The following is a 117653-nucleotide window of genomic DNA, read 5'->3' on the forward strand; positions in this document are numbered from 1 at the left end:
TTTCACAAAGAATGAAACAAAACACAAAAATAACAAGATAGAGGATAGATTTGGCTTGTTGAAACAGATGGATATTCCCTCAACTACATTTCAAAGGCAGGAAGATGCACCGTTCCCACTGTGGATTTTTAATAAAAGAAGCAGAAGCAAACAAGGAGGGTTGATACCATGAGGCTGCAAAGGCAGCTGCAGTCTCAAGAGAGGCAATTTTGCCTACAGTTCATGCTGTGTGGTCTCCAGGGATGTATTCTTTGCTGGAATTAATTGGCATGGAAAATCAATACAGCCATGTGTATAAGCTGCAGTGGTTGCCCAGGTCTTTCTTTGCTTCCCCTCCACGGGCAGAGATGTGCTGTCTATTGACAAATTTCTCCTTGATATCTGCTAACTCCACAGTTCCTCAAGTAAGTTCATTTCTCTCTAATCCCCTCTGGTGCAGAGGCTCATGAAGGCAGTTGTGATTCCTGGATCTCTGCCTTTGGCTAAACCTGTGATTTATGGCATTCTCCAAGTCTTGCAGATTTGGGATTTTGAGAATATGGTGGAAGAAAATTTGAATTTGTTGGGCCCCAGGAGTCTGAAGTGTTTTGTGTCAAATCTTCCCTGTGTGGCATTACATTATCCCCATTTACACATTATTTTATCCAGGCTTTGCATTTAAATTAGTGATTCTTTAAGGGTCCCTTGAATCCCTTGAATGAAAAGATGAAGAAACACACTCAAATTTTTTTGCTGCTGTTTCCCTTGAGACTCCAAGCATTTGTGGTTGTATTCTCCTTCATATTCTTCTCTTATCCAAACATGAATTGTTTAGTCTTCTTTTTTATTTCTACTAAACTTTTCACTGTTTTATTATTGGTTTTTGCATTTCTCTGGTACTGATGTGACATCCCAGAGAGGACAGGATGGATGCCATGCAGCCCCAACAGAGCTGTCTGCTCTTGCTGAACCTCTGGGACTGAGTACCATTCCTTGCTCTTTACTGGAGATCTACTAAGGGCTGAAATAACAATCAATAAATTGTTATAATAAATAAATAAATAAATAAATCCAAATTGAGACCATACAGTACATGGTTAAGGGGGAGTTCAGCTGGTTGCTGGGTTTCCTTCTCAGTGCCTTTATCTCCAGACCAGCATCAAGGAGATTTGCTTGACAGCAGCCAAGCAGATAGGAACAATAAAATAAACATGCAATAAAATAATTGCACTTACATGGGAATGAGAGCAGTAACAGGTGTAGCCAGAGTGGTGCAACTCCACAAGTAAGTGTTTGCAAGTGTCCTGAGGAAGAGACTTTCTGTTCAGAACCTTCTGATTTCCCAGAATTATCATCTGGTCTAGCAAAAGGCTCTGCCTTTCCCTGAGGATTTGGTCAGTCATAGATGATTTTTGATACCAGGTTGAATTTTAGTCCTCAAGTCCCCCTGTGTGAAAAGATGCTCCTGTTGGTGTCCCCACAGACATGGGCCAGAGGAGGAACATGTAAGGCTGAGAGAAGTGGGACTGTTCAGTGTAGGGGAAGGCTCTGGGCTGGTCTTTTTGCAGCCTTTGGCTTGAAGGAGCTACAAGAAATCTGGAGAGGCTCTTTACAAGGGCTGGTAGTGCCAGAACAAGGGGGAATGGCTTCAAACTGAAGGAGAGCAGCTTTAGATTGGACATTACGAGGAAATTCCTCCCTGTGAGGGTGGGGAGGCCCTGGCACAGGTTGCCCAGAGAAGCTGTGGCTGCCCCATCCCTGAAGTGTCCAAGGCCAGGCTGGATGGGGCTTGGAGTAGCCTGGAACAGTTTTCCACCATTTCAGGGGGATTGGAAGAAGATAATCTTTAAGATCCCTTCCAACCCTAGCCACTCTATGTCCAGACCTAACTCTTTGACTCTGCTAAACAAGGACAAAATTAATCCAACTTTGTGATGCTTTTTAAAAAGAAATTGCTCCTATCTCTGCGGATTTAAATTATTCTGTCAGACATTGCTGCTGGCATGAACTGTTGGCATGGAGACTGATGCGAAATTTAATACAACATAAATAAAATATTAATGACATAGAAGAAACAAGGAGTGATTTAAAGAGATACTGAGCTACCGACCAAGCTGTGGTTTGGAGTTCATCACATGAACAACAGGGAAAACATTGATTAATGCTACAAAGGGCAGTGAGGAACAGTCTCATTCTGCCAAAGTTTTCTGTCCATCAAAAGCACTCAGAAGAATCCGGTTTGGCGGAGAGATGAATTAAGAACTTCCTAAAAATGTCTTTTATTATTTTTCCCCAACAGAGGTATCTCATTCTCCAATACCCTGAGCAATCACCTTTCCCAGTACAATTTTTGGGTTTAGTGTTGCATTGCCAGTTTGAGAACTCTTTTTTTTCTGCAAAACTATTTCATTGAAAAATTCCCAACAATCCATCATTCTGAATACTCACACTAAATTATATTTGTAGTCACATGCTTCCAAAACATGCAAAGATAATGAGCACTGAGTGTAGCCTTAAGCATGATGGAGAACATTAAAAGAAATCAGATACTTACATGAGCTTTTCACAGGCTCAGGTAATTGAAAAGCTGTTGGTAAACTGTCAGAGAGAGTCAGCAGGGAGGCAGGAATGATCAGAACAGGTCCTGAGCTGCTGCAGCCACACAGAACTCAGAGTCAGACCAACTTTATTGAAATAGCTGGTCTTGGTGGACATGGAGGCAGAATTTCATCCCAAACCAGCATTTTTATTATTTATTAATGTCTAAATGAATGGGAAGTTAGACCTTTCTGCTCACATCTTTTCTCTTTACAGGGCATTGTTATCCACATCCCTCAGTCAGATCCTGTTACTGGTTGTATGTAAACAACATTAAAAAATAAATAAATTTTCTGAAGCCTGATAATTTTCCATTTACATAAACCATAAAAATTTTTCTTGTGTGCATGGAAAGAGAAAGGCTGAGTGGTTTGGGAATAATGTAAGTATATCTGGGCTAAATATCTGAGAGGGAGTTGGAGATGAAAGACTCCCAGATACCATGTATTAGTCATAATTTAAAATCCCTGTCTCCAGGAGATAAAACTGTCCCAAGTAACTACTATAAATGCTGACTTTCTAGTACAGAACTTACAGCACTTCCTATTGAATGCTCTGTGCATCACAGCATCATCACAAAGAGCCACAGGAGGACATTATGTTGGGTGACAATGGAGACCAGAGCATAATCACTGGGGATTTGTGCTCTATCATTAACTTACTATTCAAAATGAACCAGAGAAAACAAGAGACACACACCCTCCAGAGCCACAGGGCAACAAATTCAAGGGTTCTTTTCTGTTTGCAGGTGCATATCAATCAACTGGGCATTTGTGCATGTGAAAAATTGTCACAGTGCCTCTTGCACAAATGGGTATAATTGTGTCTGAAATTTTTCAAGCATAATCTCGTTGTAGGAAGCTTACACAGGCACAGGGATTAGTGGGAATAGTCACTGAGACAATGCACACAGCACAAAATCTGTTCACATCTCCATCAATTATTCAGTGAATGAGAGCTGATGTTGGGGCTGGTCCGTGGCTCTATCAGTTTATGGCACATTATCTAGAAAGCTGCATGAGGTGCTTATTGACTCGTGGGGATGTGGGGAAATGCAGGAGAATGGCGTGGAAGTGCTCATTAAAGTGTTTAGCACATGCACCTATTGTGCTTCTTTTCCTTCTATTGTCTCTTGGGCAAGGCAGGAGGCTGGGCCGTGTCCCAGAGAGGATGTCTGAAGTCAACATCAAAAATATTTTCCTGGGAAGTGGATACTGGTTTCTAAACAAAAGCACTCCCGGACAGAGGCCCAATGTCCTCATTCCCTGTTAACGTCACCCCTGCACCTTCCGTGGCCCCTCTGAATGTGTCCCACAGAGGACAAAGCTCCAGTCCCACCTGCTGGGAGGGACATCTGCAAAGGGCTGTGCCCTGCACCAGTCTGCTGAATACTTGTTCCTCTGCTCCTTCTGCACAGAACTCCCTCTGTGGGCTCTGTATGCTAGACTGAAACTGTCTTTATTAAGCAATTGCTACCTGCAATTCTCATGTCATTTCAGGAGAAAAAGACAGGGAAAACCAGGATGCCTTATTCAGTCACTTAAAAAAAAAAAAAAAAAGTTTTCTTTCTGTCAGTGCCCATGACCCCTGGCAATGGGCAGGGTCCTGGTCTCCTGCTGTCCTTCATTCTCCTCTCTTCTACATCCCTGCCATCTCCCTTCTCCCCAGGCCCCTTGCCTGCCCACACTTTAGAGCAGTTCCTTACACTGAGAGCTCCTAACTAAGGACCCACACTGAGATCTTGATGTTCATCCCTCTCAGATCAGTCCTTTTGGTGGTGTCATGCTATCATGTCACATTGCATTTTCATCACTATAACCTCAGATGCTACTGTAATCCAAATAAGTGCTTGTTTGTGAAAGTACTTGCAATTAGGTAAATCATTATAAACACATTTATAGAAAGTCACCCAGAAGCTGAGCATAAGGCTGCTCAGGAAAAGCTCATTTCCAGGCAAATAGGTTTCAGTATCATTCCTTCCCACTGCAGAGGGTGAGGGTGATTAGAGATGGATCCTGGCAGGAATGATCCCAGCCCTGCTCCCAGCCTGCAGCCTGTGTCCAACCTCGGGGAGGGTTGTGGACAGCCAGCAGAGAGGACAGCACTCCACTGCTGACCTCGGGAGCTCCTACAGCCCCGGGATGTGTTTTCCTGGAGCAGGGTCTCACAGGAGTGTGTTTTCCTGGCTGTCATCTGCTGCACTGGGCAGAGAATCAATAGCATCCATCAGAGGGGCTGTTGGTAAAAGTCAGCAACAAGGCACAGGATTAGTGCTGCAGGAGAAAACCAGCAAATACTCAGTTTTAAACAGCAACAAAGCCAGAGTACCTGAGAGGTGCATGATGTTAAAAGCAACCATACCAGAAAATATTCCCTAAGCTGCCTGCTGAGCAAACCTCAGAGACCCAGGACACCCCCAGGAGTCAGCTGCCACCTATTTCCCAAACAGCAGAGGTGCTGCTCTCTTCAGGCATTTGCCATTGTGCAGGTTTTACACGATGACAAAAACACCTTAAAAGCATCTGTGTTATGCCACATTTCTCCAGAGGAGACTTGCCTAGAGGAATTTAAGAAGTTGCATGCATGCCCTCCTTGCACCCCAACCCTAGAGCTGTTTGCTGTGACCTGGAGATGCAGACACTGCCTGCACACCTTCCCCCCCTCCCACCCCTCCACTGAGCTCAGCTCACAGGCTTCGGTCACTAATAGTGCCAATGAAGGTTGTCAAAATAAACCAGCTGATTTTGTGCAGAAACAGTAGCCTTTATGCAATTTTTGCCACCTTTGGCTGTGACAGTGTTTATTATCAGCTGAGGAGATGTGAGCATCAAGTGGAGATGTTTTCTGCAGCTGCTTCAGCATGATCACAGCTGACCTCCTGGTGCCATTTAAATGCTTCTCTCATGGAACATTCCAAATCTGAAGGGCTCAGACACATTCTCCGCCCCTCATTTCTTCACAGCTGACCCAATAACACACAAAGGGAGCTGATTTGCCTTTGGAATGCCAGATTTTGCAACCATGGCAATAGGTAAATGTGTTTCCCTTCTCCCTTCTCAGGGAAACTAGCTGAAATACAAAAGCCCAAGAAGAACAGAAGTTTGTCTGCTCAGTGAATCTGGAGTGAGCAGGCACTGTCAGCCGGGGAAATTGCCAAGGAGTGTCCAAAGTGCCCGATACAAATCCTGGGCAAGGGGCTGACAGCTTGCAAGATTCACACCTGTTAATCTACCTAGCTGAATTTGCTATAAGCTTGGCCCAGCTTTTAAGGTTTGCTATAAGCTACCAAATAACCCTGTCTGATTAGTTTTAGTCCTTCCAGCACAATTTTCTGAGTCAGAAGAATTTAGTGTTTCTATGGCAGAAAATTATAAATTCCACTTGGACAGAGCTTGTATGCAAGGAAGTTCAGAGCCTGAGAGGTAATTTTCAACTTGTGCATTCTCTGAATTTCATGGCTTTGTTTTCTTCAGCGAGAGAATACCAATACCTTAAAAGATGCTTTAGCACAGCAGAAGGAAATATTCACACATTTAGTGAAACACTCCTGTAGCCTTTGGCTCATGTTGGGTGCTCATCTCACTGGCAATTCCTGCCCTAATCTTGTCGCATGCCATTTCTCTGGGGGATTGCAGCCCATTTTCCAAAGGAAATGAAAAATCTCCTTGAGACTTGCAACAAAATCCCTGCAGCTAAATAGGAAGAAACTTTCACAGCTGCCTTGTGGCTGCTCTCCAGCCTTTCCCTTGGCTGGCTGGCTGCTCTGTGAACAAGAGCTGCTGTTCACTGGAGCTGCTCCTGCTGTGCCATGCCACCCCCCCACACCCAGCCTCTCCCGTGTGTTTATTTCCCTGCTGTGGGTGCAGGAGGCAGACACACGGATAGCGGCAGGGCGGAACAGGCGCTGGGCTCCATCCCATCCCATCCCATCCCATCCCATCCCATCCCATCCCATCCCATCCCATCCCATCCCATCCCATCCCATCCCATCCCATCCCATCCCATCCCATCCCATCCCATCCCATCCCATCCCATCCCATCCCATCCCATCCCATCCCATCCCTGACAAAACTCCCTGCTTTACAGAGCTTTTATGGAGGTTTGCAGAGGATGCCTGGCTCTTGCACAGGTGAGTGTAGGAATCCTGCTCTCCCACCTCTCCCACCTGCTCTCCTGTTCCTGCCCTTCCTCACCCTATGGACCCCAAACTTCCAAACACACAAACTCAATTTAATAATGAGGTGTTCAAATGCACTAACACACTCTTACATGCAGAAGCAGCTGTTGCTAATAGAAACAGATGCTCAATTTCTATAGAGACAGTTTACTCAGAAATTGATGCCAACACAGGGCCTCATCCTGCATGGTGCTGCTGCTCAAGGAGAGCAGGAGAGCATGTAGGAGGTGCTGAGCATCTTTCTATTCTTTTCTATTTCACACCTTCTTGAAAACAGGCAGTGTCTGTAGCTATTCGGAAAGCAGATTTTAATTTCCTTATGGTGTGAAATAGTTACAGGAAGAAGGAAAACATTCCCCCATCAACAGGACATCTGAAAAAACACTGAAATTAGTCACTAGTTTAGAGCACATAAGCAATGCCACATCCCTGATGTCACATTTGATATTGTGGTGATTCTTTGCTAATGTTGCCCATTAGCTTCAACACCAAAGTCTAGAAACGCCATGGGAGTTAAATACTGCTAAGAAATTTATCTAAGAATTTATCAAATGGCATGTGAGCCACACAGCTCAGGCTGTGTCTATACTCACCTGGGAATATCAGGGCATCCCTGAGGGTTTTGCTGCAGCAGTGAAAAATGATGGAAACTTGCTCAGTTGTGACATGGATGCATAAACAGCATGGAATTCCCTGGGCCTGAAAGTCCCCAGGGGTTCAGGAATGAGGATGAGCAGGTGGAAGCTGGAAGGCATGAAATATCCTGCCATTCTGGGGCTGTGGCTCCTTGAAATCTGCACCTGGCTACAGCATCTCCAATCTTCCAACCACCTGAACATCCCAAGCCCTTCACTCTCTGAGGATATCTTGTACCCAGCTCCAGGCAGGAGGCAGCAGTCCAGGCTGCAGCCTGCCCCCAGGTCATGGATCCCATCCCATTAGCTGGAATATCCCCTCTGGTTCCCTCAGCTGTCCAGAGGTGGCTGAGGTCACACCTGAATTTCCCATTTCGAAACTTGCCTGTCTCTCCCAGGCAGCACAAAGGTTACTGGAGCCTGAGGCACCTTCAGAAAACCTTCAGAAAACTGTAACCTTCAGAAAACACACAAGACACAGAAACCTTGATGAGATGCTGCTCTTACTGCTCACCTACACCTGCTTCTTTCCCTCCCACCAGGTCCAAGAGACACACATCCAGGTAAGCTCTCAATAACTCTTCTCCATTCCTATTTCATTTTGAAGGCTGCTATTTCTACTTACAAGCACTTGGATGATGAAAAGCTGTCAGAATTTTCTGGTAATACCAGATCAATTAAAAAAAATTCTCTCTGCCTACAGACCTTGCACTCTCTACATACAGTCTACTCTTGATTATTGGTCAGTATAAAACCCAAAATTACAATATTAGCATTTAATCTGGTTTCAGTGGTAGATTCTCCTCTGATTTCTATAGGTGTAGCATCAAGCAATAAGAAGAACTGTGATTTTAGGGAGTTGCTTTTTTTGTGTGTGTCTACAGAGATGGTGTGAAGCTCAATTACATTTTTCTCCTTCTGCCCTCAAATCTGCCTTATGTCTCACATAAAAGAGCAGCTCTTTATTCTGCTGGGAACTAAACAGAGAGCAGAGACTATGGCTCTCCTGTAGCCACAGGAGAGGACACAAGGTCCCTGCAGGACCACAGCAGCTGCCACAAAACCTCATTTGCTCAGTGAAGGAAACCTCTGAGGGATGAGGGTTTGGGGTTGGAACATTCCCCTGACAGCCCCTGCATACACAGATGCTTTATGAGCTTGTTTTATGCAGGTTCCAGGGATTTCTACTCCACTGCCAGCAGAAAGATGTGCTTACCTGGTATCTGCTGGCAGAGAACCACAGCAGGACAAGAGCAGCACATGCTGCAGCTGCCCCTGGGCTCTGTGTGTGTGCTCAGGATGATGTTGGCCAGGCAGGAGTCTCCAAGCCCTTCCTGCATCTGTCTGCCTCCTGTGTGAACTGGAAGAGACCCAGGAGAAGATCAGACCTGTAAAATCTCCACCTGCAGTCCCTCTGGGTGAGGGGAGGGCAGGCACGGGGGGCCATGGGATGCCTGAGCACAACCAGAGCTGGAGGAGACCTCCAAGGTCCTCTCATCCACCTCCACCTCAGGGGCAATGACCACACCAACACCATGCCTGAGAGACCCCAGGGACAATGCCTCAGACCCCCTCCCCAGCTCCTGATCTGTGCTGTCACCCCCACCAGTCACTCAGCCATCCTTTGCCACCCTCCCTCCCAATCAATCACATTTTGTCTGTCTTCTTTGGTTTTGTTCTGCTTCTTTTTCTGTTCCCTCCCTGCCTGTTCTTTCTCTAATTTCTGACATTGATTTCAACACCTTTTGTTCCCCCTCATCCTTGTCTTCCTTCCCCAGATCCTCTTCGTGCCTGTCTCAAGCACAGTCCAGGCTGTGCAAAGTAATCAGCTCTGAAAACCTTTTTCCAAACTGTATTTTCCTTCTTGGAAATAATCTCAAAACAAAATAATAGATGTTTATTTTCATTAACGATAGACCACAGCCTAGTATTAAAATCACCTTCTGCTGATAGAATGCACTTAACTGACTCCTAATTTGCTCAGTCAATGAGGTTTCTGGATTCTTTCATTTATTCCAGCCAAGAAAAGTGTCCCACAGCAGACTTGGCTCTGCACATAAACAGCACAGTAATTACAGAGCACATCTGTAATTAGGTTAAGGCAGTCTGCTTCTGCAGCCTGTGATTTTCCAGGCTTCTAACCAGGCAATGATGGGACCTGCTGAACAAAAACTGCTGCACTTTGCTCCTCTACGAGTGTCTCATTGCAGCAGGGCTCCAGAGAGGCAGGGCTGCACTTTTAAGTTTATAAACTGGTAATTGAGAACCTTTCCCACCTTCCACGTTACTCTTCCCATTAGATAACTGCAGTGAATCAGGGAACTCCAACTCAGTCCTGTGCAGTGACTTCCCCAAGACTGAAACAAGTCTTTCCCTGATGTCTGAGTAGACAGAATGTCCCTGTCAGAGTCTGCCTCAGACTTCTTCCATTGACAAAAATCAATCACAACCCAACTGAATTTTCCCTGACTCTCTAGGGCAGGACAACTCACTTGTTTTAACCTTTGCAAGCATCTTCTCTTAGTGCCAGTACTTCATAGAACTGTAGAATCACAGACTGGTTTGGGTTGGAAGGAACCTGAAAGATTATCTTGTTCTAATCCCCCTGCCATGGGCAGGGACATCTTCCACTATCCCAGGCTGCTCCAAGCCCCATCCAACCTGGCCTTGAGCACTTCCAGGGATGGGGCAGCCACAGCTGCTCTGGGCACCCTGTGCCAGGGTCTCACCATCTTCACAAGCAAGAATTTCTTTCAAATACCTAATCTAATGTTATTTACCTTCTTGTACTATTGCTACCTGCCCTTAGGAATTCCTTGGTTTCCCTACAAAGGTTTTTTGATTATTTGGAAGGGGATTTTTTGAGGTAAATATGTAAATAATATTTCTCACTGAGAATTGAGTTAATGGCTGTTAATATCAGCACACTGCTTCCCCCTCTGCCTGGATAAACACACCAGTGCAAGTTCCCAGTGGTGGGTCAGGATCTGGAGTGCCTCAGTTTTGCCATCCCCATGTCACATTCCCACTGGTGACCTTTGTCATGGTCCAAGCGGAGACACAGCCCTGGGCTGGGAAAAGGGGGCAGACTTGCTTCCCTGCAAGGCCCCACGTGTGCTGCAGCTGCCAAAACCCCCGAGGGGAGATGCCCCCGAGGTTTATCTGCAGCCTGGCAGAGCTGGGGAGGTGCTGTGTGAGCGCTGAGATGGAGCCAGCCCTGGGCAGCGGGGGCTGCGCTGCTCCTTGCAGGACGAGCCCAGGAAAAAAGCCAGGCTGTGTCCCTAACCCTGCCCCGTGCTACCCCAGGTGTCATCCTGGCTGAAACTCCTCCAGTGTCACCCCTCGAAACAGCTTTTCCAGACATGGTTTGCAATACACCCGCGGGTAAAACAGGCGATGCTGCTTTTGGCAGGACTGCTGCAAGCTCACGTCGTGCTGCAGCAAACCTGCTCACAGGCAGAAAGGTTTCTAACCTGTCTATTAAAGTGTTGAAGACAAACTTAAACAAATATCCTCCCCTACTCCCCCAAATTTGTTTAAATTACACACTTTATACTTTCCAATTTTATGTTAATATTTCTTATTTTTTAAGACAAAAAGCTGAGACATCTGAGACATCAGCCAGCCTTCTGCTGGCTGACACATCCCTAGTGAGGCTATAAAAGAAGAACAAAGGTCTTTGGTAGAAAAAATATTTTTAAATACAAGCAGGTATTTCACAATGAGCTGCTCTCAAAATCGAGTACCAAATTTCTATTAAAAATTAAATCTTTAAACCAAACAGTAGTCAGGTCCCAGCCACTTGCATCACTCTCAAGAATCAACAGAGAAAATTGCAGTCACTCTGCCACACACCCCTGGGGAAAGAGGAGGATTTCCAAAGTGGTGTTTGCAGTTTGCCTTTCCCCCAGCCAGGCACCAGGTAACATTTGGGAGGCAGCAGCTGTCAGGCTGAAACCTCTGCTGCTGAGGAGCTGCTCGGGCAAGGTCAGTGCCATGAGTGGAGCCACAGGCAGCAGCAGCAGAGGGGGAACACAACCCGACAGTGCTGGGGAGCAGCAGCCACTGCTGCCCGTGCCCCTGGTCCTGGCAGCAGCAGCCCTGGTTTTCAATTTGCCCCACGCCCCAGGGAAGGGAACCAGAATAAATCAGGGAGCTGGGATGGGAAGTCATCTGTCCGTGTTTCTTCTGTTCCACATCAAAGCAGAACCGCATGTGAGGCTCTCTAGGAAAATTCAGACAGGGAGCACAGTCTGAAGCCACTGAGCTTCAACCCTGCCCTGCAAACTGGGACACACCAAGGCTGTGCCTCCCCCTCCCCACACCCGTGTCTCTGATGGCTGATTTCAGTCCCTTCTTGTCCATGTCCAAGAAAGCCTCTCCTCATTTCTTGTGAGCCAGAGGAAATCCTCTTAGAAGCAAACATTCCTGAAATGGCACACACTGTCCCACAGGGACAGTGCCACGTGTCACCTCGCAGCAGGTACAGCTGTGGTGGCTGTCCATGGCTCTGATGGACCTGTGCAGATCTTAGCTGGATCAGGCATCTCTCCATTAATTATCTTTCTCCTGAGAAACATATATACATATATATGTGTGTATATGTAAATTCATAGATACACAGATTCATACAGTATACAAAAACACAGATTGTATAAAATAACAGATAGCAATGGACATGAGGATGGGTTACTGAATATCTGGAATAATCAAAGAAGGCAACAATTACTTTTTTTCCCCTACAGGAGAAGGGTACTTAACAAAATTACAATTTAAGCATTATTTATAGGGTAACCTTGTCACCAAAGCCTCTTGCAGTAGAAATAAATTAGGGCTCATCCATCAAGAGCAAATGCTGCTGTTCCAGTTTGCCCTGGTGCAGTTTCAAACCAGACTGAGCAATCTCCCAGCATTTCACCAAGCACTTGGAGCTGATCCCATCTGGGCTGCCTTTGGCCATGCTCTGCTGCTGGTTCATCACCCTTCCTGCACGAGCACTCCAGGTGAATCAGCACCACATTCAGGTCATCTGCAGCTGCCTAATTCAGATATCAAAGTCACATCCCCAGGGCTTGCCTCCACTGAGAAACCAACACAAAACAGCCAGGATGTGAATTACCAGGATGTGAATTACCAGGATGTGAATTATCAGTGCCACAAGCGTCTGCCTTAAGTCCTGCTTCTCCCCACCAGAATTAATATCTCCCTGCTCAGCCTAGCCCAGTTGCCACAGCTCAGTTACCCAAAGGTAATTTCAGAGTGGAGGGAAGGTGTGGTGATGGAAATTAGTGTAAAAAGCTGCAACTTGGCATTATCAGCTCTGCTGCGCCTTCAGACATTCCAGGTGGGTCTTTAGACATCTTTCCCTGTGGAAGCAGGAGAGTCATCTTCCTCACATCTATCCCTCTCTTATTTTAAGTAAGGAATCATGCTTTACTTTTCCTTCTTTTCAAGTCCTTCAAAGTTCCAGACTTCTGCAATATCAGCAGCAAATAACCTCTGCTGCTCTGAAATGTTATTTTACCATTGTTAAGTGTCATTTGTCACAGCAGAATGACACTTCTGAGTTTTTAAAATGTTCCCCATGTGAGAGACCTTGGTTTCCCCCTAATTAGCAAATTCCTTTCTGTTATTCAGAAATAAAGGACACTCTAAAATTTTAGGATTAACTGGAGGTCACATCCAGCATGGCTGTGAACCTCCTGAACCATGAAAGAGGTGAGAAGACCATGGGCAGTGTTGAACCATTTTTGTCACAGAAAGATGATTTTATAGACTTTTATAACAGAACGCAAGACCTTGGAAATCATTTCTGTGCGAGAAAATGACAGGGAAAAGCAAAGCAGCAAAGTGCCCCAGAGCTGATGGCTCGTCCCCAGTGCAGCAGGCACAGTGTCCTTCAGCTGACAGCAGTTTCACCAGCAGCCAGCACTGCCTTTGCTCCAAGGTGCCTCAAACACAGCACACTGACAGCTCTCCACTTGCTTTATTGGGCCTGTTAGCCAGAGGAGCAGGGAATCAATTAGCAAGCAGGCTAATTAAGTTATAGACAGTGTGGACCAACATCCCAAAGCCACTCTCAGCCCACAGTGGAGGCTGGACCAGCAGCCCATCACCCTGAGGCTGCAGGAGCTTTAAGGGAGAAGTCAGAGACAAACAAGGACAAATTTGGACAAACTGTGTGAGATGCTGCTGCACTGTGCAGAGAGATCCATTGAATCCAGTCTGTCCCAGAGAGAGGGATTTGCTGTGGGCAGCTCTTCCCACAGCCAGCTGCCAGGACCCACATTCCCTCCCCACCCCATCTTCCCTTTTTTTGTAAAGTTCTTCTCATCCTCACATTTCTTAACTTCTTCCCTGGTGTGAAAAACCTATTTGGACTTTGGGGAAAGAGTTTTCTGGTTGAATCCTAACAGTAAAGCACCTTTTACAGGCAGCAAATTACTGGCCAGCATAAAAAATATGGAAAACCCAGGAGGAAACAGAAAGTAGGAAATCCAGGAAAATAATCACCCACTTGGCCAGACTGAAAACAGCAGATTGTTTTGCAAGCTTATCCAGACCATGTGCAAGTATCCAAGATTTTTCCCTTTTAACTGTAAAGTAAATCTATACCTACCCACTTGTGAACTTCAGTGAAAATAATGAACTGGCACATATTTATAGCAAAAGTCATGGCACATTAGGTATTCCAAAGGACTTATGTAAGCGTCACTTTCTTTAATACAGCTTTGGAGAAAATGCTTTAAGAAGCTTTATCAGCATAAAACATATTTTGAATTTAATGGAAATTAGTAATTGGCATAGCAAAGTCAAAGCCAGCTGAGTGGGATGACTTAACCCTGTTGGACAGTATTTTTCACTAACTATAATAGTTAATCTGCCAGCGGAGAGAGGAAAATTTTCTTCTATTGTCAAACACAGTTAAACAAAGGAGGAAATTTCTGCAGCTGATGGGGAATTGTGGAAATAAATGGAATATGGTAAATGGAATAAGGTGCATTCTTCAAAATAAATCCAATTAAACCTAAACTGAGGGAACTGAGTCAGAGCAATGTCCCTATGAGTAAAATAAGCACTGGGGTTTAGTGTGGCCTCAGTCTCTGTCTCCTGAGCAGGTATTTTCTTCTGACCAGGCTGGAGGGTCCTGGTATGAATTTCCTACTGAAATCCTCTGAAATATTTGCACCTTCTTCACACCCATTCAGTGGTCGACTCCAAAAATACATTTTATATGCAAATGGCAGAGCCTAAGGCTTGGATTTCCTTTCAGGAGTTGGTAGCAGAGTCCAGGGCAGCCAAGTCCTGTGATGTTACACATTGCTGAATTTGTTCAATTAGATGTATGAATTAAACATACATTTACATATGGAGAAGCCTGACAAGGCTTTGTGGAGTTTAATTTACACCCTGAAATTTGCTGAGCTTTGTCTCTTACCCTGCAATTCTTGCAAAGAACACCCAACCCCACTTACCATAGTAGATTAGAAGAAAGCCACTCTCTCTTGGGTCTCAGGATAATTTTGTCATTTGGGGTAGTTAAGGACACCTCAGGCTTGGGCTGTATCCTTCTGTAGCTACAAGCCATCTGCTTGCAATCATTCCTTCACAAATTCACTTCTCTGCTATCATCAACTATATCCTTATTAACTGGAAATGAAGCTCACTACAACAAAACAAATCAAAACAAAACAAAACAAAACAAAAAAAACCCAGAAAAACAACCCAAGCAAATTTTGCCTAAAACCAACAACATACCCTCAAAACCCCTCCTACAAAGATCAAGTCAAGAATTACTTAACCTAAATTCAGCCAAGCTGTGGGTACTGCTGGGCTGGGCTGAGTACAGCCTGCTCCTGACCAATCCTTCTTGCTGACTCCTGCTGCTCCCTCAGGCTGCACTGGTGTTATAAAGCCTTCCTGCAGCTATTTAAAAGGAGATCATTTTGGATTACAAGACTTTTCCTAAATTCTTCTATTTTCTGGTACTTATCACTTGCTGAATTTTTGGATTCTTCATTAGGAGCAGCAACCATATCAAAGCAAGAGTGGTTACTAAGGATTGTCAGGCTCCAAATGAAAGCCCAAATCCCACAGGAGTTAGAACAGTGAAGATTTGTAGCCTACTAAAATCTAAGACCTAATGAAATTTCCAGCGTCCCCATTGCCACGAAAATGTATCACTTCCCTTCAACAAAATGAAACTGCCATACCTCCAAGGTTTTCTTGCACCCAGCCAACTGTAATTTCTACTTTACATATATATAATTTGCTTTTGTTATAAAACTCTGAGAGATGTATTGTCCACCTATCACTGTCTTCCAGAACCTCCAGCACTGAACTGATAATGCAACCGTTCATAGAAATACTCCTTACTCTCCACCATGAACTCCTTGGGGCAAGAAATTATTTTCCCCCTCTTTTTGTGTGTTGTGTCTGACACAGCAGGGGCCAGATTCACATCAAGCAGCACATAATAGGATGTATAGCATAATGAGTGGTAACAAGCAGAGTGGTAAAGGATGTCATTTAGTGGATACTGTCCCTGTGATTCACTGATGGCAGGTTTTTTATTAAACAGGCTTTTCTTCACAGTTTCTTACTGATCTAAAAGTCTGTCTCTATCATTATGCCTGTCTGGGTCTCTATTTAATGCTTTCCTACTGCATCGCCTCTTCTCCTGCCCCTCTTTCTCACACTGCTTCAGGGAGCTGGAGTCCCTGTGTCTTGTCTTCTTTTCTTTTCTTTTCTTTTCTTTTCTTTTCTTTTCTTTTCTTTTCTTTTCTTTTCTTTTCTTTTCTTTTCTTTTCTTTTCTTTTCTTTTCTTTTCTTTTCTTTTCTTTTCTTTTCTTTTCCAGTTTCACTTCCCAGCTTGGTAAGCAATGTGGACAGTCAAGTGCTTCAGACGGCCACAGTGGGACTGCTACCACAGAGAAGCAGATTTGCCCCTAAACCAGAGATGATCCTCACAGCAACACACTTCAGAACACACTGCAGGAGCTATACAAGGCTGCTTGGTATATTTCAATTAATCATCTTGCCCTCATCCCATCTGCCACCTCTTTGCTTTGGTCTGGCTCGCCCAGCTCCCAGTTTCAGAGCACTCAGTGCAGAAGAGCAAATTGAATCCAATCTCTCAGCACAAGCTCTAGCATCTGCTGGGCCACACTGGGATCCCAGCACGGCTGCTCAGTCCCAGCCTCATCTCTCTTGTTTGTACCACAGCTCCCATTGGACCAAATGAAGAATATATTCATTGATTTGTACCTGAACTCGGAAGTTGCACATGCACTGCGTTAGAAATAACCAAAATAGCTCTGCTCTGTGTGGAAGTACCTTTGGACTGTGTCATGTCATTGTTTGCAGGGCAGCAAAGCCAGGAGCCCCAGCTCACCCTGGGAGCTCATCTCTGCAGGTCAGAAGCAAGTGAGAGATGCAAGTGCATAAGTGGAGGGATGGGAAAGCAAAACAGAAAAAGATAGGCAAAATTCCAAGGCTTATATCATGTGTTCCTTTGAATAAGAACCACATTTATATGAGAGTTAACATTCCTTAAAAGCTAGCAAAATTTAAACAGAAGTAAAGAATCAGAGCAGTGTGTTTACCTCCATCAGTCTTATCTGGTTTTTATAACAGAATTTCTCAGCAATTCATAAGTTTTAAAGAAGATGCTTTTAAAATCATAACCACGATGTTTGATTTGTCACAGGTACTGAGGCCAGGGTGTTTTCTGGCACAACAGCCAGAGCAGGAGGCCAGGGCAGGAGGAGGCAGCACTGGAGTCAGGCAGTTCCAAGCACTCTCTGATGAAGAGGATGGAGTCCCAACAGCCCCAAGCTGCCCTTTGATACCACAGGCAGCTCGTTGCTGAGTTTTGTCCTGTGTTTGCCCCTGGGGAACACCTTGTCCTGCATAGCCTCTCTCTGCATTGGCCATTCATGGGTTTCAGCAATGGTGCGCAGCAGTTCTTTAAATGAGATATAACTGTACCAAATGAGATATAACTGTACCAAAATCAACTCAGTGAAATGATGAATCTGGGTAAACGAATGGAAATCCTAATATCCACCAGCCCAGTTCCACTCTGCTTTCTTTTGGAGGATGCTACCTCAGGCATTCACTTATTTGACATTCATTACTTTTTCTGGAGCCCAGCTGCATTGGCTCTACCCCTTATTTCTTCTCCTCACAGCACAAGTCATTTTGATGCCTGCATAGCTCTGAAACAGAGCAGCCATTTCTTCCTGCTCTGCTAAGCCTGGTCCTTCTGCTGGAGAAAATTCATGTGCCTACTGTTCCCATCCATGCCTGGAAAGGGGGAGGGCTGGGCTATGTTTAATAAAAAATATCTTACACTGTTTACTGACCAAAGAGTTGTTCGACAGATGCTCCATTCTTAGCCATACTTAAATTATTCCCTAAGCAAACAATACAAACTGCACACTTCATCTTACCCAACACAAAAATAAACAGAACATGCAAAATATATGGTTCTGGTTTAAGTTCCCATATAAAGAACACTGATTTCTACTTTGCTTAAATATTTTCTGTATAATGTTTACTTGGTAATTTATTCTTTTACTGTGTACAACAAATTAAATGTCAGAACCTGTTTATTTTATGAATTTTTAAGACTAATAGTGAGTCTCCTATTTCAGCTTAAATAATGTTGTTGATGAGATACGTCTTGATGGATTGTATAAATAAAGCCAGATACAGAGATTAAAAGAACAAGAGTTAGGTTTTTTTCCTTGTTTTTCTTAGTTTACCAAAGAGGCAAGTCAATAAGGAAAAGAGCTCTATTTTCCCTAAAACTTCTCAGGTGTTTGGGTCTCTTGTAGAGGTAAGAAAAGTCATTACCTGCAAGATCACTGCAGATCTGCTTTGGGTCCTCCTACCACATCCCCCTGTGTCCTGTCTCGGATGCAGTCAGGAGCTGGAGGGATGGGGTGGGGCTGGAGCTGGGTGTCCCAGGGCACTGGGAGCAGCCCCCTCCATCTCCCAGTATGGCTCTGGGGCCCCTGGGACACCAGGCTGGGAGCCACTGAGGACAGTGCAAACCACAGAGCCCCTGCTCCTTCCAGCCAGGGATGCCTTGGAGGGCTGGATCCTGCCACTCCCAGAACAACCTGCCCAAGTGGCCACTCTCCAGATGAGATGTAGGTCAGAGGAGTGTTAAAGAACACAGAACCATGGAGTGGTTTGGGTAGGAAGGGATCTTACAGATCATCCTGTTCCAACCCCCTGCCACGGGCAGGGACACCTCCCACTAGACCAGTTTGATCAGAAATGGTAACAAAGCTGACAGGATTCATGCAAAATGGCTCCTTTATTTAAATAACTCTTTTACCAACGTTTGTTTCTTATGCAGCAGCAATGCTAAGAGGGAGAGAACATCTCTTGGATCTTCTTCTCACTAACACATTCCAAACTCAAGAGAAAAGACCTGTAACTGAGACAAAGAGGATTTCCTTTAGTTCTTTTTGTATCCATGTAGGTTGCTGAGTCTTTTCTCAGTGAATTACAATAGATCACTCAGCTCAGGATCTCTTTACAGTCTTCTGGAATTAGTTCCACTAAAAAGAGATGGAAATATTCCATTCATGCAAGGGGTTAGGAGAAGATTCAAACACTCAGCGTGAAAATGAGCAGTTCATAAGAACAAAATTACTATTTCCTCTCCACCCTGCCACCAAATCTGCAGCCAGTAGTGGGCTCAACCAGCTGAAGTTAAGGGCTGTCTCACGTTTCATGGGAGCTGAAGGAGTCACCCATCATCATCTGTTGGGGGTCAGACCAGATACTGAGAAGACCTCAAGGCTCACGTAGGGGCTGGGATCCCAGCAGGAGATGGGAACAGCCCTTGGGAAGGAGCTGAGGTCCAACCTCCCCTGTCAGAGCACCCCCAACCCCACCCAGCTCATGCTCCAAGGAAACAGGGATAGCTCTGTTGTGCTGCTCTGCTGCTGGGAAAGCCAAACACACTCTCATTCCTGTGCATTGGTTACTGCCTGAGTCTGCTCTCCACTGATGGACTGAGCTGTGTGACAACACTGCCTGAGGGTTCAGAGCTATCATCGAGGGAAGTGGCACATTCAGGGCTTGTTCACTGGGACTCCGAGCTGGAAAATGCTTTCAAAATCCACTGAGTAGAAATATAGAGCAGCAGAAGAAATGCTGCCACAGTAGGGACGGAGAAAGACACCTGTGTCTTCATCCAGAAAAGCCAATTTTTATTCTTCACAGCTCATATTTTTATGGTTTTCTAAGGCATCATGTTTAATTCTAATTGGTTAGTAACTTATGGCAGTTCAGTTCATTGGTTAGTAATGGCTAGTGTACGTGTCCATCAAAAACTTTGGTCTCCAGGGATGTTTACCTTCTTGTTTCCTGGGAAAAAGATGTTTCACATGGGTAGAATCCTTCTTCTCACAGGTGCAAATTGGTTCCCACAGGAATAGATTGTTATGCAAGCTGATTCTCACTGTTACAATTCCTTTCTCTCAGGGACTTATCAGTCTAGCTGTTAGCTGTACCCAGCCAAAGCAGCAAATCCTGAGCCATGATTTTACAAGGCCTTTCTTTTTTGTCAGGTTTTACTCATATCCCACAAAATACATCATAAAATGACACTTTGAACATCACTGTCAACAGACCCAGTATCACAAATACTTTTATGGCATGTTTGCTTGAGAAAGAGACTGTGAAAGGCATTATCCTGTGAATGTTGGTATATTTTCTTCTGCAGGATGATACAGCACAGACCTATCAATGCAAGCCCCAAGGCTGGAGCAACCCAGATTATCTTGAATATCAAAATGTACAATCATGCATCGCCTGCAAAGGCAAAAAGATCACTTGGCATTGAGTAACTACAGCCTCATTATCATTGTAACTTAATTATTATTTTTACTGCAAAGCATTTCCCAGTGTCAGACCCACAATCATCTCTGAGTAAGAGGTTTATATTCCTCTTCCTGTAAATCAAACTTGGAACAAATAAAATTTTATGAAACTTCGCTGACCTCCTGCTGTTGCTTCTGCATTAGCTTGCCCCAGCCAAATCCCCGTGTGTCCTCTTGGACAAACAGTCCAAGTCCTTCCACCAAAATTACACACTAAATTTGCAGACCCCTTGTTTTTCACTATTCCATTAGAGAGTAGAAACAGCATAAGACTTATATAAGGAGTGACCCCAAAACATGAGAAACTTGCAACCTCTGCACAGATCACCTCTGAACTTGCAAAGGGCTCAGTTAGTTGGCTAACAGAAATATTTACCCAGCTAGAGGGAAAATACTCAGCCACAGATTTTTATCTAACAGTGTCTCTAGTGACAGCTCAACATGGAATTTGTACTCAAAGGGGTAATTTAACTTCAACAAGCTTTTTCTACAAAGAACACTGAAAATTGCACTTTCTCTGGTCGATGCTTTCATTGTTTCTGGAATAATGTTCTCTTAGTGTATAGAAGATTACTCATAGTTTGTTACTCATATTATTTACAGACATAGGTCTCAACACATACCCAGGTATTGTGTGTACCACTGAGATGCTGGAAAGAAAAACTGCTGAGATTTCCACCTCTCCAAGAGGGAGAGAGGTTTGAACCAGTTCCCAGATGTCACATGACAGTTAAAATAGAATTATACTCATGTTTTTATTCAAATAACTACTCTAAAATTACAAAAGATAAGTACTACCTTTCAGCATGAATAAACTTGAATACATGCTAAAAATAATCCCACATTAACTCCTGAAGTCGCTGCCTTCTGGAAGGTGTAAATGGATAGAGCTTGCTCTAGATGTTTTACATAACCACATGTCAAAAAATTCAATAGAACAAAAATTGCATATCTGAAAACTGGATCTGCAGCTATTTGAGAGGTAGTGTCACTTATTTTTTTTTTTTTAAACAGCAACTCAAATCTTTTATCTAAGATGAAGATTTTTAATGCAAATAATTTTTTTTTCCTCTGGTGGCATAAAAAATTTAGGGGATGGACAAAAAGGTCTAAAAGAGTCTAGGGATTAAGGTACAATTTTCTCACCCTCACTTAGAACCATTTGTACTTAAGAATGTGAGTAGCTCTGATGAAATCAATGAATTCCACTGCAGAGAAAGGGACAACTCAAAATCAGGAGGGCAAGTAGTGTCTGAGCCACTTGTAATAAATGTCTTGTAATAAATGTCTTCCAGTGGCAGACTGTGGTTCCAGCTATAAACCAGAATCCTCTCCTTTTTTTATTTTTGCATATCACAGCAGATTTTTACCTGAGCCAGCTGGTAACAGCACAGGACATCACCTTTTGGCTCTGCTGCCATGGAGGATTCTGAGGCTGCTGCAAGCTCAGAGAGGAGTTATTTACTATCTATCACTTATTTCTTATAAATTTCTCTCAACACAGCTGTGCGTGGCACGGGGCAGAGGGACAGCACAGCAAAGCTGCAGCAGCTGTCAGGGAGTTTCTTGAGGAAGGGCAGGGCTGGGCTGTGTGTGTTTCTCACAACCAGAGGATAATTTCCATCCTTGATTCAGGCATTGCTTTCAGAACATACATTTCACCAGCAGAATGTCTGGAACTGTGAATAATAAAAGAAGCATTAACCCAAGTACACAGATTACAAGATACAGCACAAACAGCTTCATTTTATATGCAAGGGTGGGTTCTGTAAATCCAAGTAAAGCAATATCATAAGTAGGCAAAATACAATACAAAATGAATTTGTAAGTATTAAGCAAAGAGTTTGAGAACTACTGCAAATGGCAACTTCTGAGCATTTAAAATGTGAAAGATTATGCCTTACTGGAACAGAATTCCTCAGGACTCATCATTTGGGCTGTAGTGTCAAGCACAGAATCTCTAAATACCTTGGCCTCACTCTGACACTTCTGTACACATCATAATTACAAAGACATGTTTTCAAAAATTATGGTATATATTATTATAGAACAGTTGTACTTCCCAACAGTATAGTGGTATCCAAATTCCAAGCTGATAAATGTGCAGTGAGACTCCTTAATGTTACTCAAAGTTCCAGTGTCAGGGAGGAAATTACTTACTGGACCAGTTCCCAGAGAGAGTTTGTAAATTCATTTGGGGTCCCTAAACACTGTGCATGTGAGCTGGTTTTCAATATGTTACAAGGCTCAACACTGAATAATTGGGGAAAGAAATTCCCTGTAAAGATCCCAGGATTGGATAGCCTTTCCAACACAGAGTCTTCCCCTGTAATGTTCAACTCAACATCCATAACTGGTAGGACAGACTGACTTAACTTTTTGTTACTGAGATTATTCAGCTCATAACTCCACAGCTCTCACTGCTCTGAGCTGGTTCTGCTCTGATGACTTCACCCCCTGAAGTATAAATGCCTGCCTCATTTGGACATCAAATACCATGCACTGGGGGTGGGAGGGTTTTGAAGGTCCACAGCTCACCCTTCTGTGTTCTGACACGCATCAGAAATTCTCCCTGCTCCAACTGGAGCAGAGAAATCCCAGCACAGGCTCTTTCACAGCCAGTTACTGCAGTCATGCATTTGTAAATCATTCTCAGCTGTGGATATTTATGATTCAAACATTTCTTCTTTTATCAATAAACATCCTTCAAAGCTGAGCCTTTGCTCTGTAACTAACTTGAATTTAACAAGCAAATTTTAGGCCTTTTTTAAAGACCCAAACAATATGAATGTACAGTTAAGAATCTTTATCTTTGCAATCAGTCATTTGTCATCATTTTCGTTCTCTCTACTTTCAATTTTTAGCAGAACTGTGTGATATTATGTCTTACATAATACAGACTGGATAATTACCAAATGTCCCATTTGTTGTAGGTCATTCCCACAGCTGCTGATGCTTAAACTCTTGCCTCCTGTTTCTCCATGAGCAGGCATCCTACCAAGTTTTGATGCACACAATAGATTGGGTAGAGAAAAAGAATTGCTTTCCTTTAACAAAAAAGGAAAGAAAAAAGAAAAAAAGAAAAAGAAAAAGAAAAAGAAAAAAAAAAGAAAAAGAAAACGAAAAAGAAAAAGAAAAAGAAAAAGAAAAAGAAAAAGAAAAAGAAAAAGAAAAAGAAAGTTTTGAACTACCAGAGCAAAACATTTTAATTAGACTTGATAAATAAATCAGTTCAAAGAAGTATCAGAATCTTTCATGAGATGGCAAAATTTATCCAGCTGTGAATTTGAGGAGTGGATGCCAAAGGCAGCCTGGAGTCTGGAGGAGAGACAGGAAATTATATAAACAGCTGCAGGAGAAGAGGGGTTATTTTATTTACATGAGACATGATAAGCAGCACGGCCCCTGGCACAGGGATTCACAAGGAAATTCACATTGCAGGACTGTCAGGGACTGACACTTTGGATCTTGAGGCACAGAATTCCTGGGGCTCCCACAGCCTCGTGTTTGGGAGGAGGTAATGAGAGCATTTGGTGAGCAAAGCCAGTCATGGCTCAGTGGGAAAGGCACATTGTCATGTCAAACTATGAAGATGCAGAACTTCCAGGAGGGTTTCTTTTTCTTTTTTCCTGCAGTTGTTTTGTTTAGCCAAGTATAATCTGTATTTTAAAGCAAACAAGATGGTGATAACCAATGGGTCACCTCATTCTCTCACAAGGGCTTTGTGAAAGGGGAAAGTTATTGTGCTGCCTCACCAGAAAAGATGGTGATTTGAGTAAGTCAGCTCAATTGTCTGAACAATGTTCTGCAAACGAGTGAAAAAAAATTGTATCAGAGAACAAAGGATGAGTCACGCAGAATTACTCAATAAGAAACAGCAAGTCAACTTCCATAGGATTTGGGTGATGTGGATATCTCCTGAAATTATGCTTCACTGCAGCATCAGTCATGATGGAAACAAGACACACAGCAGTGAAAATACTCTGTCATTCCGTAAGTGGAAAATTTCAGGTGACAAAAACCAAAGCACAACTCAGTCACAATGTATTTCAGATAGCTCGTGTAGACTCTGCAAAGTGAGCCCAGAAATCTCCCAGAGAAGTCTGAGGGGCAGTGATGCTTTACCCACCAAACCCTCAGGAACAAGAGACTGATGGCAGGAATGATTGAGGCTGGATTTTGACACTTGAGCATACATAGAGTAGGTGTAGAGAAGATTACAGTTATGCACACAGATGGAAGAAGGAGATCACTGGAGAACAGAAGTGTGACAGTATTAAGACAGATAAAGTAATTTATTTTATAGGAAATGATTATGCAGCTGAGAATTATGGTGTGATTTCTTTTCCATCAAAGTGAAAAGGAAAGAATATCTGATTTTATTCCACATGATCCACAAGATGTGTCATGTGCTTCTGATGGAGTCAGAGACATGAAATGGTTTAGAGAGTGGGTGAGCATTTGGATTTCTACCTGATTGACAATGTGCAAGTCAGGGAATTGGCCCAGCATCAATGAGTATCTCATTAATTTTGGCATTAAATACTGTCAACATTGAAGGAAGAAAGTCATGTAACAGGTTCACAATCAAGACGTTGCCCTATATTTGAAGAATCAGCATTCAAATTAATATAATTTTACTAATTCCCTGTCACAGGCTTTGCCCTGTGGAAGCTGAAACAGTTCTTATGGTTAAAAGTGGGGTTTTTTTAACCAGTGTTTCTCAGTGTCCACTTAATCTAGTGAGAAAACATTAAAAAACCCCAAAACTCTGCTGGCACTCACCCACTGGGAATTATCTTGATGTCAGCAAGAGCTTCCACCAAATCTGCCACAACAGGGTCTTCTGCTCAGAATTACAGGATTTTGTATTGCTTTCCAGCACAGATCAGAAAATATTCTGCATTCAGGTGCTAATGTTTCTGTCTTTTGTCCCAGGTAAGGTGTGCACAAAGCAGGGCTGATTCCCGCAGCAGAAGGGTTTGTATTCGTTGTGTTCTGGCATGCTGAGGCCAAATTCTTTCTTTAGACAACCCAGTTCTACAGAAATTAAAATATAAAATCTGGAATTCTGCTTGAACAAGATGGAAGAAAACGAGTCTTTAAGGAGGAGAAGCAATTTGAGGTAGCTCAAAACTATTTCAGAAATTAATTGACTTTGAAATAATTGGCAATGCTATCTAGGCACCAAGTAGGCAATTATTTATTTTATGAAGTAAGACATCTAAGGGATGTTGAAATTGGAGAGCAGAATACTTGTATAAAATATATGGGTTTTCCTGCTAGTTTTCCATAATGTTATCTGTAAAACACATACACACAGTGCAAAGGCATCAGAGCCTTTTTGTGTATTCTTCCTCTGCACATTAGAGATGGAGATATTAAGAGCTGAGCAAATTGTCAAAGGAAATGTATATGCCTAAATTCTCTTTGTTTGAGTAGACTACATATTTTCTGAGGATCTGAGTCCAGAGACACCAGATGGTTCTTTTTTCTCAGATATTTAGGCACCTACACATGCAAATAGGTGCCCAGCAGTATTTTCAAGCATGTCCAATGCTTCATTCTCTAAATAAGCATTAAAAATATTGATGTAACATTTTCATCCTACGATTTTTTTTTTCTCTGAAATATCAAAGGAAAAAATACTTCTATGGAAATTTTTAACTGAAGAGATGAGCACCCCCAGGCTACAGAGGGGGACCACACAGATATTTCTGCCAAATACAACACTAGACAGTTGAAAGAGATGGCAGCAGCTCTAGGAACAACCTGGCACTGGAGGAGTTAAAAAATGCAATTACAGAGAGATTAACAGCTTCAGCCAAATTTAGTTGTGTTGCAACCATGTAGTTAAACATCTCTGTCCCTCCCTACCTTCCAGTATTCCCCAAAACTGAATGGGGACACAAAAATACACTTGGGAGGGGTAATTTGAAGTTCAGCTGATATTTACCCTACAAAAAATCAGCAAAAAACCCTGAACCCCAAGAAGAGAAGAAGGAAGCAACTCAGAGAGGAGAAGATGAGAAGTATAAACACTAAACAAAAATACCGAATTTACTCCCCCTTTTCTAGGACCATGGATCTTGTGTAGCTTAATGACACAGCTTAACAGCCTGTGCTGGGCTCTGCTGAAGAGGAATAGGGTGTTATTTCTGTTCTTGAGAAGAATATATGTTAAGAAGAATATATGATGTTTTGTCCTAGAGATACTTTTTTTTAGATTCCTGATACTTGAGTAAATTGATTTATAGCAAAATACAGAGGAAGATGGTCTTGGGGAACAATTAGGGAGTTTTAAAATGCAACAAAAAGTTACAAGGAAAAAAAAATCTCTTTGCTATAATTGATAGTTTTGTCTCAAAGGGAATTAACAGAATTTTATGACTTTGATCTTCTGAAGAATGAGGTTCTTAACTTCATTAGTCATTTTGCTTCAGTTTCAGCATAGATGCCACAAGAGAGAAACCCCCAGCCTTTTAAAAGAGGCAATCCTCCTACATTTGTCACAGCTGCCCTACTGAAGTTCAGTTCAAGAGATCAATTAGAGATTTTGTGCAGAAAATCCATTATAATTAATGAGCATTGATAATTAATGGCTGGCCTGATGTAGCCTTTGAGAAGGATCATAGATTTTCTCCTTATGATCTTAATGCAACAATTTCACTTTATGATCACAACCTTTCTATCTACTTAAAAACTTAGCAATGGGTTAAATGATAGCAGGAGTTAGATAATTCCACTATTAACCAAAGTTAAAAGCTCTTTAGTTTGCTGTTCTTGGAGACTGCACTAACTGTTCTGATTGTGAAGCATGAATTTTAATAACAATACTGTACTGTACTCCTCACCTGCATAGGTTTAGAACTAATTAAAATACAACAGGAATGTATCTGCTTCTATCTAGGCAAGGAACATGACTGAGTAACAACATCTTCCATCACCTCAAAAGAGCCATCTCTTGCTAACACTGCTTTCCTCTGCAAAATTAAAAATCAGGTAAAGTTTTTACTTTGCTAATGGGGGAAATTAGTTGCAAGTATTTATATTTGCTTTATATTTCATGCAGTTTTATGAGCACTGTTACAGGTGGGAAAAAGAAAATACTGTCTTTCTAACTGATAGTGGAGTTTGAGTTTCTCAAATTTATTTCCATGAAATCATGGCAATGGAATTAAAACCAATTTTCTTGCTCCATGAAAGAGCAGGTATTCCCAGAAGCAATAAGATCTTAGATAACTAAAATAACCCTTGTCACACCCTGATAGATTTTATTGGCAGGTACATTCAATAAGCTCAAGGAGCAGAGCGGCGTTGCCGAGTATTTTAAATGCAGGCGAACCCAATGGGAAGAAATGACAATGTCTGACTGCATTCAGAAGGCTGAATTATTTCTTTATTATAACTATGCTAAAATACATTAATATACTATACAAAAGGAGGATACTAAAACTACATACTACTTTCTCTGACTCTAACACCACTCGTGACCCTCTCTGAGAGCCCAGCCCCAGGTGGGTTGGATTGGCCATCAGCTCAAACAATCCTCACCAGAATCCAACCAAGCAACACCCCAGGTAAACAATTCTCCAAACATATTCCACATGGGAAAACAAGGAGCGGAAATAGAAATTGTTTTCTCTTTCATTTCTCTCTGTGCACCTCTGTGAAAAATCCTGAGAGAGAGGAATGTGCTGCCACAGCCGAGGGCATTTCCAGCTTTGCTGGGGTGGGCAGTGAGGAGCAGGGCAGGAGCATTTCTCCAAGGCTTCCCAAGGCACAGGCTGCTCCTGCACGCTGCTCTGCCATCCCTGTGGCAGCGTGGGCAGGCACCTTGCCTTGATTACTGCTAATTACACAGAGCCAAAGGCACGGAGCTGTCACAGCTGGGGAAGGACACGGAGGACGCAGGGGACCCAGGGGGGTGAGCTGTGCCAGCCCCGGGGATGAGGGAGGGTGGATTCCCTCCTGCAGGCATTGCCAGATGCGCTTCCCACTCACAAATCTCCTTTTCCACCTCTCCCTGGCAGCTGGGCTTTCCTCTGCTCTGGCTCTCCACCAAGGTCTGACCAGCAGCCTCTGACACGAACAAGGAGAGGCTGCTCCAGGGTTTGTGGAGACACTGAGGAATCTGGATCACCAGAAAAAATTCACCTGATTCAAGGCTGGGTCTGCTCAGGCAGGGACAGTGCATTGTCGCTTCTATAATAAAATTTATCTGAAATAGAAAGTGCTGACAATATGTAAATATGTAACATTTGTATTATCAAATCGCTCTCTGGGATTCAGACTCCACTACAGAACAAGGGATAAACAGACAAAGAAACCTGATGTACAGGTGTAAGAGCCTTTTGTCTCCCTTTTAGTGTGAATATCTTCAGTAAGCAGCACAAATCTTTCAGATCAGCTCTTCTGTAGGAATGGAAATTACAAATTTACCCTTCTCTTGTACATCTGCAGGTGTTTTTAGAGAGCAGAAAAATAAGGATGAGGTTTCTTTTATCAATTAAAGACTTTATAAAAAGAAATTGAAACAAAGTTTTTGTTCTGTCATGCTTAATTTACTTCAGTTTGGGCACACAATATTTCAGCTGATGGAAACCTGGTCTCAACTGAGGACAGACCATCCCCTGCTATGGGCAGGCCCTGTTTTCAGAGGTGTTCTGTGTGTTTTAGGGGAGGTTTCTATCATAACATCAAAAAGACCCTGGAGTTAAAAACAAGCAATGTGATTTCTTGAGTCAGACTGCTCTGAATGACAAATTAGAAATCACAAAACTGCTTTTCTTTATCAAGCAGCACACAGGCAATTAAACTCCCCAATCCCTGGCCTGGTGGGGAACACTGTGTTCAATTTTCCTTTAATTTTTTCACAGTCATAGATGGAAATACATCTTAAAGCAGTAGCCAGCCACACTGAAGGACTGGTGCTCCAGTGGGATGATGGTATAACTTTCCAGAGAGTGTCAACAGCTTATTAAGATTTCAGCTTCATCACCCCCAGGGTTCAGCTCCATCTTCCACCCTATTTTAGATGGTTCTTTAGTCTTTTTTTTTTTTTTTTTTAATCTTTTAACCACATCAGAGCACCTTGCTACCTTTACTGATTAATCCTCTGGATCCCTGCAGGGTAAGGAAGTATTACCAAGTCTGTTTTTCAAACTAAGGAGGAGTTTGCAAACTGAGATATTGCAAAATAGACATCTTGTTGCCCAGAACATGACCAGAGACACCCAGGTTTGGCATGCAGGCAGGGAGGCAGGAACACCATGGGCTGGGAAATAACTTCCCTCTGCATGTCATGGGGATCTCCCAGGTTTAATAACTCACCTTATTGCTTGCTGTTGACTCCCCTCAGAATTTGCAGTTAATATCAACCTTAAGAAAAACAGAGTAAAAATCAATGACCAGAGAAGAAAGAGGAGCCCCATCTCCCCAGGCTGTCACCTGCTGCCTGACAGCCACAGCTGCCCACCCCTGACAGACCCTGCCCAGGGCTCAGAAAGAGAGGAGGAAGAATTTCTGACGCCAGACAGGTGAGTTCTACCAGCAAGAAGCCATAAATAAAGACATCCTGGTAATAAAAGAACCCTGTGATGATCTGTGAAGCTTCACAACAATCCTTGGCTCACCCCAAACACCTGATACTGGCAAAATTAATGTAGGAGGGCGATGCCAGAGGATTTCTGCCTGAGAGTTCAACACTTTTTCAAGAGATGATGGTGACCCCCAGCCATTCTTGGTCTGAATTCCTACAATGAAGTTAACATTACAGTTAAATAGGAAGTTTTGCAGCATACCAGTGCACAGTGCACATAAAAACTAACAGTGCACATAAAAACTAACAGTGCACATACTGCCAGTGCACATAAAAGCTAACAAAATCAGCCACTAAATGGAACCAGTGGAACAGGCAGGAGGAGGGTTATACACACAGGTAGGGGATATCTTTTGTGCAGCAACCTGGAGGAAGACTGCTTTTAATCTTTTCGAGAAGAGACATGAATAGGAGACAGGTGAGAAGCACAATTTTCCACAGCCTCCCCAAATCTCCTTCTGATCTCCAGAGGATCTATTCAGGATGGGACTGATACTGCCTCTTGTTCATATTGCAAGTTGGTGAGGGACTGTAACACCAGAAGCAAACTGTATTCAAAACTGAAACCTTGTAGTGAGTTGCAACCCTTCATCCTTTCTTTTCTTACTGAAACTCAACCCCCAGTAATTTGGGTTAAACGCTGGCCGTGCAGAGCCAGTGAACAGCACACAGCCTTGTCACTGCACACTGCTGCCCTTGGAGCTCCTCCCTGTCCCAGAGAGAGCCCAGGAGCATCCTGTGCTGCCGGGCCAGCACTGCCCTGCTCCTGAGCCAGCCATGCAGGCAGCACCCCAGGGCCCAGCCGAGGCTGAGCTGGCAGCCCTGGGCTGGGTGAGGCTTTTCTCCTGCTGCAGAGCCCAGCCCAGCATCCAGGGCCCCTTTTGTTCCCAGCTCAGCTGACAAAGCAGCTCTGTTTGACTCGGGATCTGCTGGAGTGTAAAAGAGGAATCAAAGACAACTTTACAACCTTTCTCTACAATTAAGCCTTTTGCTTTTTCTCCCAGAGCACCTCCTGCTCGTGTTCTACCTGTGTGGATGCGTGGAAGCTGCATCCCCAGGAGTGTCACTGGGTGCCCACCCACATCTCCTCGCTGCGTGAAACTCGATCGAGCTGTGCTCTGTCTTCTGAACACACCAAGAAGGCAACTGCACAGAGAAAATGACAATTTTTGTCAGGACCCAAGGAATTCATGCATGACCACACAACCTTTCCCCAAGGGTGAAGCTGTTCACCCTGCAGAAGCCCCAAGGAGCTGGGCCAGTGCAGGCAGGGCAGGGAGGCTGGGATGCTCCCACCATTCAGGTGACATCCAGAGTCATTCCCCTGCACCCCCTGGAGCAGTGGCAAAGCTCACTGGGATGGCAGGAGGTGTGTGCTGCTTATTGCCCAGCCTGTGCCTGGATGAACCACAACACTCCTCCCAGCCCAGAGGAGAACAAAGGATCTGGATGCAGAACTGAAATTAATACACACAAGCTCCCTTTTATAGAACGCAAGAATGGTTTGGCTTGGAAGGGACCTTAAGGTCACCCAGTTCCACCCCACTGCCTCAGACTTCTCTGGAAACTTCCTAAATGTTCCTGCTTTAGCTGGTGCAAACACGTCCTGAGGAACCTAATGGCGGAATTTAGTTTGAAATAGCACACACAAGCTCTTCTGAAATAAAGCATTTTCATGACTTCTGTGCACTTGAGCCAATTTATTCAGGCAGCCTGCCCCATATTTAAGAACCAAAGGTAAGATCCCCACATTAGGTGTCTAGTGCTAAGTTTTAAGGCCCTGCGCTTGAAAATATGTTCCTAAATATCTGAAACTCAGGCACCTGGAAATAAGTATTTGCCTTTGGAGTGAACAAAAAAGGAAAGCATCCCTGTATGTTATTTTTATTTTCTTTCCTTTATATGGTTTTAAGCTGCTTTTATGCGGCACTGGAAAGTTACAGCCCATGATTTGTTGCATTCTGGTCTGCTAATAGAAACATCCCCCTGACTGCTGCTCACTCTGCAGAGCAGGAGGATCGTAATGCAGATTGTAAATGGTTGCATTACGGGGAAGGATAATGTTTCTTTCCACTTTCATTTCCCTCGGTTGGTGTTTATCGTGGCAGGGGTTGCGTAAGCATATGAGAGAGAGATCATGCATTATTTACCAGGCTGGCACTGGGGAAAGGCTCCAGCCTTTCAGAGTGTGGATGGACGCCCAGCAGCTCCCACCTGCTAAGATTTGTGCTGTGTTTTGTGGGAGCTTGGCTGGAGGATTGTTCAAGCAAACAGGATCACCCTGCCAGCCTGGAGAGCAGCAGGGATGGGGCCGAGGGACACAGGCTCTGCTCTCTCTGCTCAGCTCTGGACACTTCATGGCAGTATTTATCTCACTCCTTGGCAAGACTGGACCAGAACTGCCACCAAGTCACCAGAACCATCAACCAATTCCTAAAGATCTGCTGGGGCTCCAACACACCTCAACAAAATTTCTTGCTCTTGAATGCAGCTGTGGGCAGACAAACCCAGAGATGGGGGGGCTGACACAGGAGGAGACACAAGCCTTTCCAGCCCCAGGATTGTCCCCACGATGCCACCGGGGCCAGTGATGCTGACCCAGTTTCTAAATGGGACAGGAAGTTGCAACACTCTCAAGTTTATTATCATTAAACTCTAACCAGGGTTACAGGCTCTGCTTGTCCCTGCAGTGCTACTGCCAGTGCACATAAAAACTAACAAAATCAGCCACTAAATGCTGGCAGCCTTGGGAAAGAATTTTTTTTAAAAATCCCAGAAACCAAGAAACAACCCAGTGAAACTACTAAATAAGGAATAAGTTAATGAGGAAAAATTAAAAGGAACTGAAGACTTTAAATACTCTTCCAAATTAAGGAGAACAAAGGGAAAGGATCAGCTCTTATTTTTGCAATTAAGGTGTTGTTTACGGCAATTTAGCTGTTTTAAGATTAAGCTTGGATACAGTGCCATGGAAAATACATCTTATTTACTCCCAAGACTTCTCATCAGTTTCTGGATGAGCACCAGCCAGCCAGCCAAAAAGCAAGAGGAGCTCTGAACTCCCTGTAAAACACCCTGAGGAGTGATGCCCACACTGGGCAGCTGCACTGTGACCACTGGGAGCAGCCACAGCACTGGCACCAGAGCTGAGCTATGACACCTTCAGGGCAGGAACCTTCCAAGGGTGAGAGAGAACTTTGTGTAGGAGCAAAAGGGAAAAATAAAGATTCTGCTTCTGTGTCTATGTGCAGCCTGCATGTGAAGAGGGGTGGGAAGAGGCTGCTCAGGGGGGCTCCCTGTGTGCAGGGCAGGGATGCAGCCCCATGAGGCTGTCTGGGGGCATTTACCAGGCAGAGCAAACAGCCCTGTCCCAGCAGCAAGGGAACCATCCCATCCTGGGACAGTGCCATCCTCCCCAGGGACACAGCCAGGGAACGCTCCCACGGGCTCAGGGGAGGGAGGGATGGAGGTGAAGGATGCCAAGGAGCCCCTGGCAGAGCCCTTTCTTCTGCACCACACTTGCAGGGGGGAAACACAGCAATGTCCATGACATCTCTATGCATCTTTGGTTGCATTTTCCTCCTATTACAGAATTGAAAACATTTGCTGAGAACTTGTATGAAAAACATTAAGACTGTGCACACTCCTTGTAGGATTCAGCCCCAGATGCCTTCTTGTTTTTCCTACATACAAATAAAAGCAATAAAGGAAATAAATAAAAAAGTATGTAAAGCTTTGTTAAAACAGTTCAGAGAGGAGAGAGCTGAAGATGGGATGATGCTGGGAAGACATTCAGCCTTGCCATGCTGCTGCTCACAGAGTCCCCTTTGAAGGAGGCATGAAAGGAGACTTTGCAACATGAGAGTTCAAACTCTGTGGCTCTGTTGATTTTTCCAGCCCCCCCGGCTGCCTGCCTCGGCATCCAGTTCTTTGAACCCACAGAGTAAATAGGTGAAACTCCCGTGGCTCTGCAGGCAGGAGATGTGCTCCAGGGAGGAGCACTGGGGGCAGGCAGGAAAAGCTCCTGCTGCCATCCTGGAGAGCAGCATGAGGCACTCAGAGCACTTGGGCTGAAAAACGGGGGGAAGAGAGAGAGGGAGGAACAAAAATCAAGAAAACCTTCCAGAGAGGAAGACTTCCTTGGGAACGACAGGGCCCCAGGACTTGTAAGTAAACACACAGCTAATGCCTCATCTGAGGATGGATGCAGGAGGATGCGAACAGGAATGTGACAGAGATGTGTCAGCTTGCTACCACCCAGCAGAGCTGCTGGCAGCTCAAGGGGTTTAACTGGAGCACCTGGAGATGGCAGGAGATAAGGAACATGCTGACCAGGGCCTCAGAGGGTGTTGATTTGATTTTATTTAAATGTAACTGACCAGAAGATTTCTCTTCTCTTTATTCGCCCTCTTTCAGCAGAAACATTTATTATGCTAAGTGAAATGTTTAACCACTGGCACTGTTGGCTGCAACAGCTCATCATAAGCAGCTTTAGCATTCTCTGGGATTGGCACCCTGGGGCTGGAGGTGGCGTCTTCCTCTGCCCAGTTATTCTTCCTCGCTCCTCTTGTCTCCCCTGCCCATTTTTCAAGTTGCAATGCGTTAAAATAAAAGTATTAACGGCGCTTATCTTTTGCATGGGAGACTGTGAGAGCAAGCTGGCGAGCAGCCAGGAGCTAATAGCAGCATAAAGCAATTTGCTGAAAAAAAGAATTAACATGCTAATTGTCAGGCTGGAGAGGGTGCTGCGGATCACAGAGGAGTAAAACAAAAAAAAAAAAAAAAAAAAAAAAAAGGACATTGATTAATCTAGATTTAAACAATAAAGAGCTGAGGAAGAAAGAAGGGTTGTGAGGCAATTTTCTTTTTTGTCCCGTTCTCTGCTACCCTCCCCCAGCTCAAAACCTCCAGCCAGAGCCTCAGGCAGTCACGGGAATTTATCCGAAGATCTCTTCCTCTCTAGCAGCGGGTCGGTGCCAGCTGCGCGGCGGGCTGCGGGGCGGTGGGCAGCGCCGCCCTGCCCTGGCACGGAGCTGGGGCTGCTGCGGGGCACGGCCGGGCTGGCACAGCCCCGGCCCGCAGCGGGCAGCCTGCCCCAGAGCTGACCCTCGCCCGTGCCCAGGGAAGCGTTTTCGGTGCTGCTTTCCCGAACAAAGGGACATCGCTCTGTTGTTTTTTATTTTTTTTTTTTAATTATTATCTTTTTAATTTATTTCTCTCAAAGCAATGAAAGGAGTGCCTGGAAAGCTCAAGCAGAAAGCTCAGCCTCTTAACAGCGGCTCCAGAGAGCGCCGTTAACTGGGATTAAGAAAAGTCAACTAATGCTTCCCAGCGCCAGGATTCCAGCAGCACGGAGCCTCCCGAGGCGGAGAACCGCGGCGGCGAACCCAGCGGGCTGTGCCGGCTGCCTGTCCCCGCGGATGCCGTTCCAGCCCGGCTTTGTGAGCATCCCTCGCCCGCAGCGCAGCGAGGGGCGCTGAGCGCGGCCGGCCCGAGCCGCGGCCGCTCCGCCCCGGCGCTGCCCGGCGCTCGCAGCTCCCGCGCAGCACATCCCGCCGGATCCGCACATCACATCCCGCCGGACCCGCAGCACATCCCGCCGGACCCGCAGCACACCCCGCCGGACCCGCAGCACACCCCGCCGGACCCGCATCACACCCCGCCGGACCCGCAGCACATCCCGCCGGACCCGCAGCACATCCCGCTGACCCGCAGCACACCCCGCCGGACCCGCAGCACACCCCGCCGGACCCGCAGCACATCCCGCTGACCCGCACATCACACCCCGCTGACCCGCACAGCACATCCCGCCGGACCCGCACATCACATCCCGCCGGATCCGCACATCTCCCCAGACCAGGCGTGCTGGGGGAACAAGGACACGAGGTACCTGTATCATTTTTGATTCATATTCGTGGATAAATGCTGTAAATATGAGCCAAGGAGGTTTAAAAGAAAGTCACTGAGCCATGCAAGTGAATTGATTTGTTTCAGACAACATGCGGCTGGGCTGCATCCTTTTGCAAGCAGGAACATTATTTCTTTCCTATGCCAAAGACTGACTGCGTTTGCCCTCCCGTTTTACTTCTGTTGTGGAAGAAATTTAAGCAAGAACATGTATAGTGAATTGCTGAATTCCACCAGTGCCACTGAAGCTCACCTAATGATTCAGACCAACACGCCCTACCTGAGCAGCACTCCGAGACCCGTGAGCTCCTCTGCTCTTTACATGTCGACAGCCAGGGTGTTAAAAGAAGGGGAAATAAATAAGCCAGACCTGGTGACTTACATCATTCTATTTTTCTTTCTGTTCTTGACTGTGACATTCATTGTGTTCTTCATAAACTGCCAGCTGAAAAATTCTTTTTTTGCTACTCTTCCTTATGACAGATCGCTCAGGGAGGCGAGGAACCCGTGGAGGACACAAGCTGTCTGACACTTCTCATTCCAGCAGAAGCAGGCACCACAAGCCCTGTGCAAAAAGGAGCTAGTGCCATGTGCCAGTGCATGGATGTGACCCCCTTTAGAGTAGGGGGCAGGAGGAGATTGCTCAAAATCATGCTGTATGCCAATCTGAGTAGCTGTAAATAAAAAGCTCTGTTATGAACTGAAGAGAATGCTTTAGCAAATTTATACAGTTTTTGCAAAAAAATTGCCCCGTGATTCCAGATTAAGCTCGGTATGTATGCAAATGTCATCATCCACCCATTCAGTGTCCATACAAGGATAACTGTATTAACAACAATCTCTGATTTGGGCATCTGGTGGAGCTTGTTCCCCCATGTTTATGAAACCAAGCATCAAATGTAAAAAACCAGTGTGTTTACCTAACAGCTCCACAGAGATGAGTTTACTTTCCAGACCCGTTTCTCCCAACTGCTGCTGGAACTGCATGGTGATGCTGTGGGAGGCCTGTCAGGCAGGAGGAGAAAAAGAAAAATGTTTATTTAGGCTTTTGATTGTCATTCTGTTAAGAGTGTTTTTGATGTTTGAATGCATCATCGATCAAGTCTTAAGTTACTATTTATGTGAAACACTTATCACCTAAGGAATTTATTTTCATCTTTCATAAGCTGCAAAGGAAATTATTTGCCACAGCATGAAACCAAAATAATCAGGATGGGGAGAAGTGGGGAAAGAAAATTAATATATTTAATATTATGCAAACTAATGAAAAGTGTGAGCAGAATGCTCCAAGTTTGATACACAAAGTGGATAAGTTCTGAAAGCCATAAAACACAGCTTTATAGGAATAGTAGCTTTACTTTATCACTTCTTGTTCTTCATCTAAACCTGGCCCAGCATGAATTATCAATATGACAACAGCTTGATTCAACCCTGGTCACTGGCACCCCATACCATTTCAAATTACTATCTGATTTTGTTCTAAAATCAGAACAAAAAAAGATTCTGCTTAACACTGGTAGGTGACAATCTATTTGGTACATGATGATTTCCTGTAAACTTGCAGTTACAACACAATTCCAAATCAAGCTGCATGAACCTGGGAAGTGTCCATAATTCCCACAAACAGCAGGCAAAGTGCTTTTTTTTTTTTTTTTTAATATTAAATTGTTCAACACACAGGAGAATTGCAACTATCCAGAAACACCCAGTCCTAAACCCTGTTTTAGCTACACTTTTGGATTTTGGATCATCTGAAATGGGGTTCAAAGTGGTGTCAGATGCTGCTCCTAATCCTGTTCTTGACCTGCAGAATTCTCCAGAGGAGCTGTGTGTATAGATGTCTACATAACTTATTTCATCCAAAGGAGGAGATTTTACAATGCAATTACACACACATACAGGCTTGCACTCAAGAACACAGATAAAATGTGTATATATGGAAGTCGGTTTGCAAGCTTCTTTTTTAACCCAAAAATTGCACAGTTGATAAGACTTCCATGTCATTGGCTTTGTTACCATGTTTTATTTTGCTCCAATAAGCCAAACTACTAAATAACAGATTTCAATATTTTATTCCTGGATATGTGGCCAATATTTCCTCTGAACCAAATTTAACTGGTGTAATTCCAATTAATGCAGAAAGCAACAATGTGTATTTCTCTCCGCTCTTTTTGAATAAATCAAGTTTTATCAAATCAGGCATTTCTTATTTATTTTTAAATAATGACAGCATGTTTTCAGCTACCAGCCATAATGAGTTTGGTCTAAGAATTTCTGCTGGCAAAAGCCTCAGAACCTGGCAGAGCACATGTTGCTTTACACTCTTTATTTAAACATTCAAGAATAGCTCCAGAATAATCCTATTTTTCTCCACAGCCTGGTTGGAGTAATACTAGAGAAGAACCTGTCATGCTGAGAGCGTTAACTGATTTTCCGGGAATGCTTTTATCCATGCCCTGTGTTGCTCTCATCAATATCCAGGATCATTTCTATTGCAGAAGAAAGTTTCATTAATGATATTCAGAATCATAGAATCCCAGAACAGTTTGGGTTGGAAAGGACCTTAAAGATCATCCAGTATCAATTTCCCTGCCATTTTCCAATACCAAATTGCTCCAAGCCCTTTCTAATCTGACTTCGAGCATTTCCAGGGATGGGGCACCACCATAATTTTAGCCAATGTACAAAACATATATGTAGAAAACATTCTGTTTCATCAGGCTCAGGATTCAAGCTGACCAGAAAATCCACTTTCCAACCACAAGCACACCAGGGAGGGACTGACAGGCATTGCTTCACTTGCTGGAACTGCTTTATTAGATGTATCCCACACGGATTCTCCATCCCTTTCCCTCATCCCTTGCCAGTCACAGTCCTGCCCCTGATACAAACACACCGTTCCCTGCATCTTTTACCAAATCCCATTTTCTCAATGTGCCTTTTAAGAGGCTCTGAACACAGCCCTGCAGCAGCCTCCCCCTCCTGAGGGCTTTTCTTCAAGGCAGACTGGAGGTCAATACACTGCAACAGCAAAGATGGGTGACACACCAGGAATGTGGGCCACGAGGCTGTGAGAAGCAGAGTGCCCCCATTCAGAGAAATCCTCACTATTACAGGCTTTGCTTCAAAAGATGAGCAGCCCCTGTAACACCTTGAGGAGCATTCATACACTTCACATCCATGGCTAAGCACTCTGCTGAGTCAGGACCTGGGAGTTAAAGAGAGCTCTAACTCTCCCACTGGGCCAGGGAAACAACTCATCACTTCCACCTGGAAGTAGTAAGATGCTTGGAAGCTGATGACACCCTTTCAATGGATTATTATTATTGTGATATTTCATTCTGTTGTAATATTTCATTCTGTTTGAATGCACAGGCAGTGCCCTCAGGGAGTTTACCTGGTTCTGAGTAACCAGAGAGAAACCACCAGCCCTGTGCTCCTCTGGGAGAGCATTCTATAACTCATCCCATTGCTCTGAGTGCTGGGTTTGTTAACATGTTGGGGACCCAGCAGGACCCACCTTTCTTCTCATATTTCCTGCTCCAGGTGGGCTTCCCCATGAGCATTGGTCCTCCTGCACTTTCTCTTAACAAATGTCAGGAGCTGAGGGTTTTCTATACCCCATGCCACATGGCCATGACAGTTTCTGCTGGAAAGATCTCACCTGTAGGACTCACAAGTCAATGAAACTGCACAGCAAGACAAAAGGCAGAGAATAAATACTAAGAGCTAAATATTCCACGTCTGCCTGGGGTGTCAGCCTGGGAAGAAAGGCAGTGCTGCACTGCAAGGCTGCGTTGCAGGATCACACTCTCCAAACCTGTACCAAACCACTGGGGCCACTGCAATTTGTAACTCACTTGCTTTAAGGAGATTTTTCTAGCAGGTTCAAGTCCTGATTTCCCGGTGACATGCTGCTGCCCCACTCCCACAGAGCAGTGTGGCCAGAGCTGACCCCAGCAGACCAAAAGGTTCAGTTCAGCTCTGCCAAGGCAGTGACCCCACTGAACACTGCTCTGCCCAAGGTCCTTGCTCTCCTACACATTTTTAGAGCCAGGAGCCTTACCTACCTGATATTTGAAATATTTAAAACAATGGAAGATGTATCAGACTGAGATGGTGAAAGGAAGATCTTGATTGTGCTCACAGCACATTTGTTTTTAGGAGGTTCTTTCTTCCAGAAACTACATGTATAAGTAGATAAGTTTGCTCTAAATCTATTAATGCATACAGAAAGTCTCCCAGACACCAAGGTACATAGTCACATCAAGTTTCTTTTTCCTCTTCTTGACCTCCTTTTTGCCCTCCTGGTATCATCACATTCTTCCCTGCAGGGCTGAGCATCTGCATAGAGCACCACTGGTGAATTCTATTAATGGGCAAAGTCTGGGACTCCTAAGTTTGTACTTTTAAGTTTAATATACTGTACTTACCTCAATGTCTTAGAGAAAACTTAAGAATTCTTCTATTAAAATCTTTTAGTGACACTGCTCACCAGAGACCTGAAATCTTAGAAAAAACAGTTTCCATTTGGCTCTTACAGAAAAGAGCCCATTTTGTCTGTTTTGTGTCTGAAGTCAAAGTCACACACACAGCTCAAAGCTGTCTCAAGTGGCCCCCAAGTTTGCCATCAGCAGTTTCTCTAAGAGACTTCAGAAAAATCAGGATTTGCAGGAGTGACTGGGTTACACAGCACCTATAATGTAGTCCTGGAAATAAATTCTGTTATTGCAAACAACAAAGTTATTTCTCAAAAAGGAAAAAAAAAAGATATATTTATAAACAACAAAATAAAACTGGCCTTAGAATAGAAAAGCTGTTAATTTAAAAGGTGTGGGGTTTTTCTTCCAATGCCTTATGGAAAAAAGGAGCCCTGCAAGAAGCTGTTACAGAGAATGGCTGGACATGACCCAACAGCTTCTATCCCCCACAAAGTCACCCTTCAACGCCCTCATCTCACACCTCCACGGGAGAGAAGTAGTTATACAGAATTTGTCTTTGGGAAGGGAAATGTCACCTAAGCATGCTTATTTCTGAACACAAGTTGGAAGCTTATTTTCAAGCCCTAAGTCTGAAAAAACCCGATTTCACATTAATCAGCTGGTGTGTATAAATACCACCAGTCATGATGAGACTTTCACCTTGTCCTCGCTGTCCCACATCCCCTGCAGCAGGAACATTTCCGTGGCACGGTCCCTGTCTGTGCAAAGCCCACCTGCAGAGCAGCAGCTCAGCCTCTGCTAACTCACAGCATCCCTTTGGTGCAGGAACACCAGCTCCTGCCCGAGGCAGGGGGCTCCAGGTGACAGTGACAGAGCTGCCCGTGCCACCTCGGGATGTGCTGCCCACTGCTCCTCCTCCAGCAGAGCACATCAAACAGCAGCAGAGCTCAGCAACTGAACATGAAACGGAGCTGGCAGAAACCTGCTCTGCACTCCAGGACAGGAAAGATCTCTCCTGTCACAGGGTAGGGGACACTCCATGTTTAATTAGTTGAAATGACTCTGAGGTATTTGCTTTTCACATAGCAGTGAACAGAAGCAGCCTCTGACATTTAACACACTGTGTAGGTGGGAGAGAGGGTGGGTGGAAGAGGGCTGTTTCACCCAAAACTTTTCTTCCATCTGTAAAAATCCCATGAATAAATAATTTCAGAGGTTTCTTTTGTTACCTACTCCCAGAGTTGTTACTGTACCTCCAAATTCCCCAGAAAGACCAGTAAGATTAAAAAAACCCCAAAACCCTCTTCATTTCAACATTATTTAAAACTTTTAATAATCAAGGTATTTTGCTTGCTTGCTTTTTACTTAAAAAAACTATTAATAAAAATCCACATAAAGCTTCTAAAAAGCTAATAAGCCACTGAAACTTCATCTGAGATCTTGCTCAAAAAATAGGCTGTATAATCTGTGTAAGACTACTACAGTAAATGTTCTGGGGATTTTCATGACAATCATTGTTTTGGAAGCAAACCCATGAAAATAGTACAGTATCAAAAGTTTAATTAAAAAAATACATTTTTACCTGAGCCAATAGATTCTCATTCACAGAAAAAAGCTCTTATTATTGAGAAAATGTCAGAATTTCAGAGTAATTCTGCAGGTGGCAGTCTGCTGGTAAAATTAAATCCCAAAACAGGAAGCCCAGACAAGATAAAGTTGTATCAACATTTTCATTTCAGTTTTATACTAAAGAAATCTTCTGCCATTGTGGAATTGGAATTCAGTTGTTTTGTACTCATTCTACCCAAAAAAGATTTAATATATGCACACCACTTTTCACCCTCTATTTCTGCAGCATCTTTGTAAACAAGGGAAAAGTTTTCTTCCCCTCAATCTTTAAGAACAAGCTAATATACAGTTCACTAAAGTTCTAAATGCACATTTTATTGCAGCAGTACTTAGTTACAAGAGATATCTGAGCAGCCTTCAATTTACTGGAAGGCTGTGGGTCAGCAGTTCAAAGCCTGACACTTTCAGGCAGGATGAGTTGTTTCGTCACAGTTGGCCACAGTGGGAAAAAAAAACCCAACCACCTCCAATAGTCATCAGATTGCTGAGGTCTCACAGAAATACTTCAGTTGGCAGTACAAAAAATAGTTCTGTAAGTACTATCAAAATGATACCATTTTGGCCCATTGCATTCTACAAGAAAAAAGAACTCTTTAAAATGAAGTTATGAAATAATTTATGTCTCTGCTCCTGAGAGCACAACAGTTTTACATTACCAAAAGCTAGAGAAAAGTATTTTTAAAATTACAGGATCACCTTTGTGTGAGGAGGAATACACACATGGAGAGGCATCAGCAGCAAGTTACATGTGATAAATTAACCCTTGTAAACAAATACTTGAGACACAGACTTAAAGGAAATCAGAAGAATCTGTGGGGTTTTTGTTTTGTTTTATTGAAATATGAGCAGCAGTATGCAAAAAAATATCTTTAAAAACATAACATAGCAAAACCTAGTAATTTTAAAATTAACAAAATAAAAACATGTTTAGAGTTAAATGAAAAAAAACTCATTGATAGAACTGTGTTTTCTACAATGTAAACAAAAGCATAAAGGTTATGCTTGCAACAAACACAGAAGCAGATTTATGGAGCAGCACAAGAAAGCAACATTATATTGTAATCTGATGGTTTGGTCTATTGATTTGAATTCAGAATGGGAAACCCTCCTCAACAGAAACTTCACAACTCCAGAAGAAAGTCACGTTTGTCATTTGAAGGAAAATGTTTAGAAAATGGTTGGGGTTTGGTTTTTGTTTTTGTTTGTTTCTTTGCCTTTCCAGAAACCATCACCAGCAACACTTTGAGCAAGTAAAACAATATCCTGAAAAAGTTACTATTTCAGACTAGTGAGGAAACCTGACACATTTTAATGTCCTCTAGAGTTATACTGCAAGAATCCAAGTTAATCTTAGACCCAAGAATTGACAACTTTCACACTGTAATACTGTGTGGGGGGAAAAAAAATCATTGCTTCCAGCAAAACTAAAAGAATTCCAACATTTTAAACAATTCTAACCTGAATCATAATACCTGGGCTGTTTCATCATTCTTTTGCCTGCTGGGCTGTGCTGTCAGATTTGTCTCTCACTGGTCAGTCATGCTAGAAGGTTTTATTTTGGTCCTGTACATTTTATAACCCAGTGTCAGCCCTTCATGCCTAATGCAGCTAATAAGTGTGTACACCAGGCACTGCCTGACTGCCAGCAAGGCCCAGGTGTCTAAGGGGCAACAGCCAAGCTGCTGTCTTATCTCAGGGACTATAAAAGCACTCCCAGGAAAGCCTCCAGGATAAGCCTGCTCCAGGTTCTCTGCTGGTTCCGCCAAAGTTGCCATTCAGTGCTGGGGCTGGTGCAAAGCAGAAAGATGCCCAGAAAGAAGAAAATACACTACAAGAGTTTTTACTGAGGAGTAACATTCAGTCTAAGCTCGGCTGCAGTGGAAAGGCTCCATCTGCCACTACCACACCACTGGCTGAGTCAATCTCCCCATTCCTCTCTCTAGGCCAGGGGGTGATTTCTGCACAATGGGCTGTACCAGGGGCAGCACTCCCTGCTCCTGTGACACTTTACACATTGGTGGCACCAAACAACTTTCTATCCAATCTATCCATGCACCCATATCTGAATCTTTTTATCAGCAGCACAGATGAACAAAACAGGATTAGCAACACCATGAACCAGTAGCGCACAAAATCTGCTACCCAGAAAGCTCCCAAAAAGCCCTACAGGAAGGAACAGAGGAGTAGAATGCAGACAAATCTGACTGGGTTTGCTCCTGCAAGCCAGCCCTGCCAAAACCAGCAGTCACAAGGATATCCCAGCACTGCAGCTAGTACAGTTCCAGAATAGGTACACAACAGAAAAATGCCAGAGCACTTCAGTACTTAATGACAGCATCAGAGGTGGGTTAACTGGGTATTATAGCAGAAATTATGGTTCAGTGCATGGGTAGCCAATCTAACCACAATACTAGCACTAAACACCAGCTCTGGCTGACAACACCCACTGCAGCATCCATTCTGGAGTCATTCAGTTGGCCACATATAAGCATACAAGAGAACAGAGATGAAGCCAGGTAAAAAACATTTTGGATAAAGTAAAATCTTGTACCTACAACTGCAATCTTTCCTTAATTCAATGTGCCATGTGGTTTATTATATAAGCTAGTCAAGAAATATAATATTCTGTAGTGTTAAATATACATATTCAGCATCTTGACAAATGTCAGGCCCCAGAAAGAAAATAGAAGTAGGATCCTAAGGCCAACTGACTTGGCATCTTATTCAATCAAAAGAACTGTCTGTGGGTTGCAGCTTCAAAGAATGAAAGGGAAGAAGCCAAAGCTATGTGGCAAATAATGTTACTTCCCTTCTCCTGAAGATGTACTCATCTGTTTTCAAACACACTTGAAAAACTGTTATAAAAAACAAAACACAAAAAAACCAAAACAGTAATATAGAAATTCCTGTACAAGAGAACATTAGGGTTCTGCAGAAGTGTTACAGTTTATTCCTTTAAGGCAATTCATAAAAAGCATTTTAATGACACGTAAACAATTTTTAATCCTCTAAGATAATTTGTTATTTAGGTACCATAGAATGCACGATTTCCACATTTGAGGAGAAACTGTCATTCAACAGAAGACACAAGAACCTGTTTAAAAAATAAATTTCTCAGGATTGCAGTAATTAACTGCAACACATATTTTAATAAGTATTTGCCTGTTAGTTTTCAGCCTCTCCTCCAAACACTGAAGAGGTGTTCAGGAAAGAGAAAAAGCAAGGTGAGTTTAGAAAATATAATAGAGTCTTTCTGCATGCAAAATTTTGTATATAGTTCACTTCTAATTCTCTTAACATGTTTCTCTCAGCCTCTTTTTTATGACATAAAGGACAGAAATAAGCATATATGTAACTGATTTTAGTGTTCAGTGCAGTGTTTAAATTCTCTACTTTGCCAAATGCAAACATCATTAAGTTCAACCAAGCCAAGTGCAAGGTCCCAGCTGGGTCCCAGCAATCCCAGACACACCTACAGGTTGGGCAGAAAAGTGACTGAGAGTAGCCCTGCAGAGAACAACTTGGGGGTGATGGTGGTGAGAAGTTCACCATGAACTGGCACTGAGCACTCCCAGCCCAGAAAACCAACAGAATCCTGGGCTGCAGCCCACGGAATGTGGGCAGCAAGGGTGAGGGAGGGCACTGCCCCCTCTGCTCTGCTCTTATGAGAGCCCACCTGCAGTGCTGAGCACAGCTCTGGGGCCTCCAGCATAAGGACATGGAACTGCTGGAGCAAGTCCGAGTCCCAATTCTGGTAAGAGGACTGGAGCACCTCCTGCAAAGAGGCTGAAAAAGTTGAGGCTGTTCAGCCTGGAGAAGGAAGGCTGAGTACAGACCTCATGGGAACCTTCCAGGATCTGAAGGGGCTACAGGGAAGCTGGAGAAGGACTCTTTGTCTGGAACTGTAGTGACAGGTCAAGGAGTAACAAGTCCAAATTGAAAGAGAGCAAATTTAGCTTAGACATACAGAAGAAATTCTTTACTGTGAGGCTGATAAGGCACTGGCACAGGCTGCCCAGAGAGGCCGTGGGTGCCCCAACCCTGGTAGTGTTCAAAGCCAGGTTGGAGAAGGGCTGGAGCAACCTGGTCTGGTGGGAGGTGTCCCTGCCCATGGGAAGGGGGGTTGGCACTGGGAGATCTTTACGGTCCCTTCCAACCCTTAACATTCTTTGATTCTTTAGATGTGAGAGAGAAATTGCATTGTCATATTAACACATAAAAATGCCAACCACAGCTGCAAGTCTGATTGAAGCCCTGCCATCAGGGACAGGATCAAGAGCACTGTTTCAGGCAGGCTACAATGAAGTGATTACTTTTGGTCGTTACCAACAGGTCTGAATTAAATACATGATCTGGAAGTAAGAGCTTCTGCATTCAGTTACTCATTTGCTAAGCCACTCACAGTCTTCAAAGAGACTCAAACTCATACTTGAAAGTGAATTAAATACAGTGTAATCACTAATACTGCATAATGTCTACTGAGAGACTAAAAAGGCCTAACACAGATCAATTCCAGACAGGTAAAATAAACAGCTAGAACACCAAAAAGAAAACAAAAAATGTATTCCTTCCAAAAAGTAGTAAGCACTGCCATTTACAAATAGTAGTGTTTATGTTAAAATAGAGAAAGGTACCTAAAAAGAAATAGCCTTGGCAACCAAATCCAAACGGCATGAGTGTAAATCAAAGCAAAACAAGAATCACTACTCCAGAACCGTGCAGGATGTTTACCTTGGATCAATTACTACTTTAAATGGTGGTTAAAAGAAATATTACAAAACCAAAGTGGGAAAAGGATAAGAACTGCTATTCTGCATTAATATACAATGTGTTTATGACAGCATTTTCCAATAGAAAATACAAGTGTTTTTACACCACTCCAATATTTGTAAAAAGTATATTTCATGTGTACATTAAAAAAAAATCACATTGTTCAATCTGAGGCAAATTAGCCATAATAAAGTCTAATTTTGCTTGTGACAGATGTCAACCTTAAGATGTTAAAACACTAAGCTAAAAATACAGCTTGCAAGCTGGAGCTGCACATGTTCAAACAGTTTCATTAAAACACATTAAAAAATCCCAAATTATGATATGTATTTATTTTCTGAAGTCAGTCTTCATTAATTCTTGTCCCTACAGGACAAAAAGGTTTTCCAGTTAAGACATTTGTCTGTTTAAGTTTTAAGGGGAAGAAGGGGAAAAGTGTTCTGAATTTTTCAATAGACTATTTTTTCCGTTAAGGCTCAACTGTCACTTAAGCATCACAAAAACAATTTGAAATGTAAAACTGATTAGCTATACACAATGGAATTGGTCACAAAGGGATCTAAAAAAAAAAGTTAAATCATAAGATCCATTCCCCATATAGCTCACAGTATCCACTGGAAGTTTCTCTAGAATTAGAATAAGTTCACTAAAAATAAGGCTGAAGATGGAATTTCAGCACTATGAAACAGATGAGATGGGATTAAGAGGAGAACCCATTTGTGTAAGTACTTTATCCAGCCACTGGAGGGGCCCATGAAGATGAATTTCTATCCAGCACGGGGTGCTCGTGACATCCTGCCGGTGATATTCAGCTCCCCAGCCCTAGGAAATGAACAAAACGGTACTGATCAATTTGAGGACATGCTTGTCTTTTAAAATAACTACTAACAAGAAACAGGAAATAATGATCTCAATACACTTATCTGAAGGTAATTCACAATCTAGTCACACTGATCTAAAGGAACAAACTCGAGGCTGGAAGGAGCAGAAGGGAAGCTGCACCTGGAAGCCTGAATCAAGTCTTGCATGCTACAGCCTCCTGCGGAGCTCACTGCTGCCTTATGACTCCTGGCCATGGCCACATCTCTCTTCTCTTTCAACCTTCTGCTCCCTCTCCTCCACACTCCAGCTGAGCAGTATTTGTCATAACTGACAAAATCAATGAGACATCTTTTGGATAAGATGCAAATAAAACACCTGGAAGTCCAAGTTTGAACTCCACACTAAACCTGAGACAGACAACATCTTGATTAAATAATGTTCAGGAAACGCTCCTGTGAGAATAACAGCACAGCTTGACTTCAGAAACTTAAATCGTGTCTTTTTTCCATGACCAGGGATTACTAATAACCAATTGGAAGAAGTTGAAAATTTTCTTCAATCATTATGCTCCTTTCTACTCAGATTCTTTTAGTGGACTTGTTATTCCCTTTACTCCTTGAAATTCAGACCATGAACTTAAATCTCTTTTAACAAAATTACAGGAACCATAATGAATTAAATTCCTGTCCTGAATACTAGAGTAACTGAATACACAGCCAACATTCAATATAGAAACTGTGCTTTTCCTTTCTTGCATTGATTTCCTTCTCCCTCAGTTAATCACTTTAAATAAACTTATAATTGAAAAGAACCACGTCAGGCCAGAACAGCTTTGCTATAGTGCTAATGGAATTACTGCTAAATACCCAAACCCATAATAAACTTGAATACTCTCAGAATAATTTACCTTTACAAAACTCATTCGAATGGTGCACATTTTGGTGAGCTCATATACTGCTTCAAATCCATGATTGACAGACTGAGCTAAAAGCTGAGCAAACTCCTGATTGTTAAAAATTTTCAGACTGCATCCACTGGGAATCTTGCATACAGTTGTTGGATGAAAGCCATGGTGGTAGTTGCAGTTCCTGCTCTGTACAAATATGCTGCTATCACTTAAACACTCGGCATAGACTTCTCCACCAACATAGTAGAGATGAACTCCTTGAAAACAAAGATAAGAACATTTCAAATTACTTTGTTGTCTCTGATTTTGAGGTAGTTATCATAAATTCTATTTTATTGGGAAGAAAAAGGTAAAATTTCTGCCTGAGGGGGTTTTCAGAAAGGCTTTTGCTTGCACTGTAACACACTGTCAAATTTCAACACATCAGGCTCATGATACACCAACCACTAGATGTCCTTCTCTGACCAATTACAGAATAGAATGAAAAAATTACTGCCACATTTCAACTGTTATTTCAAGCTATTTTTCTAGAGAATTTATGTGGATTTTAAAACCCCAGTTTTATATACCTGGCAGCTTTTGCCTATGCCAAGTAGAACAGAAATAGGTGTGTCCTGGGAGAAGGGTCATTGATGGACATGAATGAGAAAGAATACCCACAGTCTGCTCTGATTTTACATTTTATCAAGCTGAAGGACAGTAAGTCCAACTAGCTGCTCCACTTAATTACCATCAGGGTTTACAAACCTTAACATTAACAAAGACCCCAGATTTATCACATCTGTCTGAATTCAGCTAAGCACATGTTTTGAAGTACATATAACATTATTACTGGCTAAAAAATTAATATACAAAAGCTGCCCATGCCTTCAGCACCCAAACTCAGGTGCTCCCTGCTGCTTTACCTGCCTTCCCTCCCCTATCCCAGTTTACAAGGTTGGGATCCAGCTCCATTTAAGTCATCCCTGCAATACCCTGAGAACTCACTACAGACCATCCTGTGATGTGCCAGAGGAGGCTGCAGCAAGTCAACAGAGGCCAGTTAATCTTTCAGACAGCAGCCACTGTTGTCAACATTGCTAGACCCACTTGGGACTAAGGTAGGATGGTGGTTACAGAGGAAATGTTGGCTTCAACAGCTACAAGCAGCTGTCAGAGAATCTGGGGTGGGCAAGACTGCATTTTCACAACACAACCCTATTTATTTAAAAAGGCAGTGACCACCACTTGCCAGCTACAGTAAGAAACCGTAGCACATAGGGTTGGGTGGTTCTAAGGAGGCAGAACCTCAAGACCTTTCAAGCAAAAGCCATAAATAAAACAGTATTTTATCTCCAAACAACCTTAAGTGTTGTCAGAACAGTTACCATAAAGCAAAGTTTAAGTTCAATAATTACTATTAGAGATGCAGACATTTTAAAGCTCGTCACTATTCTACAATATGATGATGGGTCCTGGTTACACTTTTGACCTTAGGCAGATGCACAAGATTTCTCTGCCAATACTATTAAAAGAGGTGAGACAAAACAAAAGAGCCTGACAAACCACCCACACCCCACAAATCACTTGTTCCATTTATATTATTTTATTTATAATTTTTTTTGGACAACTGCATTGCAGAGCCAAGCATCCAACAGACACAAATAGAACTTCTGGTCTCCAAATTATCTGCAAAATTTTGTCATATTTATAGTAGTTTCTAATTAAAAGAATGTTAAGGGACAGGGTGAATTTTCATCAATCAAAAGACCAACTTTACCAAATGCTAGGTGGTAAAAAGGCTTCTAAACATGTGCAAGAGAAACAGGGTCCTCTTCTCAGGACTGAGTTAATCACAAAAACAATATATTCAGAAAAAGTGTTCTACAATTTAAGATAATCCAGGCAATATTCCATCTAAGATGAAAACTGTGCATCTCTATGTACTATCAGCCAAAACAGTACAGGAAAACTAGAAGATCTTGCAAAACCTGCTGTCTCCAAGAATCCCTCCCACACACATCCACGCCCCATGGATTCACTCAGACAAATGAGCCCTTGCAGTTTTGCATTAGCACTTCAAAGTCCTGCTGCCAACTCACCAAGATATTTGAACATACTGTAGACAGAAGGTAATACCTTACAACAACAAAACAAAAAAAAATCTGACATACTGCAAAGGTGTATGCAGAATTTAAGAAGTAGATATAACGTGGAGTATCATGGCATATCCTGTAATGTTTCTTGGTGCTGAAACACAGACCACTACACTTAGCCTAACAAGCAAGCCTCAATGGCAATCTATTTTGGTAAGGAAGGGGTAACATTTAGTCTTTTTAATTAGTGACAAAAAAATTGCATGAAATTCCTGACTAATTAGAATCAAACCATGCCTAATTAAGCTGTTTTCTGATACTGGAGAGGTAATGTATCATATCTCAGATTACCTCTAGCATTCTCATCTGAGAATTATCACTGCTGCAGTATAGAGAAATAAAACCAAGGACTTGGTTCATAAGACAGCTCAGTTTTACCTTTGCCAATGTGCCGCCGAGTGTTCTCGATCGTTGAGTTGCGGTTGACGTTGGACAGCAAACCTAAGCAGAACCTGTTCTTGTTATTGGAGGGATCTGTAAACCCATCCACTAAGACACTTGTGGAAGATGCATGGAAAGCCTCCCCAACACGGTTATTTAACTCATAATACACAATGGAGCACCAGTGTTTGGGTTCTTCATAGGCAACAGGCTGAACATCTGAAAAGCAAATGGAAGGAACAGTTTAGATAAGAGTTAAAACACTAAAGCTACAACTGTCAAGCAGAGCTTCCAAAACACCAACAGCTAAGTAAAGTCTGAGTAAACAATTAAGATGGACAAGAAGTGTCTTGATTATAACCTTAAAGATTTTGACCTTCATGCATTTTAGCTGGCCTGTTGTTTACTGTTTTTTATAATTTTAAGCCTGATATTAAACAAAAACAATCTTACACACACAAAAAAGACTATGTTATAGCAGCTAAAACATAACTTTTCTGCTCACTTTTAAAAAATTCTGTTATAACTGGTATTTTGGGACTCAACTGTCAGAGCCTTTGTGCAAATGTTATTCCAGCAACAGACAAAGATAGCAGAAAAGAAATAAAAAAGTTCAACTCACGGGAAGCCACATTATGCACCTGAGGCTTTGAAAGGAAAAGATGAAAATAAAAATAAGCACGGTAAGTTTTATTTCTCAATTATGTCTCTTACAGCCCCAGTTTGCCTAGGAGGACTGCTTCCACCTACCAGCAAGATTTACTGGCCCAAACTGAAACTATTCATTCAGTTTGGTCATGAGATGCAAGACACCAAACTATGTAATTTTATACCAGACAACACAACTTACCTCTGGTAGATATATTTGGCATGATCTGAGGGATCATAGTATTGCTTGTGTCCATAGACTGTGAATTATCCTGTCCCATTTGTTCATCAGGGGGCATATATGCAGGAGGTGGAGTATCAGCTACAAACATGAAAAAAATAAGAATAAATTTCAACAATTTAGAGCATTTATTTATACAGTCTACAGCTGTAAACACACAAAAATATTCCACAACAAGATGTTACAAAATTTGGCCTTATTTTCAAAGAAATCTGAACACAGCCAGCTGTCTTTACAGTAAAGTCCTCCAGTAGCTGAAATTTTACCTACGGAACCAATAACAAGATTGGAAATTTGAAAAAAAATAAGTGATACACTTTTTTCTTTCTGCCGTTTTTTTTTCTTTAATACCTGCACTCCTGCACTTGGGCTTGATGACTCTTCCCCCTTTTTGTCACACAAACACGAGCTTTCCTGGCTACCCTCTTCTCAGTGTTCAAAAACAAAGCAGTAGATGAAATAACTATTTGCTTAGTATAACAAAGGCCTAGAAGAGTTTGGGGGTTTTTGCTGCTCCTGCAGGCTGAGATCATTACAGAAGTGTGGATCTGTTATCTTCCATCACACAGCACTCAGTGTGGTAACACCCCACTGTGCCCCATAAATGCATCCACCCCAGTGATCCCGGTACTTGGCCAACACAGGTACCCACAGACTGGGACACTTCAGGGGAACTGAGCAACCAGAACACAAAGATTAGGCCACTGAGCTAGTGGAAAAATAAAATCTTTACTTTATTAAATTCCTGGCTTTATAAACCACACCGATTATCACAATGAGTAAGACTTCTTTCCCTTGTCCCTTGTCAATTTTTTTCTGTGTTTTACAACTCGGTTAAACAGAATCAGTTTATTCAAATCCGTTCCCAACAAAAATCTTACTTTTTTCCAGTTAAACACCATATTTTAAGTGTTTTCATTCAGTGAAAACATCCATAAACTTCCTGATCGGCATCCTGTATTTGCTTTCTTTTAATTTCTACTTCTTCTTCTAAAGTATGGATTAGTTACTCTGTAGTGAAGCTGTGCAAAAAAACCTCACCAGTATTACAAGCAGGACAAAAAACAGTTGGAAAAATAAAACTGTAACAATTAACTCTGACCAGTGACAAAACTAGGAAGAAATTCCCATGAAATGCAAAAGAAAAAGCCATTTATGGCAAAGATCACAAATTCCTGAGGTCATGGGTCACAACAGCACGTGACATTTCAGTGATTATTATGGAACTGTCATTCAGGCTGTACTCACCTGGAAGCTGAAAGGGACTGGATGGCCCAGAGCTGGCTGGGGAGCTCGGGTAAGTGCTGCTGGCTGGAGAAGGGGGGTAGGGGCTGTTTGGCGAGATGGAGAATGGAGTGCTGTTGGGCTGCTGGAAGGAGTCCGGAAACGTCGCGTTGTGTGGCATGTGGGGCTCGTTGTGGCTGAGGTTCCTGAACTGAACTAGCAGACTGTGCTGGGGGTTGAATTCACTATGTCTAGGCACTAACACTGGAGGTAGAACTGCAAAAAACAAACAAATCCCAGATACATTTAGATTAAAACCTGAGATATAAGGTAAGAGATACAAATAATGTGCTATTCTGCTCATTGTGATAATTTCAACTGTGGCTGGGGTGGAAAGAGGAGCAGGGATGGATCTGGCATGCCTTTAACCCATCCTCTCCTTCATTTTTAACATCCTTCTTCATGGAAGATTCAAACTTTACTCTTGCTAGAATCACAAAAACACACACATATTTCACACAACCGAAAGTTAAAAAACATAAACCAAACCAGGCTACACGTGGCACATACTGAAATACTGATTCAGAAGGGCAAAACTTACGTCTGCGTACATTAGCAAATCAGAGAAAATGGGAATGCAGTCTCTATTACTACAGTCAAACTATATAGTTACATATTATCCTTTCCACTGAAGAGAAACAAAATCTGTACTGCCATATATTTTAACTTCAGGACTGCTGGAGTGTGGAATTCCAGTGCTGCAGCAGTGCACTTGAGCACTACAGTCAATGCAGTAGAGTTACAACCACTTTGGGGAGCAAGGGAAGCAACTTCTCACCACACTGTCCAGAGCAACATTCTTCATCTCTCCCACTGCAATCCCAATCCTCCTCACCTTTCCCACAGCACATTTTAACAGCAAGCTCCTTACCTGACATATATCTTCCTTTAACTGATCACATCTCCTAGTTCTATTCAACTCTGCGGTCTCCTAACTGGAAGTTTTGTGGAGAACTCTACCACTCTAGAATTTTATTAATTTTATTTTTCATCTCCTCAGTTTATGTCACACATTGATTAGCAAGCTCCTGAAAGGCAGCCACCAACCTCCTTGCAAGGACTAAGATTTTGAAACAAGTTTCTCAAGGAACCTGAACCTGAAAGAATGCATCACTGCTTTCTATTTCACTACAAAGGAGAACTTTGCTACTAACTTTAAGGGCAGCAGGCTTAAGAAGTCTGTGGGAAAAAGGTGATTAATCCCAAAGAAAACAGCTTGGACCATTAGTAAAGAATGGACCACACACCTCCCGAAAACCCCACCAGCAATGTACACTTTGAACATTCCTCTCCCAAACTGCCTCATACACCACTTTCAATTGGTTGTACAGTACCAGAAGAGGAGGAGGATGGAGAGAATAGTTAAGTGGTTACCAAAGATTCAGTTCAGTTTTTAGGACGACTTTCAAACATACCTGGGCTCTCCACCCTCTTGTAGTGGTATGGATTGATGCAGACTTCCTTTTGTTTGGATCCAAAAGGAAATTCACAGATATCCAAGGGCTTCAGCTCGTGATGGCTCTGCAGATCCGGCCAGCGCCACACACGGCAGTAGATCACATGGGGAAGGCCTTTTCTGTGAGAAACCTGCAGCCGTCCATCTAAAGAGCGGGGGATAGTCACGCACTTGCTGGGCTGCCCTGGACTGCTCAAGGCTTTCTCCAGTTCTTCCATAGCACCCTTTTTCTTTTTCAGCTTTTTTACCAAAGCGTCAACAGCTTTTTCTGCCCATTTTTCCTCTTCATCTCCTTGTTTCCAGCCCAACAGACGCTTTACAGCTGGGCTAGTAAAGGAGAACAAACTGGCCATTGACGTCATTTGACACAAGTCTTCAAAAAATTTGTAGGATTTTGTCTGTTGGGTTTTTTAGTTATTTGGCTTTTTCCAAATAAATGTGAGTGAACACCCAAAGCAGTTATTGCAACTGATAAGCTGTATTATTTCCTGGAGGATGAGAAATGAACATAGAGATGTCAGCGTTGAAGACTTCACATCAAAAATGATGATCGATTCCTCCAATTTAGTTCTAGTAAAAAGATAATTTAACAAGGAATTAGCAAACAAGTAAAGGCTGCAGTAAAACAAAAAGGCTGATATGAAAAGACTTCCTGTTTCAACCCTAGAATTGTACCTGATTTTGTTTGAAACCAAAAAATCCCAGAAGTACTATGACCCCACTCCAAAAAAGTGATCAGTCCCCAAAGCTTGCCCTGATCAGTGGGAAAAAGGACCATAAAGGGCTGATGGTCAGTAGGGACAGCACAGTTCCATTAACACTCCTTAAATTGATTACTTTCTCTCAGAAGATAGGCTTGAGGAACATGCTTTAAAACTAATAATATATCCCTGTCACAGTGCTGCTTTAGAAGACTAAACTTGCTATGAAGAAACAGGGAAGAGGCAGGGTGGAATCACCAGTACCAAGACCAATACTGCACAGAAATACTCAGCTTCTCAAATGGATCTTTATTTCCAAAAAGGAAAAAAATCCTAAAGCATCTGCTTTTTCTTGAGCTCTAACTGGTGACCCCTTGTTTTTGAGAGTATTGAAAGAAATTAGAACTTAACTGTAGATTAAGAAAACAAAGCACAATTAAAAGAAAAACCCAATAAAAAGCAGAAACCAAACCTTCTTCAGCCACCCAGAGAGCTGGTCAACCTTTTTTTAGCTGTAGCTAATTTTACACTGTACTTCCTTATATCTTTTAAGAAGAGTATTTGAAAAGCTAGATATTTTTAGCCTTGGCAAGGAAAAAAAATTGTTTTCTCTTCTCCAGAAAAAAGAAGGGGGAAAAAGACATGGTGGAGTAAGCATTAGAAATGTGACCTTTACTACAAAGTGCCTCGGAAAGGAGAAGAGCAGAACAACTGGCTCATGAATGGTGTTTTACCACTCACCAGCCCTAATGCAAATCCTCCCCCAGCAATTTAAGGAGTACCGATGACAAGAGGAAATGATGTGCTGTGGCAACGAACTGATAAGAACTTGTAAAATCCCTTGTGAATACTAAATAAGCAAGTATAGACAATGAGCAGCTGGCAAAAAGCAAGAGCAGAGCTAAGAGAAAGGATGTCAATAACAAAAGATGCTTCCTCTCTTGCTACAGAGACTGCCAAACAACATTGTCTCTCCACTTTTGATAAACCAGGGTGAATTAGAACACCTACCCCAGCCCGAGACATCAAATCTGCACATAAGAGAAAAAGGTGGTGTGAGGGGGAGCAAAATGTTAAATAAATATCTCTGTGCTGGTTCTCTTAGATTGCTACCTTTAATCAAGATCTTTCTTCCTCCCATCTTTGATAAACTAAAAGTAATCTGATAAGGCTTTTTAGAGTGTCTGGGTACATTTACAGGCTCACTTAGGCATTTGGACAGATCCTTCTATATAACAAAACTGTGTACTAAAGCACTAGCAGCCAAAGCTACAGCAAACATCCCTAGGGAAGGCATTTATGTCCCAAGTGTAACCACCATATATTTTCTGTTATCGAGTTAGAGGGTGAGGAAAGCAGAGAACAAACCCAAGGACACTTGGTGTTCCTTTACAGGAAAAAAATCCATTTATTTCATGCAGTAGCTTAATCCCATTGGTACTTCTTTGATTATTCAACTTTGTTTCAGTAATATGGAAAAAAAACGGATAAGCAAAACAAATAGAAAAACAGTTTGAAGGTCATTCTTCCTAGAGCTCTCATAAAAAAACAAAACGAAAAAAAAAAAAATAGAAGACCCTCACTACTTCAGTAACTCCCTAGAAGAAGGTATTGAGAAAAAATTAAAGGAAAAAAATCAAATAATTACAAATCACCTGTTTTCTTCAGAAATATCACCATGTCTGCACTTTCAGACTAATTTAGTTCCCTCAGACTATTACACATGAGAATCTTTGCACCCTTCAAAGTAACAGGAAATACATAAAGGGAAATAAACTTGGCCAGGAACTCAGGCTGAATTTTTTCTTTTTCTGAGGATAAAAGTTTACTGTTTTAAAAAGTAAAAGCTGTTTATAGTTACAACTAACTTACTTTCAAGCCTTGCATACATTCAAGAGCTGCAAGATCAGCAACTGCTCACACCCCTAGAAAAGGAAATGAACCCACCTAGAATCTCAGACCAGAAGACAATTAAAATGTACTATTTTTGCTTTCAGCTATGCTTTCAAAGAATCTTAAGCATCATCAAGGCAGAAGATGCACTGGAAATTCCTCTAGTTAAGCTGAGCTCAAAGGAGATCTTAACAAACATCCCCTGATCTATCCCATTACAGGAGCCCCATCTGTATTAAGAAACCAAATTTAAAGATCTACAATTCTATGTTCTATGATCATGCAAAATTTTATTTTGCTTTTCAATATTTTGAACACAATGGATCAACTAGGAAAGATATTTTATTTGCTTTATATAATTCCAACATCATTTACCCACAAGTACACCCATAGAATAAACAAGCTCACTAAAAGGAAAGGAAGTTGGAACAGTTCTACTAAGATATTTGCAGTAATTAGTATTTGTAGGGCAAGTGGCAAGGGAATTGTGATAAATTACTGTCCTACAAACTATTATTTTAGAAATAATCTGCTCGCAGTTAGTAACATAATTAACTCTAAGAACTTTACATTTGAGGGCCCATTAACAAAAGCAAAGCCAGGTAAAACAAGTATTTCAGAAACATCAGAACAGATTTGATCACAACTGCTTCAATTTCTTCAAAAAAAATTTTCACATACATGCTTGTACTCTAACCACTGAAAAATGAGACTGTTGAAGTCCTTAATACCATTCACTGTAACTCCATTTTGGCCACTTATGAGGCTTTCAAAACTCTTCTGTAGAAGTGTATTTGAATCTGCTTAAGAAAATCAAGGGCAAGAAAGAAAATGCAACAAAATACCAATAGGATTTGAGAAGTAAAAAATAATACTGAATTTATCCCATTGCACACCTGCCCGAAGTTCATTTTGGATGGCAAAACACTGAAGGCTTACAGTTTTTGCCTTTCTTAAGAAAACAAGGCAGAATTAAAAAGGTTCATGAATCATGTGCTGGCTTCATGAGCTATTTAAGGCCACAAAGCCGTAGGTTCAGGTATTTATGTAGAAACCAAACATTTCCATGTAGAAACTGCAATTCATGTAGGGTTTTTAGATTTCTGAATGTGTGGCATAAACCACATTTAGAACATTTACTTCAATTTGCTGTAATTTCAGCATCTAATTTGTGAAAGGTTTCTAAGTAATCCTGACATCTGCCAGGAACAGCTTCCCCAGATCATCTGTACTTACAATCAATTTCTTCTGAAGCTTAAAAGCAAAGTTATGAGCTGTGATTACAGTACCACAGAGCATCACTGAGCTCTGAATACAGAAACAAATGCCTTGAAGAGTCACATTTTCATTTACTGGTGCACAAATTACTCCTATTGCTGCACCTCTAGACACAGCTGGTAACAACTTTCATGGGGAAAAAAGCTTGCTTAAATTTCCTTAAGAGGCAGAGGATCTATTATGCGTTACCTTCTTTTATTAAATAACTTTTCAGCTGAGCTACAGGAGAACATCAACTGAAAACCACACTATTACATTAAAAGAAAAAAGCTACAAACACTCTTTAAGAAGCGAGGGTAATGAATTACGTGGAGTAGCATGAGGGGGTTTTTAAAGGGCAAGTATAAAAGGAAGTAATAGTTGTATCAAAATTAGACATTGGGGCATGCATTTTTTATACTTTAAAAGTTCTTGTTAATGACTACAGCAAATGGAAGGAAACTAGTTGGATGAACAAGTCCATTGTTGAACCTCCTTAATACTACATCCAGCCAGACAGATAGAAACAAAGTTGGCCAACAACAGAACTTGTATTTCATTTATGCAGATGGGAGAACTCTACCACCTTCCATTTGCCATCACAAACACTGAGCAACTTGACTTCCCTTTAGCAGTCCTTGTGAAATTTTCTTAGCCTACTCCATTAAATTGGCAAATTCAATAGGTTCATTTGATGTCAGATCAAGGAATCTCCTTCTGGCTAAAAGGACATGAGCAAGAGTCACTCCAGAACAAAAAATGTAACATTACATACGGTGTACCTATTTTCATGAGATGCATTTTGTATGTAATGTGTTCTCCTATTGATTCCAAACTAATTTCCCACCTGCAAAATCTAGGTTTGAAGTACCATTAACCAAGCAAACCTTCATCCCAAACAGCAGGACAATGAATGATGCTTTCACAAGCACAAGAATAAAATGGGTAAAACCAATGACTCTCATCCCTACCTACTGTCAGTACCAAGGCTGTGTTCAAATGTACAAGGACTATTCTCTTCCCACTAATTTACTTGTTTGCAAATTCGGGAAGCCTCCTGTAGCATCATACCCAATCTCAAACAAGGAACTTCACTACTGATGATTAGAAGCTGTTTTGAGACTCAACTTCATACAATAAACAAAGCACCACTTATAACCAGCAGCACAACTGGGAGTTCATTAGAGCTGCTGCAGATCTGCAGTTAAAGCTGCTCTGCAGTCAGCTCTTGTGCTTAACTTTATTGCCCTTCAAACTCAGAAATGCTCAAGTATTTTGACTCCATACACACTAACATACATATTCATACAGAAAGCTGAGAAACTTAACTGCAGTATATTATAGTGTGTTATGCTATATACACAGATCAATACTTTCTTTAAAACTACAACCTCACACTTCATTTCACTTGGTGTTATTAAAATCCTTCTTTCCTTATAAATTTCCTGACAGGAACTGGGCAGGATTGTGCTTGAGTTTTATTATCATTTTCCCAAGCTTACATTGTAGCCCAGCACACAGTCCCATGCAATGGCACATATTAGAGTATTTTCTTGAAAACAAACACAGGAGAAATGTTAGCATACACATCAAGCATAGAACAAATCCTAAGGTGACACTGTGGTTAAAAAACCTGTTCAATGAACTTGAAGGGCCTGCATCCTTCAAACCACTGCCACAGCTTCTCCACAGAAAAGATTTCTCTTCAATTACCCTGTGCAACATCTCAGCCACAAGGAACACCACCAATGAAAAAAACTTTTGCCTCTTATTCCTGTAAGTTTAAGTAAAAGATGAAAGAGATTTTATAAATTATATCAAAAAGGAACCTGTGGTATTTTCATGAGAAGCAGCATCCAGCTGACCAAAAACTAGGGTAAGTGCTTTTACCCTAGCACTAGATTTCTTGTTTCAAACATGCCTTGTAAGGCAATATAATCTAACTGATAATATATGTAAACAAGAAGAGAAAATAACTGTCTGGTATCTTCAAAACTTTTACCAACCGTGACTGCCCTGCAAACAGCAAAATCTACTGACAATTGCTGACAGGGCTTTCTCACACAATACTTTTGCTTTTAATTTCCACACATCTGTACACCATCTAACACAGCATAAAAAATGCTGAAGCATTTAGTCCTGTCAACTGAGAAGTATTTAACCAGCACTCTCTTTTAAAAAACCTAGCAAACTCTGAGGCCAAGCACAAGCAGCAAGTAATACAATGGACATTGAAGATATAACTAAGATAGCAAAGTGATGCTTCTGTTTCTTCTTAAAGTCTTCTCAAAAACTATTGTAAAAAAAATAATACCACTGATAATGATTTATACCACAAAATATGTCTGGGCAAAGAGATCACCAAGAGACTTTCATTGCATTTCCAAAGCATCCTCACTTCCATCTGATGTCAATAACAGTTCAGAAAAATTATAATTGAAGAACAGTTTTGAATTTGTTCTGCATCATGGCAAGACTTGAGTTTAACTCTGATACAGGGGAAGGGAGAGGGAGGGAGAAAACACCAAAACTTGCTATGCCTAAAATGTTCTATTCCTTAAAGCATCCATATTTACAACAAAAAAATCCAATGCTCCCATGGCCCTGGTGTCTGCAGCTGCTCTAATTACTGAGCAATTAGCTTTTGTAGAAATTCTCAAAACTATAATTTCCATCTTAGAACAAAAACCTGTCTTCCTGAAGTGTTTTATCAGAACTGTAAATTTTTTCACTTTTCTATTTCAGCTAACTGGCACTTTCCAACAGAAGCATTATGCTGGAAAATGCCACCATCAACAGCAAACAGCCCTGAAAATGCCTCCTGTTTTTAAGGTTATTTAAGATCTACTCTAACCAAAGCAGATAACTACAACTTAGAATCCATTTCTTAATTAAAATTCCAGAGAAAAGCACTGCTACATTTCACTAAACATGAAAACAAAGGCCTATGCCTCCATTGGTAGGTTGGACATGGACAAGCAAGTGGGTGATTAGGAATGACCTCAGTGCTACACTTGGAGACAAAAATGGGAAAATAAAGGGCACCTTGTACTTTCCAAAAACCCTAAAGTATGCTAAAAAATGAACAAGCTGGACAAAGCCTTCTAAAAATGTAGATGCTCATGTGCAAGACCTTCATTAAAGACCAAGATTCTAAATAGTATGAGCTGACAACAAAAAGTATAACCTGGAAAATGGGACAGCCAAAAAGCTTTAAAAGAAGATGAAAAATAAAGATGTATATGTGTGTGTGTGTGTGTTTGTATACACTTCACTCCAACTGAATTGCATTAAGCCTGTGACAAGTTTACAAAAGCTACAGGATTGGAGGGAACACTGACAATAGTAATTCAGCAAGTTTTTTTTCCCCCTTGCACAGAATGAATGAATGGCAAAGTATTCTAAATTTGTCAGTTTGTGACATCCACTGACCCAGAATTCAGAGACACTACTTCATAGTTGGTGTATCAGTAGCAGGACTCTGACAAAGATCCTCTGTCAAGGATGACAGTGCTGGCAGGCTCAGCCTTGGTGGTAGGTCAGCGGGGATACGGACTTGGCAGGCAGCGTCTTGCACCTTGCCAACCCACGCTGGTCAAGCGCGCTCCAGTGCCAGCCAAACTTTTCTACGTGGTCACAGGAACACGGCTAAAAAGGCTTCCAGAAAACAGTGCAGGAACTTGCACTGTGACTAATGATAATGGCAAAAGTGTTAAATTACTGCTCAACTTGCTTTTAATGAGCTGTTTATCGTTAGTCATGAAGATATCTCAAGTGCACTCAAGTCACACAAGAACAAATCTTCTCATTTTGAGCACAAGCTCCTTACCTGTTATTAAAAATATCAGTAAAGATCTTTAAAGAAACATTAACAGATTAAAACAAAATTAATTCTACCAAATCTAAGAGAGATATTTGAAGAAACTCGTACTTTAATTTAAAAAACCAAACAAACATGAATATAACCGGCAAGGCCTTAACAGGAAGGAAGGGAAGACACAGGGACTTGCACAGAATTGCCACAGGAGTATTTCTGCAGGTATGTAATTCAGCCAACAGCAATAAAAGAGTTCCTAGCACCTTCCTTAGACATCCATAAAGAGAGGACAGTTTTCTGCAATATAAGTATGTCCTCCAAAGCATTAAAGATCACAACATAATTTACAAAGAACTTTCAAATAAGCCCAAAAAGTTCCTTAACTGAGCATGAGCACTACATCTTGGGAGGTATTTTTTTCCAGCTCAAATAATATTCTGTGATCATAAAAACTCTGCACAGATCACCCACTCCTGTTTCAAGATTAAAAATCTGACTTCCTAACAAGTACAAAATGCTACAGGGTCAACAATCACAGTCGCTCCTTCAAGTTCCATTAGAGGTTAAATCTACAAACCTCAAAAAAACCCAAAGAAACCACCCACCACAGCTGTACACAGCAGCACACCCTGTTATGATCTTTTGTCATCAGTAGAAAGAAATGCAGAGGAAGCCTCTCTTCCTTCTTTTCCATTTGTCAGCTCCATCATGATTGTCCATCTGGGCTTCCACCAGGAAAGTCCTCTTCAGAAAAAGAGAAAATTCCAATCTCTAATGTATGTCCTCCACATTTGAAAGGAAAAGAAAGGTTTGAAAAGGCAGGTATCCCAGTAAGCACATGGTTTGCTGGGGTTTTATTTTGCAGAAATAAGTGGCATTAGTCACTTAGCAGCAATTTCAAGGCCAAGTGAACAAAATTTTAATATCAGAGGTAAGAATAAACCACTATCAAACGGCAGGGATTAAGACATTAAATCCAACACAGACAGGGCACTCTCAAAAGTTACAACACACTAATTATGAAACATCTTCAATTAAGTTATTTGCTGCTTCTATTAACTTCCACTACCACTAGCTGCCAACTTCATAAAGCATTACAGGTTTTGATGAGCACAGGTACATGCCTGCAAGTGTTTGCACCTTTTTCTTTACTCCAGTCAAACTGTGATTCCTCAGAATACCAGGAAGATATTCTGTGCAGAACTTCTGTAACTGACACATGCAATGAACTATTCTCATTTCAGGTTTGCTTATTTTAAAGCCACCCATGGAAGGCTAATTATCTGAAATTAACAAAGGAATGAAAACAGCACGAGATTTCATCTAAACCCATCATATACTGACAATCTAATTTCCCATGACAGACAGAACTTTGCTGATGCAAATTCTGACAGTTATTCCTTGGAGGTTTTGTTAAAGCAGAGAGCCGAAGTGCATGGAATTTCTAAATTCCTACCTATTCTACCAAGAGACTCAACAACTATTACCGAACCTATTCAATAATACATTCAACGCTACTGCTGAATCAGTTCTTCCCTATCTCATTTTCCTGCGAAGTACCACTCAATTACCTTACGGTCACATTAGAAACCCCGCAACTGGAACAAAGCACAGATCATTTGATTTCCAGTCTTGTGCTTTTAACCGCAAGAGCATATTTCCTCTATTCAATTTACAACCCGCAGAAGACAAAAATTGCCATTCTAAATCACCGAAGCTGTGCATCTGTTGTCAGGCAGCTGTCAGGGCAGGGCGCACGGAGAAAGGCCAAGGTGGACAAGTGTGTGTTTGGGAGAGTTGTGTGTGTCTGTGTGTGAGCCCGCACCTCGCCTCCCGCCTCTTCGCCAGCGGCTGCAAACGTGTTTGTTGCTCTCCCCCTGCTCGGTCAGGCCCGACTCCAGTTAACAGAGTCCTCGTCTTATGGAAGAAACCCGAAAAATCGCAAACAACGAAAAACAAGAGTCAACGCTCTGGAGGCTCTGCCGAGCCCTGCGATGTCCGCTCCGGTACCGGCACCACGCGTGTCCGAGCGGCCCCGCGGCCGGCCCCGCGCTCCCCTCTCCCTCCCGGGGCTGCTCCTTCCCCCCCAGGCCGCTCCCCGTCCCCTCCCGCCCCGCCGGGACCCCCGGGCCACCGCGGGCCCGCCCGAGGCCTCGGCCGCGTCTCCCCCCGCAGCTCCGCCCGGAACCCGACCCCGCGGCCCGGAACCGCCCCGCAACCCTCCCGCCGCGCCGACCCACCCGGCGCGGAGCAGGCGGCCTGCCCGGGGCGGTGTCCGGGCGTCCGCGGGGCGCAGGCCGGGCCGCGGCCGCCGCTGCTGCTGCAGCCGAACTTTGCCGGGAGCGGCGGGACGGGAGCGGCGGGATGGGAGCGGCGGCGGGGCCGGCGGGGCCAGCGCCGGGACCCGGATGTGCGCGGGGGGCGGGGCCGCGCGCGCGCCGCGGCGGCGGCGGGAGGAAGCGGGAAAGGGCCGGGCCCGGCCCGGCGCCGTGTGGGAGAGGGGCCCTGTGGGGAGCCGGCCGCCCCTGTGCGAGCGAGAGAAATAAACGCCAGTGGTGAATGAGTAAACCGGCCTGCGGGGTGGCCGGAAAGAAGCGCACCGCATAACGGAGCACCGCAAAAGGCCCTGAAGGTCCCGCTGCGGTGGCGGGCGCTGCTGGGGCTCAGGGCCGGCGCTCTCCCGCAGTGGCGGACACCGCCCTGGGCACGGCGGCTGCTCGCACACAGCCACGGGCTCACCTGGGCCGGGAAACAGCGGGACATCGCCGAGCACAGCCTCTGACCAACACCACCGGGTCAGCACGGCACTGAGGGACACGTTCACTCTTCCCTGAAACACTTCCAGGAACAGCGACTCCGCCACCTCCCCGGGCAGCCCCTCCCAATGTCTGAGCACCGCTCCTGCGAAGAAATTCCTCCTGATGCCCAACCTGAACCTCCCCTGCTGTAGCTCATGACTGTGTCCTCTTGTCACTTACTGCTCAGGAGCAGAGCCCGACTCCTTCCTGGCTACAAGCTCCTTCCAAAGAGTTGCAGAGAGTGGGATGGTTCCCTCGAGCCTCATTTCTCGTGGGTCTGGCTCTTATCCACAATGTCTTGGGGCAGTTGAGCTCCTTCGGGAGCTGCGTCTTTGAGCAAGTAAAGCTTCAAGAAAATGTGCCAGCCGTGTTAAGGATGGCTCTAGAAAGGACTGCACAGATGAAGGTTTTCCTGCTGTGTATAATGCCACTGCAGGACAGACTCTGTCCTCATTGTGTGACATGGAAGTGAGCACTGTTGCCTCAAAGCTGCTTTTGGACTGGACAGAAGAAAATTTCAGAGGTATTGGGCCAAAAACATGTCCAGTGTGGCACAGCAATGTCTGACCTTGGTTAAACATACTGCAGGCACAGTGTTTCTTGTCATTTTTAACTGAATTTTAGATATGAGGGTATATTAAAGAAGAATTGGATTCCAAGCCATGACTTGATGTCAGGTTTTCATTTTTTTAATTGCTCTCAATACATTACTGACTTTTGGAACTCCAAACACCTCAATTTCCACTAAAGCTAAAGAATATGCTTTCTTCCACTGAAATCAATTATAAAAGTCAGTTGTCCATGCAGAAGCCTCTCATGGCAGGGAAGGACTGGCAGCTCTTGTTTGCCTCACAAGATGCCATACAGCAATGCGTGCAAGGCTGACCCATGCTCAACTCTGCTCTTCAGGACTGGGTGGAACCATGCACCACAAACTATTGTTGAGGCCTGAACTCCAATGGCTTTGAAAAATTTAACTTTATATGGGCAACAGAAATGTCCAAAATTAGACTAAAGTATTTCACACTTCTGCTCACAAAGTGATTTTTAAGAGGAAACTTTTCCTATGGGATAATTCTTCATAATCCAAAGGCTGTTTTCCTCAGAGGAGGCTGATCATGGCCAGCTTCAGACACACTACTGAACTAAGCTAAATCCTAGTCTGATAACTACAGAAATTCCTACAGAAGAGTTCCTTCCTTTGGTCAAAAAAAAAAAAAAATGTATAGGAACAGATATATGTGGCAAACGCATCATTTGTACATAAATGTGTGTCTCTGTTGTAGAATGTGTAACTACAGTTAGAAATCTGGCATGCCAATTGTATCTGGCAACTGAATCTTGCTATCAGATTCCTTTTGGAAAAAAAAAAAATATAAGCATGCAAATGGAATTGAAAGTGATTCTATATACATATAAAAATACATATATAATTAAGTTACAAAGAAACCACATAGAACCCTATGTTTTATTTGTGTAACTTAAAGGTAAAACATCTACCAGAAAGAAAAAAAAATCAAGAAAAAACAATGTAAATTTCATAGAAATAGGGAAAAATATCAAATGAGTCAAGCTGAAATTTCGATTTCAAGTATGTTTGAGCTTTAAAGAAATTTTCTTTTGGTTCAAAACTACATGGCTCTTGATTATTTTGCATGTAAACAGAAGTTCTTAAGAAGTCAATTAATAGCCCAACAGGATATGTCTACTAAAGTTCACAGCAGCAATGAAGGAGCAAGCCTTTGGTGTAATTTAGTCCCAGAGCAGAGCTAACCTTTGGGGACTCCTCTGTATCTCTGCACCAGCAATTGTTCTGCTTTGGCCAGGCAGTCCAAAATATGGGACAAAAAATAAAACAATAACTGTTGGCCTTTTCCCAAAGCTTTTGTGTAACTTAATTAATAAACCAAGTAACAAACAACAAATTGGCAGCAGGCATTTTAGGTGTTGTTCATGTGCCAACCATCATGTCTCTAGAAAACAATATGTTCTCCTCTGTGAGGAGTTACAAAACAGTTGTATGCTGCTGGGTGAATCTACATCAGAGAGCTCCAATGCACTTCCTGCTGTGGAGGTTTCGGGGTTCCAGTGATGAGGGAAGCTGAAGGTGTGCATGCAAGAGCATGGGAAGACGAGGAAAATTAAGATTTCCAAAATTAAGTTTTCCTAAAAATTCTCGATTTAAAACTACAGGCAATGGAGACATGTCTGCTTGCAGCACCATCCTCAGAAAACAGTGCACAATGCAGAGGCTGTTTTGGAGTGTGGTAGCAAGGAATATGATAATCAGTATGAAAATTAGGTTTCCTTTTTTTTTCCATGCTAGTTTGTCATAGATTAATGTTGAATGGGCAAACCCCAAATGTCTGAAGTCAAATTATCTCTTTGTAGTCAATGAGAGGGATAAAATACAAAACAAGTGACATTGGCTAGCTGACGATTCAGGTCTGTGTGCCCTTAAGGCCTCAGGAGAATTAACACCACTTTCACCACTGCCTGTTCATACATGGTCTCCATTGTTTGGATCTCTAGTGCCACATTCCAGTGGGTCCACTCTAATAACATATCAAGTTCAATAAAAGGACAACGAGGAGAGTCAAAGCACCCTGAACACATTTTCCAGGAATCATGTGATTTCACAAATTCCTGAATTTCACAACTCATGGAGCCATCGATCCTATTTTATCACTGTCAAACCCAGATTTTCCAGCACACAGACATGCAGCTGTGCTAATCCAAGGAAAAACAACTACCTAAACTCTCCCTTACCTGAATGTTTTAATAATGAAATTATGTTGGATTCTGCAGAGACAACTGCACATGCTTATACTTTGGGGCCTGCCTTGTAAAGTCAGCTGAAGTCCAAGTACCTGTCTGATTCCTTTGTGCACAGGCTAATGGTAATGAGGGTGGAAAAACACCTTCCCATAAAGCTGAGTTACAGGAGGTGTTTATGTCAGAGTGAGAGATAACCTCAAACTCCGATCAAAGTGCAAAACAACCAACAAAGAACTACCTACAGCTGTCAGGCCTGTAGTAGTTGTGGTTGAGAAGTGTGAAGTTTAAGATCTACCTTAAACTCCATTATTTTCATTTTACTCTCCAGATTTTGAATACAATTCCTATATTTCTTAATGAAATTTTTATTTGGTTGGAAGGGAATTTGTATGAAAATCAAAGAGATGGTTTGAATTATACGGAAATAGTCTTGAAAAAAGTTGCTTTATTACAAAACTTTGACCTTCCTGTGATTTCTTAAATGGCTGTATTGTTTAATTTAATTCTCTATCAACTTCTAAATTTCTGGGGGAAGAAGGTGGAATGTTGTTTAAAAAAGAAAAATAAACATATGTAAACAGTTGCCATGTCTCTACCCATGTTAAGCATTTGCAAATCCACTTTATGTTAAAAAAATCCTGTAGTGTGAAAGATGGCTTGGATATTTAAACCAAATCTAGCTTAAAAACAGAATTGGGGGAAATGGATAGGATAGCTCAAGAAAGTTCCATTCTCACAGCTGTCAGCTGAGAAGAAATGGGGGAAGGGGGAAATGCTGAGAAAGGAATTTACTTTTTTTTTTTGGCAGTGAAGAGAGGAACATGCCATCCCTGTTTGAAAAGATTCAGGATGGGAAAGGCTAAGGAGGGGCTAACATACTATACATACCTTTATGTATATTTTTGAGGCAGAAAAACAGTGTTGTGTTTAAGCAAAGTTCAGCAAGTGGAGAGGGAGGTGACATTCACTCTGTCCATTTGGTTCTCTTAAAGAAGCCCACAATTGACAGCAGGCTGAGAACAGGCACAGGAGGTGGTAAGAGGCTGCCTCCCTAGAAGACAATACAAATCCTGTGTACCTTACATCACATATGTAAGAAAATGGAAATAACCTTTAGTGTCTGGAGGAAAGATAGTGAAATGTTTATCTACAAGGCCCTCAGAGGTGTAGGCTCCTGCAAAGTTACACTCACTGGCTCACAGCCTTTGAATCCCCAGAGCTAATTCTCAAATTAAATACCCTGTTATTGTTACAGCCACACTTCTGGGTACCTTGCATGACAATTCGCAGAGAGAAAGGGAAAGAAGAATTTGTCTGGTTTCCCGAAGCCACAGATAGAAGACATTAACATGAAATTGTAGACCAGGGGAAAGACAGAAGGCAAGCCAAAAGTATTCTTCCAAACAAGTTTAAAGCTGCAAACTTTTCTTCCTAGACTGGAACAAGAAATGAGCTTGAGACACGTAGCTGTGGGATATCTTTGGGGATGTTAGAAACAAAGACATAATTATGTAAAAGTTTTGTAAGTTCAGCTCCGCTCCATATAATAAAAATGTGAATAATACTGGGGATGGTATATCCAGTTCAACAGACCCGAGAGTCACTTAGGATGCAAAACTGAGCACATAAAGAAAAAAAAGTCTGAAAAACATATTAAAAAAACAAAATCCTAAGAAAGGAAAGAGGACACTGCAGGAAGAGTAAGATATGTATGAAGGTATGAAAAAGAGCACATGCTTGAGAACTGTCACAAAGTCCACATCAGAGTGGGAACAACCATCCGTTGACACCTGTGGATAGAGTCTGGTCAGGGCAGAGTACTTCTAAATCAGATCTTCATCTTGGAATGGGATGAAAACCTTTCCAGAGAAATGAAGAAAATGGCCCAGGTGATGAACACTAAGTATTATAGTGCTCTCAGAGGAAATTATAAAGAAGACAGTTTTAAACAGCTCGATTCCTTTGAATATTCTTCTGGTGTTATTTTTCTGGACCATCCCCAGCTTGCTCTCACCATCACATCATCAGCACAGAAACATGCAGTGTTCTCATTCTTCTAAATCAGTGATTTTCAGCTATTTCCAGAATATGACCTCACATTACAAGAGCACTTTCTGGAGTCTGACACCTGCTACTAAGCTCAGAAAAAAGTTGGCCCTTGCGTCTTCAAAGCTGTCTGCAACAACGAGACCAATTTCCTATGGACAACAGAGAAGTTGGACCATGGAATTGGGATAGAACATGTAGTTCAGAAATAGGATGAATCTGACATCACAGTGACATCCTTACATGTCCCATAATCCTGTGATCACTATGAGTTTTTTTCTTTGATGAAGACTGGCTTCAAATTAGCCATGAAGAAAATTTGTCTTCCTTTCCTAAAGGTTTACTCCCTTCCCTCCATTTGTTTTATATACCATACTATTAGTCAAACATGGAGATTTCTGGGTGAATTCCTCAATGTTCTGTTCTGCATGGTCCCAGTTTTTCATAGGGTTTTTCAGTGCCCAGCCCAAGCACTGCCTTCCAAGCATGGTCCTTTTGGTGGTCTCTGGCAGTTGGGTGGGACACATGCTCACTTCAGGACAGTGAGGAGATCTGACATGCAGCCTCACATAAGCATCTCACTCAACATAATCGTCTGCTGACACAGTCATGAGCTGTGTCATCCAGCAATAGAAGGACCCAACGTCCACAATAACTGTGCACTGAAAACTTGCATTTGTGGCTCCATGGCCAAAACCACAGGAAAACTATTTTTAGCACAACGCAGCTCTAAATAGTGGAAGCACTGAAAATTTAGCTCACATCATGGGCCAAATTCTTCCCCTGGTTACACCCACTCTATGGAGAAGCTTCAGTATAGTAAACAGACACACTCTGAAACAGAAATTAATTTTTTTTTTTAAGTTTTGCTTATGAGCAAAATAAGTATTTTAAACTTTAAATGAAGAAGGGTATGCATCCTCCAGCATTTCCTCTGGAAATAAATGAAAGGAGAAAAGAATGGTTTGAAATAGAAGCTCTCTATTATAGTAACTGTATCTGTTGTGATAAAGGTAATTCTTCCCACCTGTATGTATAAACCATACCCAGAGCTGACATCTCTCAATTCATTACACAGCCACTTTTGGCCTAGACCAGTGAAAAGAACACGCAGTTTATCTGCACCTTGAAAGAAGGCAACACAGATGAGTGTAACCTATGAGTAACAAATCAGGTTTTAATAGCTAGACCTACACTTAATTACTCACAAGCCAACTTTCTAACAGCCGTTTTATCACCTCAGGATTTCCCAACACAAAACAAATTAGTGATGGCAGTGCAGAGCACTCAGGCTTTCTCATGTAGGAACTGACACGACCTGACTTTCTCCTTCTGGGTGTAATTCCAACGGAGTCACCAAGTTACAGGGTGCTGAGCCTTTATAACTTGCATTTAAATTTTGTGGCACACTTAGGGACACAATTTTGTTTTCCAGCCTCATGACCAAACAGTTGGGTTTAGTAATTTCCTCTACCATATCAAGATCTGCATATACAAACATAATAATGTCTATTGTAAATGAAAGTGCTTTTGGGCATAGTGTAGGAAGGCTTTTGGACAGTGTGCTGAAAGCTATTTGCTTTCTCTTACCAAAATTTCCACTGATTTTTTTTTTTTTTTTTTTTTTTTTGGGAGAAGTGGGAACTGGACCATCTTCTAAACCCAAAAGTTCTTGGAAAAGCCAGTAAGATGAGAAAATCATAAAACAGTAATATAGTAATGATAATGTTATTTCTCACTATCTTATTGTTGATGAGTCTTCTTGCACTCTTTAAGCACTGCCCTATGACATATGTTTTAAAAGGAAGTACAGGAAGGAAAATCAAAAGGAAAACAACACATTTTCAATTTGGTTACATTTTTTTTCTAATCTGATACAAATTAGTACTGATGTTGTCTAAGTATCTTCATATGTAATACTGTAAAGGGCAAAAAATAAATTCATAAATGCTCCAGCTGCTTAGCCTGGCCCCGTGTAAGGCACTGCCACTAAAATAGTTCACAACCGTAATTACAATTCGCCACATCTTGGGAATGACATTTAGGATTCTCGAGGCGCTTTCAGATAATTTTTAGACTACACGTAGAAGTTCAGCTGTCACAAAGTCAGTTTTATTTTGTAACAGATTTTATCCTTTGGAATGTTATGTTTGGAGTGAGCTGAAGATATGGAAAAATACATGCAATGTAGTTCGCTTACCCGACTGAAATAAAAGCTGAAACTTTTTTTCTCCTTAATGTTCATATTCCAGCCTGTGCTTGTCCGCAGCTATTTAGATTTGGAAGTGGGGGTGATGGGGGGGCAGGAGAAAAAACTCCCCTACTGCACTATTCTGACTCCATTAGTGGAGGCAACAAGAATTCCTGCTCCCTCTCCAGTAATTAAATAAATATTTAACATTGCGGGATTTAATTGGAATCCCGAAAGTTAACAATAGCCTGAGCTATCGGTGTCGCTATCTCAGGGGTTCTGCTTTCGCAAGGGTATATTTAGATCTCGGCCACATCGCCCACTTGCATTGCGAATAGTACAACCTCTCTCCTAAAAAAAAAAAAATAAAGAAAGAAAGAAAGAAAGAAAGAAAGAAAAAAAACAACTAAGAAGCTCGGTAGAATCTGGAAACTTTTATAAAGTGACGCCGTCTCCGCGGATCTCCTTCCCTGCTGCACAACGTACTTGAAAGCGGAGCAAATGCAGTGGCCGGCAGGCTCGCGAAAAAAAAAAAAAAAAAAAAAAAAAAAAAAAAAAAAACCACAAAAAAAAACCCCAAAAAAACCCCAACAAAACAAACAAACAAAAAAACCCCAAACCCGAAAACCAACCAAAAACCAAACCAAAACAAGCCGAAGGAACACAGCATTACCTTCCAGCACTTAGTGCAGCTCCACTCTCTGCCCCCGTGCAGGGACCGCGGCCCCGCTCCCGGCTCGGGGCAGAGCCCCGCGAGGGCCCCGGCTCGGGGCAGCGCCCCGCGAGGGCCCCGGCCCGGCGGGACGGGCGGGACGGCCCCGAGCTGCCGCCGGACAGTCCGCAGCCCGCTCTGCAAACTTGCTGCAAAACTCGTGTGTCGGGTCTTTCTCTGCTTCCTTCTTCCATCCTGCAATGCCGCCCTTCGCTCCGATGCAACGCAGCCATGTTCTGTGCTGTGCCTGTGCTACAATCCCTGGATTTTGCCGGGGTAAATCCTGGCTTTGCCCCAGAGCACGCTGATCCCTTTTGGTGGTTAATTTATCTGCTTTATAAAAAGGGAACTACAATCACGGTGTATTGATTCTTTGCATTAAGTCTCTCTGCACAAGAAGAATATGCACTGAATAGAATATGAACTCTGCACGATCTGAGTTTTTAATGGATATAAATGTGTATATGCATATATAATACATATAAATACATATGTATACACATATTTAACGTATTCACATGCTATGTCTGGGCTCACATCAACACACACACCTCAAAATTGGAAAGTTTAATTAGGATATTGGTGCTTTTCAAGTAAAAATTATAAAGTATCTTTATACCAGGCCTATGTTTGCATTTTACTACTCTGTATGTATAAACAAGATGGCAGAAATGGAGAGTAACATTTTTAAATGAGAATACAGGTTTCCAAAAGACAGGTTGTTCTCTGTGTAGCTACTGAGCTAAACACCATTAAAACAGATTAGTCTTGTTGACAACAGAGCTCACAGAGGTTCCAAAGTCCAATTAACAGGAACATTTTAACCCCCTAGAAGAACCACTTAAAACAGAACATCGAATTTATGCAATTAGATGCTTGCAGAATCAAAACATTTCCTATTAAAAAAATGAAATTATTATGATTATGGCTAATCATTATCCCTTGCTCTTCATGAAGATGACTAGAGCTGTGAATGACCAGCTCAACCCTCTCATACCCCAGTTTGGGAGAAACTTTGTGTCTCCCTCACACTGCAAGCTCGAGTTCCCCTGCCAGAATATCAACGTTCTGACAAGATTTGAGCCAGCAGTGGAAAGGAAGGTTAAAGCCCCCTGTGAGGTGTTGGCTTGTCAAAGTCAGATTTTGCAGATTACTGCTGCCTTTCTTTGAACGATTCAGCCAGAGTATGAGGAAGATAATATTCTTCTTGATCTATTCATCCTGGGTTTCTTAAAAGGCTCTTGGCAATGTCTCCCACTTGTCTCAGAGAAGATTATCTGCTAGGGAAGAGGAGGTAATGGTCTCCTGAAGGGTATAACCACTCAAAAGAAAGGCAGCAAAGAGTGGTGGTTTCTGGTTCCTTTCCACAGCAAAGGAAGTGGAATTTGGCAGGGAAAAGTGCCCATTGGTGCACACCATCATTGTGTCACTGGGTGAGCTGGAGAAGGCACTGAGATGAACTGTGGATAACAAAGTCATGTATGAAAGGGAAGATGAGGACTTGGTGTGAAGAATTGAAGGACGACTTTCCCATACTGAGTGGGAAATAAAAGGTAGATGAAATCCAGTCTAGATATAAATGCAAAGTAGCACATGTGGAGGTGAAGTAACATCCAAGATTACATGATCTAACATCACCCACTAGCTATGTTTTGTAATAGTTCAGTGCAGGTATTGGATGAATTTTTGATCACCAAGGAATGCACTGGACATCAGGAATTGCAACAAAAGCAATAGCAAAAAAGAAAAGATTGATTCCATGCTGGGAATTCTGGTGCACCTGCATCAGAGGTTCCAGACAGAGGGACAGTTCTCCATCTCAAGGAGATCTGCTACATCTGGTACAAGTACAGACAAGGCCAAAAGGAGTGGTCTGAAGATCAGATGGGTCCCATGCAGAGCATGCCTAAATATTCTCTTCCATCTGGAAAAGAAACAGCTGAAAAGAGACATTAAAGACACCTGCAGAAAGCCCAAATTGAAAAGGTGAAAGAAAAGCCTTTGTCTTCAAATTCTGGAGGAAGAAAGGTTAGCTGCAGGCTTTTGAAAAGAAGAAGATGGTTCTTCACTCAAAGTATAATAAGAAGTTTGAATTTCTGCCACCAAACATTGTGGCTACTAATGGTTTACATTAATTCAAAAATCAAAACTGGTAACAGAGCAAATTCACAAAAGCAAAGCCTGTTAAGAGTCATTAGGTACAAGACACTGGTCTCTGGCTCTGGAAGTCCCATGGTTGTAAACTGGATTCCATGGGGAGGATTCCATGCCATCACTGTTTTCCCAGCACTTGCACTCTTCCTCTGGGCATCCCTGTTGTGGCTGCTGTCCAGCACACTGAGCTGGACAGGCCTTTGATCCCACCTGCAACCACCTCGTATTCTTCACATGTCAGCAGAACTGTTTTTCATTCTGGAGCTCATCTCTCACAGCAGTCATATTTTATTGTCAATAATATCACAAATTCTGGCCTTGTAAATTGGTAATTCTGGTCTTAAATTTTTGTAAGTTGTGTGATACCCCAATTCTGCCTCTCCACCATTCTACAAATATTTTACATCTACCTAAATTACACATATAAACACACCTGTTAATAGGAGTAAAAGTCTTCTATTCAAAAACTGTGAAATTGTTTTTCTTTATGTACCACTCTAGCTTTCTCAATAGACTCAGAAGCAAAGATTCCAAAAAGTCAGGAATGAGTTTACACTCTGAATTTTGAGTTTACAACTCAAAAATGCATCAATTATTCTAATCTAGATTAAGAAACTATTATTAAGAATTCCACATTAAAGGTAATTTCAATAGAAACCTCAAATTAGTGAAGCTTCAGTACGGTAAAGCATGATTATGAGGGCTCATAGTCCAGTTGCAGATACTGAGTGAACCCTGTTGCACCTTTGCATCCACATTTTTGTATCACTATGTACAATAATGAAAGTTGTGTTTTGAAACAGGCATCTGGTCTTTGCCAGTGATACCAGGGCTGTGTAATAATGAGAAACTTCCCTTCATGCCAAACAAGAAAAAAAAAAAAAAAGGATTTTTTTCATTTTCTCTGAGGAGAAAATGGTAGCAGGCAGAACAGTAATTTGTCATTTGAAAAGTTTTGTTTGATGGAAGAAAAATCCTTTTGAAACAGTAGTGCCAGTGAGGAACATCTAATGGAAAAAGCAACTTCCAAAACTTGATTTTTGACAATGACGAAATGGGATTGCTGCTGAACTTCTCCTTTTGTCCATTCTCCTCCTTCTCTAAACTAGCAGTAAAATACAATGTATTTCATGAGGTACTTTGACAAATTTGTATAGAGCAGTGGAAGAGGGGTAGGCCAGAGATTCTTTGGTCCAACTCAAAAGAATGGAAACCTACTTGAGGAATATTTAGTTATTACACTTTCTAAGAGGAAAGCATTTGCATTGCTATTAGAAATACAAAGAAAATTAAGTTCAGCTAGAAAATACCACATGTCCAAAATCAGTCAGATATATCAGTGGCAATTTCAGGGCTCAAGATTTTAATTCAGGCCCCAGTTTTGATTCCAAAGACTGCTCTGATGCAGAGGATCTTGGGTGTATAAACACAGAGCAGTTATAGTTGTTCTGCAGTTTCCACTACCCCTAAATACTGACATTTTGGGGTTTTGTAGAGCAAGGAGGTTTTTCCATTCTAGATTGCCAAAGAACTGTTTCTGAGAAAGCCACACAATTCAACTTGAAATAAGCTCTTTCCTGCCTTTCTTACACACAGCTCATCACACCCAGATTTTAGTATTTGTGTTCTTGTTTCAAACCTACTCTTCTAATTTATTGTATGAGCAATGTCTTGCTTTTCGTGCTGTTGAAGTGATTTCTTGGGAAAATTCTGGGTTTAGTGCCAGGTATTTTTAGTAGGATAGTTGGAACTGCTGATAGAAGGCTATAAACTTTAGTTTTAAGAAAATAATGATTAGTGCTTACATTTAAGCATAAGAATAATCTCCCATTTATTCAGTGAAGTATTTATGGCTGTGCTTTACTTTAAGCCCACTTTTAAATTCAATTAACTTAATTTTAATAATGGACTTAAGTGCTCTGCTCTCTCAGGATAATAAGAGCATTGGCATTTCATTTAGCTGGCTGAGCTTGTTTTTAAGTAAATTTTGTACTCTCAAGCACAAACTGACAAACATGCAAATAAGAGTTACCTTTTTGCCTAAAGACAGAAAATGATAAACCAAGTCATTTTCCAGTCCACGAGGGGAAACACCTAGGCAAGGAATAGATTTTCATTTCCCTGATACTATCGTTTTAATTGTCTGGAAGTGGAACACTGCCTTGCAAGGAGGCTTTGTGCCATCTTTGATCTCCTTCTGTACTTGAGCAAAGAGAGACATAAGTGTTGTTTTCCATTGAAATGAAGAACATTTGTTTGCTTGTTTTCTAGACAAAAGCAAATGTCTTTGAGACACTGTGGGCCATAGCTCCACTTGATATAAATTGGCACATCTCTTTCATTCCAGGGGAATTACACTAATTTTACACCTCAGAGTACATCTCGGAGACTTTCCACCTCATGTATGGACTTGAATAGAGATATTCTGTATCATGAGGTGAGATCATAATATGCAAGTGTTTCACAGACATAAAGCTATGAGGTCTGGGAATGCTTGACAGTAGCTAGTAAATACAGTATGGTCTAGTCATTAAGTGGGACCAATTGTTTATAAGCAGAATAAACAAGTTGGTAGGCAGAGCCAAAATGCAATTTTCTTTACCATGGCACTCCTAATTAACAGCTTTTCCCCACTGAAGCAATAAAATGAAAAATTATGGTTTTATTAAGTCTTATGTAGCTCAAAAAAAGCCCTTTTAAATGTCATTAACACTTGATCTGTTCACCAGAGAAGTAGAAAAAGAAGTAAAAGAATAATTGAAAAATTTGAGCATAAAACAGCTTACAGAACTGACAAGGCTATTTCTGATGCAAATTGTGAACTGGCCTAAAACAATGCCAATTTTACCACCATTCAATGTTAAAGGAAATAAATTGTGTTATGTTGTCATAGTTACTTCAATTAATGTGAAATAAAAGACTTTCAGTATTTTCTAATGCTGTTAGTGTTTATGGAACCAGATCAAAAGCAAGCCCAGCAAAATTGGACTTTCTGGTGTTCATACAATTACTTCTATGAATAATATTAGCAAAGGCTCAGTATGAAAAAATACCTTGAACACATGTAGCACACTTCCACTTTTATATTGTGAACATTACTGCAATTATTTTTGCATACAGGAAAATGTATTCCTGGCTGAAGAACAGCAATACTGAACAGGTATTGGGAGAACATCGGACAGGAAACTTGGTACCTTCAAAACCAAAAATTCTGAATGATTCACAGCAGTTTAGAGCAGCTCACCTCTGCAAGAACTGGCAGGTGGTTGAGGGTACAACCAGCACCTGAGCTGCCACAAACACTTGACCATATCCATCATGTACCCCAGGGAGATGGTCCAGCCCAGAGAGGTGGAAGGAGAGTGGGCTTTCCCTCCTCCAGGCCAGGATTGCTGCAGGAAGTTCATGTGCATAAGAATAAAGTGAGACTTGAAGAAGTTGGCACGAGCACTTTGGGGTTTTCTCCCAAATTACAGCATATTGGCGCTGCTGGTGGCTCAAAAATTTACAGAGAGCCTAATGCCAAAGTAGGATGGCTTCCCCATGTCCTGCCCTTCATCTGACTGATAAACAACACCCTTTTCTAAGTTGAGGAAATGCTGGGTTTGTTTTGAAGAGGTCCCTCTGGCTGACTGCTCCCCATTGCCTGCCTTTTGTCCTTTCCACTTACTTTCACAGGTTTTGCATAATCTGCATATAAACCCTAAAGATACTGTTTAGTCCTTTCTTCTAAAAGGTAGAAAAGTCTGAGGACAGAATGATTTCAGGCTCTTCGAATTCCTGACATGGAAAACCCTGTGGTTAGTCAAAAGTAATCCTGTTATTTCCACCAGTTTTACAACACTATAACCATCACTTCCCCTTGGGTGGTTTTGAAGCTACATCAATGCGAAGGGAGAACAAAGTTAAACCATCCCATCTTCTGAGTACAGAAGGGCTTTGGAACCTCCATAAAACTTCACTTCCTTGTTGTAAATGATAATAATTCAGGACAATTCTTCATAGGTTCTTTGCATTTAAACATCAAATGGCATGCAAGGCTTCAGAAGCACTCACAATCTGTGCTGCAAATCATAGGAAAAGAAAGCAGTAGGAGTTAATAAGTTCTTTGGAACAAATCATCCTTTACAGCTGGTTCACCATTAATGCGTACCTGAGCAACCACTCTGAGTTCATAAAGTTCAGTGGATCCAGTAAATTTAAATGAATTATTGTATATTAAAGGCCAAGCCATATGTGTTTTCAGGCAGGCAAAAGCTTCGCTGTTTCTTTCTGAATAGGGCCTGACTAACAACAGCAGAATTTAGCTCTATGTTAATGCACCATTTAGTGCCCCACTTTTGCACACTGCAATGCTATATCTGTGCCCATTTCATGTTCTCAGCTAAGTTAAAAGCCAAAAAGAATAGATTGAAATGGTGCATTACAAGTATCTCACGTATAGTCCTGCTTATAAGCTGAATGGCTTTTTTTTCAACCAAAAAAATGTCCTCATTTCCTGACTGGAGGCCTTTTCTAAATCTGAATCTGGCTTTTAAAATTCTTTATGGTAGCAGAGAAAAACCCCATAATCTGCATTGGTGTTGTGCTTACAGATTGTCCTCCTTGCACGGGGCACAAAGAGCTGCCTGGCCTGTGCATGGTTCTTCAGAATTAGCCATTTTTATCACTTTCAGTTATTGTTTCCTTCCCTTGCCACAAATATTTCCCACAGTGCCACTGTTTTCCCCTGGCCTCCTTACTCATCCAAGCTATTAGGGGCACACTGGGCATTTCGTTATGCTATTTTTTTTATGTTCTGGTAAGCATGAAAACACTCAGTAGGGATTCCATTATGTTTTAGCACTTGTGTTGAAGGGTGAAATAACTTCACAGCCTGTCACTCCTCACTGATGCATCATGAATAGTTCCTTCCTTTATTCTACATATTTTTATTTAAACATTCCTAGCCATGTTTTGTAACAAGCTGCTTTCACTGTAATAGACTGTCCAGAGGAGGAGGGTCTGTTTTTACTTTCAAATGACCATGAAAGATTGGAGAGAAGAAATAAACAAGAACATCTCTGTGTTAAGTTACCAAACTTTTTGCAGGCATCTGAGACTGGAGAGCCAAACGTTAGCAAAGCAGTTTTACCTTTGTTCAAGTTTTGCTTATTTTCAAAAATTTGCATTGTTTTCACCTGGGTATTGATTTATTCCCTAACTGGGACAATTTTATCTCTTCTGTAATTTCTTTGAAGGCCTAATGTGTCAGAATTTAGGTGGAGAGAGCAATGGACAAACAAGTGTCAAAACCCCACTAGGTACCTATTTTATTGAAAATCTTCAAATTTTTGTCACAATATTATGTTTGCAACACAAGCAAATGTCAGCTTTGACATTTTTACTCTGTTGCAAGAATTCACTTCATTATCACATCCAGCTAAATAACTGCACCAAGTCTTTTATTAATGGACATCTCTGATGAGTGAAATACCCAAACCTCCTTTTAGGATAGCAAATGGGTGAAGGCCATTTAGCCTTCCACAGTCCCTGCCTGGAAGGGACTGTGACATGCTCAAGAATGGATCAGGGAGAAGAGGAAAGGGCATTTTCCTCCCCTCAAAGCTTTTCACAGTGCAGTTCAAGCCTGAAGTTACTGAGTTTTTCTGACTCTTCTCAACTCTTTAAAACAAATGTATCAACAATGGAAGGGGTTTGTAAAGCATAAGTTGAAGTCAAGTCACAAAAAGTTTGCAAAGTCTTCTCCATGTGATAGTTTCCTTCTGGTTTTCCCAGCTCCCTTTTGCATTTGCTTTTGGAAGTTCTCAGGGGTTGTCCAAAGCCACCAACTCTGATGGTGCATCAAACCAGGACAACACATGATCAGCACTACAGCCATCATTATCTAGCCTTAGGCACTGATCTGTGCTTGCTGTTAACATTATATATTCCTCCAGATGTTCACCTTTAAAAACAGTCTAGGTACAAATTATTGAATGCTAAGTTGAAAACCTAAGATTAATATCTTCACAATACTTGAATCTGGGACATCTGTTGTCACTGTGCCCTAAACCCCACTCATACTGAGCATGACACATGCTGCCCAGAGGCAGGCTGAGACTTAGGTCATGACTCAGAGTGCTTCATCTTCCTTCCTTAGGGTTTCCTTCCTCCCTGTGTCCAGGAAGTGGGTTCTGCACCAGCTTTCTGCCTGGAACAAAGCGTGGTCCCACAGCTGCATCTTGAGCTCACCTCTGGCAAAGGAGAGGAGTTACTGCACACACAGCCCCACCAGTTCCTGTGACATCCAGGGGAGGGACCGAGCTGCCCTGCTGAGACTGCTCACTCTGCTACCCCTGCTGTTAGTATAGGAGCATCAAGAGCAAGGAGCTTGTCCAGGGATGTGCTTAGCCGATCCAGACCTGGCCAGGTTTGAGCACTCTGTGTGAGTTCCTTCATTTCACTCAGCATCCACAGGCCCAGGATGCTGGTAGCCAGCAGCTGTGAAAAGCAGGGTCATGGCATGCAGAGACTGCAGACTGTGCTGGTGTGCCTTGCTTGAAGTCACAGGGATGCTGTGATGGACCAGAAGTCAGTGGTCTCATATCAGGCCCCACACTGGGACCAGAGCTCTGCTTCCCAGCTGGTGCATGGCAGTCTGGCTGGGATAGTGGACCCCAGGGTACCTACATGCAATGACAAGCTTCCCATCTCATCTTCTGCTTCCAAAGCAAAAAACTAGGGGGAAGAGGGAGATGGCACAGTTTTTAAATCAGTCCATTATTCTTTGGAAAAGACGGCAGTGAACTGGAATTAGGCATCCTGCACAGAAACAGGAGACTGAGAAACCTCTTCCTAAATCTGTGTAGTTCTGTGCTGATTTACAAGTCCTAAAGACAAAGTTTATTAACAATATTCTCCTTATGACCTGAACAGGGAAAATTCTTTTTCACCCTTGGCTGGGAATATAACCTCAGCATGGTAACACAATATTATCCTATTGATGCAGTAGAAAAAGATTGAGAACTGATTAAAATAGATGGTTGTGTGGATTCAGTGGCACAGGTGTGCAAACTAAAGGGTAGAACCAAAATAATACAAGAAAGCTTTAGAAAAGCAGTTTTGGATCTATCCTTGAGCTGCACTGACATTGATTTACTATAATGGGAAGAGTTGATAGGAGGCTTTAGCCTCAAAACCCAAAGGAAGTAATAACAAAGTCCCTAAAATAGAATGGCAAATTTACATAAAATAAGGAAAAATTCTGGGGACGTTCTTCACCATCTAGGCAGGCTGCTCTTTTAAGAAGCCCACATAGTGGCTGGGGTTTGCAAAAGCTATTCAGTAAATTTAGCAGCACGAAGGTAAGAGTAATTTGGGGATTTTTTTCAGCTCCTCAATGTTAATAACAAATCCCTTTTCTTTTTTTAATTTTTCTGAGAATATTGAGAAAAACCTTTTTCCATTTTTTCAAAATAAAATCACCTTTTCTCTTCTGATCCATTTGTTATGGGTGTAACTGTGAACAGCAGGATAAAATTGCTGGCTGCATGCAGTGTGTGCTTAAAGGACACAGACCAGATTCCAGGCTCCCTCCTGCCTCACAGATATTTTATCAGTTGGAAGTAAATTAATAAAACCCAGAACTGATTTTCATTTGCAAGCTCAATAAAAGAGAGGGGATGCAGAAAAAGTAATCACACAGGAATGTACAGAACATTAAAACCAGCAGCAAAAGATAGTGTATAATGAAAGCACAGGTGCTTCATCACCATATTTTCACTCAAGTACCCCTATCCTGCACAAAAATCCCTGGAAGACACTGGAAGATGACGGAAAAGTCTGAGGAGAGCATAGAGCTGGCACTGAAGGATCACAGACAGCAAAAACTTTTTGAGCTAAACTTCTTCACATCAATACAAAGCTGTCCAGTCACAGGCTGGGCTCTTTGCTGGGTGCCCTGCTTTCATCTTCCCAGCAGAGCAGATAGAACCTAATAAAGAAAATGGACTTTTAAGATTTTCTTCATTGTAAATTTTACAGTTAAGCCAACATCAGGTTGAGAAGCAAACTCTTGCTGAAGAAGTGGAGAGGAGAGGGCAGGGCTGGACACCCCAGAGCTCAGCAGACATCCCACAGCTCAGCTGCCATAGTGAGTGGCATTCTTCATGCTGAGTGTGCTGAAACTAAATCAAAATGCTGAAACGAAGAAGGTGCAAAAGTGTAGAAGTGTCTGCATCGTGTCACTCTGGTTACACACTCCTCTCATCAGGGCAAGAACAATGGACAGCCAGAGCCATTGAAGAGATGCCTTGTTCACACTTTTGCCATCTCTGGTCAGAAGGAACCATGTATGCCCCCAATTACAAACCAGGGACCTGATCCACATCTACTGAAGTCCACTGAAAGGTTTCCATTGGTGTCAGCAAGCGTTGGATGGGCCCCTGGAGCTTCACTGCCTGCTGACAACATCGTGACTGATGTCAGCTGGAGCTTTGCTGGGTGAATTTCAGGACTGGCTCAGGTGCCAGTTTCCTCTCCTGTCATGATGGGTCAATGGCCAGCCTGCAAGGACAGGGCTGAAGGTTTTTAGGCTGGTTCTAAACAAGGACCAAGCTTCTGCATATTGTGCAGCAGCCTTTGGCAGTGCTAAATTAATGCCATCTGCTCCTGGCCTTCCTCCCCTGGCCTCCTCCCACCTCCTCCCTCCGGGGGCTTCTGACAGTAGAGAATAGCTGGAGTACAGTCACAAGCATCACGCCTCTTCCTGTCCCTAACACACCCTTTACACCCTTTGTTTCTCTCTAAGTGTCATGGGTGGAGTAGGATCCCAGTACGCTGGCTCCAAACCAGCTGGCAGCATCTGGCCAGGCTCAGCCCCATTTCTCCCAGACTTGGAGGACCTGAAGCAGGCAGAGCCTCGGCTCTACAATCTCCAGGGGTTAATGAGTTTTTTTTTTGTTTTGTTTTGTTTTGTTTTTTTTTGTTTTGTTTTTTTTTCACCCAGGAGAGGAGTTATTTACAGTGACATCACTCCCAGCTGAAAGCTTATGAACTTTCCAAATTCAGAGGAGAATTGCAAATACCACATGAAATCTTTACTCACCCGAGGTTGAAACCTTTGCCAAGAGCCCTGTCAGGGCAGGGATCCCACCACTAGTCTGAAAGTTCAAAAGGTAGGAGCCATTTCTCACTATCAGTGTTTGTGAAACCCAGCTGAAAGGAAAGATCCTAATTACATTTGGCATTTCTAATAGTCAGTCTCCCGCTAAACAAATGACATCATTTGTGGCATTGGCAGTAAAAGAGCCCACTGTAAGGGACTGTAAACAACAGTTCATCGAGTCTCATTCTACTCTAACAAAGGAAAGTGAAAGGAGGGAATCTCGCTAAATGGCCGCGATGTCCACTTTTTTTTTTTTTTTTTTTTTTTTCCCTAGGATGTCCTGATACTTCTGCAAAATGGTTTTGAAATAGTGGATAAAGCATATCCAGAAACCGGGACTTCTGGCAGCCCCAAGAAATCCCTGCACTCTGCGATGTGCAGCAGCTCAGGTTGGGGGTTTTCTGGATCTGAATTTTGTGGGTCTTACAGATCTGTGAGGTTGGTTTGAACCTACCTGTGACCATGGAGTGCTGCATTTGATATTTCCGTGGGATGCATTTTCCAAAACAGTACTTACATTCTCGATTCCTCTTGGAAAAATATGTGCTCCTTCCTTTTCACCTGCGGGGGTCACAGCTCAGCCCTGTGTTCAGGGGAAAGGGATCTTTGTGTGTAATCCTAGAAGGAGCTCCCTCTAGTTCCTCTAGAGAGGAACTAATCAGCTCTTTTGGGAATGAACTCTGCAGGATTTTGGTGTACAAATGAATCAGCCTGGCCTTACCAAGGAAATACCATGATGCAGGGGCTGCACACCAAATCATAATTAAGGGAACAGACAGAAATCTCTATATATAATATGTAAGGCTGCTGAATTTCAGTCTCAGGTTGTGTATTTTCTGGTTTTTCTGTGCAGCATTCTGTCATAGGTCTGTGCAGGGAATCAGGACAATACCAGCTCAGAGTGACCTGTGCTGCCAACACAGGAGGATTCTTCAGAGCTCTTCTTTCCTTGTAATGATCCTGTTTGACTCTGCTTAGTTTGTGATATTTGAGGGCATTGCAGCATGAGGTGGTAGGAACAGAGCCCATTAATTGTAATAGGATTCAGGTAGGGGAGGTTTGATATCTACATGCCCGTAACTGTAACCTGCATCCAGCTATTTTCAGCCCTTCATGCAAATAAAAACATTTGCATTCAGATTGCCCTTAGAGCAAAGATGTGATGGATGATAAATTAAAAGTGCAGTGCAAGGACAATACTCATCTGTTCCATGACAAAGAGATACTTTTTTTTTTTCCTTGCCAGATTCTGTAGATGGATGCCTTTTGCCATATTTTTTTAAAGGCAATTGCACTTACCACTGAAAAACAACTGTTTATATGGGCTGGGAGCTGGAATATTATCTTAATACTTTCCCACTACTAAGTTTTTGCAACTTTCTTCCTAGCTGCACTTCAGATAGCTTCCTTATCCTAAGGAAAAGGCTTTACTTTGGTCTTTTTTTTCATTTGCAAAAATATGGGATACATTCTTGATCCAAGCCTATGGGAAAATCCCCTCACTTATGAAAGGGGATGTGTTCATAATGTTCCTTTCTCTTATTAATTTAGTTACAAGGCGCTCTCTGAATCCTGTGCAGTATCACCATGCAAACCCTTTCACGCTAGTTAGGCTTCATTCATAGGAGCACTCGCCTTGCAGAGTGTGAAAGAGGCCATTTATGCTTAATAATGATAATAACCAGCAGTTGGAAACTGGGGAAAGAAAGGAAAATAAAACCCTGCAGAACTTTACAGGAAAGGACATTTAGTGTTGCCAGGAGGGTGAGGAGGTCAGACATCTGGTGGTTAGTCTCACCCTGGATTACAGGCAGGAATGCCTGGCTGGGGAGGTGGGGCTGGGCTGGCCACCGTGGCACAGGCTCATGGCCAGTGGGATATTGGGGTGCCCCAGTGTGCCCCCCATTTGCACCAGACCTCTTTTGTTTGGGGGTGCAGAGCACACAGCGATCTCATTCTGCATAGCCAAACTCCCAGGGAATGATCAACAAGGAGAACTTAATGCCCTGGAAAAATTTAGGAGATTAAGTTGGAGTAAAGACTACCAAGGAAATATTTAGGAAATCCCACAGAAATCAAGTCATATTCATCCTTGTTAACCATGAAAATGCCCAAGATCAAAGAGACCTGTGTGCCCTCACTGGGTGGTGAGCTTTCTGGGCACAGAAGCCAGTGACAAACCATCCTCCCAGTTGTAGGTATTCTCATAAGGAGCCCCAGGCATTGCTGCTTCATTGCACTCCTGTAAGGAAGAAACATGGTGAGGGTGCTGCCCCTGAGGGTATCAAACCCTGCAGAGTGCTCCTGAGGGGACAGCGGCATGAGAACTCCTCAGGTCAGCTCTAATTCGGCCAAGGTCGCTGAAATAGAGAGTGAATAGAGAGTAAAGCCTAGAATAATGCTGAGCCCACAAGCTGTATCTTAGTATCAAAGTGTAAGATCTCACAATGTTTTTCCTTTGGTGCTGCAATGTCAACCCCACCCTCGGCATTTCATTGTAAGTTATCTCAGATATTCACTGTGTTCAGTTTATGTTCATCTCCATCTATTTTTACCAAAAAATAAACTCAAATGCACATTGGAGCAAGACAGTATTTCTCTGGAGTATCATAAGACTGCTTGATCACATCTTTTCCTAGCACTTGGTCCATAAGTTTAAGAATTATTTTGTTACACTGAGTACATAGTTGATAGTTTAATGGCTGGGAGTGATTGTTCTCAAAATATGGATGGAGTTGTCATGAAAATACATAGCTAGGGTTGCTAAGGCATGGTTAAATTAAGGCATGCATTGAATTCTCTGTTGTTTTAGCTGTTCTTTCCTTGCCATGTTTGGAGAACATCCTATCCAGTGCAATCCTCCAGGACATCTTCCTGGACTCCCCATCAGGCTGTGACTAACCCAACGCTTTGAGTCACCAATCTGCCATCCCTGGGCTCTGGCCAGGCCCGTGCAGCAGTGCAGGGGCTGTGACTGGCCTCCAGCTCTGCCTGTTTTGCAATACCAGGAATTCCTTCCAACCCCTTTGAACTAAACTCTGAACAGACTTGCACTTCAACACAGCATTTGGCTCCATGATACACAGGAAGATTTTCAAAAGCATGGAAAAGTTCAGACAACAGTCAGAACTAGTTTTCTAGAATTTGATTTTTAAGGTTTTAAAAGCACTGATAGCAACAGATGGGGTCCGAGGAGATTTTCAGAAACACATATTGAAAGTGTCACTCTGGGTTTGCCTCCCACAGGCCCATGCAGCAATTTGTTCAGAGAAGGGCACCACAGCAATTCCAATTATAAACTCAGATAAAGAAGATTTTCATTGAGTATTTCTGTACTTCTGATAGACCACAGCATTTCTGGCTTCTCTTGAGAGAGCTCAGCTGACACTAGTTACATCTCTGGTCATGTGTGACCTGTCACTGGGAATATTTTAATAATACAGCCTTGCTTACAGACATTATGTGTGTGGGTGGGGTATGGGAAGCATAATTACCCTAAAAGTGGCTCCCTATAACCAGCCCACTTCAATATTCTCAGTAGGTTTAGTCTGTGCCTCCCCTTCACAGTTTATACATCCCCACACACAGTGAAAAAGAATATGTACCAAATCCTTATTTTTGAGCAAATATCTGTGGGAAAAGAACATTATTGTCAATTCCATGCAAGGTCTCAAATCCATGCAGGTATTCGAAACATGACTAAAGGGAAACCTTCAGATTGAAACTCAAGGAGAAAAAAAACCCAAAAACCCCAAAACAACCAAACCCAACAAAAAAAAAAACAACACAGCCCAAAAGAAAATCAAAGGCCAGTCTATGAACATGTGGAAATAAAATTTTCAGACTTGCTAAGTGAAACAGAAACAGAAGCCCTATATTTATCTTGGAACATCCTATTGCTCTGGACAAAGGAAATTCACAGCAATAAGAGCTAGCAAAGAAAATAGTTTATCATTAAATCTAGTGACACAGACTAATACCTAATCATTGCAACTGCAGTCAATACCTTTCTTGTAAATTCAGCAAATAAATATTCAATGCCCTGTAAGTGAAGATGACCCCCCAAGCCTGCAGTGAAGATGACCCCAAGTACATCCCAAGCACATGGGAAAAGGATCAAAACAAAAAAGCACATGATGGTTCTTAACAGAAGTGACATTATCCGTGGCAGGGACAAGCACACATGGCCTTCAGATCCATGTAAAACAATACCAGGGCTGCAGCAGGGCTGGGACTGGGAAAAGCAGATGCTGCCCAAAGCAGGATCTGCTTGCAAAGTTTAACGTGCACAACACACATCAGGAAATCAGAGCCCTTTCATGAGTCAGAAGAGCTCATGGAAAGTGCATTTCCAGCAAGCATCAATGAAGCAAGTGACAGAGTCAAGGGGCAGAATTCAGCCCAGGAGCCCCAAGTTCATTTGGCCTGGTTGAGTTTGTCTGTATGTTCAGCTTCTTGGTAAGAAAGGAGCCAGCTACAGAAACAAGGCCTGGCTTAAGGTCAGGAGCTACTGAAAAATGTAGGAACAATTCTGCAGCATTTCCTCTTAGAGATTCTGTTATTCACAGCAAGGAGCAGAACATTTCAGCTGGTGCTCATTCATATAAAATTAAAAACTCACACAAAGCACAAGGGTCCCTGAGACTCATGGAGAGGGGGGAAATCACCCCCAAGCCATGTATTTTTGACTCCTACAAGGACAAATTCAGTTTAACCCTCAAATCTAGAGCTGTTTATGCAAATGTAAGAAAACCTCCAGATTTTAATATGTGCCAAATTCATTGCTTTGGCTAGAGACTCAGATTAACTTTGGGCCAGTGTAACAGACTAAATGATGTTGTGAAGTCACCTTCACAGTGCTTGCCATAACTTTATGAACCAAATACAAGATGCAAAGAGTTTTAGAAGCATCCACAGGCAATATTGGCCTCCTCATACAGTACAAAGCTGTGCAGACCACATGGAAGTTCCAGTATTGTTTCTGACAACTAAAACATCTTAATTATTTTAGCATTAAAGGGAGTTAGCAAAAACATCTTAATTCTTCTGCATTCAGAGTAATAGACGTGGAAAATTTAAGCCATGTTTACAACTGAGTTAGAGCTAAGACACAGCTCAACCATGAAAAAAAAAATAAATCTCACTAGATAAAATAGACAAATATTGGTGGTGTTTACATTCACGGTGTTCATGAGTATCTCCAGAAGAATTATCTCCATGAATGGAGATAATTCCACACTTCCATCTCCATGATGGAAGGCATGGAGCTTCCTCTGTGTGTGCAGTTGGGAATTAATTCTTTTCTGTGCACACAGCTTACAGATGGGAGAGAAAGAAACCTCCACGCTCAGCTACAGCTGCCTGTAGGAATAGGAAAGGTCAGGTCACCACGTTTCAGGTCCTCCATTCCTCTCCTACACCAAGGTATTTGCAGAGAAATTTCAGAGCTCTAAGGAGGCAGCAAAGACTAAAACTTTTCCTTAGCTGTCGTTACCAAGCACAAAGAAGTGATGCTCAGAGTCCCAGCAAAGAGCTGCAGACATCTGCATCCTCAGTCCTCACCACTGCAGCACTCCCAGCCTCCATGGATCTCCTGGGGGATCTTGTGCAGCCACTGCAGCTGTGCCTGGGGTCAGGTGAACAGCAAAGCTCAGGCCAGAAGTGACCTGGGAAACAGCTGGGTCTGTGCAGGGAGGTGCCACAGCCCCGAGCTGCTGTTGGCTGCCTGCCTTGCCCAGGGCATCCAAAGGGCATTCAGGGAGTGCAGGGGCTGCCCAAGGTTTGGCATGTGAATGAGTCTGTCAGGGCAAAGGAAAAGCAGGTTGTGACCTAAAGCTGTTCTTTCCATTCCTTTCTAGACAAAAAAAATCTTATTCCAAGGCCCAGAAGATTATTAAGAGCACAGGGGTGACACCTTCACTAAAATGATTTTGAAAAGAACCCTGTGCTTTTTCAGAGTGTTATCTTAGGGAGTGTTATCCCATGGGCATCACGTGAGGCTAAAACTCCTCTCCACAGCCCTCACTCTCAGTGAGCCCAGCCCTGGCACTGGCACACGAGCTGCCAGCCAGGGAAACATGCAAAGCAGCCACTTGAAAAACAAAATTCCCCACTTTCTCGTGCATGTGGAATGAGCATGATTTATCTGGGAAGGAATTTGCCCTCAGTGTTGATCTCCTTAAAAGAGACTGTAACTAAAATAGCTACAGGCCACTTGAAAATTAACCAGTTGTCGTGTGCAGTGGCCTTCCCATTATTTCCCCTCATGCTAAACCCAAACTCTCATCCCAGTATCCATGTCAGTGTGTCCTTAGCCCCTCTTCCCAGCAGACAGGGCAGAGATGGGTGTCCCTGCAGGGTGATTGCTAATTCCACAAAGGAGCTGGAGCACCACTCTCACTGGCAGCTGGAGCAGAAGAGCTGTTCCCAGCCTGCCTGGGCAGAGGGCTTCCCAACAGTGGCAGAGTTATTTGGGAGGCAGGGAAGAAGCCAACTGACAAAAATTGCTCACCCAGACAAACAGTCAGGACTGCAAGTATCAGGAAGCAGGATTAGAATCACAATTTGTTGGCATGGACATTATTGGCTTAATATTGTTTGTGAAACCTAAAATGAATTGACTGTGGGGAAGGAGGGGAATCAACCACCCACCAAAAAAACCTCGCAAACAAAACAGTCTGTCCTTTGTAGGTCCGTATACAAACTCTCCCACACAGCCTGGGACCAAGTTTTGGATCAAGGCCTCAGCTTGGCTTTCATTTACTGGCCAAAAACAACGGAGTGGATTTACAGGGGGGCAGGGCTGGCAGTGTGAGGGAGTTGTCATCTCCTGGTGTTGGCTGGGCTGGTTCATGTTTCCCTGTCTGCATCCCAGCTGTAGCAGCCTTTGCAAGGAGGAGGGAGAGGATTCCAACTCACTTTAAAAAGGTCCTCATTCCTGATGAGTGCTCAGAGCTGGGTAGGATTTAACCCCTAATACCTACAACTGTCTGTCACCAAGAAGTGATATCAAATCTGAAATGCCTGCGGTGATGGGGCACACCTTGGGCAGGAGAGCTGCTGAGGGCAGGGAATGCCTGGGGAAGCTCCAGACAATCAGGTGCTGTCCCACATTAAGGCATCCATCAGGATGTTTGTTCCAGCATCATAAAGATGATGATACCACCTGATGTAACAGCAGGTTTACCAAGTCTTTTAACTCAGGTCATTATTCACAAAAATCTTTGATTCAGTCTTTTGTTTAGAAAAAAAAAAACAAGAGGCTTTAATGACCCTTTAAAGACATCACTAAAAGGACTGCCAGACTAACTTGCCAAAACAGCATTACTGAGCTCCTGGAAATTCATGGCAAGGAAACGTGGCTTTAATGTACCTCATTGAACTCCTCTTATTCAGAGGAGTCAGCAGGTGTATTTCTGGGAAGCACTCAAGATGCTAATGGAGACAGCATGCAGTCAACAGCCTGTGCCTTGCTAGAACTGGAGTTTCACTATTGGAAGGAAAAATACTCTTTTTCTCTTCTACCCAGAGGTCTCCAGAAGCAAAGGGATTTTTTCAGTCTCTCAAGATCCAGGCTTTTTATTGCTCTCCACTGCTTCAGCCAGAATTTGTCCCCACCTCACTGTGCACTTCACACAGTTCAGATACCTCATTCCAGCAAACTTCCCTTGATGGACCAATGCCTAAATACAGAGGCACTTATTTATGTACTACTCTTGCAGTCTCAAAGTAAATACTAAGTGATTTTCTGGAGCACAATTTGAATATCTGCCCTAAACAGCTGATTTTTGCTCTTGGAGCAAAGCAGCACAGCCTGGCTCAAGTGAACCAATGTCCACAGGAACAAAATCAGGGCGATGTCACAGTGAGACAGGAAAGATCTGTCTGAGGCACAGAACACCCTCACTGTCCTGCTCACTCACCTGGGGAACTGCTTTACACCTCACCTGAAGCACCACTGCAGTTTCTGTACTTGCCTGAAGCTGTTGCAGTTCCCAGGACCCAGCACAGCCTCTCCCATTTTCCTTCCTGCAGACCCCCAGCAGGTGCAGTCCCTGCCAGCCCCACACTCACACAGCACTCAGTGCTCCAGGCTGAATTCCTATTTTTTTGTCAAGAAGAAACTGAAAGCTGCCTCTTGTACTTCCCAAGAGAGTGAGTACTGACAGTGACTTGTGAGCCCACTGTTTTACCCCACAGATAAAGGCTCTCAAATTATTGAAGATTCACTGATCTGAAAGTGGATGCTGTTACCACTGCTTATCCTGGCCTCAGGCAGAGTGGAAGTGGAACAATTCTGATCTTTGCTTCCAAAACTGCTCCATCTGATGGTGAATAGATGTAAAACATATCCATAACCCTAGAAATGCCCTTTGCTCTAATCTTCCACCCAAACACCAGCTCTTTTGGCACCTCGCAGCAGGGTGCCAGTGCTCACACCCAGCTGTTCAAACACCTCTTAGCACAGAGGCTCAAGTGCTTAGGAGGGGGATGTTATGCAAGTGCCAAGCACAGCTACCTGTGGAAGGGACCCCCCCAGACCACCAATTCCAGTCCAACACCCCGAGGGCAGCAGCCTGGCACTTGTGTGAGAGCTTAAAGTAAGGTGATGTCTGTCCCCTCCTCCCCACGCCTGGCAGTGCTCCCAGATGCAGCCTGGCCCCATCAGAGATGCTGTTGGTGAGTGTGCAGAGAGCAGTACCACCCCCAGGTTCTGCCAAAGGAACATCCTCTACTCCTGGGACCATAACAGCAAGGGGAGAATGAGAGGAGGGGAAGAGACAGATCTTTATTGCTTGCCTTTGTGCTCCCCAGGCAGAGCAGTGCTGGGGACCTCTCCCTGCTGGCCAGTTCTCACTCCCCCACTTGCTGCTGGTGCCAAGTGTGTGGCAGCAAAGATCATTGCAAACAATTGCATCCTAACACAAGTCAGGAGACAGTTGGAGGAGATAAAAATGGAATTATTCTGTTATTTCCCACAACAGAAGTCTAGATTGTGCTAATGAGAGATGAGGATGCCTTCTGCAAGCAGAGCAACTTGAAGCAATGATGCTGTTTCCCTTGTTTCATTAGACCTTCCTGTGTGAAGAACACAATCCTTCCTGATGTCTTGCATCTGCTTTGCTCCATATCCATGTTCCTTTTTCTCCACTTATTTTCCTTTCCATGCAGGTATTTGTAGAGCAGTACAGCCAGCAGCTGATGGACATGAGCTCCCCAGCCCCTCTGCCCTCCTTTTCCTGCTGTGCAGTGGGTTTCTGGAAACAATGTTGGATTGCTCCTGCTTACTAAATCAGTCCTGGTTTTTACAGCACCATTTAAACTACTTCCTCAGGAAATTTCACAGGCAGGCATTGATTTCAAGCAGAAAATATCCCAGCAGGAAACTTAAAAAGGAAAGATGTGCTGTAATTATATCTGTTCTGGGCTCACAAGGCAGAGGAAGACGAGATATAAACTAACACATGCACTAGAGCTATAAGGTGCAGTAATGTTGTCATTAATACAATCAAAGCACTCCAGAGCTCAATTCAGAGCACTGTCCTTGCAAATAGAGTTTTGAAGTGCACAACTTTCTATTTGGTCACACACGTGATCCCAACAGCATCAATGCTAAATGGCACAGACCATCTCCTCTCATCACTCCAAATCCAGTTAGATAGGCACAAACAGTTAAATAACCCCGACAATTTCTGGTTCACAAAAAGAGTGGAAATGCAAGTTCGGCCTTTCAGCCAATTTCTAGAAACAATTAATGTTTTGATAGAAGAAAGAAAACTGCACAATAAAAGGGGATAAAGAATTGGAGACGTATGAAAGTACTTCACACTGTCACAACAGCGGACATTCATTTTACACAGCTTCTCTAAAACTGCCCTTTTCTCACCCAGTTTAGGATCTGCACATAGAGTCTGCCCTTTACCTAACTGAAAATTTATCTGTGGTGCCTTTTTCTTTCAATGCATACATTATTTACAAAGCATGGATGGGTTTTAGGGTGATACTAATTTTCAAGTGAAATTCCCAGATGAAGAAATGACGGTTGTGGTAGAGGATGACTAGATTTACAACTTCTTTTGTTTCAATTAAACTGATATCAGGTCTGTTCTCTGAAAGGAAAAGCCTACAAACCAAAAGGTATATCCTGCTCTGGTAGTGTCCCAAAGCCAACCCCCTCACGTTGGGCAACGTGGACAGTCCAGAGCCAGACAGTATCACATACAGGTTTAGAGAGGGATTAACTCTGTTAGACAAGATCATTGGGGATGAGATTGAAACCACAGACCTCGTAGAACAGGCTGCAGGTGGGCATCAAGAACAAGAATGTTTTCACTTTTAATGTCCTTGAACCTGTACTGGTGAAGACAACTTCCTGCAGGGCCAGTCCTTCTCCAAAGCAGCAAAACCAATAACTTCACTCAAGAGGTGAATACAGTGAGGATTTTGCTGAGGTTTAGCCATACTATTGAAAAAAAAAAAAAAAATCACTATGCAATTCTTGTATCTGAAAATCTGTCAAACAGAAATTTGATGGTTTTTTCTGAAGTAACATTGTCATTTGTATTTGTGACATACAAATATCACATTTATTTATAACAGGGGGAAACACTAATTATTTTACATCTCTGCTCAGAGCAGATTTACCTCTTGTAGTTTGCAGAGGGAAAAAAAAAATCTTATTACTGGTACAAACAGGTAATTCGGGCATAACTTTATAACAATGTTTTGTGGACGGGCATTTCTGGAGACGCTCCTTTCTCTCCTGGTGACTTACTCCACTTTCCTCACTGGAGAGCTGAGGAAGAAATCAAGTTTTGATTTGCGGGCTGGGTTTTGCATTGCTGCAGCACAGCTATTTATACTCTGGAACAATGGGTGACCTTGGCCCGGCGCGAGCAGCCCGTGCTGCATTGTCCCGAGCATTCCCACCCCGCTCCTGCGCTCCCTGCCCTCCCCAGGGCTGCCAAGCCCTGGGACGCAGGGTGGGGACATCACAGAAATCATAAACAAAGCCAGGCGAGCCACAAGGCTCGGCAGACAGCGTGTCCAAAGGCGGGGAGAGGTGATTTCTCCCTCCCGCGGCCAACAGGGATAAACTTCCCTGCTGACCTCTGTCATGGGATTGTTTCTGTGCTGCCAACAGCTGCTTCTTCCAGCGCAAGCAAACCTCTCCCTGGTGGGTTTCTTCCTGGCAAACAAGGCAGGTGTCCTGGTTTTCCTGCCGGGCTGTTTTTGCACTAAGGAAGCGGCGATAGGAGAGGCGCAGGGCGCACCCCGCTGCCCGAGCCCCGTGCCCGGCTCCCGTGCCGCGAGGGAGGGGGATGCTGCAGCGCCGCCGCCCTCGGACGGAGCCCGGAGGTGCCGGGGGAGCCTGGCCGGGCTCCTGGGCAGATGCCCGGTGTGTGGAAGCGGAGCCGCGGTGTGCCACCCCGGCAGGGCCAGCAGCGGCTGCCAGCCCGGGAAGGAAGGGGTGTCAGGAGTGCTTCCCTCGCTGGCCGCGGGGCCGGCACACAGAGCCGCGGTGTCCTGGCAGTGTGCGGTACTCCGGGCCGGGCAGTGTGTGCTCCTCCGGGCCGGCCGGAACCGGGATCCATCCCCAGCAGAGGGACCTCTTGCCCCGGGCTGGGAGCGCCGGGCTCCAGCCCTGCCGCTGCAGCATCCCCCGCGCCCAGCCCCGCTCCGGCCGCCCGCGGCGGATCGGTGCTGCCCCGCTTCTCCCCAGCCAGCGCCTTCAGCTCTTCCGGAGGAGAGCCCAGGATTTTCTGGCCTCATGCAGGCAGAGTCTCATCTCCCGCAGCACGGGGCACGAGCCAGCTCCACCTTGGCTGAGCCCCCTCCCCGCCATCGGAGCTCCCCTGGAACGTGTTGGCTGAAGACAAATTCCTGCAGTGATGGCGAGGAGCTGCCACCCTCACTTTGAGCCCAAGCTCGGATGAATATCTCTGGATACAACTGCTAAGCCCCAGGAGAGCAAAGCCCTGATCTCATTTTCAAAGAAAAGACACATGCTCCTTGTTCCAACCTCAGCTGCCCCATGTGCATGTGAGGAAGGAGGTGCAGGAGTGACAAGGTGCTTTCAGCCTTACAGCTTGGCAAAGCTGCTGAGGAGCCACCACTGCAAGAGATAGGGAGTTAAACATGTCAGCAACTTCTACCCTTCCACACCCATCCAAACCAAACCTTGGTGAGCAAGAGAAAGTGCACATGCCCATGAGACAGATCGAGATCCAATAACCATTCACTGGGAATCACATTCCTTTTCTATCCCGTTTAGACCAGAACTTTGTATTTGCAGTTTAAATCCAAAGAGAGAGAAACCATTTCCTCCCCCACCATAACATTTGTGTAGGGATTTAATTCTGATTTTCAGACATCCCAAGCAGAGTGGAATTGAATTAGTACATTTGCATACAAGGGCTTAAATAAATTGATTCCTCATCTCCCATTAAAATCCACTTTCTTGTGGGATCTTCCCATCCACACCTTGGAGGAAAGATGGAATACCCATTAATGCCCCAAACCTAGAAGCCAGATACAATTAACCCCTCCATGGCTAGACTGGAGGCTGAATGGATGAAGGGGACATTACCAGTGTCTGTTTAAGGCTGCACAATTTCCTCCTCCCTCTCCTAACAGGACCCTCAGCTGGCAGGTGCCCAGGGCCAGCAGGAGCCTCCCATGGAAGCAGTACTGAATCCAAACTGCTCTGGTGGGAGATGATTTTTTTCTCTCTAGCATGAATCTGAGTATAATTAGGCTTCCACAACAATTAGATTAGAGGTTAGATTGCCTCCCAAAATCCCCAGGAGAGCCACAGGAACAAGGAGAGGATATGGAGCTGCAGTTTGTGCCAGCACACACCTGCAGCAAACCCCAAGCAGCCTCACAAGCAGCACCCTGCAGGTCACGTAGCAGGGCACGTGTGACCCACAGCAGCCACTGCCTCCCCTTCCCCAGAGCAGCAAAGGCAGCCTCAGAGCAGGAAGGCTGGATGGGCTTTAATTGCTGACCCTGTTTGCAGAAGAGGTTCAGGGCTGAGTAAACACACACAAACATTTATGAGCAGAAGTCTGCCATTAGGCCCAGATTCCAGATGGTTCCTTGGACAGGCTCTGGGGTCGCTGCTCTGTCGCAGCATGTGTGGTGCTTCAAAACCTTTCTCTGGAAATGCTCAAAGCACAGAGGTTTCCTTCCAGACCCACATTCTCAGCACCACCTGGTGCCTCCATCTCCCACATCACCAAATTTTACAGAATTTGGCTTAAAAAGCCCCTTCTGCCTCACATCCTCACCAAAGAGATGGCTGGCAGTTTCAAATTTTATTTTTTCTGTTAAAACATACACCAGTTGTCAGGAGTTCTTTGCTCACATCTAATGGCACCACAGTTCAATCGGGCTTTGAATGCACCATAAATCATATCTAGATTTTTAAATATAAAGGTAATTTTGCTGTGGAACAATTTTCAGTGGTGATAGGAATGGTAGTTCTAAATGGTACCTCAAAAAAAAAAAGCTAGTCATCCATATGCACGACTCCACCTGTTTATTATTAAACTTTGTACTGTTTAATAGTGAGATGGCAAAACTCCCATCTCAAAATTGCCCCCAGGCTTTGCAAACATCTTGTGATCTCTTGCTTGAATGATAACGTCCAAAATGAGCAGCCTTTCCATGAGTGAGAGATAATGACTGCAAGAAAGAATCACCAGGGCTCTGCATTATGTGCAGATTAATTCTTGTATTGATGTTAAGGGGGTTTCCTCTCCTGATATGATAATTTCCTTTAGCTGCTGAACTTGGAAGGAAGCCATCCCTGTGCAGCTGGGCAGGGCTGCAGTGTACTGGCCATGGAGGTGGTGTTTTTGGAGGGGAGGGGGGCTGCTCCCAGCTCTCTGCTGCCCCAGTTTCATAGTGTGGTGTCAGGGGGAGTCATCCCACAGACTTCAGCGGTGAGATGCTCCAGCCACACTCTGCTGTCTGGCAGAGGAGGAAATCCCCCAAGCTCTCCCTTGGGGTGCTGCCCACACAGGGCAATTTCTGAGGGGGCTGCTGCTCTGTGAACACAGCAGGCCCATGCCAGCTCCTGAATGTTCCAATAAAAAGCTCAGGTGATGTTTAGTCTTAGTTTTCCCTCTTTGGGCAAAGGGTTTCTCCTCACCTGGTGTCCTTAAAACACCCCAACCTTTCCTGGCCCTTTGATAGTTTAAAACTATTACTCTTTGTCCTAAAAAAGGTCAATTTAAGTTAGATATAAGGAAGATTTTTACAATGGGGGTGGTAAAACACTGGCACATGTTCTCCAGCCAGGTGGTGGATGCCCCATCCCTGGAAACGTTCAAGGTGAGATTGGATGAGGCTCTGAGCAGTTTGGTCTAAAAGGTGTCCTGGGTCATTACATGGATGTTGCACAAGATTACTTTTACAAGGTCCCTTCCAAGCCAGACCATTCTATGGTTCTGAGACCCATCACTTGTTTCCTGCTCCAGCCTTTTACCTCCCCTCCTTGGCACCCCCCAAGTCCCTCTCCAGCCCCACAGCTTTCACTCAGTGGCACACATGTGCAGATGTTGTTTTGATGGGTGATTGAGCAACACCTCCCTGCAGCAATCTCCAGGCAGCACTGCACCAACATCTGCTTCAAACCCTGTTTCCTCAGTGTCCCAGATGTGATTTCAGCACAAAGTCACGTTTCATCAGTAGCTGAAGCAGTGATGCTCTCAGGATTATGTGTTTGCCCCATCACACTGAGTGCTGCCCATTAGCACTCCACAGGCTTGAAAGAAACAATTCAACAAAAACCAAAGCTAGAAAGGGGAAAATATTCCCTACGGCCAAGTTGAACTCCCACTGAATTCCCTGTAAGTGTTTCCACTGACTCCAGGGGGAATTTGCTCCAGGGCCAGTGGCTTTCCAGGAGGCAACCTATAAATGGATAATATTTCTGTGTGAGTCATCTATATGTACAGCCAAATTTAGCTTCTTTCTCCACTAGGTCTTTTGTCTTGTCGTTTCTGTTTATGTAAGGAGCTCTGTCCTTCTGTCACCTCAACACTTTCATGATCAGACACTTGACATCACACACAGGGTGGTAACCATGGGCTGCAGAACATGAAGCATCACCTCCCAACTTTCTGCTTGAACATGAATTTATTTCTTCCTTCATGGAATTGTAGAATTGTTTTTGTTGGAAAATACATTTAGGTTAATCAAGTCCAACTCAACACTGCCAAGCTCACCACCTAAGCCACCTCCCCAAGTGCCTCATGTCTTTTAAATCCCTGCAGGGATGGTGACTCCACCACTGCCCTGGACAGGCTGTTCCAATGCTTGACAGCACTTTCAGTGAAGAATTTTATTCCTCATATCCAATCTAATCCTCCTCTAGCACAACTTGACACCATTTCTTCTCATCCTGTCACTTGTTACCTGGGAGAAGAGACCAGTTCCCACCTGGCTACATCTTCCTTTCAGGGACTTGTAAAGAGCAGTAGGGTCACCTGATGTCACCATTTCCTTATGAGCATCACCTTCTAAAACTGAAATGTGTCCCCTCTATTTTGACATAGCATGTTGCCATGAAGGAGAAAGAGGGTTTCAGAAGAAACCTGGTTTGTAAAGGTGTTTTGTTAGATGGCACCAAAGCATGTGCTTGCCCAGACTCAGGCCCAGGGAGCACACCCAGGCATCTGCAGTAGTGCTGTGGTTGTACCAGCTGCAGTAGTTGCCAGCTAGCTATTGCATCCCCCCTCACTGATAACTTTGTCTAAACAACAACATAAGAGCATGGAGTCTGGAGAAAGATGTCTGGAATTCACGATGGGAAATGGCTTTCCAAGTCAGAACATGGCACTCAGCTGTTACCTGAAATCTGGTGAGCAGCAAGGGAGCAGGGAAGGAGCTACACCCCCAGGTTGTAGATCCAGACACCAGAAATTAACCAGTAAATTCTGTGGCTGGAGAGTTCAAAATGTTTAAAAGAAATAAGCAGCCTTATCTGTTAAAAGGGTTTAAGCAAAGTGAGACCAAGACAGCTCTTCAAGAACACCCAGAAAAACAATCAAACATAGGAAATAAATATCTATCTGCTTCCCCAAACTACCACTCAAGTCAATTTGAAGCAATTTAGAAGCACCTGATGTGTTTTGAGAGTGGATTGCTGAATACACTGTTAGGGAGAAGTAATGTAGTAGAGAAAGCATTGAGAAGTGATGAGACCTCCCTCAGACCATGTGTTTGAGGCAGAAGAAGAAACAAGATCTGTAATTACTCAAAGGAAACATTTCCAGAGCCAAGAATTATCCAATTAAAATAAAGGCAGATAAATACAGGACAAGCCTGAGGACAAGCAGCAACTCCATATTCCCAAACTGGCCCTCTGTAAGCATTTTCTGCCAGAAACTGGACTTTCTGGAGAGACACAGCCAACCCCCACTTTGGGGGATTCTTTTGGGCAAACAATTTGTGCCCTGAAAATATGATGATCTCATTTGCCAGCCTGTGTCCTGCTGACCTGTACCTCAGGCACATCACATCAAAGCTGAGGCTTTCACCAGCCACATCCCTCCTCCATGAGGAGACATGGCCTCAAAGGCTCACAGACCCAGTGCAGAATGGGATATTGTCAGGGAATGGCACCTCTAAACACTGTGACAGGGTCACATTCAGAAAGCAGAAGAAATGCAAAGCTCCATCTCCTTAGCAGCTGTTTTTCTGCAGGAGCCAGGAGAGATGTGCTTGGCTGGCTGCCTGACGTGCCTGAAACACATCCCTGCCCATTTGAACCTGCCCAAACTTCACTCCCTGCACTGCATTCCTGCAGTACTTGGCTTAGAATCCTGGAATTGTTAAGGTTGGAAAAGACCTCCAAGATCATCGAGTCCAATCTTTGCCCTAATTCCCCTCTGCCAGTTAAACCATGTCATGAAGTGCCACGTCCATTTGTTTCCTGAACACTGCTAGGGACAGTGACTCTGCCATTCCACTTAACTGCATGATTGGCCAAGTGTAATCCTAGAAGGTGCTGAACTCCCACATTTTTCATAGGCTACAGCCAGAGGTTCAATGGTAATGTCAGAGATGGTCAAAGTAACTTTTTTTCAAGCTATGGAAACTGGGTGTGGAGTGGCTGCCTCCTGTCACCTTCCTGGATCAGCTTCCCTACACACCTCAGTGCTTTTGTTCCACACCTCATTTCTTGATGTTAGAAGTTAAATTGTCCTCACATTGAAAAACAAGAGCTCAGATTTTCTCTGAGGGAGGAAAACGTATTAAAATATAAATATTAATGTAATATTACCTCTAAAAGTATAGTTGAATGACAGTTCATTTTTCCACCTTAAATGTAATTCTCATCTTTGAAAAATTCCATTAAATTAAATTTAATTAATTTTTAGCAACAAAATTAGAATCTAGATACCTGGAGAGATTTCCTTTCATTTACAATTCTTCCGCTTTTTTAATTGCTTGGCTCAAAAGCAAGCAGGGATTTTCTTATCAGTCTTACATGCTTATTGTTAATTTTCTTCTATAAACAAAACTCCAGACATCTTCCTTGTAAAAGCATGTCAGAATTTACAGTGGCACCAAACTAAAGCAATAATTCCTGCAGAAACTAAGCAGATTTCATTATTGTCAACATGTTTTTCACATTATAGAGAAAGGTTGGACAATTCAAATGTCATATAAAAGGTGGGATCATTTTACTAGAGGAGAAGACTGCAAGATCTCAGTCCCTTGATATTTTAACAGTTCTAATTTCTCCCACAAGGCAGGGAACAGAACTATAGAAATACATAGAAACAAAACACTGAAACCTTGTAAAATGCTTCTAATTCCAGCAGAATTTGGACCAGCACAGGTATGCAGAAATAACCTTATTTTGCATCTCTTTCAACTTTAAGAGAAGGTTTTGGCATCGCTTTTGGCTGGAGAGACTATTGCTGCATGAAACAGGTCTGCAAGGGGGTTTGTTAAACTGAGGAAGAAGCCAAAGACCTTCAGAGAGAAATTCATCCTGGAGGCCAATGTCTAAATTCCTCTTTAATTCTCTATTTACCTTGTGCAGCCCCAGGAATTCCAAGAGTGCTGGGAGATCAGACATTTATGTTTAGATCCTCTCAGCATCCCATTAATTTTATTTTTGTTTTTAAGGAAGCTTTCTTTGTCTCTTTCTCCTCACTCTCTCCTGCTATAACCTCTTCTTTGAAATTTTAGGGACTAAAAGAGCAGGTCGTGCCAGGGGACAGTTCCTCAGTCTGGGTGGAAGAGTACAGCAAAGGAATAACAAATGTCAAGAGTCCTTCTTTCTTTAACCCTGAAATTCATTGTGATTTAGAGGATCTGCAAGGCAAAAAGCCCATGAGGTTGTAGGAGAAAGCGAGTGCACAGAGGAGAGCACAGAAAGAAATCTTCTACCATCACACAAGAACAGAGGCACTTTCAATCTGTCATCACTAATGGCAGGACAGTTCAAGAGCAGCCTTTAAAGCTAAAAACACATAGTTAAAATGTGAAAGGGTCCAGAGGAGAAACAGAAGGCCAAAATAAACCCCCCCAAAACTTGAGGAGCCTCATATCTTTAGGCTTTTTTCCACAAGAAGAGACAGAGAGGGTGATGCTCAGAGGCCTACATCTGTCCACCCTGGAGCTCGATTTCTCCCCCACAGTTTATTACAGGGTGCTGCTGAACTGGTGGCAAAGGAAGGACTTAAAGGATTTAAGAGAATACTTTTTCCATTTACTAGCCCACACCCAGGTTGTTCCACTTTTCAATGGAGTAACAGAAAGTCCACCAAGGCCTGACACTGTTAAATAAATTGAAATAACCTTAATTACATGGCAACCGACACATATTTGTGCTGATGTTTAACAGATGATAAAGAAATTGAAACTTGAGATTCATAGTTGATTTTTGAAGGATTTCCTGATGAGACGTTCAGTGCTGACTCCAGAACAGTTCTGTCCCAGAGAGACTGAGGCTCCAGTGTGCCTTAACATCACTACCAGTGATTGCTAGAAATGTTAAATCAGGAGCCAGGGGGTGAGTGCATGGCCCTTGCCTGGCTCTCCATCTGCATCAGCATTCCAGATTGCATAGTGGAATAACAACCACACAGAGAGCCACAGTCTTTGAAAACCACAGGGCCCAGGCAAAGACCTGAGCTTTTTGGTTGCAATAGAAACAAAATATTTTGTGACTAAAATCAAAGTTAAACGCTTTTTTCAAGACCTTAGGGTCATGCTTAGAATTTAACATGTTGACTACAACCAAGAAAAGAAATGGTACATGGTAGAGCAATAGGCAGGAATTCTAATGGGTTTGGTACCTAATGGGACTATCCTGGCTTTGGTTTTGACCAAGAGTTACTATTCAAGTACTGTGCCATCAATTTATTTTTTAAATTAAAAATTAGTTACATCTGAAGAGAGGGAACTGACAGCTCTTGGGTTGAGGCTCAGTGAAATCAGTCCTGATTCTACAGGGCCAAGCAATGGCACTTCTACTTGCCATGCAACATTGGTTAATTGTTGGTTAAAGTGGATCACAGTACAGTAGCATATCTAAAACAACTTTGTGCATGGTGAGGTGGCTGCAAAGGAAAACCCTGGACACAAAATATTGTAGACAGAATGAAAGCTTGAAACAGCAATAAATTTAAGGAAATGTTTTCTGAAATCCCTAGGCTGTCTATGTACAGTCTGAATATATTAAAACTGCTGTGTTCTTTCTACAACTGAAATACTTGACATGCTTGAAGGAACCCTATATAAATAGGCAAATAACTTGCTTATATTTGCTTTAGCAAAACTGCCATTTTTGATGGCACTGGGCCGTGAGCATTGATACAGCAAGTTGTTTTCATTTTCAAAATGGAACAGAAAAGAGGAACAAGCAGCATGAGAGACCATCCCAGGAAAACAACACAAAAATTTGCAAAACACCATGACAAGCAACATTCTGCAACAGCTACCTCCTGTGCCCTGCTCCTGTAGGAGAAACTTCAATGTCTGGAAAGAACAGCTAGTGCAAAGCAATAGGCATTTCCAATGAGAAATTCTAGTTTCTTTACCTGTCATTAAAATTTTCACTTTTGTGTGCAGCCTTCCCTGACCTCCTTTTCCAAGCGCTTCAAAAGAACATTCACTTTCCATTAGCTGCCTACCCTTCGCAGGAGATGGTTGCTTTGGAGAAACCAGCCAGAAGCTTATTCAAAAGGCTACAGTTTGGACATGAATGCAAGAAGGGAATAGCTTTCAGTATTAAAAAGACATTTTCCATTAAAATTTAGATGTCAAGTGAGTAATTCAGCATGTGGAAGGCTACTGCTGGGAAGAGATGTTCGTGTGGTAGTTAATGAGCAAAGGTCATCCAGCCCTTACAGGCTCTGGAACAGCCCGGCTGCTGGAGATGAGACAAGAGGAGCTGGACTCAAAGTCTCATGGCCTCAGCCCAGCCTCTGCTAATGAGTCATTCTGATCTGGGAACATTTCTTCAGCACAGCTGCCTTCAGATCAGAGCACTGACATGCATGGCTGAAGTCTTCAGAGACACAGGAGAGTCAGACACTGTTTCCAACATCCCCCTCAGGAACCGGGAGTTCAAATGCTCCAGGCTCCACTTATGGACCCTACTTACTCATGCAGTACAAAGAACAGCAAAAAAAAAGACAAGAACAGCCTGAAAATGGACAAAGTGTTTTCTCTTGAAAAATACCCAGAGATGCAGAGCAGCAGATCAGGTTGAGGGAATGCACAGAATCCCAGAGGAGCCACCTGGGCCAGCTTGTTTGTGGGCTCTCTTGAGGGAGAGGAATCCCAGACACCTTTACTAGAGCCAGTTCTTTGCACCAGCAACAGAAGGGAGGCTGAGGACTGCTCCTAAGCATCAAGAGACACCTGGAGACCAGCATGACCTGTTTTAAGAAAGTTTTGCAGCTACAGAGCAGTTCTCAGTTGCCCTGTTGCAGACCAAGATCTATTCTACCATGTGTGACTTAAATAGCTTTACCTTTATTCCCATGATTTAATGAATTTGGGAGTAGCAGGAAAAACTCCAAAAAAACTCCAAGTAGCTCATATATTCATCCATTTGCTTCTGACATTTCTTCTTTCCCTTCTCCTCCCTTGGCCTCTCAGGGCCAATAACATTTCCATGCCATAAGCTGGAAATAATTAAGGCAGAGACAACAGAAAAACATCCTTTACAGATTAGTTCACGTAAGTAATTGCATTAGCCTTTTCAGCAAACTGTGTTAAAGCCAAAAGGCTCCTGGCTTCAGTGGCTGCAGGAGGTTCCAATTATAGTCACCCTTGAACAAATAAAAACACAGGCTTGCTGCAAGTGACAGCAGTTCTGCTCCTATAGTAATGGTGTGACACAGTTAGGACATATCTGACTGCCAGAGACATGGATATCTATTCTCCAGAAACAAATTACTAGAACCAGAAGAATGTGGATGGAGTTTATAGTAAACATCATTACACTACAACCTTACACTGGTGGTAGGTTTTCTACATAAGGCTCATAAAATGCAAGGCATCTGTCTGTGCAAAATGTAGAGTGATGGGGAAAAAAATCCTCATTAAAATCCAACAGATGAAACACAGAACAAATTCCAGAGTCTCTGCCAGACTGAGCTAGCAGCAATTGCAGCCACTGGAGAACAAGCCTTTATAGATGTCTGTATCCCATCAGCACATGGTTACAGCAGGATGGGTGCTGGAATCCTGGATGCTGAGAATTTTAGACTTTCTGTGCTGAAAGGCACAGACTCACAAGAGAACACTGCATTTCACCTGAGGCTGTGGAGAAGACTTTAAAAAATGATTGATAGTAGGGATTACTGGGTATGTACTTGGTTAGAAGTCTGTAATATCACAGGATGGAAAACTTAGTTTGGGGTTTTAGAATATAGAAATAAATGTGAAGCAAGATGGAGGTTTTAGGGTGAAGACAGGTTGTTCTTCTTGACCTTCTTCCTTCTTCTTCATGGATTTGGGTGATGTTTTATGATTGGACAGAAAAGTCTGCATTGTGGACTTCGGGGGATCAGTTATTGGGTTAAAAGGGAAAATAATCTAGGTGTCCTTTCTTAATTGGATAGTTTCGTTTTAAAAGACCTTGCTAATGAAAAAGCTGCCAAATTCACTGTAGTGAGACTGTTCCACTGATAAGAAATAATAAACACCTGAGTCTGAACATGGAATGCCATCTCAAGTGCCTTCAATCCCGACCACGAGAAACCAATAGATGGGGAATCATTCCCAAGAAGATTTGTGCCATGCTCTGAAAGGCCACACCAATGTGAACATGCACTGTCTCCATGGATGGAGCTGCCCTAGGTAGCCCTGGCATTACATTATATACTGCAGTACATAGATTTTGTGTCTATTTACTTAATGTTTATTTGAGTGGAGAAGCAGATTGCCCAGGGAAGCTGTGGATGCCCCATCCCTGGAGGCATTCAAGGGCAGGACAGAGCTGTGAGCAACCTGCTATAGTGGAAGATGCCCAGGGGAGTTGCAACCTGGTGATCTTTAAGCCCACACCATTCTGTGATTTGCTGGTGTGACAGCAGTAGCCAAAGCACCTTTAGGGCTGAGCTGCAGCAGCATGGGACTTGCACTTGGTAATCTTCAAAGGTGCCTTCCAACCCAAACTCTTCTGTGATCCTTCCAGCACCATGGGAGCAGGGAGGGGCCAAGTCAGGAGCTACTCACAGCCACAGAGGCAGGCAGGTGTTGAGGCCATCACAGAAAGGGCTGTGAGCTGGTGCTGCACCATCACACACTTAAATTCTGGACATGGTTGAAAATAGAAGGATAACAGAAGGTTCCAGAAAGGTGTGGACTGAAGGAGACAACTCAAGGGTACATCCATGAACAGATCCCAGGTGGGTGAAGATCTTTTAGAACTCAAACACAAGTCTTTGCTTTTGGATCAGTGTGTGGCACATACAAGTCACCAAAGGGTGGGACTGTAAGGGGTAAGTCAGCTCAGGAAGATAAATGTGCTCCAATCCATGGGGTGAACAAGCCTGGAATGGCTCAGAGGTGCAATTCCCAGCTGCTGGGCACTGTGCTCTTGTCTCTGAGCCTGACATTGTGCTACAGCCTGAGCTGTGTGTTGTTGCATGTGAGTAGGTTCAACCACAGCTTCCAATACAGCAGAGCCTCAGAGCCTCAGTCCTTCTGAAAGATCCAGTTTCAAGGGTCTAATGGAAATTTTGAAGTTGTAGTCATTGCTTTTGTGATGAAGAGAAGCAGAAGAGAAGCAGGCTGTAAACAGGCAAGGTAAATTTTAAGACATGGGAGGATTTAATCAAGCTATTCCACTATTGCAGCCAGGAAGAGTCAAACCTGCTGAAACCTGACAAATTAATTCTCTACATTGTGGAGCCAAGAACAGATGCAAACTTCCTCCTAAATTCCCAGATCCCCAGCATGTTCTGTGTGCTCAGGGAATGCCTCATGATGGCCCATAGAGCACTGGGTGGCAGCTTAGGGTACATCCTCTCCTCCAGACTCCAGAAACCACCTGGAGCTTTGTGAGGAGCCAGCCAGCTCAGGAACTGCCCAACATTAGTTCACTGCACTGCCTGAGTCCTCCTAGAGCCTTGTATGATCTGGATGTCTCAGGTGGGGAAAAGCACCAAGCTGCACCTCAGGAATGGGAGAGTTTCCTCTTGCCTAAATCCAGCTCAAAATACCAACCACAGTTTCTCCAGTCCAAGTGTGAGCTATGCTGCGATTGTCTCTATCTCTGACCAAAAGTCCCACCCAGGTTAGAACAAGAAAGATTTCATTGTGCCGAAATTTTACATTCAGTGAATCAACAATTCACAGCAAAGAAGGATTTCACTGGAAAATTCCTAAACCAGATCTAATTTGCTCCTAAATGTAATAAAAATTCCAGACCAGATCCTCAAGAGTTTCAGCTCCAGTGCCCGAGGCGAGGAGGAACGATGGCACCTCAGCAGTGAGCTGGCACACAGCACTTTGGGCAGCTGTTTTCCCAGTTTACCTTACATAACCCAATTTGCAGTGGGCAGCTGCAGTTAGATCTGTAACTTGCTCCTTTTCCCCCATCACCCTGCTCCAGCTGTTGGTGATCTCTTGCTCTGAGCTGTCTGAAATCCTGCATGTGGCTGTGGCTGGTGCAGACCAACGTGCTCATGATTCAGTGTTTGCTTGGTCTGCAGTGAGTCAGCCTTGCCTTCCAGGACATGGCATTCCCCTCCCATGTGGTGTTCTCCATAAAACCCCACCAAAGAGACTCTTGGCATTGCTCTGTTCCTGCCATTCCCTATGAATCCATGGAGTCTGGGACAAAAATGTCAGAATAGAACCTTTGCACCTATTTATGTTAAAATAGAATTACAAAAAATGGGTAGGAATCAGGTAAAGCCTGTCGCCCTGTTATTTTGAGAGTTTTAAAGTTCTGCTAGAAGTTCTTATGCTTTCTGACATTTACATATTTCAACTGAGTTTTCTCATGCATGTTCATGTAAATAATGATTGTTTTACATTTTTCTTTGTAAGAAGAGAGAATTGATGGACTATTGGTTTAACCAGTGTGGTTGGAGAGGTGACAGTTTCACCCTCCAATCCACTGTCATTTTTGCTATTGTATATGTAGTGGAATCAGAAAATAAAGATAGCTTTTTTGGGTTCTTTTTCTTTCCTTTTACATATAGCCTACTTCTGTGAGTTATTTCATGTCACAGTGTGACAAATGCCCATCCAAGCTAATGGGTGCAGAATAAGAAGTAACTACAGCCCAAAGCCACCCACAGCACCCTGTTCTGGAAAGAGCAAAATTCTTTCTAAGCCAGGTTCTTATTTAGAGCTTAGTGGTAGGTAGCCAGAGTTTTCTCATCAGTTAAACAGAAAATGGATTTGATTGCTGGCCTTTCCAAACTGGAATTGTAAATAGAGCTCCTTGTCACAGCCATAGCATTTGACCACAGCTCAGTTGCTTTGCCTTGTATCTGTTGTTTTGGGATGCTGCTGAATCCCTGTGGCCACAGGAAGACGTTGACCATGGAGAACCCAAACAGGAGTCACAGGACAGCAGACAGGCAAGAGCTGGGGCTGTTCCATCAGGGCTGATGCACAAAGGCTCAGAGCCAAGCTCAGCTCTGAGTTTCCTTGTTTCTGTCATCGAGGCTTTGAGCAGCCCTTGGGTACAGCCCTTGGGAAGGATTATGAAAAGCCATACCTGGAGGGAAGGTTGGTGTGGAAGAGTAGCCAGACTGACACTGTTAGAGCTGTAGCACAGCAACAAAGAGCTCAGGGACCTACAACTTACCCCAGGGCAGGGAAATGCCTTAACTGCTTTTTCAAGCCTCACTTGGTGACACTGGGTGTTCCTGGTTTCTTTGGGGGCTCCTAATGCTTTACTCCCTGTTAACTCCTATTTAAGTATTAACTAGGAAAGAGACAAAACATTTCCCTTTGCTAAGAGATGCCCCTCCTGACTGCCACACATCTGCGAGGCTCAAAGCCACATTTCTTTTGCACTCTCTGGTTTGAATTAGACTCAGGAACTTGCTCCAAATGCCAAAACATGGAGAACTCGTGACTCATGCTCCATCATGCCTGTCCTGGCCCTGGGGATCCTGGTCTCTCCTGTCAAGGAGGGAAAGAAAAACCCAGTGACACTTTAAGGGGTATGGCAGGAGGGTGCTGCAGACACAGGGAGCTACTAAGGAATCTGTACATCGTGTGTGCACTGAGCCAGGATTTGAGAGCACAAGTCAAGCCCCAGCTGCAGGTGACTTAAGGTCTAAGATGGATGCATTCCACAGCAGGACAAACAGCTCCTGAGGGAAAAGTCACTCAGGCATGACAGAATATAGCTTGGCAAGCCTGTGCACTCAGAGAGATGCAGCATCCAAGGGAGGATTGACTCTGTGGTGACAAAGAACTACCAAGGTATCCTGTTAAAAACCTTGTGACTGAGGATATCTATGGAGATAAGATCCAATGGTCCCACTTTTCAGGCTGATGAAAAATTCCACTTTGTTTCCTACATATTATCTGGAGTGACAGTGTGAAAAAGTAATGGCAATGGGAAGTTTTCTGTCATGCATGGGGAGAGAACAGACAGGATTTCTGACTGGAAGGATGGAGATTTGGCCCCGTGTGCATCTCCCAGGGTGCATGGGTACCAAGTGAGAGAGACCAAACCTAAAAGCTGAAAGGAAAGTGGTATTTTAGAGATTAAACTCCTACAGTTTTCCCCTGTCATGAATTTCTGGATAGCTGGCAACGTAGCACACCTCATTCCCAAGGAAGCTGGCAGGCACCTCTGAGCACCTTTTGTGTCTGTGAGTGCTCAGCCAGCATCACTCCCCTTCATCCCACACCAGGCTGAGACCCTCCTTTATCACAGTTTCACAATAAACTCAACTACTCACAGGGCTGCCCCCTGGGTGCTTTATTTCCCACTCAGAATTAAAACAGATCCATTCAAGTAGAAAAGCTATGAATAAATTTGCTGCTGAACTCCACACTTTAAACTGCAATAAAAGCTTCCTGAGATCTTACTACCATTAGTCTCTAAAATTTACAAGATTTCTCAAAACTTCATTTCCTTGGACAATCTTTTTGTCTCTTAAAATGGATTCTGCTCATCAAAACCCACCCAGAGGGTGCAATGCAATCCAGTCTATGCACTCTAGAGCTCACCATGCACCATTGACCTGCTTCAAAGAAAATTGACTCACAAAGAGAAAGTGGATAAGGATTTGCTACCAAAGGCCAGAAGTTAAAACCAAACAAATTCTCAGCATCAGAGAGCTCTTCTCATTCCACTAAGGTACTATAGTGTACAGAATTGAATTGAAGAAAAGAGATGAAAAATATCTGTATATGGAGGTAATTGTGGGATGGTATCAACTGAGTTATTTTGATAATTTATTTTTCAAAAGAATCAAAATTGTTGATCTACACCTCGTTTTGAAGATGAAGAATACAATTTCATATTTTATATGGGCACTGAGGACCTTTGCTTTATTCCATCTCTATTTTAATATCATTGACTGGGAAATTACATGAATCAGTTTTTTTAAAAGCCCAATAATGCTTTTTTTTTTTTTTTTGCCTGAAGTTGTGTTTAATGAATTCATGAATGGCAGAAGTTGTTTAAAACAGCTAATTCCAGAAAGATTTAGTGTTACTTTTTCCCCATGTTTTAGTGCTCAAAAATATTGTTTCAATACCAGGTACTGAATTATCAGGAATAAGAAAGTCCTAGAAAAGAATTTTAGTGGGGAAGTAAGGCTGGGGAGGAGGAGGGAAAGAGGGGAAAGCCCAAAACATGAAGTGTAAAATAAAATAGGGCTCCATTCCCTCAGGTGGCCACTGCCCCCTTGCCTGATCCCTGGCCCATTGGTTTTAAGTTCTGTATTCTTTTTTTTTTTCCCCTTGAAATTACATTAACCATGTCTGTGTTGAGATACAGCCTAATTTTCTCCTTTAAAGCCACCTCCTATATCATTGTGCAGACACACTGCTTATATGCAGATAGAAAATGGCCTGGCTGAAAGAACCAAGACTTCAAGAAATCATGAACTTCCCTCAGGATATGGAACACTGGAAGCCTGTTGCTATTTAGACTTCTTTTTTTTTTTTTTTTTTAAAATACTGATCTTAGCTACAGTTTACTTTCCCCACTTAGAAACGTGGAAAAGTTTGTTCAGCTTAAAATTTCCTGTTTGGCATCAGCAGCTGCTGGCTATAATATTTATAAATATTTCAGCAGACATTTCGAGGGAAATCTGGTTGCAATTAAGCAGTGAGTGATGGGGCTGTGCCTTCCCTCATCCAGGCAGGACCGAGGTGACCCCGGGGAGGAGAGGGGCTGCTGCTGTCTGAGCTGGGTGTGACACTGGTGGTGACACTGCAGGCAGAGTGTCAGCAGCCAGCAGCCCGGCTGCAGGGGGTCTGCCTTCAAACAGCAACGTGAAATCACTCGCCGGTGGTGTCCAAATCCAGTAGCTCAGCAGGAACATTTGGTCAGCAGGCCTGGGACCACCTACTCGGAGCCTTGCTCACTGTGCTTCCCTTGCCCCAGTGCCCTCAGGCATCCCCAGGCTGTGCAGTGCAGAAACTCATCCAAGCAAAGCAACCCTCCCAAAGCTCCTCGCATCCCAGTGTGCCATCCTCTCCCTGGTACACCAGCCTCAGTTTCCCCCGATTTTCATCAATATGAGCTAAAGATCAGCAAGTCAGAGTGAAGGGCAGAAGGAAGAGCTCAGATGAAGAAAAGCCTTTGATTCCTCTGGCAGGTCTGTCCAGAGCTTTCTGAAGCATTCACCTCTGCAGAAGGAAAGGCAGATTACTGCCCCTCAGGCAGCCACCCCCTCACTTCAGGGCTTCCCAGGGCAAATTTCTTCTCATCTCGTTTAAATAGCCTCCAATATAATCTGATATGGTCCTTAACAAAATAAAGCCTCCACACATCTCAACATTTTCTTGGACTCAGATTTTTGTGCAATTGATGAATATCATCCTGCATGGACACACTTTCAACCCTGGGTGCTCCACTGCTCTGTGCTGGGCAGAGAGGGAGAACGTGGCTCTCCAGTGAGCCAAGCAACCCCAAAAAACAGTCAGTGGTGTTGCCTCAGAAACCACTAACCTGAAAGAGCAGCTGCCCATTTTGGTGCAAAGGTTGCTGAGCAAGGGAGAGATTACTCAGAGGAGTGGCAGGTGGAGAGGACACGTGCCAGTGAGCTGCTTTCCCCCCTGCTCTGGTTGTTACCTCCCTGATGCTGCACCTACACCAGGGTGTAAATCCAGGGCACTCCAGAGCCTCTCCACTGTGTCCCGGTGACACCAGCCACATAGCCAGGGCCAGCTGGGGCCTCACGGCAAGCAGAGTTCCCCACAGCCAAGCCCAGGCAGTCAGGTGTGAATGAGCATCATTCCTGCCCTGTCTGCACTCCTGCTAGAGGGCATCTCCCATGTCTGCACCAGGAGCTCTACAGCACAGGGAATGGTCCAGGCCATCCTACTGTGGCTCACAGTTCAGTGCTGATCCTGCTCACTGTCCCATCTGTTGGGTCCTTAACTCAAAGCCTCTGTAGCTTCAGAAAACTTTGGAGCACAGGTCATTTTACTACAGTTTACCTAGCTTATTTCAGAGCTACACCAGCAGGAGTGTAAGGCAGAGGCAGCCCAGAAGAAGAAAGACCATAAAATAATTCTGCAGTAAAAAACTTTTATGGGAGAAGCGACTTTAAGTTCCTCATTTGCTGTGTTACGTAAAAAGAGGCAAAATATGCTGAGCAAATAAAAGGCAGAATGGCACAGCCTCACCCCCAGCCTGTTTCCTGTCCTACGCAGCAGCACCACGAACTCCTTAAAGAGCAGCATTTCCTGAGCCTCAAGTGCTCGCAGATGCTGCTGTCCTGGAGCACTTTCTGCTGATGCTCCTCAATTCCCCTTGCCTTGCGTGACTACTCTGCAGCTTGGCTTTGTTTATTCCACTTTTTCCTGCTCTCTGGTTCTGAGCCACAGAAAGGAACCAGCCACTTTTGCTGCTTCGATCCCTGGCTGGTGCCAGCGCACGTCCGCGGGCAGCGGCGGGTGTGTCCCTGCCACTCACATGAGCCACGGTTGCAAAATCGGGTCCCTTCAGCTTCCAGGGCAGGAATCACAGAGTCACACAATGGTTGGAGTGACTGAAAGATCATTTAATTCCAAACCCCCTGCCATGGGCAGGGACACCTCCCAGTAGGCCATGATGGATCTATCATTGTCATGGTCAATAGTTCTGTCTGAAAACTTTGTGTTCTGGGTGATAAGAAGGGTGAGGATCTGTTGCCTGGGTGAGGATCTGTTGCCTGGCTATAAGCAGGACCAGGTGTAGCCAGGCTTGGTCCAGTCACACATCCTGAACTTTGAGATGCCAGCTCCAAGCTGGAAGCCACATCACCACCTGAGCATGTGTGGTGCCCAAACACATTGGTAAGAGAACACACAACTTGTGCTGAGCAAGGGATTAGGATGCCTAGAGTTTACAGCAAATGGATGGATCTTTGTATCTGTTATAAAACCAGCCTTAATTATAAATTAATGACTGTTGTCATGGTCATCATGATACTTGATCTTCCTTCAGAGCAATCCTCTGGCTCTTCCCTTGTGGAGGTTGGTAACTTCCCAAGTGCTACATGTACAGAGATAGTATTGTAGTCCTTGGGGATTATCTGGGATTTCCACCTAAAGGCTCCTGACAAAGGTTGTTTATCCCAATTGCAAACTTTGAGACAAAGGTAGAAATCTAGAAGACTACAGAGCAACACTGGTAGAAATCCTGAAATCCAGGAATTTATCCTCCTGCCTCTGCAAAATTTAACAAATGCCCTGAGATGTCCTCCAGCTTCTGCACAATTATTTTCCAAACAAGAGATCTTGATTCGTCTCCCAGAAGGAGCAATTAAAATAGAATGAGTTTTGCATTTGCCAGCTAATAGGGCTTGATGCACAAGCTGCATGTGAAAGAAATGTGTGATTTCCAAATTGAGATGAAGTCCCTTTGGAAATGCTGAACAGAGAAAGAACAGACAAGTCAAAAGCCAGAGGCAGCCAAGCCCTCTGAAAAGCTGCAGAAAAGTCAAGGGTAAGTGTAGCAGGACAGATGTCTTGGGTCAGCCCATGGCACTTCTGTAAAGAGCTTCTCAGTATCGTGAATGGCATCATCCAGCAAACCAACCCTTGCTGTCACCTTCCTTTCCAGGAGGTGAAAACAAATCCTTAGAATATTCTCCCTTAGCAGGAGATGCCTTCATGTGGCTCACCAGACACTGCTACCCTCTGCTCCTGCACCAGCTGACTTCTAAGAAAAGTGCTGAGCTTTTGCAAAGTCATCATAAAAATCTTACAAAACAGTAAGGGATCATTCACTGCTGGAAAGAAGATCCCCCTAAATATTTTTCTTTGGAGAATTTACAGGTTTCTGAAAAAATCTCTCAAATGTATCTCCAAAAAGGGCTCCAAAGAAAAACAAAATCCTGCAAGAGTTGCTTGAGCCACAGCTGAATGCCTCTGATCCCAACTGCTCCTTTGAGCCTGTCTTTCACCAGCATTACCATTACCATTGTTTTTTCTCTTTGCTCCTCCTGGGACACCAGCTAACTTTCCAATAAATCACATGTAGAAGCAAGAATTTCCCTACAGCACAAAAGCAGGAGCACAGTTTTCCAGTGACAGCATATGGGTGGCTCCCCCTGTCTTCAGGTGACCCTTTCCAGAGGTCACCCCCCTGCAGCACATCTGGCTGAGCTGCCTTGGCTTCACTCAAGCCTCTGCCTGGCCTTTGACCCAGGCAAAGGCTTTTGCCTTTCCACTGCTCCCACCGAGGCAGAGCTGCCTTTGCTCCCCCCCAGCCCTCCCAGCCTGGCTCCCCCACCAGCACTCGGGGCAGGGCAGCTCCAAACCTCCTTCCTTAGCCAAGCACACAGAGCTCCAGCATCCCCTGACACTGGAGGAACACGTGTTTTCCACTACAGCCCTGCTTGTGAGATCTCCCTTGGAACAAAGCTCTGCGCCGCTTTTCCTCTTGCCTTAAATATCTTTGCAGAAGGCTGCCAGATAGCAAAAGAATTTTCTAGAAGAAAAGCACCTCTGGTTCATAACTCAAGATGCAAATGAGCAAAACCACAACATGAAGCTTCTCAAAACACAGCATTTTGAAGTCAACATTTGCTTTCCCAGCCCTTCAGAGGCACCACCTTCTGTTCACTGCTCCAGCCCTGGAGCACTGGGGCTCCTCTGGCTCAGGAGTGACCCACGAGCAGCAGCCTGGCCGTGCTGGCATCATTCTGGGACATAGAGCACACACTTAGAAGCTGTATTTTTCCTAAATGGATTTCTGCATGCATTTAATTACTTTGCTTAACTGGAACTGCTGCAAATGAAGGAATCATTATTCTAAAAAATAAACAAGGACAGCTGCACATCCCTGCAAATTCTCAATAGAAAAACACTCTTGACTCCTAAGGAGGGAAAAAACAAGATTCTCTTCTAAAAGACTCTCATTTGGTCTCAGTTTTCTGGTTTTGCCCCAGTCCTGAAGGGAGTTCCCATGGGGCACAGACGTGGTTCAAGGTCATGGTGACGTTCAGCCACATCCTGGGTTTCATGTGGAAATACTCTGACAACACTGAGAAACCAAAACCCCCTGGTGCAATATGGCTCTGTGCTGAACACCCCAGTGCTGTTTGGCACTGAAGGCCAATCCTAAATGCTGCTCATCCCAAGGCTGCCCCGACCCTCACTCAGCAGCTCCTGAATCGGGCTCTGCTTCTCCCCTTCCCTGAGTGTGGTTTTCTGAAGACTCCTGCAGCTCTGGGAGGGGAGGGGTACCCAGGGCAGTTCCAGCTCCTCCATCACACCACAGCCCTTGCCTGGGCCATCCTCAGGTTCCCACACCCAGCTGGGCCCATGGGAGCTCTCTGCCCCTTGGCCAGCACTTCCCCAGGGAAGTTATGTTTTGCCTCAGCACCAGCAACTTCCTTCTTCCTTTCACTTCCACCTTTTATCATATTTCAAAAAAAAATTAAAATATTTCTTTAGAAAATGACAACTAAGTTTTTATTCCCATCATTTCAACACTGCTCATTTCCCTGTCTTTCAGCTGCTCTCCTCTTGCTTCATCCCTGGGCACCCCTTGAAGGCTGAAGCGTTAACATCTCGCTCCCCTTGGTAGAATATTGGCAGCACTCACCCTCACATTACTGCATAGGGGACAGTGACAAATCCATGGGGAAAAAATATCCCCAAAGTGTCACTGAGTCAAAGCAAGGGATACAATCCCTACTGATCAACTCAGACAGCTCAGCCACTGATCGAATCCATCTGTGTATCCCTCCCTGAACACAGAGGGGTGAGAAATCAATTTGGAGCAGGGTAAGCATTAAGAACTCCCAAGAGTTTCCACCATGAGCTGCCTGTGGGAAGGCACCCTGTGATGCTGCCCAAGTTGCAGGATCACAGGGAAATGACAGAGCCAGCACAGCAGGAAGAGCAGCCCCCACCCACAGCACCTCAGACGATGGAACAGGCAGCAGGAGTGAGGGAGGGAGCCCTGCCAAAGGACCAGGGAGAATAAGCAACAGGAGAGAGCAAAAGGGAATTGGGTTGAAAGGATAATGCATCTCTATCTACTAGAAACTAGGGACTCATAAACCTGGTGAAAAAGCAAGCCAAAAGCAAGCCTAGCAAAGCCAGGCCACACAAAAAGCACAAAGGAGACCATCACCCTATCACCACACCTAATACCTGCCCAGGAACCATGGAGTGAAAAGCCAGGGCTGTATTTCCAGAAGATGAAAACTGTTGTCCCAGCAGATAGGATTGCCCATGGTTATTAAGCTCATCTAAGCAGTTTCCCCTGCTCCTGTCTACACAAGTGGCTTCATTTTGCAATGAAACAAGTAGTCACCAAGCCAGATGCCAAGAAGCTGTAAACAAGGGGCACTCACCTAGATGAGGAGCAGACCTACTTTCCACCCTTTTAAGTTGTGAGGACTTTATATCTCTCAATTATGAAGGAACTAAAAATAAAATAGAGCAGATTTGACATGGATTTCCCTCTTTCTCAGGCTTTGGAAGGAACAGTAATTAGTTTAACA

General features: G+C 43.3%; 2 protein-coding genes and 1 long non-coding RNA gene across 6 annotated transcripts; 1 reads left to right on the forward strand and 2 right to left on the reverse strand.

Annotated features, from left to right (window-relative positions):
• Positions 1-18699: 18699 nt before the first annotated feature.
• LOC110481053 (uncharacterized) lies at positions 18700-36168 on the reverse strand. Of its 2 annotated transcripts, XR_013340830.1 has the most exons (6): positions 36083-36168; positions 30923-31041; positions 29628-29675; positions 23207-23341; positions 21665-21973; positions 18700-18841 (listed from the first exon to the last, which is right to left on the reverse strand). It is a non-coding gene; the product is annotated as an uncharacterized LOC110481053 (long non-coding RNA). The 2 variants fall into 2 exon arrangements; XR_002467195.3 differs by lacking the exon at positions 18700-18841 and having other exon boundaries at positions 21367-21973.
• On the forward strand, positions 33870-36502 carry SMIM32 (small integral membrane protein 32). Its single transcript, XM_031506010.2, has 2 exons — positions 33870-34061; positions 35120-36502. Exon 2 carries the CDS (start codon positions 36011-36013, stop codon positions 36329-36331), a length of 321 nt encoding a protein of 106 aa, XP_031361870.1. The 5' UTR covers positions 33870-34061; positions 35120-36010; the 3' UTR covers positions 36332-36502.
• Positions 36503-42684: 6182 nt separating this feature from the next.
• On the reverse strand, positions 42685-72785 carry SMAD5 (SMAD family member 5). Of its 3 annotated transcripts, none has more exons than XM_021549431.3 (7): positions 72672-72785; positions 54477-55087; positions 53026-53277; positions 51739-51858; positions 50886-51107; positions 48373-48629; positions 42685-47465 (listed from the first exon to the last, which is right to left on the reverse strand). In XM_021549431.3, exons 2-7 carry the CDS (start codon positions 54877-54879, stop codon positions 47322-47324), a joined length of 1398 nt encoding a protein of 465 aa, XP_021405106.1. In that variant the 5' UTR covers positions 54880-55087; positions 72672-72785; the 3' UTR covers positions 42685-47321. The 3 variants fall into 3 exon arrangements, with proteins under 3 accessions (XP_021405106.1, XP_021405107.1, XP_021405105.1); XM_021549432.3 differs by lacking the exon at positions 72672-72785 and adding an exon at positions 64426-64585 and having other exon boundaries at positions 54477-55005; XM_021549430.3 differs by lacking the exon at positions 72672-72785 and adding an exon at positions 64426-64585.
• Positions 72786-117653: the final 44868 nt, after the last annotated feature.

The sequence above is a fragment of the Lonchura striata genome, chromosome 15 (genome assembly GCF_046129695.1).
Source record: "Lonchura striata isolate bLonStr1 chromosome 15, bLonStr1.mat, whole genome shotgun sequence".
NCBI lineage: Eukaryota > Metazoa > Chordata > Aves > Passeriformes > Estrildidae > Lonchura > Lonchura striata.

Excerpts from the sequence above, each read along its gene's own strand:
- SMIM32 (XM_031506010.2), top strand. The coding sequence starts at position 36,011 with ATGTATAGTGAATTGCTGAATTCCACCAGTGCCACTGAAGCTCACCTA.
- SMAD5 (XM_021549431.3), bottom strand. The coding sequence starts at position 54,879 with ATGACGTCAATGGCCAGTTTGTTCTCCTTTACTAGCCCAGCTGTAAAG. Across the intron at positions 51,108-51,738 it reads GCCAAATATATCTACCAGAG|ATGTTCAGCCTGTTGCCTAT; the intron begins GTAAGTTGTGTT and ends TTTGCTTTTCAG. Across the intron at positions 47,466-48,372 it reads TTCGAATGAGTTTTGTAAAG|GGCTGGGGAGCTGAATATCA; the intron begins GTAAATTATTCT and ends TTCATTTCCTAG.